Here is a 144,179-nt window from a genome sequence, read left to right on the forward strand (position 1 = left end):
GCATGTACCACTAAAGACAATTAAGATTGTTCACAAGACATGTTCAGAAGACAAGAAGAAGAAGCTTGACTCCTGCTGGGCACTACTAATGTTAAGATGGAGCTCAATGGATAGACTGCTGAATTGCCATTGTTTGTGGTGAAAGGCAATTACCCAGCCATAATGGGTTAATGCTGGCTTAGGAAGTTCCAGCTAAACTGGGCAGAAGTGTACTGGTTGTGCCTACACTAGCAAGTTATTTCAGAAAATCTACACACAAAATGTGATCTTTGGATCCATAATTGAAAGAACACAGCCCTTCTGGAAGCCATCTTTCATTCCTAGGTCAGGAAGAGTGCTTTCTTGTGAAAGCTTCTTTAAAAAAAAAAAAAAAAGCATCTGTAGATGCTTCATGGTCCCTCTTGTCAAAAGAGCACTCTTCACGCCACAAGAGTTTTTGATCCCTGCTCATGTTCCCCAAAGTGTGGCTCCCAGAAATGATACTGCTGCAAGGGAAGCCCCACCTGTGCCACTTAGAATGGGATAATTGCATCCTGTGTTTTACCTGTGACCTCCTATTTAGGCACCCTAGGATGATATTAGTCTTATTTGCAACTGTATCATATTGTGGACTCATATTCAATTTGTGATTCACTATACATAGTATTAGAGCAGTACCCAAGTTAGTCTGTATCTTCAGAAACAGCAAGAAATCCTGTGGCAGCTTACAGACTAACAAATATTTTGGAGCAAAAGGTTTCATGAGCAAAAACCTGGTTCATCAGATGCATGAGTGGGAGTTCCAGAGAAGGGTCTAAATATATAGACTCATGAAAAGGAGGGAGTCCCAGTCAAGATAATAGCTCTATAGATAATAGATACTTTTCTGCAGTGCTATCACCTAGCCAATTATTCTCCATTTTTAATTGTGCATGTGATTTTTCCTCAAGTAGAGTACTATACACTAACTTTTACTTAATTTCATCTTGTTGATTTCAAACCAATTCTTTAATTTGTCAAGGTCTTTTAGAATTCTAATCCTGTCAGCCAAAGCATTTACAACTCTTTCCTGCTGGATGTCATCCACACACTTTATAAACATGATCTTCACTCCATTATCCAAATCATTAATAAAAATATTGAATAGTACCACTTTCACAACTGCTCCCTATGGGAGCTAACCAAATATGCCCTTCTACTTTGAATATGTGTGTACAGATCCATTTTTTATTAAAGTAAAATGCCACAAATTAATAAATATAAAATGAAATAAAATGAAAAAATATTTCCTTGCTGCTGTGGCTTCGGCAGCCTCTGGTGCAGTTTCCAACTCTCTGCGTAAGGGGTCTTCATCTTATTTGGAGGGTTCGCAGCATTACTCAAATGTGACCTATTGTCTTTCCAACTTCATGGTAGGGGCTTGGCCAGACCAAACTTGAATGGTTTTCTTGAGCCTATAAGTCAGGTTACTGTGCAAGGCGTATGGAACTCTAACCCTAACTCCATATGAGCCCCATGGGACAGATGCTGTAGCTGCAGAATAAGTACAGTGAGGACTTGCTAACTCCCACCCCCCAGAGGCATTGCTTGACCCACCACCTTCTCCTGCCTGGACACAATACATACACAGCAAAATATGAAAAATGCCATATTTATATATAACTCCTTCAGGAAGGAAAGGGGGATGCCTATGTCCCCTAGGTGGGGCCCTCTGGCTAGCGGCGGCTATGAGAAGCTGGGCACCGTCCCCATCTGCCAGGCCCACCAGGACTGCCACCACATCGGGGAGGCCCTCAGGCAGGCCCTTTGCTGATGACTGCCTCTGACCAGCGTGCACAACCACATCTCATGCACATCTGCCACCCACTGTCCCCACCACCTCCACCCCAACTAGCACCACACCCACATATCCACCACCCACCATTCCCCTGAGGAGAACAGCATGGAATGGTGAACATTAAAATTAACATTTATCTATGTTATTCTTGTTAACTATGTACAGGGGATGGGAACCTAACTTGGGCGGGATGGGGGGGAACCTAACTTGGAGGGGGGCAGGGCACTCATTCTGGGGCGGGGTGGTGGGCTGTGAGCCCTGTCAGCCCCTGGAGCCCCTGCCTCCCTGGGTGTGGGGTCCCTGGCAGGGAGGAGAGGGTGCAGGTAGCACCAGCAGGTAATGACAGAGAGTGGGCCTGTGGGGCGGATGGTGCAGGCTCAGCAGGCTCGGGGGGGGTGGTTGGGCAGGCTCAGTGGGGTGGAGGGTGAGGGCTCAGTGGGGGCAGAGGGTGTGGGCTCAGCATGGGGAGCTGCTGGGGAGCGCCAGGAGGCAGGCAATGGTGGCCGCATGGTCCTGGAGAGTGTGGCTAATGCCCTCAAGTGTGGTCAGAAGCTTCTCCCAGGCTGCCCTTTGCCACTCCATCTCGGCCTGGGCGAGCCACAGGTGCTGTTCGGACACATCGACTTGGCACTGGTTGGCTGGGTCCTCCTCAGCCTGGCCAGGGGACCTCCAGCCACAGCCCCAATGGCACACTGCTTGGGGTGGTGTCTGGGAGCCTCTGAGGGCTGCGGGCAGGCTCTCGTGGACTAGGGATGGTGCAGGGCTCTCCCGGTCCACAGATGGTGTGGCTGTGTGCAGAGGAGGACAGCATGTCAGTAATGTGCCCTAGACGGAGGGGACATGGCTTTGTCCCACCCACCCCAGCCCACCCCATGGGGCTCCTGCCCCCACAAAAGACACTGACCCCCGAAGGGGCACTGACCTGCCCCCCATGGGCTGGGCCTCCCGGCCTGAGGATGCATCCAGGGGTCTCACATGCAGGTGCCCCTTCCTGGCCTGTGATGTGCAGGCCCCAGGTTCTGTCTGACACTGACCGGCCACCACTCCTGTGCAGCTTGCAGCACTGTCCACTGAAGGTAGGTGCTGGGCATCGCTGGTGGGCCACCACAGGATGCCACATCCCATGTTGGGGATGGCCTGTGTGCAGCCCAGGACCACTGGTCCTGCGTGCAGGTGACTAACCATTGTATCGTCCCCACCCTGTGGAGCAGGTGTGCACCCCTCCCTGTACATATCGGAGGGTCCCTTGGTGATGTCTAGGGATGTCCAGCTCCCAGTCACCTGGCTGGAGGAGTGGGAGGGGAGGATGATGGTGAGGTCCCCTCCTCACTTGACCACTCCGTGGTCCCCTCACCCTCCTGGGTCCCTGGTCCAGGCTGTTCCTCCTCCTCCAGCTGCAGCTCCTCAGCTAAGGTGTCCAGGAATGACAGGGGTGAGGAGCTGTTCTGGAGCCCCAGGATGCTCTGGAGCTCCTGGAAGAAGGGGTATGTGGCTGGAGCTGCTGTGGAGCAGCTGGCCTGGTCCCTGGCCTGTGCATTGCCCTGCCGCAGATCCTTTACCTCATGCAGGACCTCCTCCTCCTTCCACAGGCTGAGGAGGTCCCAGAGCTCCCTCTCTGTCCAGGAGGGGGCCCTTTTCTTCTCCCGCGGAAGCCCTGGAAGCCCTGCAGGGGCCCAGAGGGGGCTGTGGGGCTCGTGGGAGGGCTGGCTGCTGACCATACTGCGGTGCTGGATTGTGGGGATGGAGCACATGTAGACTCTACTCCTAGCATGCTCTCAGCTTCCTGCCATGGATTTCCTGTGTGCGTGCAGCTTTAAGGCAGCCAAACGCAGGGAACATAGAGCCCCACTGCTGCCGTCTGGAGCAGCCCCACACTCCAGCTGACCGGCGCCATGGAGAACACAATATTTTGAAAAAGTGGACTGTGGAGAGTCTACACGTGTACTCTTTCGATTTAGTATTTTGAAAGGGGACGATCTTCCTGATCTGGGATCGGGGTTTGGATCTTGACATCTGCACCCAATTCTTTTGATTTCCTTTCAAAAGACAGTTTTACACATGTGAACGTTCCTCCCGTTCTTTCGAAAAAGGGACACCTATTTCGATGCTTTGTGCATGTGTAGACACAGCTACAGACTTTAAGGTCAGAAGGGACCATCACTATCTTCTACTCTGACCTCCAGCACATTTCAGGCCACCCACTCCTGTAATAGACCCCTAAGGTTCTAAAAGTATTTTCTTGCCCTAGAGGTCAGCGCTTGTATTAGTAAATCACTTACCTTTTCTCTAGCTACAAGGAAGTCCTTCTGGAGCTTGTGTGTGTTTATGTGTGTAACCAAGTAGTGGAAGAGCCATTGCAAAAAGGTTCTCTGGCTTCTACTGGAGTAAATGCTTGCACTGAGAGTTGGGGGGAAAACTCAAAATTACAGATTGAAGAGAAGAGGGACAAATCTGCTGACTTTTTTGAGATCATATTGGGCTTTCAATGCTGCACCCAAAGTGAAGTATGGTGCACAAGGTAGCATAGAGTATCTTTCTGTATTCTATTGATACATTCAATTCACAACCTTACCACTTCATTCCAAAGGTCCACAAATGCTCACAATTGTGGAGACAAGTTTAAATAGTGTTAGATGTCATTGCCCCAAGGTAACTTGGTATTACTAAAATGGAAGACAAAATAACACCCTTTTTTTTGTTTGGTGTGCATGTTTGTTGAGTGCTCATGAAAAGCACTGGATTGATGGCCCTAAAGAACGAAGCCCTCTTCAAGCAATATATAGTGTGCTCAGCAACAGTGAAAGCCTCTTCACAACATACAGGGAGTGTAGCAAAACCTTGATCATGATATCATAGGCTGTGTCCAGACTAGATGGATATGTCAGCAAAATGGCCATTTTGCCAACAAAACCAGTGGAGCGTCCAGATTCCCAAGTGTGTTCTGTCAACAGTAAGTCGACAGAATGTGGCATTTTTGTCAACTGCCATGAGGAAGAACACCTCTTTTAACAGACATCTGTCAACAAAAAGCCAGTCTGGACATTCCAGGAGGCCTTCTGCCAACAGAAAGGGCTTCCAAGACACTGAGCAACCCTATCAGTGTGTTTCAGGTTGCCTGTTTTGCTAATAAAGTGGCCAGGCAGTCCAGACACTCTCTGTCAACAGAGCAGATTGTTCTTTTGATCCTCCCTGAAGTCTGGCAGAATCTATTGACAAAAGTTTTGTTGGGAGATATATTTCAATAAAAATGTCTGCCAACACAGCCAACATGTAGCCGTAGAGTCAGGTCCTCTTCCCTGCTCTTTTCCATAGTTGCTCCACCTGAGGGCCATGACAGTGTGAGTGCCACGTCCATTGTGTCAGAAAGCCCACCTGGGACATTGCGCCGTGGCAACCAGGGAACGGATCAGGGACCAGCCCTGGGACAAGCCCGCCACTGCTGGAGCCAGCCGCGGGTGGCCACTGACACCCAGCTCTTCACCACCCTCCGGTACCAGGTGGAGGTGTCAGAGCGCCACCTACAAGTGGAGGAGTGCCGGCTCCACTTGCAGGAGTGAGCACTGGCCTGGAACCAGAAGGCCTGGAGGTCCTTCAAGAGGACCTTCAAGTGGATCACCAAGCGGATACTGCCTCCTGCCATTCCAGCTGCTGTCCCTCCCAGCTGCCCTCCACCTACCTGGGAGCCTGCAGAGAAGGAGGATTGCAGGGCTCAGGAGCTGGCCCAGCCATACCTGCTGCTCCTCCCGGCCCCCACCAAGCCTCGACGGGGCCTATGTCCCAGGTGTGGGTTCGCACCCTGCCACTCCAGGTGCTGGACAGTAGAGGGAAGGGGACCAAGGACTGGGCCATCCAGGGCCCCCCTTTGTACATAGTCCCCCCATTGTAAATAGTTGTTGTTCCACCCCCCTTTAGTATCTGTCCCCTCCAATGTACATAGTTCCCCATTCCTGTTTCACAATATTTATTGTTTTGCTGGGTTTCAATAATGTTTGGTTTATTTAAAACAAAAAGAAGTGTCGTGTGCTCTCAGGGCATGGTAGTGTGGGTGTGGGGGCATTGTAGTGTGTTTTGGGTGGAGGGTGGGGCGTTGGGTGGCCCACCAGGTGGGCCCTGCTGGCGGTCACCCCACAGCCTAGTTGAAATGGGCCCACAGGGCCTCCCAGACTCAGATCCCCTCATGATCGGCTTGGTGACTTGGGGCAGTGGCTGGCTGGGGGTAGGCCGTGACAGCCTCCACAGCCCAGCCCTGCATGTAGGCCTCCCCGCTTACTCTCTACCAGGTTGTGGAGTGTGCAGCACACACCCACAACCTGGGGGATGTTGGGGAGCCTTGCATCCAGGCAGGTGAGAAGGCACCTCCAGCAGCCTTTGAGGCGGCTGAAAGTCTGCTCGACCACCTGGCATACATGGTTCAGGTGGGTGTTGAACTGCTCCTGGCTGGCGCTGAGGTGGCTCGTGTAGGGGCACATGAGCTAGGGCTGGACGGGGTAGGCCACATCCGCCATGAGGCAGAGGCGCATGGTGTTGTCCCCCCAGAGGGATCTCCCACTGGGGGATGTAGGTCGCCACCTCCAGCTGGTGGCACAGGCCTGAGTTCCTAAAAACACGGGTGCCATGGGTGCTGACAGGCCAGCCAACATATATGTCCTGGAAACCGCTCCGACTGTCCACCATGGCCTGGAGGACCACTGAATGGTAGCTCTTCCTGTTCATGAACCATCCTCCACTGTGCTCCAGGGCTCAGGTGGGGATGTGGGTCCCATCCAGTGCCCCAAAGCAGTTGGGGAACCCCATACTGGCAAACCCCACGATGGCCACATCCAGGTCCCTAAGCCTCATGAGCCTGTGGAGCAGCAGAGCATTCAGCACGTGGACCACCTGCGGGGGGAGGACATGAGCACCTGTGAGGGGTGTGTTCCCCCCATCCCCCCGGGCTCTCCCCTCCCTGGGGTCTGCCCCCAACCCCCCGTAATTCCCCCTCCCCCAGCCCCCTCCCTTGGCTCCCTCACCCCCCAGGGTCCTCTCCCAGGCCTCCTTACCTCCATGATGACAGCCCTGATGGTGGCCTTGCCCACACCAAACTGCTGTCCTATGGATCGGTAGCTGTCTGGAGTGGCCAGCTTCCAGACAGCAATGCCAACCTGTTTCTCGACAGTGAGGGCACGCCACATAGGTGTGTCCTGGTGCCACAGGGCAGGGGTGAGCCACTGGGAGAGCTCAAGGAATTATCTGCCGGCTAATCCAGAAATTCTGGACCCAATGGTTGTTGTCCCACTTCTCGGGGACCAGGCGCTCCCACCAGTCTGTGCTGGTGGGGTACCTCCATAGCTGGCAGCACGCCCAGCAGTGGGGGCCAGGAGGGTCCCATGATGATCTGGGGTGGCTCCTTCATACCCTGAAGAAGAGAGCTCATCTTCCAGGAGGTGCTGGGCGGTCTCCTCCACGGCACCGAGCAGAGTGGTCCCCGCCTCAGATATGGCCCTGAGGGCTTCTGGCTGCTGCTGCTACTGCTGGGGGTCCATGCTGCGTGCACAGGATCTGCAACTGGTTTTATGTTCTGCAGATCTTGTACTGAGTGTGTCTGGGAGGGGCCCTTTAAGGGGGCGGCTTGCTGTTGCCCCGGAAGTGCTAGTCCGCCCTGTGACCCTGTCCGCGGACTTTCCTAGCCCCCTTATTCCGATCGGGGCTGCCTTTGTGTGTAGACACTCCCCTGTTGGGCCCATTTCTATGCAACACTTTCTCACGTCGACGTTGAATGTTGACGGCACTAGCCCTGGAGGATGTGTGGACGCTATCCTTCAAAATAGCTTATTTAGATTTTGCTACATCGAGCTATTTCGAGGTAGCATCCCAGTGTAGATGTAGCGAATGAAAAATTACAGCCAGTGACACTGAGATCTGTAAAATTACAATGATAGAACTCTTCTGCTACTGAGATAAAAATTAGTGCTCTTAGAGCTTATCTCCCATTATTGTTGGTTGCACAACTTCAGTTGCTGGTTACAGTTCCATTGTGCAATGGAAAATGTAAAGCCAATATCTGATTCTGATGCCAATGAAGTTAGTTGTAATTGACTTCAAAGGAAGAAGTATCAGGCCTTTGTTTGGGTCTTCACATACTTCTTGTAAGAAGTTTGCTTTTATTACTACAGAATGAAGTGATTATTGTGGAATACCAGCTACAGTCAGTTACCATGTAGCACTGGTGTTTTAAAGAGGAATGGTGCCAAGGAGGAAGAAATAAATAACATAGTTGTGGAACAAACTTTAGTTTGATGGTACACAGTAGGACTATGTTTACATTACAGCAGTCCTTTGAAAGAAGTTAATTTGGAATACTTCTTTTGAAAGTTTGTGACCACGCACAAAAAAGTGGATTGAAAAATCCAGCGCCATGGAGGATGGCTTTTTTGAAAAAAGGGCCACCAGGGCCTCTAGGCACACTTTTTTCCAAAAGAATATTTCAGAAAAAGGTGTTCTTCCTCAGCCAGGTGTGGAAGAAAGCCACCAGAAAAAGTGCTCTGTTCTTCCAATTTAATATTGAAAGAAAGCATTTTGTGTGGGATATCCATGGGATATTTTGAAAGAGCTCCAGCTTTTTTGAAAAAAACTCATTAGTGTAGATGTAGCCGGAGTGATTTTGATGTTATGTAACCACACAATTAAAATTTAAACATTCCACAAAGTGTTGTCTTGAATAAGTAAGTTTGTTTGAATTGGGGTCTCTGAGCCCAATTTTCAGATATGTTTAGCATGTGTCATTGCCATTGCCATTGTTTCAACACTCAGATTCAGAATCACTGTAAGTCAGGCCCAAAATCTTTAAAATTATTCATTCCTTGTATGGCTTTTGCATAAATAACGTTTTTTTTTTAAACTTGCACTTTTGGAAAAAAAGAGGAAATGTGCAATCTTTGTTACCAAATATTTTTAATTTTTACAAGACTTGTTTTCTGCCTGTCGCCTTACCACTTGCCCCTTCAGTTGCTCCCAGCTCCACAGATGGGAAAATTATATTAGGTTTCACTATCCTGAGGATAAAGTTAATTATATAATCCTCTTCCTGTGAGTGGTGGGTACTTTCTTTTTGTGAGGAACCAAAGTCACACATTCACAAGATACCCAGAGTAGATGTGTAAGGAATGTGCCAGCAGGAACTCAATGCTGCTGAAGGCTGGGAGAAATGTGTCTCCCAGAGATCATCTGCATGAGATTGCAAAGGTGTGTATATGTGATACCTTGCAAACAAAGACTGATGGGTAGCAAGGAAGCAATGAGGTTTTGTCTATTGCAAATACATTGCTGTAAAATCACAATTTATGCTAACACTCAGTATAAGAATTGTGAAATCTCACCAATGCTCCAAGTCCTTGTGGGGGGACAGGGCATTTGTCATAACTGCATAAAACATGGATTACACATGGCTCCCTGGTTAAAAGGGTTGTAAAGTAGAAGAGGAGGGATATGGGTTGATCTAGCTATCTGAGTGTCCTTGCCATATAGCTGTAATCCTGGTTTGACTAGTCCTCCCCACCTGTTAAAAGATAGAGCTGGATACTAGTGGCTTTTATAAGACTCCACTTTGGTAGATATTAAGAGCTGAAATCACAGAGTAGCAGCTGAGGTTGCTAAGAGTGGAAATCATGGGGTTTTGCCTCAGGCCAAACACCCAGCAGACAGATGGCGTGACCGGCGGTGGGCTGGCAGGAGGAGCAGCAGTGGCAGATGGATGTAATGACCAGTGGACAGCGGGTAGGAGGAGCAATGGATGGTGCAACTGGCAGACGGATGGTAGGAGGAGCAGCAGTGGATGGGCGGTGTGACTTGCAGCGGCGGTAGGAGTAACCACAATTCTGGACCAGCACAAAGGTGGCATTGTCTCAGGTCCATGAGGGAATGAATCAGCGTGAGATATCAATGCCTGCACGGACTGGACCAAGTTGTAAGTGGGGAATTTGAATTGTGGTTTTGGAGAAAGTTGGGTGTGTGGATTGGCTGTTTACTGTATTGGACTGGTGAGTCTGAGAGGCCAAGGACATTGCTCAGTGCATTTGAACTGGGACAGTTACTTGAGGACTGGTTATGAACTCTGGGTGTGGTATTTTCCCAAGCTTATGCTAATCGACATTTCTGCCTCTTTTATTAAATGTTCTTTTCTACACTCAGACTCTTGCGAGTGGGGAAACATTGCCTCTCCAAGGCACCCAGGGGTGTGTGAATTTCCCAGGCTACTTGGGGGCTTGAGCCAGTTCTGTGTGAGATGGATGAAAAGGAACCCCTAGATGCTGAACCCGGCCCTGGTTGCTGCCAACTCCTTCCAGCAGAAGGGTTACAGATGTAATTCTACCAATTAATGTTTCTCTAACATTAAAAGAAAACACATCCTGAAAACATAGTTCTCAATAAAATTACATCCATATTTGTTTTGTAAACCAGCAGTGTGGAGGAAGAAAGGAAGGCAAATATATGATGGTCATAGAAAAAAAATGTGTTTGGAAGTGAAAACTCATTTCGACACAACAAACAGAAGTGAAATCTTGGAATGATACCTCAAATTTTCTAATGTGATTAAGAGTGAGAGGCCACTGATCTTTTTTGTTTAGTTGATTTAAATACTTGCCCTGTATATGCATTCAATCATGCAACAAGAAGTGTTATTCAGTAGGCCTGTTGATTAATCATATTTAATTCATGGAATTAACTAACAAGAATCACAATTGAAAAAAGTAATCATGATCTTTATATGTAATTGTGATTAATGATATTGTTAAATGATAGAATGCCTGCTGAAATATATATTTTTTGTATTTTATACATTTCCAATATATTGATTTCTGTTACAAAAATAAAAGATTGCACAGTGCTCACTTTAGAATATTTTGATTGCAAAATGATAAACAAAATAATTAATAATTTTTCAATTTACCTCATACAAGAATTATAGTGCAATCTCTTTTCTGTGAAAGTGTAAGTTAAAATGTAGATTTTTTTGTTGCATCACTGCTCTCAAAAACAAAAACAATGTAACACTTTATAGCCTACAAGTCCACTCAGTCCTACTTATTGTTGAGCTAGTCAGAAATATTACTTAGTTTACATTTATGGGATATAATGTGGCCTGCTTCTTATTTGCAATGTTACCTGAAAGTCAGATCAAGAGTTCACATGTCATTACAAGGTATTTACATGAAAGATGTACTAAACATTCAAATACCCCTTCATGCTTTGGCCACTATTTCAGAGGACTTGCTATCATGTAATTGGGGAAGAGGAGATATTTCAGGAAAAGCAACTGAGTGGAGGCTAAAAAATAAAACGTCTTCCAACACCTTACTTCACAATCCTTTGGTTAATTGCTACAATCTATTTTCCATTTCCATATAGTATGCATTACACTCATTTTCAACACCCACTCAGCAATAGACCTGTATAATTACATTGATTTGGCATTCATTTTCTTACCAATTTATGTATGCTCTTTAACTAGCACCAGAATTTACATCACTGTGGATTAGATTGAGAGATGTCTGTGGGGAAGACACCCATTTCCACCAGGTCAAATTCTGGTCTAACGCCTCTAAATCCACTAATTCTGATTTCAAGGTGCATCAGTGGAGCGGCTAGCACTGTAGAAAGATATGAAAAAATGAAGAAATCTTTTTATGAAGTCAAAGGAATTTATTAGCAGCACGGCTGAGAATTTATTATTTAATTCCTGTACACATGTACAGTTCTATCTTAGTGGGCTATTTACAGTATATATGGGGAACAATACTAAGCTGCAGCAAATCAATATAGCTCCAATACAGTTGTGACAGAAAGTGCAATCTTTGTTATTTTGATATACTTCATATGCTCAGGATCACTTTACATTTTGTGACATTCCTTTTCTAATCATCTTCTCATTTAATATTATGTGTAAAAGAGATTTTCTTTTATCACCATGAATACAAGTTCTTAGCTATTTAACTTTTTGTTTGAAAACAAGTGGTAAACTTTGGCTGTAGATAACAGTATTTTTACTAATTAGCTGTTGTTGTAATCTTTTGGGTGTCTATTGCTCAAAATGTCACTTCAGAAAAATTGTAGCTTTAAGAAACACACTTAAACAAGCCAACAACCAGGCTAAAGAAATGAATAATACTTAAAAAGGGATTACAGTGTAAAGAAAAAGTTTTAAACAAAATCAAGAGTCTATAAATAGCAAAAGCAACAATCCAGTTAAATAGATCTTGGATGGTGCAGCTCAGTACTTGGAAGTTCATGACGCCAGTCCCCGGAGGCTTGCCATGTCAGGTATAAAAGTTAAAAAAAGAAAAAAAATCTTAAGCCCCAGCACCTCTTTCATTACAGGTTAAGCACTCATGGAGTTATTTTTTTGTGAGACAGGTTCTTGGCAGATACAAATTAACTTTACTCTACTGAAGTCAATCGAGTGGTTCACGCCAGGAGACAGGCCTGCTGACAGAGGGAGGGCAAATGAGGCAATTGCAGGCTCTTTAAATCACCACAGCAGCGCTGCATTGCACACTCTGGCCGTGTCTACACTTAGGAAAAACTTTGAAATGGCCGTGCCAAGTGTGGCTTAACAAGTAATTCCCATGCTATTTGCTGGGTTGGATGCTGCTAGGAAAAAAAGAAGTTTAGCTTAGCTAATCATCATGGTTTGTTTGATTAGTTAACTAGGTTTACAATCTATCACCAAAGAATACAGTACAGAAGGCCGCAACTAGAGAAATCTAGAGTTGCCAGTTTCCATGGAGTGTCATTTTCTTATTTTATACTGCATAATACACATCTTCCCTTTTGGAAGATCATGGTCACAGACGTATTTTACTTCAGCTTAAGTCAGCTGTCCCAAAGGAACGCCCTCCTATATTTATTTCCGGTAGTTCTTACTCCGAAATTAAGTGCACTGTAAGCACAGTCTGTCTTTTTGGTAACTTAGACTCGAATCTGCATCAAAATTAGAGTAGGTGTGGGTAAGATGAGAGCTAGTTGCAGAAGTCTGAAGGACATTTAATATTCTGAAGATGCAGAAGTCTCCTGAGTTGCCAGCTGATGGCAGTTTGTAAACTCTTTTTTTAAAAAAAAAATCCAATCCTCTTTCGAAAGAGAGGAATTAAAAGGTGCCCTTTTGAAACGGATCATCTACACATGAGCCTGGGCTGGTGCTGTCAATGATTGCTGTTGAAAGGACTACTTGTCCTTTTGAAAGGGGCCATCCAGGCCATTGAAAGGGAGCATCTACATTCACCCACTCCCTCTTTTGAAACAAAGAGCCAGGAAAGGCCATGGATGGGGGTCACATGGTGGCAAAGCACTTCCAGGGCCGCAGCTGACTCCTCTTTAAAGGGCCCCTCCCCGCACCCTCACCCTGCACAGCACAAGGCCTGTGGAGCTGCCGCAAGCCACACAGGTGCAGTGCCCACAGGGAGAGCCATGGAGCGGCAGCAGCTCAACAGCCTGCTGGCTACCACCAGCAGAATTGTTTCCTTGCTGGCCACAGCAGTGGTGGCTGCCCTGCAGCTCCTGCTAGGGGAGGACCCCCAGGGGCAGCCAAGGATGCTAAAATATGTTCTGATAATTTGAAAAATTCCAAAAATATCTCATTTGAATAAAAAATCCGATTTTTAAAAAAAGTTTGTGATTTTTAATCCACCCTGTTCACAGGTCATTATTTTAATAGTTTGGTTTTAGTCCAGGAAATAAAGCTGTTACATACAGAAATACATAAATATCCACATACAAAATGCTTTTTCATCTGGTGCCCCAAAACTGTGTTCAAAGCAATTTTTGATTCACATTTGTTTCCTTTACCTGTTTCATTAATTTCATAAGATTAAATAAACTTGAAAACACAAACTGATGGAATTTCCCATAAAATATTGTTTGTAGTACATTGTTATCTTCCCCTCCCCTCCACGCTAAAATAAGGGTGTTTTGGCACACATTGAAATGTCAACTCGCTTTAATCATAGGACAAAAGAAGCGTGTTTTGTGACTGTACTGTTATTGAAGGGAAAGCAGGGGATGGAGGAGGTTATTTTATTTTCCCAATTGAAGTCCATTTACCCATACAGAAGCCTGAAATTCATTTTGTATTACATCTTCTGTTTGGGACACTGCACTTCAGTCTCTTGCTTATGCTGCTGCTTCTGAAACTGTTCTGAATGGCTGCTTCAGGGATTTATATTCCTCAGGGGTAATAATGCTGATTACTTAATCACCTTGTATGCTCCACTTAGGAGGGAGAAATGCAGTCATGTGCATCAGGAGTCATGAAGATCGATAGCACCGTCTGTTTTCTTCTCACTGCCACAATCTACCTAGTGTTTGCCTGACACTCAAGTGGCTGGAGCAGCATTTATAGCAGGTACAACATGCAATCAAATCAGCAGCCAAAAAAAGCAACAAGCTAGTTATAGATAGGGAGGAAAAAAGTTTTCATGATGAACTATGTACAAGCTTTTGTACGTAAGGCATGTAAACTGCATCTAAATGAGCTAAGTGAGATGCATGATTGCTGGGCCAACCTTCGTTAAGATCCATGTTTTACTTTTTCTTGCAATACCTGGTGTAAAATAGTTATTATCCCAGGTCAAAGGCTATTACTCCCACAATGTAAATTGATCTGGGCATCCCAACCTATCAAAAGAGCACTGTTATATTTGGAACATCTCAGGCCATGCAGGTGTGAAGAAGTGTGATCCCTGACCAACACAGCAGCACTGAAGAAGTACTTTTTGACATTTAGAGATAAGTTGCAACCTAATTAAACCATATTAAGATTCTCCTATCCTTCATCAAGCATAGCTGGACAATGTCATCTTGACACGTGTATTGCTTTCTCTGGCAGAGTATAGATTTTTGGCCTTTCCTTACAAGTCTTCTGGGAAATCTGACATTTACTGGAGAACTTGTTTGTTTGTTTTTGGTTTTCTTCTCATTCCAGTTTCCAGGCTCAGGAACAGATTCATATGAACTTAGGTTGTGACTCTGTGTGATTACTTTTTATTACATTTCATGCAAAATAAAATATTAAAAAGTAAAAGATTTACACCTGATATACATCACTGGATATTGCACATCTCAGAGGATAGCTAATAGTTATGCAATTTTGCCACTTGTCAAAGCTACAAGACCAGATAGTACAAATGTGTTACAAAATAGCCTTAGTCTTTCATAACCATCACATGTATCTCTGACTTCTCTCATAATTTAAATTAACCTGATTCCTCATATTAGCTCACAAGACACATTTTGAAGCAAAGATTTCTCTCCCTCTCTTATTCTTTTTTAATATCCACATTTTTCAGTTCATCCTGTTCAGATTAATTAGCCGTAAGACTATTTTGAGGTTTGATTATCTGAAAAATCAGTCACCTAAGTTTGATACCTGTCTCGAAGAATGCATACTTTTAAATACCTTTGCTTGAAAATGGTAAGTTGCTCCAGAGAACACCTCGGCTACGTCTACATGTGCACGCTACATCGAAATAGCTAATTTCGATGTAGCGACATCGAAATAGGCTATTTCGATGAATAGTGTCTACACGTCCTCCAGGGCCGACAACGTCGATGTTCAACTTCGACGCTGCGCAGCCCAACATCGAAATAGGCGCAGCAAGGGAACATCTACACGCCAAAGTAGCACACATCGAAATAGGGATGCCAGGCACAGGTGCAGACAGGGTCACAGGGCAGACTAGCGCTTCCGGGGCAACAGCTAGCCGCTCCCTTAAAGGGCCCCTCCCAGACATACTCAGCATGCAGAGCACGCGGTCTGAGGAGCCATAGGCACACAGACCCCGGGCGACGCAGTCATGGACCCCCAGGAGCAGCAGCAGTGGCAGCAGCAGCAGCCAGAGGTCCACCCAGCCCTCCCGGCAGGAGCAGGGCTTGCCCTGCTCCATGCCATGCGGGAGGCAGCTGAGCACCTCCTTGCTACCCCGGAGGAGGAGCTGCCCCCAGGGCAGCAGGGCTCAACCCCTAACCCTGCAGCACCCCGCCCCCCCCGCCCACCTCACACGCCGGCAGCTGTGGAGCTACCCCACCAGCACCGACTGGTGGGAGCGGCTGGTGCTTGGGGAGTGGGTCGACGACCGCTGGCTCAGGAACTTCAGGATGAGCCAGCAGACATTTAGGGAGCTGTGCCAGTGGCTCACCCCCGCACTCAGGCACCAGGACACGGCCATGCGGCGTGCCCTCACAATGAAAAAACCGGTCAGCATCGCTGTCTGGAAGCTGGCCACTCCCGACAGCTACCGATCCGTGGGGCAGCAGTTTAGTGTCGGCAAGGCCACCGTCAGGGCTGTCCTCATGGAGGTAAGAGAACCCACGGGGGGGAGGGCAGGGCAGGGGAGGGGGGCCCGGGCAGAGGAGGGCAGGGCAGGGCCACGCACACCCTGCTCACCCCTCATTGGTGCTGTCCCATGTGCTTTCTCTGCAGGTTGTGCGTGCCATCAACGCCATGCTCCTGCACAGGCTCGTGAGGCTGGGGGACCCAGATGCCACCATCGCGGCCTTTGCCACCCTGCGCTTCCCCAACTGCTTCGGGGCTCTGGATGGGACTCACATCCCCATCTGCACCCCGCATCACAGTGGAGGAAGATACCTGAATTGCAAGGGCTACCATTCTGTGGTCCTCCAGGCCTTGGTGGACAGCCGGGGACGTTTCCAGGACATTTATGTGGGCTGGCCTGGCAGCACCCATGACGCCCGGGTTTTCCGGAACTCGGGCCTGTGCCGCCGGCTGGAGGCGGGGACCTACATCCCTCAGCGGGAGATCCCTCTGGGGGACACCACCATGCCCTTCTGCATCATCGCAGATGCGGCATACACCCTCCGCCAGTGGCTCATGCACCCGTACACAGGCCATCTCTCCGCTAGCCAGGAGCGCTTCAACGAGCGCCTGAACCACATGCGCCAGGTGGTGGAGCGCTCATTTGGCCGCCTGAAGGGGCGCTGGCGATGTCTCCTGACCCGCCTGGATGCGGGCCCCAACAACATCCCCCAGATTGTGGGTGCCTGCTGCGCCCTGCACAATTTGGTAGAGAGCAAGGGGGAGACCTTTTTCCAGGGCTGGGCTGCGGAGGCCGGCCGGGCAGACGTCCAGCCACCTGCTGCCCCCAGTCGGCAGGTGGACCCCAAAGGGACCCGGGTCTCGGAGCCCCTGCGGGCCCACTTCAATGACGAGGCCGCGGGGTGAACTCTGCCCAGGCCCCCCACTGCCCGCCCCTTCCTCCACCACACTCCTGCCCCAACGCCCACACCATGGAGCACCCCACCGCACCCCCCTCCCACTTTTCCTGGACAAATGACAGCACGCACTTGTGGCTGAACTTAAACTTCTTTTTCTTTCAGAACTTTTTTTTTTAACTGTACATATATGAAACAAGAACAAACTATATACAAACATGTGGAAACAAACTAATATGTACAAATAAAACAATACTAAGAAACAAGTGTCCTCATGAATAAAAAGAAAACCAGGGAGGTTAAAGGGGAGAACTATTTACATGGGGGGGACGGGGCAAACGGGGGGCACCAAATAATAACTTTAAACTATATACAAGGGGGGGGACCATGTCCCAGGCCCCTCGCCCTATAGCCCGGCAGTGGGCATGGCCGGCCGGGAGCCCCGCCGCGGTCGCAGCCCTGTCCAGGGCTGGCTGGGGGCGGGCCGGACCAGAAGATATGATGCCCGGTGAGTCTCAGGTGGCTCCAGGGGTCCCTCGGCGCTCCGGCCCTCGGAGGTGGGTGGCGGGGTGACGGCGGATGGGACGGCGACGGGCGGAGCAGCTGGTGGTGCTTCTGGTGGAGCAGGCAGGGTGGGCGCTGCAGAGGCCGGCGAGGCATGGGCGGCCAGGTAGTCCACCAGGCGGTTAAAAGTCTCCATGTAGGCCCCCCATGCCTCCTGGCGCCAGGCCAGCGCCCGCTCCTGCAGCTGCAGCTGCTGCTCCGCGACCGCCAGCTGCCGTCAGAGGATGGCCAGCAGCTGGGGGTCCGTCGCCGTCGGGTGGTGGTGGCGCGGGGTCCGCCGTCTAGCCCGCCGTGGAGCTGGTCGGTCCTCGGCCGAGGGGCTGCCCTGGAGCCATGGTCCCGGAGGGCTCTCTGGGACCACTGATGCCTCGCCAGCGCTCTCTTCCGGTCCTTCTGATGGTGCAGGTGCGGGACACAGGAGAGGAGGGGGGGAAGAAGAATGGAGACAGGCGTTAGTGTGGGCCCCGAGCCGTGGCCTTTGTCCCCCCAGCCCTGTGCTGCAGGTTCCCCATCCCCGTCCCCAGGAGATGCTGCTGTGATGGATGGGGTTCAGGGGTCCCCCGGCCCTGCACCCCGTCCCCTGCTGGGAGCGACTCTCACTTCACCCCGCAGGGTCTGACAGCAGGAGAGGTTTCTTAGGCCACAGATGCCCAGTTTCTGCCAGGAGTGACAGCACCAGCTGTCGGAAGAGACAGTCCTTCCAACCCGTCATGGGGAGAAGACCCCAAGGGGGGCCCCTCTGGGATGCAGCTTTCCCTCTCCTCAGGCTGGCTGCCTTCCAGCTCTCCCTTCCCCTAGCCTCTACCTGTGGCCCCCGCCCTCCCCCCCCAATTCCAAGCCAGCTCGGCTCCTCCCTCCTCTTTGTTCAGGGCAGAGGTGTCACCTGCCAGCTGTAGCCCCAGGATCCTCCTTTGCCCCTGGGAGCTATTCGGCTCTTGTTGCTCATATCTAGCCTGAGTCTCCTTTTTGCACTCCCCCCACTCCATCACATGCTGCTGCTGCGGGGTGTCCCACCCCCTCCTCCCGGGGGCCCCTTGAGGTTCCGCTCCCCCGTGCCCCGGGGATGGGGCATGGCACTGTCGTGCGGGGTGGGGGGGGCAGGGGCTGATGCACTGCTGTGAGGGCCATGGCCCTGCTGTCCTTGGGGCCATGGCCATGTGAGCATGTGGGGGGCCCTGGACACATATCTATTTCCCCCGCCCCTCAAGCCCAGGGGTGTACACCAGAGGGGGGTACCTACCTGTTGGTCCGCTCCCACGGTCCAGAGATCCCCGGGGGGTGGAGGCCCTGCTGCTGCTCCGGGATGGCAGGAGGAGGATCTGCAGCCCGGATTCTGCAGAGGAGGAACCCCCCTCCTCCTCCTCCTCCTGCCACGATGTCCCGGGGGTGGGGTCCGGGGGGGGCCCCCGGGGTGCGGGGCTTACCTCTGGGGCGGACTCCGGCTGCAGGGCCTGCTGGGGCTCGTCGGCTGAGGTATCAAGGGTGGCCGTAGGGGAGAAGGTGTGCCGGGGGCCCAGGATGTCCCTGAACTCCCTGTAAAAGGGGCAAGTGACGGGGTCAGCCCCAGATCGGCTGGCCGCATCCCGGGCCCGGGAGTAACCCTGCCGCAGCTCCTTCACCTTACTCCTGACGTGATCAGGAGTGCGGGCAGGGTGACCCCGGGCAGCCAGGCCGTCGGCCAGCCGAGTGAACGCATCCGCGTTCCGCCTCTTGCTCCCCATTACCTGGAGCACCTCCTCGTCACTCCAGAGCCCCAGCAGGTCCCGCAGCTCGGCCTCCATCCAGGAGGGGCCCCGGTGCCGCTTGCGAGCCTGGCTGCCCGACTGGCTGGGCTGGCTGTCCTGGCTCCCCTTGGGGGGGTCCCCTGGGCGCGCTGGGGGTGCTGCCGGGCAGCCATCACAGCTGGGTGGGTGGCTGAGGGACGTGCAGGCTGGCCGCGTGTGTGGGCTGTCGCCTGCACGTTCCGTCATCTTCCTGCACAGGAAGGGAGGGGGAGGGGACCTTTAAGGGGCCACTCCATGCGGCCACCATTGAGCTGAGGGGCTGGAGAGAGCGTCTCTCAACCCCTCAGCTGATGGCCGCCATGGAGGACCCCGCAATTTCGACGTTGCGGGACGCGCAACGACTACATGGTCCCTACTTCGACGTTGAACGTCTAAGTAGGGCGCTATTCCTATCCCCTCATGGGGTTAGCGACTTCGACGTCTCGCCGCCTAACGTCAAAGTTAACTTCGAAATAGCACCCAACGCATGTAGCCATGACGGGCACTATTTCGAAGTTAGTGCCGCTACTTCGAAGTAGCGTGCACGTGTAGACACGGCTCTCTACACTTAACTACACTTAACTTACAATTAGTTTTGAAGTTAGGCACTACTTCAAAGTAACCGTCAGCATCTACACAAATGTGTCCTTCTTCCAAGTTAACTTTGAAGTGTGGAGCCCAACTTAAAAGTCTTTACTTCATGCCCAGGAATGGAGTAGTTTAACTTCGAAGTAGGGTCGTGTATACACTCAACTTAGAAGTTGCTTACTTCAGAGTAAGCAACTTCAAAGTAATTTTGTAGTGTAGGCACAGCCAACGTAAGAGATTTGTTCTCTACTGCTTTAGCTGAAGGGAAACTTTTGTTACATAAGGGTTTTACATGAGGGTTTTATATCCCAGCTCCTACAGTCCTAGAGCTGCAATCATACATATCTGAACAGTACTCAATATAAATTATAGCCACTTGATAGCAGTGATCATCACTAGTTATGTTCTCTAATCTGTTGCAGTTGTGTGTGCTTCAACTTTTCCTTACCCTATATCACCCACAATTTTATGTGGAGGCTGGGATAAGAATGAAATACCCCAAATACCCAAAAAACCCAGGCGGAAGTCTATGGATATACAGGAGGCAAAAGATACTGTCGTGAAAGGTGCCACATAATAGTACTGACAGACAGATAGATGTCTCTGACAGAGGTTCCCATTATCTTGCTTCCTCACATAGGCTGAGACCAACTCTATGAAATTACAATATAAAAGGAAAAATAATTACATCCCTCTTAAGCAGAAGTGCATAGACTAGAACTTGAGCAAAGGCAGAATATTTCCATTAAATAGTTAAATATTGTGGTATAATTGTTCATAAGGGTGGGAACACCACATCGCAGCTGTGATCCAAATTTTGTTTAAACCTAATGTCACTTACTCATCTAAGACAGATTTATTTTGTGTGGAAAGAACTCTTCTGGTAAAGTAAAGAGTTTTCTGCTAAAGAGGGCTTTAGGTCTGACTTCCATTCATTGTTTGTCAATTGTAACTCACTACCTAATTCATAGGTTCTTATTTTATCATCTCCCATCAAAATCCTTTGCTAATGTGAGTGATCTTTTCTGAGAAACATAACTATATTAAATCATTATGTCTGACAAAATACATACCAGACCAACCTGAGAGCTAATATCTCTCTTGGAAGGGAAGCAGGGTGGAGAAAGACAGCTTATGAAAACTAAATCCCAGCTCTGCTCCAACTCCATTCTTATCATAAGGGCAGAAGAATCAGTATATTTATGCAATGTGGGGGAGAGGGGTCTAAATTTCAGAAATACAAAGCAAAGTGCTCCTTTGTGTATGTACTTATGTGGCCCTCACTGGGATGCTGCTGACCACAGCACTTCGAAAGTGCCATGTTTCAATCACACACAGCTAATCTACATGGGGCCCTTTTCAAAAGGACTCCGCAAATGTCAAAATCCCTTTAGCTGATAGGAATAAGGGGATTTCAAAGTCTTCAGGGTCCTTTCGAAAGGGGTACTGTGTAGACGAGCCGCACATGATCAAAATGCAGCACTTTCAAAGTGCTGTGGCTGGTAACATGCTAATGAGGTGCTGAATATTAATTTCAGTGCCTCATTAGTATTCTCCAATTAGGCTACCAGCATGGCCCTTTCGAAATTTTGGCCAAATGTAGACACAGCCAATATGGCTCTATCTACACTTGCATTCCCCTTTTGAAAGAGACATGCAAATGAGGGAAACTGAAAATGCAAATCCAGTACAGATTTACATATCTGGCATCTCATCTGCATATCTTCTTTCAATAGAAGAAAGCAGTGCAGATGCGGCTCTTTCAAAAGTAAACCCCGTCTTCAAAAGAACCCTTCTTCCCCTTTTTTACGGGAAGAACAGATCTTTCAAAGATGGGGTTTCCTTTCAAAAGATCCATGTCTACACTGCTTTCCTTCTTTTGAAAGAAGCTCCTTCAAAAGAAGAATATGCAAATAAGGTACCCAATATGTAAATCTGCACCTAATTTGCATTTTTGATTTTCCTCATTTGCATGCCTCTTTTGAAAGAGGAATGCAAGTGTAGATACAGCTTATGTGAGTACCTTCCTTATAGACCAGCTCCATGGGCACTCTTTGCATGGCCATGGATCTAGCAAGTAACTCACTAATTTGTCTAACTATTAGCTACTTCCTCCCAATGTAAACTGTGTGTGTGTTTGGGCTTGAGACTGGCTTCATTAGACTGGCCTCATGAAAATTGCAATATTGCTTTATTACGTGGTCAGGAAAGATTATTCCCTCTACTCACCTGTGCAAATACTCCACAGTCAGCCCAAATACCTGGGCTTGTCTCTGAGAACCAGATATGTCCCAAAAAACATCATGATCACTTCTTCAAAAACACAGACAAAATGAAACAACACAATTGCATACTCCTAAGGACAGAGATGCTACCATCAGTATTGCTGGACTCTGTATGCATTTGTTAATGAAGGATGCTAAAGACAAGTTGCCAGAGCCAATCCAAAACTGAAGTAAATGATACAGTGGATTAGGAATTTATAGACTATCAAATCTACCATTTTTCTTCAGGAATGCTGATTTGCTGAAACCAAACATTTACAGGAAAGGACCACTTTTGTTGTCTCTGTCAATTGGAATGCATGTTGAAAAAATATTTTGAAATTGTTGAAACATCAAATAATTTAGAAATTACACAAAAATTATACTAAAAATACAAAGAATATCAGCACTGAAAAACGTTCTGAAATTAGTTGAAATAAAATTTATTGATAGATCAAACTGATTTTTATTTTCATTTTTATTTCTTTTAAAAATTATTAGTTCATGAAACACAAAGGATGTGGCCACACTAGCCCCTCTTTCAGAGAGGCTATGGCAATGTGGCACTTCAGGATATGCTAATGTGGCAATACCATGAATATGTAGTGCCTTATTAGCATAATAGCAGCTGCATGCACTTCGAAACTGAGTGTTTTGAAATGCATGCTGCCCACATAGCCAGGGGGCCTTTCGAAACTGACCCCTGATTTCGAAAGCCCCTTCTTCCCATTTGGTTTTGGAAATTAGGGGATTTCGAAATCAGGGTCCATTTCGAAAGGCCCCCCCAGCTACACTGGCTGCATTGAAACTGGCAATTTCAAAGTGTGCAGCCCCTATTATGCTAATGGAGTGATACATATTCATGACAGAACCTTATTAGCATATCCTGAAGTGTAACATTACCATAGCCCCTCCAAAAGGAGAGGCTAGTGTGGCCACAGCCATACAGATTAGACCTTTTCATCCTGATGCAAGAAGTGATTGTTTTAAACCTCAGAAGAACTTGTGGAATAGGAAATCCATTTTTCACCTAATTATACTACATGAAGTTTATAGAGGTGATTTACATGGGGAGACAGAACCCTCTGCTTGGATTATTTAAGGTGAGCAGGAATGATTTTGGCTCACAACAGAAACAACGTAATCTGGTTCTGATTTTTGATGATTCTTTTAGCATATTGAAAGTACTTTAGGGTGGTTTGGACTTGGGGTCAGGAGGATGATTATGATTCCTACTTGGTTCTAACTCACTGAAGATGATGTCAGGTGTATTGTAGTGCAAAATCCTACTAAATGAAAAATGATTCAGCACAATTTCAGCTACAAAGAGGTGGTTAGGTGAAGTTCAGACTTGGATCAGGCACCTTTGATAAGGTTCTACATAGTTATGCTATGTTAAAATTGGGTGTAATTACCTAGGTATAGAAAGTTGGTTTAGAAGATATTGATCTGGTTAAAACTAGCATACTTCTGAAAACTTAACTTTGTGTGTGTTAACCCTTGTTGCATTTGTCTCTGAATGAAGAAGAAGAGAAAATGTTGAGTTCCTTTAATAACAGACATATTAATGCGGCAAAACAATGATTTTTTTATTAGAGGTGAGAGACGTCTTTGAAATAAACAGCAAATATCCTCAAAATTTCTAAGTTGAGCCCATTTTTGAGAAAATATAATGCAATTTCATTGAAAATGAAACACTTTTCAATCAAGGCAGGTGAATTTCCAAATAAAACTTACCTCTGTGGGAATTTTTAAAGTAGAAATGGATTTTCATACTGAAACCGTGGAACAGATTTTTTTTTTTTTTTTGGTCAGGAAGGATTTTAAAGAAACATTTAGTAGGTTTTTGTGTGTGTACGTTGCTGGAAATATAAGGTCACATGGGAACCTGTAAATAATTTCAAATGTTTTTATATGACTCTTTTTATTAGTGTACATGAAGCTTTCAATAATAATCCAATTTAGTTCAGACTGTAAAGTAAATGCTTTTCCCACAAATACTCACTTAGGTGAGATATAAAATGATAACATTGATTCCATAAGTAAAACAAAACAAACAAGAAAATCACTAAGACTTTGTTTAATTCAAATAGTGTTTGAATAGTAGTTGTTTGATAAATACTTGGCTACAGATTGAATGTTTATTTCCTTATGCATTATCAACTTCAGCTGGCCATACAACTCAAACTTAATTTTGTGATATTGTTATCTGTATTCTGTTAACCAAGGGGAAAGGTAGTAGGATTTATAGATTTGTGAAGGCTCGCCACTTTGACTTAGAGTTTAAAGATTCTAGGTTCGCACCTCTTCTGAGTTAACAGTGGAGTCTGAGACAGAGACTGCCCCAGGATAGAGGTGAGTTTTTCGGGACTTCCAGTGATTACATAGACAATTTTTTTTAGTAGCACTTATGGTCTGTTTATTGAGCAGCACGATGGTATTAAGCCATGCTTAACAAACACAAACTTAAGCTGTATAACACAGTCAGTATCTGGCTACAATCTAAGGATTTCACTTAACACTATTCTAAAGCAATACCGGTCACTTAACTAACTGCACTTATGGGTTAAACTTATGCTAAGTAAGCAGGATGAAATACTCACTGGTTCCTCTGAACTCTCTGAAAGCCAAGACCAGCTCGCTTCAACTGTCAAGGAAGGAATGATTGCAGTGGTTACATTAAAGAAGAGAAACAAAAGATTGTTTCAGGAAAGATAACAAAGACTAAATGAGATAGTGAACATAGTAGAGAGACCAGCATCTGAAGAAGTGAGTTTACTCACGAAAGCTCATGCTCTAAACTTTTCTGTTAGTCTATAAGGTGCCACAGGACCCTTCGTTGCTCTATAGTAGAGAGAGAGAGAGCAAACTGGATTGACGAACACCCCTCTGATGTGGATCTGTCTGGCACACTTCCCCCAAAAGAACAAGGGGTTTTTATACCCATTTTACCACATTATGATTACATTAGGGTCTGACCTCATAGAATCTTTGACGATTGCTGATACCCCAAGTTTTCTGATGATCTCAACCTGAAAGTTTCCAAGTTTCTGATAAAAGGTCCAGGGGAAAATACCGTCGAGTAACCTTTATCTGAATTCAGTTGGTAATTTGACACCTTTTCTGGTGGGGAAAACTTGGGCACCAGCTGGCATCAGAAATGTACCCTGGATAGCAAAGATATACTCACATATCTTACCATTACTAATATGACCTTAACCTTTCTTATGGAAACCATTTGGCAAAAAGCACCCTTGTACCACGTTTGACTGACAGGATTCTTGTGTTACCGCTGACAGGAAAGATAGAAAGGCATAGGCCTTTTTGGGCCTAAGTTAGCTAGGCTATCATGGCGTCTGAATACATATGGGTATAGTATAACAAATCCTTACTTAAACTATATTTTAAACTACAGTTAAGCTAGCACACGCTACAGTTCTCAGTGCAGGAAGGCTTGCAGGTGAATGCAAAAAGAATCAGACCATAATACTTTGTACTGAGGCTTATAAAGAAACCACTTAACACAAGTACATTTGCTGAACATAGTCATAGTCCATTCACAGATGTTCCCAAGGTTATCTCTGTTTACAGACATCAGAGAATAATGTGGACTTTCAAAAATACCTGTGCCAGGGTTTTCATATAAAATTAAATTAAAGGTGAATAATGTGAAATAAGAGAATTATATGCATGACAAATCCTCATACAAATCTATTGTGATGTTACATAACAATAAACATTTATACAATAGCCAAATAAAAGTTAGAGCACACTGATCACTAGGCATTTCTGAAAACTCTCATCTAAGAAGATATGTTTTACTTTCTATATAAAATAGGTATTCAATGGCATACTTACAACATATAAACTCACTGAAGAACTGTAAAGTGAAAGCACATATAAAACTTTTATACTCATACTACAAGTGTTTGGAGGAATTATAACCTATAACTTTCTGTAATCAGTTTAAATATTTTTCTCTGCTTTCAGAAAGTGCCCCTTATTCATGCATCTTGAGATGCTTCATTTGATTATTTCCTTGACTGTGGACTTTTGATCTTAATTCTAGGTGTCTCTATCTAAAAGGGGAAAAAAGAAACATAGTGTGTCAAATTCAGAGATGAAGGGAAGAGGTGGCAAGAGGTGCAGGCATCATTACACATACTGGGGGAATGGAAAAACAGACAGAATATTACCCAGGATTGTTGGCAAGGTGACTAAATTTTTACAGGCTACATTGTTCCTAACATTGACATGGCTGAGCAAGAGAGTAGAAACACATTGATAAATCCACACTGTCATGCAAATTTCTGCATAATGGGTGTCTAAATGACAGGCGGTAGGATTTGTGTTCCTGATAACACAGTGCTTCACCCTTATCATATAAGCACTTGGATAGGAGCAGGGACATAACAGAGATGTATACCAGCCAGAGGATCTAGCCAGATATTGGAAGAAAGCAGCGATGTCCCCCATGTTTGTGATATCTTTTACATCCTAAGCAAGGAACAAATGGAGGCTATCATTCAGAGTGCCTTACCTGCAGTGTTGCCTCTGATCTTTTCCATCAATAAGCAGAATACATGTTTACATGCACGGAGGCAAGTGTGAACATGGACCACGAGTAGAAAAAAAAAGTGTTGCTGTTGGTGCTCTGCTCATCAGCAGGAGAATCGGTTTAGGAGGGGAGAGTTGTATGGCAAATAAGTCACCTGGTTGGGGTTTGTGATCCCCTGAGCTGCATCTACACTAGCCTGTTACATTGAAAGAGCAGTCACCATGTTGAAGTAGCGCACATTGTGTCTACACATGCCGTGCTCTACTTTGAAGTTGTAATCAACGTTAGGTGCCGCAGACATCAAAATAGGAAGAGGGCGCTCTTTGGATGAAAAAAGGACGTGTGTAGATGCTCTGCGTCCTGCTACTCTGAAAGAGCAGAGTCTGCTGTGGCTGCAATCAGAGGGAACCCAGAGATGTGCTGTCCAGCCCCTTCGGGGCTCTATGGTCTGTGCACCCAGTGGCTCTTAAAGCTGCACAGACCAGGAAACCCCATGACAGGAAGCTGAGAGTGTGCAGTCAGTAGCTGTCACACATGGTGCCTCTGAATGTCACATCGCTAACCCCAGCAGTCCCCTCCAGGAGATGGAGAGTAGCCAGGCACGGGACCAGTCCCACGGACCCACCTCTGACTGACCCCAGGGACTGCAAGTGTCCAGCCTGGGGTGGGGGGGGGAAGAAGCGTGGCTCCTCCTGGAGTGAGGCCAAGCTCCAGGACTTGCTGGGGCTTTGGAACGAGGAGGAGGTGCTCTGGGTCATGGGGAGCAAGTGCCAGAATGTGGCTGCCTTCATCCAGCTGGCTGAGGGCCTGACTGCCCAGGGTCACCCTGCCCACGCTCCTGACCATGTCAGGAGTAAGGTGAAGGAGTTGTGGCAGGGTTACGCCCAGGCTCAGGAGTCGGCCAGCCAATCAGGGGCCATCTCCACTGCTTGCCCCTATTATCAGGGGCTCAGGAGCATTCTGGGCCCCTGGGACACCTCCTCCGCCCTGGCTGTCCTCGACACTGTGGCCAAAGAGCCCCAGCCAGTCAAGGAGCAGGAGCCAAGACCTTTGGCTAGCCCCGCACCACTGGGCCAGAAATGGAGCTGGGCACTGAGGCAACAGAATGGTCCAGTGAGGAGTGGGAGCTGGTGATAGACCCTACCTCCCACACCTCCAGCCGGGCATTGGCCAGATGGCCATTCTCTGACCTCAGCAGTGGACTCTCAAGTTTGTATCCAACAGGGTACACACCCCATATCGGGTGGGGGCACCATACATGACCAAGGACCCTCCTGCATCCCCAGCAGACCCCAACCCACCAGGGCCCAGCCGGTCAACAGCTCTGGGATGGTGGCGTGGCAGCCAGTGCCCATCAGTACCTGTTCCTGCCCACAGGGCCACCACACCCATGGATGGGGGATGGGGACAGGGAACAGGGACCTGGTGCCCACAGGGGGATGGAGGCCTGGGCCATGGGGCAGTGGTCGGTAGTCACATACTTTTTCTCTCTTCCAGCCTGTTTCCACAGCCACTCTATCTGAAGGCTGTAAGACTCTCACCTTGTCTGTTGTCCTGGACAGATCCCTGGAACCCCCACCAGTGCCTGGACGGGCTCAGCTTCACCAGAGCCTGAAGTGGGCAGCTGAGGACCCCCACCTCACTGCCTCCATCCAGCACCAGGTGGAGCTGGCTGAGAGCCATCTCCATTTTGAGGAGAGGGATGCCGCCTGGTGCTGGGCAGCCTGGGGACTTCATGGCCACCTTTGAGCACATATTGGCCTCGTAACAGGAGCTCCTGGCCCAGCTGCCTCCACTTGCTGCCCCCCCCTGCCATCCCCCACATTGACTCTCCTGCTGTGGTCCCACCTGCCAGTCCCCTGGGAGAGGTCCCCACTGTCCTGGACTGCTGGCCCAAGGCTGATCCCCAACGTTACCTCCCTGTCCTTCCTGCCCCCCCACACACTTTCTGGGGACCCCGGATGGGGGGAGGTAGGGGACCCAGAGCCATCAGGGTTCACAGCTGTCCACCCTGTCAAAGTTAGACTCGAGACTCACAATTTGTTGGACCACTCTGTTTATTAGCAAAGCTACTCTGCTAATACATTCAGAAAAAGGTGAGCCCCCCACCTAGGGCTCAGGCCTCTCAATTTATACAGACAAAAGAAGGCAAGTTAGTAAACAAACAAAAAACAGACACACACACACCCCACATAGCCCCTGAGACCAGTCACATATCTTCATTTCCATATCACCTTCAGCAGTCTCCTGTTTATGATTCTCTGTTTACCTTAATTAATTACCTTCTAGCACCTACTGCTCTGGTTCCTCCTTTCTCAGGCACACCTGGCTCCATCCAAATCCACCCTATATTCCTACACACAGCATCGACATAACTTCCCCTTCTTGAGCTCAGAAGCAACATTGTATCATAGTGTGATTTTTTACAATGTAACTCTTATACTTCCACAACCCCTAGTGCAGAGTGATGGCCCACTGCCTGGGTCACCTAGGTCCCCCTCCCTCTGTATATAGTTAGCTCCCCTCCTGTAAATAATTAGCCTGACTGTTCTTTAGAAAAAAATAAGTATTATTTGTAGTTTTTGTAGTTTTTAATACAGTTTTATTTTTCCCAAACCACTGTGTGCTGTGTGCTTGATGAGGCGGGACGAGTGTGTGGGAAGCCTGCTGGGGGTGGCTGGGATGGCACTCACTGGGTCCCCTGGGCAAAGTACCAGTGCCAGGACCTTCCAGACACTGATCCTGTCCTGGTGGACCTGGTGGCTAGGGACAGCGGCTGGCTGGGGATAGCCCATGTTGGCCTTGACCACCTACCCTGCATGAAGGCCTCCCCCTTGCTCTCTACAGTATTATGTAGAGTGCAGCAGGCACCCACCACCTGGGCGGCATTGAGGATGCCCATGTCCAGATGGAAAAGGAGGCAGCGCCACCACCCCTTCAAGCTGATGAAGGTGCGCTTAACCACCTGGCGGGGATGGTTGAGCTGGCCATTGAAGCACTCCTGTCTGGGGGTGAGATGGCCTGTATAGGGCTGCATGAGCCAAGGTTAGAGCAGGTATGCAGCGTTGGCCACCAGGCAGAGGGGCATGGTGGTGTCCCCCAGTCGGATCTCCAGCTGGTGGCACAGGCCTCAGTTCTGGAAGACCCGCACGTCATGGGTGCAACCAGGCCAGCCCACATATATGTCCTGGAAGTGGCCCCGGCTGTCCACCATGGCCTGCAGGACCATGGAATGGTAGCCAGTCTCGTCTCTGAATTACTTTGCTGTGCTCTGGGCTGCTGATAGATATGAGGGTCCTGTCAAGGGCTACAAAGCAATTTGGGAACCCCAGTGCACTAAAGTCCATGATAGCTGTGTCCAGGTCCCCGATTTGGAAAGCCCTGTGGAGGGGCATGGTGATTAGTTCACAGACTTCCTGTGGGGAGGGGACATAGGCACTCATGAGGGTGTGCAGCGTGTGCTTGGCATCCCCTGGCCCCTCCCTGGGCCTCCCCCCCAGTGGATGTGTGCCTGGACCTTCTTACCTCCGTCAAAACGGCCCCAGCTGTGGCATTGTCCACACCAAATTGGTGTCCCAAGGGGCGGCAGCTGTGTGCCATGTCCTGGTGTCTCAGGGCAGGGGTCAGCTACTGGCAGATCTCCAGGAAGGTCTGCTGCTGCATCTGGAAATTCTGGAGCCACCAGTCATTGTCTCACTCCCCCTCCTACTCCCCCCACTCTGCAGTTGGAGCTGGTGGGGGGTCTTCAGACCCAGTGAACAACATGTGGGGGCAGGAGGACCCGATGTTCTGGGGCATCTCCCTCTGCCAGTGGGATGGACTTCTCTGCTAGTAGCTGCTGGGCAGCCACTGGGGCTGAAGCTAGCAGGGAGCCCGCTCTGCTGATGACAGACAACAGGGTGTCAAGCTGCTGCTGCTCCATGATCTTTCCTGCTGTCACTGTGTCTGCAGGACTTGTGGCAGCTCCGCAGGATTTGTTTTGTGCAGATGGAGTGTGTATAGGAGGGCCCCTTTAAAGGAGTGGCCTGCTGCAGCCCTGGAAGTGCTTGTCAGCCCTACGATGCCATCCACAGCCTTTCCTGGCCCTTTCTTTCAAAAGAGGCCATTGGTAAGTGTAGATGCTCTCTTTCAACGTCCTGGGCAGCCCCTTTCCATGTGCCACAGGGCCCTTTTGACATAGCTTGTTGACGTTGCCAGCCCTGGCCCGCGCGTAGATGCTACGTGTCAAAGGATCGTCTTTTGATCACTCTATTTTGGAAGATGCTCTTTCAAAGTTGTACTATAGTGTAGATATAGTTCTGGAGAGGCTGAGTAAGAAGGCACCTGACAAGGTGGGGTTTATAAAAGAGGCTTTCTCAGCTTCGGAGAATGGAGTGGGAGACCCCACGTTCTCAGAGACTTTATAGACTGGGTGAAAAAGTCTTGTGTAGGGGAGCCAGGAGCTGAGGAAGGATCCTGGGCTTCTTAGAGGAGTTTGACCTGTGCTGGTAGAACTCTTCAATATGTTGGCGAGAACTCTCCAGGGTGACAAAGCATGTTTGTGATATTGTGTAGATCTGTGTATTCCTGATGGTGCTAAGTAAAGACTAATGTTTTTTTAGAATCATATGCAAACTCTGTCTGTGTGCCCATTTTCATAGAGACTGAAACCAGGTACATTGCCTAACCTCTGCCCATCCTCAATATACTAAGGGCATGTGTGGGTCAGCAACCTGATACTTCACGGCAGTCTAGCAGGGATCCAGCAAGGGCTGCTCAAGCAGATCTGTGAAAGTGAGGTATAGCTGAGCCCCCTTTATATGGGACTAATTTTTTTTTTGGAAGATGCCTTTGCATCTCCTCAAAAGTGTAAGATGATATTGAAAGGAAAGAGGGCTTTTCATATTGATCTCTGTTGTAAATTCACTAATGGTGGAGGTCTAGTATTTGACGTGAGTAGCTTGCAGTGATTTCTGCTAGGCCCAAACACTTCTTTCCTTGGGCTTTTTAGTCTACCTTTTAATGTAGAAGGAGATAATAACACTCTTGACTCCTGCTGAGACAATATGAAGAACTTTATTGAAGTCCATCTGCTCGGCAGGAGAAATCTGTAGCCTTCAGATTGCTCTCTCATTCTAGGGCTCATTGATTCGCTAAAGGTCTAGTTCAGATATTCTGTCTGACCGGTGTAAAGGTAGCAGCAAGCAGTTCAGTTCTGCATTTAAATCTCTCTGGTTTTGGGAAGAACTACCAGTAGAGGTCAAATGATCTAGTATACAACCTGAGAGTCCAAATTCAATCATACCTGTGTCCCATGGTTTAGGTAATGAAGCAGTCCTGACAATTTTGCCATGCACACTAGCTCTGGTAGCTCCTGGAAACGGAAAGGTTAATGCTGTGGTGTACAATTGAATGACTGGGGTGGATTTATTGTGGTCCATGATTAGGCAATTCAATCATACAAGGAAATGTTTAAGTCCTGATGCATCAATGTTTTGATCTAACCCCGACAATGAAGGCCTAACTTCATCAGATTTCTTCCACCTGAAAGCCATAAACCACAATAGCTGTGTCTACACTAGCCAAAAACTTCAAAATGACCATGCAAATGGCCATTTTGAAGTTTACTAATGAAGCGCTGAAATACATATTCAGCACCTCATTAGCATGCGGGCGGCTGCGGCACTTTGAAATTGACGTGGCTCGCAGCAGCGCAGCTCGTCCAGACGGGGCTCCTTTTCAAAAGGACCCCGGCAACGTCGAAGTCCCCTTATTCCTATGAGCAGATAGGAATAGGGGGACTTCGAAGTAGCTGGGGTCCTTTCGAAAAGGAGCCCCGTCTGGACGAGCCTCGCAGTGGTGAGCCGCGTCAATTTCGAAGTGCTGCATTCGCCCGCATGCTAATGAGGCACTCAAAAGGTATTTCAGTGCTTCATTAGTAAACTTCAAAATGGCCATTTGCATGGCCATTTCAAAGTTTTTGGCTAGTATAGACATAGCCAATGTGTTTCTAAAGAACAACCTTACTGAATTGGTTCAAGGTAGCAGACAGGAAGTCAGCTGAGAATTGGCTGTTATTTCTTTGTTAACCCTGCAAGAGGATCAGGTTGCCCAGCTTCCTTGCAGCAGCTGAGAAGTCAACTAGCGGCTGGAGGACAGAGTGGAATCATGAAGCACAAGGCAAAGGGACAGTATCAACAAACACAGACTCTGGTTTGTCATGATTCAGACATTCCGAGGTAGTCAGTGTTACCTACACTAATTTAATTAACCCTTTCATACTTCGGGGACACACTCCTTTCCCAATCCCTAGGGCTCAGGCATGAATTCCCACCTTTACCCAATTCCTAGGGCTCAGGGTGTAATTCCCTGTGGGTATGCAGGATCTGTGCCGTTGAAAAAGTTATGCAAACTACTATTCTTATTCTCTGTTTATTGACAATTACAAAGCAAGCAGAATACATGTTAAATACACAGTGTCATACTCACCAATCCTGATAAAGGCTGGCAGACTTCCACTGTTGGACAAGTAAAGTCAGTCTCTCTGGATGCACTTCTGGGTCCAGCAGCTCTTTTCCCTTCTTCCTCTTCTTCTTGCTGTTCTTTTCCTTTCCTTCCTCCTGTTGTTTTTCTTTTTGAACCCCAGTTTAAGCAGTGAAATTTGAGTCCTGCTTGACCAAATGTATTAGCATAATTTCACTAGCCAATCATAACCTACTGTAACAGAATTACCTGAGCAGTCATGCCCCACCACCTTAACTGATTTTTCACCTAGCAAAATTAATTATACAGCAGACAGAACAATTATAAACCAGACAGACATCATACAGAAAACAGTAGGAAAAATGAGGCCAGTCATCATAGAATGAGGATTCCACAACCTCAGTTATTGATAAGCAGTTTTTTGCCAGGCAAAATGTTGTTTACCAAGTTGTCTTTACCCATCTTGAGATCTGCTTTCTTTTATTTGGTGACAGTGGGTGGCATTAGGATGTGGTCTTCTAACCAACTTGTGTGACACTGTTGTAATGACATTTAGATGGAATGTGAGTTCTAGCTTCCCAGTTAATGGCTGCTGCTTTTTCTTCTATCTGCAGAGGAAGTCTCTAAATATGTTTATAGAAAATATATATTTTTATACTGTTAAAGTCAGTAATTTAGGAAGAATTACTGGGTATTGGAAAAATAATCTCTGCTTCTTCATTATAGCACAGGAAACTGTAATGATACAGATTATGGAGCGGCTGCTATTTGTCATATAAGGTTGTGGCTATTAGAGAATAAAGAACAAAGTATGGCAAATCAAAGCCAGGTACATGCATGGCAGGATCAGTTATGTACTGAATATTTCACTCTGATAGTGTAATTAATTGCTCTGAGTAGAACTGCTTGGGAATTAGAATTTCCTTTTTATGATAAATGTTGACATTTCCAAAAAAATGCTATATGTTTGAACAAAATACTGAATTTCAAAAATATTCCACATTGATAAAATCAAAGCATTTTGTTTTGATTTTGCTGTTATAATACAAAACTAAATTAATAAATGATGCAAAAAGGTAATTTTGCAATGAAAAGTTGAAATGCTCTATTCTGGTAAGATCAAAGTTGAACATTTCAGCTTTATCAGAATAGCTCTTTTGATTTTATTTTTAAAGAAGTTTTCAGTGAAATCAGAACATTGCCACAGAAAATTTCAATTTTGTCAAATCAGTATTTTCTGATAGAAAACTCTTTATCTGAAAACTATGCTGTTCTAAGTGTGCCAGCCTGTCTTTTTTGGGCTGGTTTTTCCATGTTTCTGTTGGAGGTAGATTTATTTAATGAGAAGAAGGATTATTTCGAAGATAGGATTTACTTTCGAAAGAGCAGCATCTACACTGACTTTCTACTTTTGAAAAAAGCTCTTTCGAAAAAATATGCAAATGAGATGTCAAATATGCCAGTATGCACTTTATTTGCATTTTCAATTCTCCTCATTTGCATACCTCTTTCAAAAGAGGAATGCAAGTGTAGACACACCCCGGCCATGTCTACACTAGCCAAAAACTTCTAATTGGCCATGCAAATGGCCATTTTGAAATTTACTAGTGAAGCGCTGAAATACATATTCAGTGCCTCATTAGCATGCAGGCAGCTGCGGCACTTTGAAATTGACATGGCTCGCAGCCGCGCAGCTTGTCCAGATGGGGCTCCTTTTCGAAAGGACCCCGGCTACTTTGAAGTCCCTTTATTCCTATGAGCAGATGGGAATAAGGGAACTTCGAAGTAGCCAGGGTCCTTTCGAAAAAGAGCCCCATATGGACGAGCTGCGTGGCAGTGAGCTGTGTCAATTTTGAAGTGCCACAGCTGCCCGCGTGCTAATGAGGTGCTGAATATGTATTTCAGCGCTTCATTAGTAAACTTCAAAATGGCCATTTGCATGGCCATTTCGAAGTTTTTGGCTGGTGTAGACATATCTCCCAAGTAATATATAGATTATTATCAACAGTTTAGATTCTGCATCAATCAAGATAGCATCTGACCACTTTAGCATTTCTGCCCCTAAAAGTGTTAGAGACTGAACAATTAGTGTTATCCTCATGAAAAAGGCTAAGACCAGGCAATTGAGATTGTCAAATTTCCTATCAGTAAGATTCATACAATTATCTAGCCATTCTTTTTACTATGGCCATTTCTACACAGGCCACTTCCTTCAGAAGTGGTATGCTAATACAGGGAGCAAAATATACTAATGAGGTATGGATGCAAATTCCCTGCACCTCATTAGCATAATGTCACATTATTTGAGTCTGGAAGACCGTTCTTCCGAACTCCAAAACGCGGTGTAGAAGTGTGGCCCTGCGGGGGAGGCTTACAAAAGGAAGTCCTTTTTCTGGAGGCCCCTTCTTCCTCAAAATTTTTGGGAGGAAGGGTCCTCTGGAAGAAGGACTTCCTTCCGGAAGCCCCCCTGGCGGCCACACTTCTACACGGCATTTTGGAGTCCAGAAGAATGGTCTTCCGGACTCCAAATCACTTGACTTTATGATAATGAGGTGTGGGGAATTTTCATCCACACCTCATTAGCATATTTCGCTCCCTGTATTAGCATGCCACTTCCAAAGGAAGTGGCCCGTGTAGAAACGGTCTATGTGCTTCCACAGCTGAAGTCTTTAATTTTCATGAGCTTTCCTAATACAGAAGTTTATTTGTCTGGAAGTCTCATTGCTGTTGTAAAACTGAAAGAACATGGGATTTGAACTCCTCTCTCTCCCCAAAAGTTGTTGTACTTCCAACTCAAGGGTGAAGTACAGTGGGTTTGGGCTGGGTTGGGCTGGGCTGCACTGCCTCTGTGATAGAATCAAAGAATCATAGGCTGGAAGGGACTTCAGGAGGTAATCTAGTCCAGCCCCTTGCTTCAAGCAGGATCAAGCCCAACTAAGTCATCCCAGCCAGGACCTTAACAAGCTGGGACTTAAAACCTCTAGGGATGGAGAAGCCACCACCTGTCTAGGCAACGCATTCCAGTGCTTCGACACCCACCTGGTTGAAGTAGTTTTTTCGAATATCCAACCTACACCTCTCCCTCTGTAATTTCAGACCATTACCCTTTCTTCTGCTGTCTGTCACCACTGAGAACAATTTCTCTCCATCCCTTTTAGAGCACCCCTTCAGGAACTTGAAGGCTGCTATTAAATCACCCCTCAGTCTTCTCTTCTGTAAATGAAACAAGCCTAAATTCCCCAGCCTCTTCTGCTAGGTCATGTGCTCTAGCACCTTAATAATTTTTGTTGCCCTCCACTGAACCTGCTCCAGCACATCCACATCCTTTTTATACTGGGGGACCCAAAACTGGACACAATATTCCAGATTTGGCCTCACCAATGCCAAATAGAGGGGAACAACCACTTTTCTACATCTGCTCGAAATGATCCTCCTAATATGTCCAAATATGAAGTTAGCCTTCTTGGCTACAAGGGCACACTGTTTACTCATATGCAGCCTTTTATCCATGATAATCTCTAGGTCCCTTTCCGCTGTATTGCTGCTTAGCCAGTTGGTCCCCACCCTATAACAATGCTTGGGATTCTTCCGTCCCATATGCAGGACTCTACACTTCTCCTTGTTGAACCGCATCAGATTTCTTTTGGCCCAATCCTCCAATTTATTCGGGTCACTCTGGATCCTATCTCTACCCTCCAATGTATCTACCTCTCCCCCTAGCTTTGTGTCATCCACAAACTTGCTGCAGGTGCAATCCAGTCCCTCATCCAGATAATTAATAAAGATGTTGAACAACACCGGCCCCAGAACCGAGCCTTGCAGCACACCACTTAAAACTGACCACCTTCCAGATATTGAGCCATTGACCACTACTTGTTGGGACTGACCATCAAGCCAGCTTTCTATCCATCTAATAGTCCATGGATCCAATCCATACTTCCTCAACTTATGGGTAAGAATGTTGTGGGAGACTGTATTAAAAGCTTTGCTGAAGTCAGGGTGTATCACATCCACTGACTGCCTCGTGTCCACAGAGCCTGGTACCTTGTCATAGAAGTAAATCAGATTGGTCAGGCACGAGTTGCCCTTGGTGAATCCATGTCGGCTACTTTTGATCACTTTCCCTTCTTTCAAGTGCTCCAAAATGGATTCCTTGAGGGTCCCCTCCATTATTTTCCCAGGTACTGAGGTAAGGCTGACCAGTCTGTAGTTCCTTGGATTGTCCTTCTTCCCTTTTTTAAAGACGGGTGCTACGTTTGAATTTTTCCAGTCACCAGGGATTTCTACCAATTTCCAAGAGTCTTCAAAGATAAAGGCCAAAGGCTCAGCAATGACATCTGCCAATTTCCTCAATACCCTTGGGTGCATTAAATCTAGACCAATGGATTGGTGTACATTTAGTTTTTCTAGACAGCTCATAACTTCTTCCTTCCTTACAGATGGCTGCCCTCCTCCTTCCCATACTGCGTTGTCTAGCACCATAGTGCAGAAACTTTTTCTGTGAAGACTGAGGTAAAAAAATAATTGACCACTTCATCTTTTCTGACATCTTCTGTCACTAGGTTACCTCTCTTATCCAATAACTGCCCCACACATTCCCTGATAACCCTCTTACTGTTAGCATGCCTGTAGAAACCCTTCTTTTATCCTTCACATCCCTTGCCATCTGCAGTTCCAATTGTGCTTTCACTTTCCTGATTACTCCCCGACATTTTCCAGCCATATGTTTATACTCCTTAGTCAACTGTCCACATTTCCATTTCTTGTATCCATCCTTTTTGAGTTTAAGCTGGCTAAGGATTTCTCTGTTAAGCCAAGCAGATTGCCTACCATATTTGCATTTCTTACTATGCAGCGGGATGGTTTGTTCCTGTGTCTGCAGTAAGATTTATTTAAAATACTCCCAGTTCTCTTGAACTCTTTTCCCCTTCATCTTCATTTTCCAAGGCATCCTGCCTATGAGTTCTCTCAAGGAGTTGAAGTGTGATCTTTTGAAATCAAGGGTCTGTATATTACTGCTCACATTTCTTCCTTTTGTCAGGATCCTGAAATCTACCATCTCATGGTTGCTGCAGCCGAGGTTGCCATCCACTTCTATTTCTCCTACTAGTTCTTCCCTCTTTGGCTACGTCTACACGTGAAGCCTACATCGAAGTAGCCTATTTCGATGTGGCAACATCGAAATAACTAAAGTCTACACGTCCTCCAGGGCTGGCAACGTCGATGTTCAACATCGACGTTGCGCAGCACCACATCGAAATAGGTGCAGCGAGGGAACGTCTACACGCCAAAGTAGCACACATCGAAATAAGGGTGCCAGGCACAGCTGCAGACAGGGTCACAGGGCGGACTCAACAGCCAGCCGCTCCCTTAAAGGGCCCCTCCCAGACACACTTGCACTAAACAGCACAAGATACACAGAGCCGACAACGAGTTGCAGACCCTGTGCATGCAGCATGAATCCCCCGCTGCAGCAGCAGCAGCCAGAAGCCCTGGGCTAAGGGCTGCTGCACACGGTGACCATAGAGCCCCACACGGGCTGGAGAGACAGCGTCTCTCAACCCCCCAGCTGATGGCTGCCATGGAGGACCCCACAATTTCGACGTTGCGGGATGCGGATCGTCTACACGGTCCCTACTTCGACGTTGAACGTCGAAGTAGGGCGCTATTCCGATCCCCTCATGAGGTTAGCGACTTCGACGTCTCGCCACCTAACGTCGAAGTTAACTTCGAAATAGCGCCTGACGCGTGTAGCCGCGACGGGCGCTATTTCGAAGTTAGTGCCGCTACTTCGAAGTAGTGTGCACGTGTAGACACAACTACTATGTGGTAGTCCCTTCAGATGTTATCAGGTGTGGGTCCTTCTGTAAAATTGTGTAGGGTTTTAAATCTTTCTTACTCAGTCAGCTTGGAATGGTACCAGGCTGGTCATAGAAGCAAGTGTTTGCTAAAGAAGCAGTCCTGAAGTACTTCAAAGACTGACAATATAATTTATGAGGTGATGAGCTTTCATGGGACAGACCCACTTGTTCAGATCTGGAATATCCTGATAAATGATTGAAATGAAAAGAATGCAACAGAAAAATAGAAAAAACATAAATTAAAAACTGATGAATCAGCTAGATAGGAGAGAAGGAGTCATGGAGGGGGGAGATAAAAGGGAAGAAAAATAGTTTCTGCAAGTGTCTGTTAAGTTAAGTGGGTTGCCTGAGATCACCATGAATATCAGAGATGGGGGAACTGCCCTTGTCCTAGATTGAAATGTTCATTGGCAGCTTTATGTGCATTCAGATTCCCAATGTCTGATTTTTGTCCATTTATTTTTTGTCATAGTGATTGCCCAGTTTGTCTGATATACTTAGCAGAGGGTCATTGCTGGCACATGATGGTATATATCACATGGGTGGAAGTGCAGGAGTATGAGTCCATGATCATGTAACTGACATGGTTAAGTCCAGTGATGGTGTCTCCAGTGTAAATATGCAGACAGAGTTGGGAACGGTGTTTGTGGCACAGAAAAGTTCCAGCTCTTTCTCATCTTGCAGTACAGAAAATATAAAAAATATTCTAAGAGAGAAGTGATATTCTTGTCAGTCAACAAATAACATTTGTGAACATTAGAAAACCATGTTAATTTATGAGGGGAAAAACTGAGACTGTTCTGATGAGCTCAATGTATAAGCTTCGTGGCTAAAAGGGAAAACGGGAGATGTGGTATGTCTTGACTTAGACTTCTGATTTTTTCTTGCCTGCCTTATAAACAAACTAGGGAACTACAACCTAGATGTGTCGTGTAACCTGCCAACAGGCCTGTCTGCAGACCCAGAGGCCTTAGAGAGCAGTCTGCAGGCCTCAGAGAGCAGAAGTAGTACTTGCTACGCACTGCTAAGCACAGCCTTGAATTTACAAGCATAAACAACAGGTCATCCTTGGCTGGTCTTAAGAGACACTGCTCCATAGCTACTAGTGCAAGTCAAGCACTGAGGCAATTAGCATTAACACCTGCATTTGAATATTGGAACCCAGAGAAGCCAGTAACCAGGGCAACCTTGACTTCAGTCCCGTGAAAACATTAAAAGTGGCATTGAGCCAGTACATGCACACCCAGTAAAGAGCTAAAGGATAAAAGCACTGTAAGGTCCTGCCCCTGTCTGAGTCTCACTGGGGACCCTTGGCCTCAGGGAGTGTCTTTGATTTTCCCCCAGTTGGAGCCACATCCACCGTGGCCCTGATTTGAGAGGTGCTCCAGGCCTGGAACTCCCCATGACAGAAGGGATGTAAGCATGCCAAAATGTTCTTATCAAAATACATATATACATAGTCCTGTTGTACTTTTCTTGCTAATGTGTTCTGTGTGAATTTGTAGTAGATTGGAGTACATAAGCCTAATAAAGTACAGTTATCTCTTATCGGCTCTGTGTTGGAGCGAATCCCATAATCCTGTCTGGCCAACTTGGCCCCATAGGTTGACAAGGTGGAACAGCTGAAAGATGGGTGCATAACTAATTGGAAAAGTGTTCCCAGAAAGTATTTATAAGTAATTAACAGTCATGTGGTATAGCTATATCAAGTAGGGTCCTGCAGGGATAATTTCTGGGACTGGTTCTATTCAATAGCTTCATCTGTGACCTAAATAATGGTATACAGACTAGACTTATAACATTTGTAGATGATAGGGGCTATGATAAAAATTTTCAAGTACATAAAAGGTTATCAGAAAGTGGAGGGAGAAAAACTGTTCTCCTTAACTTCTGGTGATGTCTTAAATTGCAGCAAGGGAGATCGAGGTTGTATTTTAGAGAAAAAGTCTTCTGAACTGTCAGGGTAGTTAAGCACAGGAAGAAATTGTTGAGAGAGACTGTGGAATCTCCATCACTGGAGATGAACGCCTGTAAGAGGTGGCCTAAATAATATTTTGTCTTCCCATGAACACAGGGAACTGAATTAGATAACTTCTTGAGCCCCTTCTGGACTAGTGAATCTGTTCTTAGGATGCACATGGACAGTTATTGTGTGACCTACCAAACCAATCCTTTTAGTCAATTTTTTGCTTAAAGCATTCAATTTCCCTCCATTTTCATGTAAAATATCTTCACCATAGAGAATAACATATATATATATATATATATATATATATATCAATCAGCATTACATCTCTGACACAAGATTTAGGAGCATTGTTTAAAAACAGTAAAGCCAAACAAAACCAATACATTATAATAAAGCCATACAAATATCTTCTTATAACATAAACACACAAAAACCAATGGACTGTGGCCACACTTGGCCAAATCTTGGAAATGGCCATGCTAATGGCCAAATGGAAGAATATTAATGAGGCACTGAACTGAATATTCAGTGCCTCATTAGCATTCTCATGCTGCTGGCTTCGGCACTTCGAAAGCGTTGCTTTTGAACGCACGCAGCTTGGCATGGCTACACGGGGGTCCTTTTGGAAAGGACCCCACACATTTCAAAATCCCCACATTTCGAAATTCCTCAGGTGAGAGGCATAAGAAGATTTCGAATGTATGGGGGCCTTGTTAAAAGGACCCTACAAAGCCGCACTGAGCTGCACGCATTTGAAAAGGGTGCTTTCGAAGTGCTGCGGCCGACAGCATGCGAATGCTAATGAGGTGCTGAATATTGAATTCAGAGCCTCATTAGTATTCTTCAATTTGAGTATTAGCATGGCCATTTGGAAGTTTTGGCCAAGTGTGGCCACAGCCATGGAGTATAGTCAAATAGAAAAGGGAAATAAAGAAATGAAAGTGTGTGATTCTAGGTCTAATGGTGTTGGGATGACTATGGAATATTCGTGAAAATGTTCACATTTCTCAGAAGTTTTCAAGAATAGTGTCATAAATGTTTCATTGCTCAGTAGTACACTCTGGAAGTGCATTATTCCTTATTTTCTATTCATCGTAATTTCTTGTCATTATCGTCTTGTGTAAAAGCTTTAGGCATCCATTTGAGGAGAAGATACTGTATACGCTGACTCTGGGACATGAGGTCTGCAACCTGTGACTCATGGTCCATCAGGGTGATCTGCTGGCAAGCTGTGAGACAGTTTGTTTACACTGAGTGTCTGTAGGAACAGCCCCCATAGCTCCCAGTGGTAGTGGTTCACCGTTCTCAGCCAACGGGAGCAGCAGAAATGGGTGGCCAGGCCATTCCTGTGGCTCCCAAAACTTCCCATAGCTCCCATTAGCCGCGTCTACAACAGCCGGCTACTTTGAAGTAGCCACGCCAACTTTGAAATAGCGCCCACCACGTCTACACATGGCGAGCGCTATTTTGAAGTTGAAATCGATGTAAGGTGGTGAGACGTTGAAGTCGCTATCCCCATCAGGAGATGGGAATAGCTCCCTACTTCGATGTTGAACATCAAAGTAGGGCATGTGTAGACGATCCACGTCCCGCAACATCGAAATAGCGGGGTCCGCCATGGCGGCCATCATCTGAGGGGTTGAGAGACGGTCTCTCCAGCCCCTGAGCTCTATGGTTGCCACGTGCAGCAGCCCCTTAAAGCTCCCTGCCCCCTGCATTCCTGTGCAGGAAGCTGAGAGCACGTGCAGGCGGCAGTGTTGCCATGCGGTCAGCCTGCACGTCCCTCAGCAGCCCCAACCCACCACCCTGCACAGATGGTCGCTAGCCAGCCCCCCAAGCACCCCCAGGGCACCCCCCCAAGGGGAGCCAGGGCTCCAAGGCTGGCAGCCAACCAGGGAAGAGGCAGTGGGACCCCTCCTGGACTGAGGCTGAGATTCGGGACCTGCTGGGGCTCTGGGGCGAGGAGGAGGTGCTCCAGGTAATGGGGAGCAAGAGGCGGAACACGGATGCGTTCGCTCGGCTGGCCGAGGGTCTGGCTGCCCGGGGTCACCCTGCCCGCACTCCTGACCATGTCAGGAGTAAGGTTAAGGAGATGCGGCAGGGTTACGCCTGGGCCTGGGATGTGGTCAGCCGATCTGGAGCCACCCCCCCACTTGCCCCTTTTACAGGGAGCTCAGGGCCATCCTGGGCCCCCCCGTATACCTCCTCCCGCCCCCGGACACTCTTGATACCTCGGGCGATGAGCCCCAGCAGGCCCCAGAGATGGAGTCTGCCCCAGAGGCAAGCCCTGCACCCCAGGGGCCCCCCCAGGAGCCCACCCCTGGGATGTCGGAGGAGAAGGAGGGGGACTCCTCCAGCGACGGGGGGCTCCGGATCGCCCTCTTGTTCCGGAGCTCCAGCAGGGCGTCTGCCCAGTGGGTGTCCCCCAACCGTGGGAGTGGACCATCAGGTATGTACCTCCCCGGTGCACACCCCCAGGGTTAAGGGGCGGGGACAACAGACATGCCCAGATAACCATGGCCCCAAGGACAGCAGTGGCATGTCCCTCAGAAAAGTGCATCAGCCCCTGCCCCCAGCAGAACAGAGCCATGCCCCATCCCTGGGGATGGGGGGAGCGGAACCTAGGGTCCCCCGGGGGGGGTGGGACACCCATCATCAGCAGCAGCATCTCCCGGGGATGGGGATGGGGAACAAGCGGCAGAGGGCTGGGGGGACAAGGGCCACGGGTCAGGACCCACACTAACAGCTGTCTCCACTCTTCTTCCCCCCGTGTTCCACAGCTGCACCATCGGAAGGCCCAGAGAGTGCCAGCAAGGTGTCCGGGGTCCCGGACAGCCCACCGGGGCCATCCCAGCAGGCCAGCCCCTCGGTGGAGCACCGACAAGCCCCAGGACAGGGCTGACGGCGGAGCCACCAGAGGATGGCCACGGACCCCCAGCTGCTCGTGACCCTCTGGAGTCAGCTGGAGGTGTCGGAGCAGTGCCTGCGGGTGGACGAGTGGCAGCTGGAGCTCCAAGAGCGAGCACTGGCCTGGCACCAGGAGGCTTGGCGGGCCCTCATGCAGACCTTCGAGCACATAGCGGAACACCTGGCCCCCCATACCACGCCGCCTGCCGCTCTGCCCGCCGCTCCGACCGCCATCCCTCCACCGTCTGCTACCTGGGGCCTGCCGCCGAGGGGGACCTGGGGCCTGCAGACACTGGCTGGCCGTATTTGCCAGTTCACCCGGCCCCCACCCAGCCTTGTTCAGGGCTCTGGCCGAGGCGATGGTCACACCCTCCAACCCCGGGCACCGGACATTAGGGGTGCTGGGCCAAGGCCCCACTCTTTTGTAGATATCCCCCATTTGTATATAGTTTGTGTTGGACCCCTGTTCTGTTCTGCTACCCGCCCCCGCCATGTAAATAGTTCCCCCCTTTTTATATATGTATATATATATATATATATTATTAAGAAGAGATTGCACTGTTTGGTTTCAAACAACATGTCCATTTATTTGCAAGAAAAGTGGTGGGGGTGTGCTCTTGGGTGCTCTGTGGTGTGGGCATGGGGGCAGGGAGTGTTGTGGAGGATGGGGGGCGGGGTGCAGTGGGTGACCTGCCAGCGTTCACCCCGCAGCCTGGTCAAAATGGGCCCGCAGGGCCTCCCGGACCCGGATCCCCTCAGGGTCGACCTGGTGACTGGGGGCAGCGGGTGGCTGCACGTCGGCCCTGCCAGCCTCCACAGCCCAGCCCTGGAAGAAGGCCTCTCCCTTGCTCTCCACCAGGTTGTGGAGTGCGTTGCATGCGCCCACAACGTGGGGGGATGTTGGTGAGGCCTGCATCCAGGCAAGTGAGGAGACACCTCCAGCACCCTTTGAGGTGGCCGAAAGTACGCTCGACCACCTGGCGTGCATGGTTCAAGCACGTGTTGAACTGCTCCTGGCTGGCTGTGAGATGGCCCATTTAAGGGTGCATGAGCCAGGGCCGGAGGGTGTATGCCACGTCTGCAATGACGCAGAGGGGCATGGTGGTGTCTACCACAGGGATCTGCCACTGGGGGATGTAGGTCCCCGCCTCCAGCCGGCAGCACAGGCCCGAATTTCTGAATACCCGGGCATCATGGGTGCTGCCAGGCCAGCCAACATAAATGTCCAGGAAGCACCCCCGGCTGTCCACCAAGGCCTGGAGGACCACCGAATGGTCGCCCTTCCTGTTGAGGAAGCGTCCTTCGCTGTGCTCCAGGGCACGGCTGGGGATATGGGTCCCATCCAGAGCCCCAAAGCAATTTGGGAAGCCCAGGCTGGCAAACCCCACGATGGCAGCATCCGGGTCCCCAAGCCGCACGAGCCTGTAGAGGAGGAGGGCATTGATTGCGCAGACGACCTGCAGGGGAACACATGAGAGAGCACCAGTGAGGGGTGTGCAGGGTGTGCCTGGCCCTCCACCCAAGGGCTCCCCCCTCCAGGGCTCCCCCAGGGCTCCCCCCTCCCAGGCTCCCCCCCCCAGGCTCCCTCAGGGCACCCCCCCAAGGGCTCCCCCCGCCAGGGCCTCTTACCTCCATGAGGACAGCCCCAATGGTGGCCTTGCCCATGCCAAACTGCTGCTCTTCATATTGATAGCTGTCTGGAGTGGCCAGCTTCCAGGCAGCGATGCCGACCCGTTTCTCGACGCTGAGGGCATGCTGCATGGCGGTGTCCTGGTGCCGTAAGGCAGGGGTGAGCCACTGGCAGAGCTCCAGGAATGTCTGCCATCTCATGCGAAAGTTCTGGATCCAGTGGTCATTGTCCCACTTGCCGAGCACCAGCCGCTCCCACCAGTCCATGCTTGTGGGGTATCTCCACAGCCGGCAGAGTGTGCCGTGGGGTGCGGGGCATGGAGGGCAGCAAGGTCTGGGGCTGCTTCCTTATCCCCTGGGGTCTGCTCCTCTTCCACAAATAAAAGGTGATGAGCTGCCTCCTGCATAGCACTGAGCAGGGCAAGCACTGCTTCTGCAGGGGCAGGTGTGTGGACCTCTGGCTGCTGCTGCTGCTGCTGTTGCTGCTGCTGCTGCTGCTGCTGGGGATCCATACTGCTTCGACGGGGTGTGCGTGCCTGTGGCTCTTCAAACCGCGTGCTGTGCAGGCTGAGTGTGTCTGGGAGGGGCCCTTTAAGGGAGCGGCTAGGTGTTGCCCTGGAAGTGCTAGTTCGCCCTGTGACCCTGTCTGCAGCTGTTCCTGGCACCCTTATTTCGATTTGGGCCGCTTTGGTGTGTAGATGCTCCCCTGCAGCGCCTACTTCGATGTGGTGCTGCCCAACGTCGACGTTGAACATCGACGGCACCACCCCTGGAGGACATGTAGACACTATTCATCAAAATAGCTTATTTCGATTTCGCTACATTGAAATAAGCTATTTCGATGTAGCATACCTGTGTAGACGTAGCTATTGGCAGGAACAATGAACCATTGTTACTGGAAGCTGCTGGGGATTGTGCCTGCAGAAGCTCAATGTAAACAAACTGTGTCACATCCTGTAAGTGGATTACCCTGATGAAGCACAAGGCAGAGGTTGCCAACCACTGCTCTAGGTAACAAGTCACACATAGTCAAAGTGAATAATTCCCAGATCAACCATTGCCTGAAAAATGTTCATTCAAATAATTCAGCAAATTCTTCATTAATGAAAACTGTGACATGAAAATCAGTATCAGCTCACAAAAGAAAATTGGGGCTATAATTCCAGTGAAATTTACAATAAAAAATTAGTAAAAGGAGCTAAAAAATAAAAGAAAGGTAATCTTTCGGGAGGATATTTAAGGCACTTTAATTAAAGTCTTTCCATGGTCAATGTTTCAGCTCTTACTGTTTTTTGATTCCTAATTACTCTTCTGATGAATGTGTTTATACCACAAAATGCCCATTACATTCTTAGCCAAAGTGATGCTATCCTCCCCCACCCTTACAGCACCTTACCGTGGAGATACTGTCCCTACACTTTATCAGACAACGGACCCGTTTATCAAAAAGAGCGGCCGATGCATACTTAGGAAAATTTAGAGACTGTGTTGAGTGGAAATAGATACTAGTGAGATCGGGTATGTAGATAAACCTATTTCCATGGTCCAATGTGGACGACAAACTAGAAGAGGCCTGCACTCAGAGGCTACAGCTACAGTAGAAGCATCTGTTGAGAGATGTTTCTGTCAGAAGAGATTTTCTGACAAGCATCTGTTGACAAAGTGTGGCCATACACTAAAGCAGATCAAAAGAGCAATCCACTCTGTCAACAGAGTGGACAGGCTGCCCAGCTGCTGTCTTGACAAAACAGCCAACCAGAAGCACAGCAGACAGGGGTGCCCAGTGTCCTGGAATCCCTGTCTCTAGGCAGAAGCACCCCCCTTTGTGCCTGCTCCCCGAGTGTTCATACAACTTTTTTATCAACAGAATCTGTCAACAAAGGTGCTCTTCCTTATCTGGGAGATGCAGAAGGTTGTCAGAGGAAGTGCTGAGTTTTGTCCACAGACTGTCAACAAAATGCATTTTGTATGTGGATGTGTGGCAAGTTTTGTTGACAAAACTCACTAGTGTAGCCATAGCCAGAGAGAAATATGAGAAATAATATGAGTCGGCCTGGTTATGCAGAAGAAAGAGGAGGAGCAGGAGTATCTGCAGACAGAGGAACCCTTCTTGCATATTGTATCTCCCTCTTACCACAGGAAATAGTGAAGTTTCAGGAATAAGCCTTAGGGGTCAGATTGAATATGTTTTTTTTTCATGTGAATACAACTTGGTACTGCATTGGACCCAAGTAAATAGTTTTCTTTGAGTCATATCCCCCTAAAAGTTTAAATTTAATGAAATTGTAGGCTTTTGCTTAAAAAATGCATCCCTATTTCTATGTTTCATTCTGTGGCATGCCTTGATCAGTGTCAGGAGCTGATAGTGCTTTTGTAAGTACACTCATTGCTCGTTTAACTGGTACTTGATTTACGAGTACTCGTTAAAATAAGGAAAACACATATCTACCAGTGTTCTGTAGAGGAGTGAACTTTCCCTGCTAATACGAGCCAGCCTCAGGGTCCCTGGCAAGGGGGTGGGGAGACCTGCAGACCCGTGGCTGGAGCCCAGCCACCCACAAGGTCCCTGGTGACAGGGCGGGGAGACCTGCAGACCTGTGGCTAGAGCCAAGCCGGCCGTGGGGTCCCTGGTCGGGGTGCGGGGAGACCCACAGCCCTCTGCCCAGTCTCAACATTCCCCCAGCCCACAGCTCCCCACACAACCCCCTCCAGCCCACTCCCAACACCTATCCCATCCTGTTCTCTTTGAACCCCCCTGGCCCCCCGCACCTACCCAGCTACTTCTGGTGCAGCCAGGAGGAACAAGCCACCACTTCCTCCTGAGCAGCCTACAGGTTTTAACCCACCCTCCATCCCACTTATGGCCCCAGACTGCCCCCAGCCTTTAACACCCTCCCAACCCCAGGTTCACTTACTTTTCAAAAGCAGCACCACCTGCTGCCACTCTGCGCACTTGGATCCAATTAGAATCTTTTACAAGTATTTTAATAGGAATTTAGTGTCCCTTTTACAAGTTTTCACCTATGAGCAAAAAGTTAGGAACCAATTGTGCTCATATAGCGAGGGGTGAGTGTAATACAATTCCGTTCCTTTCAATTTGGGTAACACTTTTTACAGAAGGACTGGGATATCTAAATTGAATACATTTGATGTTATCATGTGGTTACATACTATTTCAAACATATTAATGCAACATCTCACCACCATCTTTTGGTAAAATATCAGCATTATCCCCAAGCTTAAGAAAACGAAGCTGCATCACCAGATAAGATATTTTTACTTGCAGTTTCCAAGCTCTTTAATTTAAGGTTTGCTTTTGAGTAAAGAGAGGCAGTAATTGCAAATTGTTTTGAATTGTCTTTAAACCAGCACTAATACTCCAGGGAGCAAAAAGGGAAAAGGAAGTTCATTTGATTTGTTAGCCAAGTTAGCATTAATGTTAATCTCATGCTCTTGATTTAAGAAACTTTTATTTGATAATGGGGAACAACATTTTTAAGCCAGAATACCAAAGAAAGATGACAAGGGTAAGGTGCAAAATGAGAACTCTCTTTTGGCCAATTAGTTAACAAGTTATTATTTGAATTGCACAAGCTTAAACCTGGTTAAGGGCAACAAAATTGGCCTTATGTACTAAAGCAAAGACAGAATACCACATATTTTTTTCTTATTTTCCAATAATTATTTATGTTATAAATATTCTGTAAATTCCTGCAGTGGATGTGTTCACATTAAGAACACACTCTTTCAAACACTAACACTACATCTACACTTAGGAAAACATTTGAAAGGGCCATGCTAATGGCCAAATCAAAGAATACTAATGAGGCACTGAAATTAATATTCAGCACCTCATTAGAATGCTGTCGGCCATGGCACTTCAAAAGTGCCACATTTCACTTGTGCATGGCTTGTCTACATGGGGGTCCTTTCAAAAGGACCCTGCAAACATTGCAATCCTCTTATTCCTTGCGTTCTCTACTTACCTGTGGGCTTTGCTCCCTGTCCTCATGAGGAGAGCTTTACACTAGGTCCATAGAATCATAGGGCTGGAAGGGACCTCAGGAGGTCATCTAATCCAAACCCCTGCTTCAAGCAGGATCAACCCCCACGAAGTCATCCTAGCCAGGACCTTGTCAAGCCAGGACTTAAAAAGCTCTAGGGATGGTTCGACAGTGACAGGCAAGCAAAGTCCACAGGTAAGAAGAGAACATGGAGACATGGGAGATGGGTCGAAAATGGGAGGGAGCATGAGCTATAATGGCAGAGTAAAAGGAGGGTCAGGGCAAAACTGAAAGGCAAGATCAAACTGACATCTTTGATACTTATATACAAATGCAAGAAGTATGGGTAATAAGCAGGAAGAACTGAAAGTGCTAATAAACAAATACAACTATGACATCATTGGCATCACAGAACTTTGGTGGGATAATACATGACTGGAATGTTGGTATGCAAGAGTACAGCTTGCCCAGGAAGGATAGATGGGGGAAAGGGAGAAGGTGTTGCATTATATACTAAAATATACACACTTGGACTGAGGTGGAGGTGGACATAGGAAATGGATGAGTTGAGCATCTCTGGGTTAGGATAAAAGGGGTGAAAAACAAGGGTGAGGTCCTGCTAGGAGTCTACTACAGGCCACTTACCAAGGTGGAAGAGGGGGAGGAGGCTTTCTTTAAACAACGAACAAAATCATCCAGGGCCCAGGATTTGGTGGTGATGGGTTCTTCAACTATCCAGCTATATGTTGGGAAACTAACACAGTGGGGCACAGACTAGCCAATAAGTTATTGGACTGCATTGGAGACAACTTTTTATTTCAGAAGATTGAAAAAGCTACCAGGTGGGAAGCTGTCCTAGATTTGATTTTAACAAATAGGGAGGAACAGATTGAGAATTTGAAAGCGGAAGGCAGATTAGGTGAAAGTGATCATGAAATCACAGAGTTCACAATTTTAAGGAAGGGTTCAAGGGAGAAGAGCGAAATAGAGACAATGGATTTTAGGAAGGTGGATTTTGGTAAACTCAGAGAGCTGGTAGGTAAGTTCCATGGGAAGCAAGACTGAAGGGAAGGACAACTGAGGAGAGTTGGCAGTTTTTCAAAGGGACGTTATTAGGGGCCCGAAAGCAAGCTAGTCCTCTGCCTAGAAAAGATAGAAAATATGGCAAAAGACCACATTGGCTTAACTGGGAGATCTTGCATGATGTCAAAATAAAAAATGAATCATATAAGAAATAGAAACTAGGACAAATTACAAAGGATGACTATAGGCAAATAAGACAGGAACACGGGGCAAGATTGGAAAGGCAAAGGCACAAAATGAGCTCAAACTAGCTACAGGCATAAAGGGAAACAAGAAGACTTTTCATAAATACATTAGAAGCAAGAGGAAGACCAAGGATAGGGTAGGCCCACTGCTCAGTGAGGAGGGAGAAACAGTAAGAGGAAACTTGGAAATGGCAAAGATGCGTAATGACTTCTTTGTTTCAGTCTTCACCAAGAAGTATGAAGAAGGAATGCCTAACATAAGTGAATGCTAGTGGGAAAGGGGTAGGTTTAGAAGATTAAATAAAAAAAGAACAAGTTGAAAATCACTTAGAAAAATTAGATGTAATTCATCTTAATATACTCAAGGAGCTGATAGAGGAGGTAGCTGAGCCTGTAGCTATCATCTTTGGAAAATCATGGGAGACAGGAGAGATTCCAGAAGACTGGAAAGAGGCAAATATAGTGCCCATTTATATAGAGGGGAATAAGAACAATGCAGGAAACTACAGACCTGTGAAACTACAGTCAGTTTAACTTCTGTACCAGGAAAGATAATGGAACAAGTAATTAAGGAAATAATCTGCAAACTTTTGGAAGGTGGTAAGGTGAGAGGGAACAGCCAACATGGATTTGTAAAGGGCAAATCATGTCAAAACAATCTGATAGCTTTCTTTGATCGGATGACAGGCCTTGTGGATAAGAGAGAGGTGGTGGATGTGGTATACCTAGACTTTAGTAAGGAATTTGTTACAGTTTTGCATTATATTCTTATCAATAAACTAGGCAAATACAGCTTAGATGGGACTACTATAAGGTTGGTGCAAAACTGTCTGCATAATCATAGTCAGAGAGTAATTATTAATGGTTCTCAATCCTACTGGAAAAGTGTAACAAGGGGGTTTCCTCAGGGGTCTGTTTTGGGACCGGTTCTGTTCAATATCTTCATCAATGATTTAGATATTGGCATAGGAGTACGCTTATTAAGTTTGCAGATGATACCAAGTTGGGAGGGGTTGCAACTGCTTTGGAGAATAGAGTGAAAATTCAAAATGATCTGGACAAATTGAAGAAATGGTCTGAGCTGAGATAAACAGGATGGAGTTTAATAAAGACAAATGCAAAGTGCTCCACTCAGGAAACAACAATCAGTTTCACACACACAGCATGGGAAGCAACTGTCTAGGAAGCAGTATGGCAGAAAGGGATCCAGGGCTTATAGTGGACCACAAGCTAAATACGAATCAACAGTGTGATGCTGTTGCAAAAAAAACTAACATGATTCTGGGATGCATTAACAGGTGTGTTGTGAGCAAGATATGAGAAGTCATTCTTCCACTCTATTCTGCACTGATTAGGCCTTCGTTGGAGTATTGTGTCCAGTTCTGGGCACCACATTTCAAGAAAGATGTGGAGAAATTGGAAAGGGTCCAGAAAAGAGCAACAAGAATGATCAAAGGTACATGACCTACATAGGGAACATGACCTATGAAAAAATTCTGAAAGAATAGGGCTTATTTATTTTGGAAAAAAGAAGAATGAGGGGGGACAGGATAGTGGTTTTCAGGTATCTAAAAGGGCGTTATAAGGAAGAGGGAGAAAACTTGTTCTACTTGGCCACAGAGGATAGAAAAAGAAGTAATGGGCTTAAACTGCAGCAATGGAGGTTTAGGTTGGGCATCAGGAAAAAGTTCCTAACTGTCAGGTTGGTCAAACAGTGGAATAAATTGCCAAAGGAGGTTGTGGAATCTCCATCTCCGGAGAAAAAATTAAGAAGAGGTTAGATAAATGTCTATCAGGGACGGGATGGTCTAGACAGTACTTGGTCCTGCCATGAGGGCAGGGGGCTGGACTTGATGACCTCTCAAGGTCCCTTCCAGTCCTAATATTCTGTGATTCTATGATTCTAAGTCCAGCCCCCTGTCCAAAGCAGGACCAACCAGGTCCTACATGATGGGAGCAACAGAGCAGACCAATCGGCTAAGACTGAAAATAGGAAGGACTGCTTACATCTCCACTCCTCGAGGTTCTATCTGCCAAGTACCCTTTCAAATGCTGCTTATTTGTTCTTTTAGTATATTGATGGCATGACAGAATCAGGTCAGAGGGCTACAGAAAAGTAGTAGAAAGAAAATACAATAGCCCCAGATTAAACAGGTCTCTGTTCCCTGTGTAAAGTAACAGAGGCTAAGAGGCTAAAATCTAGAACTAGCAGGAATTTGCCAGAATCAGCCAGGACATTCTTATCAATTAAAGCCCCTGGAGTCACTTTGGAGGTTTCCGGAGGCAAGTGAGACTAGTCAGAACACCTGGTCCCAATTAGAACAAGATGAGAATGGTTAAAAAGGGGTCCTTTTCTGGTAGCAAAGTGTGGACAAGGAGCAGAGGACAGGAGATGTGGCTTAGGAGCTGGGAAAAGCATTCACAAGCAGGTGCCAGGGTGAAGAACCTGAAGGTAGGGAAGGTGCTAGAGAGGGCTGTGAGGGAGTAGTTCAGAGAATTGCAGCTGTCTCATGACTATTATTGGAGATATTTTCAGGCAACTGCTTTGACAGGGTCCCTGGGCTGCAGAGAGGATGGCCCCACATTCACCACCCTCTCCCCATTATATCATGGGAACAGGACAGGTTTTGTAAAGGGGTTTGTCCTGTCCTGTACCACTTGGAGGGGCCACAGAGAATATGGAATTTGATTTCCTCATGTTTCCCTGTGCTGGCCAATGAGGAGGATGAAAGGAGCAATGAAGCAGGACCTCTGATTCAAACAAAGAAGGTGGGCCAATCAGCTAATTATGTAAGGTGTTTGTACATGAATACAAGAAGCCTGGGAAACAAGCCGGAAGAAATTAGAGGCCCTGGTGCAGTAAAAGAAGTATGAGGTGATTGGAATAATGGAGACTTGGTGGGATGGCTCACACAACCGGAGCATGGTCATGGAAGGGTGTAATCTGTTCAGGAAGGACTGGTGGGGAGAAAAGGAGGAAGAGTGGAGCTGTATGTAAGAGAGCATAATGATTTCTCACCACTCCACTACATTGAGGGCGAAGCCTGTTGAGAGTTTATGGGTTAAGCAACAGAGATGATGTTGTGGTTGGTGTCTGCTATAGACCACCAGATCAGGTGAATGAGGTAGACAAGGCTTCCTTCAAACAACCAAGAGAAATTTCCATATCACACTTCTTGGTTGTCATGGAGGACTGGGAAACTAATACAGCAGCACACAGACAACTCAGGAAGTTTTTGGAGAATGTTCAGGATAACTTCCTGGTACATGTGCTGATGGAACTAAGAAGGTGTCGTGCACATGTTGCCTGCTGCTCACAAATAGGGAGGAACTAATAGAAGTAGATGTGGGTAGCAACCTGGGCTATAGTGATCATGAGATGGTAGATATCAGGATTCCGACAAAAGGAAGAAAGGAGGGCAGCAAAATACACACCTTGGACTTCAGAAGAGCAAACTTTGACTCCCTCAGAGAACTGGGGGGCAGGATCCCCTGGAAAGCTAATACAAAGGGAAAAAGAGTTCAGTAGAACTTGCAGTATTTAAAAAAAGCCTTACTGAAAGTACAGGAACAAACCTTCCCATTGGACAGTAAGAAAAGCAAATATGGTTGGCAACCAGCTTGGCTTACCAGGAAATCGTTGGTGAGCTTCTGCTGCTTTGTTTTGTTGGAGTACAAACTAACACAGCCACTTCTCTGTTACTATTCAAAAAAGGATGTGTATAGAAGTGGAAACTTGGACAGATGATTAAGGAGGAGTATAAATGTATTGCTGGAGAATGCAAGGGAGTAATCAAGAATGCGAAAGTACAATTGAAATTGCAACTAGCAAGGACTGAAAAATATTTAGCTTAATCTCTAAAAAAGAAGATTTGAAGTCTGTTACACAGTATAAAAAAGGCAAGGATGAATCTCAAAATATGAATCGCCACTGATAAGAGATGAGCCAGGCCAAACAACCCTTTTCTCTCCTTTCCTAAATATATGAAATATTTAATGATATTTCAGATAGTTGAACCCAGTTGAAGACATTAACTGGTGAAAATGTCACAGGAGGCTTGGATATGGCACCAAAGTGTGTGTGTGTGTGTTTCTTTTTTAAAAACGTTTTAAAAAACAAATGCAGTGTACTTGGGAAGGAAACAAAATACAGTAGTAATCACAGACAAGTTCAGATACAGAGCCATGGCCAGATTTCTCAAACCCCACGGTGGAGGGTGTTTGATTCTCTGAATTTGACTAAGATTTATCTCTAATTGTATTTTAAAATGTTAAATCTCTAATTTGTACTCAGCTGTGCTATTATGCAATTCAATGTGATTAAATAACATTTTTTACTGGGTCTCTGTTTAGCTTCTAGACAGAAACAAAAAATAGCAGCTATCCGTTTATTATAATTTAAGTCAATGGTACAGAAGCACATGTTTAATTATTGTCCTGTTGATGGATTTAAGCATGTGCTTAAGTGCCTTCCTGAATTAGAACATATTTTCCAGTCACTAGCCCATTCTCCTTAGCAGATGGTTCATAGCTTCTCAAAGCAGGGAGAAAAATAGTCTAAAGAAACTAAACACATCCATTCATTTCAAACATTTCTTTCTAAACCTTTACATGTATCTGACTCTTTACTAATAAGTGAAGCCTACAACAGAATTTGTGATGTGTAGTGTCATCTGCCTACTGATAGTCTAAATGTGCATTATGATTCGACACTTGTCAATCTTACAGTCTGCCAGTTTTGAAGCTATCTGGATGCGTTCAAAGATGCTGCATATGAATAAAGAGACAATACCCTGCTGATTTTATTAGACATAAACACTCTTCACTGACAGTAACATGAACATAAACACTAGAGCTAGTTTCAAATCTATTTAAATACTGACTCTATGCATTTTGTTTCCCTAAAGAGAACAATTATATGAACATACTAAATGTGCATGGTTATAGTCTTCAGACTCTTACACAAAATTAAAAATAATCCCACCATGTTGACATATGCTAATAGAAACAAATGAGAGTTATATACCCCACACCCTGACCACCAATTTCCCTGCTCCCCTTACAAATGTGCACAAAATTCAGTGCCCTAAATGTCATTGGGTTTTACAAGCAAACCAAAACTGAGGGGCCTCTAGCTGTGGAACTCTGCCATCATTAGGAAAATTTTACATTTAAGAAGTAACTATTGGCTTGAGATTCCCAGATTACTTGAAAAATTAGGACTTTGTACTGAATCCAAAAAGGAAATCAGAAACAGCAATGTCCTTAGAGAAGTGCGGTGAAAGTCTGTCCCCTTTTCAGGCAATGGCAAAACTCCTGTTCACCAGAGTGAGGATAAGCTTTTACTCATCCAGGTGTAGAGTCTCAATTGTCGTCAGGTATACTCCTAAATAAAGTGCAAAGTAACAGTCTGTTCTATAGGTCACTGTAATGGAGTGGGGGGGAGTGCATGTGTGAGTCAGGCTGGATGTCCGAGGCAAGCAGCAGTTCCCAGTGGCTAAGGATGACCCTGGGGCTACAACTGGCAGGTAACACCTCTGCCTGAACAAAGAGCAGGGAGGAGCTGAGCAGGGTTTTGAATCAGGGTCGGCAGTGAGAGGCTAGGAAAAGGGAGAGCTGGAAGGCAGCCAGCCTGAGGAGGGGGAAAGCTACACCCCAGAGGTGCACCCCTCGGGGTCTTCCCCCCAGAACAGGTTGGAAGGACTGTCTCTGGCTGCTGTGCTGTCGCTTCTGTGAGAAACTGGGCTTTTGTCTAATAAACCTTCTGTTGTACCTGCTGAGTGAGAGTCACGCCTGCCAGCGGACGGGGTGCAGTGCAGGGGGACCCCTGAACCCCATCACAGTCACAATGGCAAAGGAATATAGCAAATTCTGGACCAGAAAGAAAAAGATAAAATAGTCTATACCAAAGCAGTGGAAAGATAGGAAGTCTAGTAAGAGGCCAACATAAAAGAGGAGCTCTTTCATGATCTGAAAATAATAATAATAAAAAATCTACATATGATAGAAACATGGCCAAACTCAAAAGGCCAAGGCACAAAAATATTTACCCCTAGGCTACGTCTACACGTGCAGCCAACATCGAAATAGCTTATTTCGATGTTGCGACATCGAAATAGTCTATTTCGATGAATAACGTCTACACGTCCTCCAGGGCCAGCAACGTCGATGTTCAACTTCGACGTTGCTCAGCCCAACATCGAAATAGGCGCAGCGAGGGAACGTCTACACTTCAAAGTAGCACACATCGAAATAGGGATGCCAGGCACAGCTGCAGACAGGGTCACAGGGCGGACTCAACAGCAAGCCGCTCCCTTAAAGGGCCCCTCCCAGACACAGTTGCACTAAACAACACAAGATACGCAGAGCTGACAACTGGTTGCAGACCCTGTGCCTGCAGCATAGATCCCCAGCTGCCGCAGAAGCAGCCAGAAGCCCTGGGCTAAGGGCTGCTGCCCACGGTGACCATAGAGCCCCGCAGGGGCTGGAGAGAGAGCATCTCTCAACCCCCCAGCTGATGGCCGCCATGGAGGACCCAGCAATTTCGACGTTGCGGGACGCGGATCGTCTACACGGTCCCTACTTCGACGTTGAACGTCGAAGTAGGGCGCTATTCCTATCTCCTCGGCTGCGTCTACACGTGCACGCTACTTCGAAGTAGCGGCGCCAACTTCGAAATAGCGCCCGTCACGGCTACACGTGTTGGGCGCTATTTCGAAGTTGAAATCGCCGTTAGGCGGCGAGATGTCGAAGTCGCTAACCCCATGAGGGGATGGGAATAGCGCCCTACTTCGACGTTCAACATCGAAGTAGGGAACGTGTAGACGATCCGCGTCCCGCAACATCGAAATAGCGGGGTCCTCCATGGTGGCCATCAGCTGGGGGGTTGAGAGATACTCTCTCTCCAGCCCTTGCGGGGCTCTGTGGTCACCGTGTGCAGCAGCCCTTAGCCCAGGGCTTCTGGCTGCTGCTGCGGCAGCTGGGAACCCATGCTGCATGCCCAGGGTCTGCAACTAGTTGTCGGCTCTGTGTATCTTGCACTGTTTAATGAAAGTGTGTCTGGGAGGGGCCCTTTAAGGGAGCGACTTGCTGTTGAGTCTGCCCTGTGACCCTGTCTGCAGCTGTGCCTGGCACCCTTATTTCGATGTGTGCTACTTTGGCATGTAGACGTTCCCTCGCTGTGCCTATTTCGATGTTGGGCTGCGCAACGTCGAAGTTGAACATCGACGTTGCCGGCCCTGGAGGACGTGTAGACGCTATTCATCGAAATAGCTTATTTCGATGTCGCTACTTCGAAATTAGCTACTTCGATGTAGCGTGCACGTGTAGACGTAGCCCTCATGAGGTTAGCGACTTCGACGTCTCGCCGCCTAACGTCGAAGTTAACTTCGAAATAGCGCCCGATGCGTGTAGACGCGACGGGCGCTATTTCGAAGTTGGTGCCGCTACTTCGAAGTAGCGTGCACGTGTAGACGCAGCTCTGGTGAGAGACATAAATGGCAGTAAGAAAAGGTTCTAGACCAAAAATCATTATGAGCAAGTAAAAGATGAAGAATAGTGTAGATCCACTACTTGAGGGTGAAAAGAGCTAATAATGGATAATGTCAAGAGGGTTAAGGTGTTTAATACCTACTTTACCCCAACTCTCACTGAAAAAAAGTGAATTGTGCCAGATGCTTAATTAATATCAGTGAGGGGAAGAAAGGAAGAAGAATAGGAAAGAACAAGTTAAATAGCATTTAAACCAACTGGATTTAATCAAATAATCAAGGCCTGATAAAATTAACCCGAGTATAGTTGAGGATTGAGCTGAAAGCAGTTTTCGAACCATTTGTAATTATGTTGGATAACAAATGGGTTTGAATAATGGCAGAGTTTGTCATCCTGTTAGTCTCACATATTGCTCAGAATGGAAAATAGAATCATAGACTCCTAGAGCCAGAAGAGAAGTCATCAAGTCCATCCCCCTTCCTAAAGCAGGATCAACCCAAACTAAATCATCCCAGCCAGGATTTGTCAAGCTGGGACTTAAAAACCTCTAGGGATTGAGATTACACTACCTGTCTAGGTAAAGCATCCCAGTGTTTCAATATTTTTTTCCCAATATCCAACCAACACCTCCCCCTCTGTAACTCCAAATTTGCAACTTTGCAACATTGTAACTCCATTGCTTTTTGTCTTGCTATCGGTCACTACTGAAAACACCGTCTCTCTCCTTCCTATTCAGAGACCCTCTTCAGGAACTTGAAGTTGAAGGCTTCTATCACTCTTCTCACTTTTCTCTTCTGCAACCTAAATAAGCCCATATCCCTTGGCCTCTCTTTATAGGTCATGCTCCAGCTCCCTAATCATTTTTGTTGCCCATCGCTGGATTCCCTCCAATGCATCCACATCCCTTCTATGTTGGGGGGCCCAGAACTGGGTGTGATACATCAGACGTGGCCTTACCAGTGCTGAACAGAGGGAAATAATAACATCTCTAGATCTGCTAGAAATACTCCTCCTAATGCACCCCAATATGCCATTAGCTTTCTTGCCTACACTGTTGGGCCATATCCATCCTCTCAGCCACTGTAACCCCTAGGTCTTTTTCTGCTGTATTGCTGCTTAACCAGTTGGTCCCCATACTGTAACAATGCTTGCGATTCTTCCATCCCAAGTATAGAACAACAGACTCATGAAAGCAATACTAACTGCTATAAGCCGTGTCTACATGTGCAAGCTATTTCAAAGTAGCGGCACTAACTTCGAAATAGCGCCCGTCACGGCTACACGCGTCGGGCGCTATTTCGAAGTTAACTTTGACGTTAGGCGGCGAGACGTCGAAGTCGCTAACCCCATGAGGGGATAGGAATAGCGCCCTACTTCGACGTTGAACGTCGAAGTAGGGACCATGTAGTCGTTGCGCATCCCGCAACGTCAAAATTGCGGGGTCCTCCGTGGCGGCCATCAGCTGAGGGGTTGAGAGACGCTCTCTCCAGCCCCTCAGCTCAATGGTGGCCACATGTAGCGGCCACTTAAAGGTCCCCTCCCCCTCCCTTCCTGTGCAGGAAGATGAGGGAACGTGCAGGCGGCAGCCCAGACACGCGGCCAGCCTGCACGTCCCTCAGCAGCCCCACACACCCCACCACTGCAATGGCCACCCTCCAGCCACCCAAGCTCTCCCAGGGGACCCCCCCCCCAATGGGAGCCAGGGCTCCGAGCCCAGCAGCCAGGTGGGAAAGTGGCAGAGGGGCCCCTCCTGGACGGAGGCTGAACTTTGGGACCTGCTGGGGCTCTGGAGTGAGGAGAAGGTGCTCCAGGTAATGGGGAGCAAGAGGTGGAACGCGGATGCATTTGCTCAGCTGGCCAAGGGCCTGGCCGCCCAGGGTCACCCTGCCCGCACTCCGGATCATGTCCAGAGTAAAGTGAAGGAGCTGTGGCAGGGTTATGCACGGGCCCGGGATGCGGCCGGCCGATCTGGGGCTGCCACCATCACTTGCCCCTTTTACAGGGAGCTCAGGGACATCCTGGGCCCCCAGCATACCTCCTCCCCTCCGGCCACCCTTGATACTTCGGTCGACGAGCCCCAGCAGGCCCTGCAGCCGGAGTCCGCCCTGGAGGTAAGCCCCGCACCCCGGGGGCCCCTGCTGGAGCCCACCCCCGAGACATCGCGGCAGGAGGAGGAGGAGGAGGAGGAGGGGGGCTCCTCCTCCGCAGAATCCGGGCTGCAGATCCTCCTCCTGCCATCCCGGAGCAGCAGCCGGGCCTCCGCCCCCCCGGGATCTCCAGACCGTGGGAGTGGACTGACAGGTATGTACCCCCCTCTGGTGTACACCCCTGGGCTTGAGGGGCAGGGGGTAATAGATATGTGTCCAGGGCCCCCCACAGGCTCACATGGCCATGGCCCCAAGGACAGCAGGGCGATGTCCCTCACAGCAGTGCATCAGCCCCTGCCCCCCCGCACCCCGCACGACAGTGCCATGCCCCATCCCCGGGGCAGGGGGGAGCGGAACCTCAAGGGGCCCCCGGGAGGAGGGGGTGGGACACCCCGCAGCAGCAGCATGTGATGGAGTGGGGGGAGTGCCAAAGGGAGACTCAGGCTACATATGAGCAACAAGAGCCGAATAGCTCCCAGGGGCAAAGGAGGATCCTGGGGCTACAGTTGGCAGGTGACACCTCTGCCCTGAACAAAGAGGAGGGAGGAGCCGAGCTGGCTTGGAACTGGGGGCGGGAGGGCGGGGGCCACAGGTAGAGGCTAGGGGAAGGTAGAGCTGGAAGGCAGCCAGCCTGAGGAGGGGGAAAGCTGCATCCCAGAGGGGCCCCCCTTGGGGTCTTCTCCCCACGACGGGTTGGAAGGACTGTCTCTTCCGACAGCTGGTGCTGTCACTCCTGGGAGAAACTGGGCATCTGTGGCCTAAGAAACCTCTCCTGCTGTCAGACCCTGTGGAGTGAAGTGAGAGTCGCTCCCACCAGGGGACGGGGTGCAGGGCAGGGGGACCCCTGAACCCCATCCATCACAGCATCATCTCCCGGGGATGGGGATGGGGAACCTGCAGCACAGGGCTGGGGGGACAAAGGCCACGGCTCGGGGCCCACACTAACGCCTGTCTCCATTCTTCTTCCCCCACTCCTCTCCTGTGTCCCGCACCTGCACCATCAGAAGGACCGGAAGAGAGCGCCGGCGAGGCATCAGTGGTCCCAGAGAGCCCTCCGGGACCATGGCTCCAGGGCAGCCCCTCGGCCGAGGACTCACCGGCCCCACGGCGGGCTAGACGGCGGACCTCGCGCCACCACCAGCCGACGGTGATGGACCCCCAGCTGCTGGCCATCCACTGTCAGCAGCTGGAGGTCGCGGAGCAGCAGCTGCAGCTGCAGGAGCGGGCGCTGGCCCGGCGCCAAGAGGCATAGAGGGCCTACATGGAGACTTTCAACCGCCTGGTGGACTACCTGGCCCCCCATGCCGCGCCGGCCGCCGCAGCGCCCGCCCTGCCTGCTCCACCAGCCGCACCACCAGCTGCTCCGCCCGTCGCTGTCCCGTCTGCCATTGCCCCGCCACCCACTGCTGAGGGCCGGAGCGCCGAGGGACACCTGGAGCCACATGAGACTCGCCAGGCATATCTTCCGGTCCGGCCCGCCCCCAGCCAGCCCCGAACAGGGCTGCGACCGCGGCGGGGCTCCCGGACGCCCACGCCCAGTGCCGGACTGTAGGGGCGAGGGGCCAGGGACGTGGCCCCCTGCCTTGTATATAGTTCGAACTTATTATTTGGTGCCCCGCGTTTGCCCCATCCCCCCCATGTAAATAGTTCTCCCCTTTATCCTCCCTGGTTTTCTTTTTATTAATGAGGACACTTGTTTCTTACTATTGTTTTATTTGTACATATTAGTTTGTTTCCACATGTTGTATATAGTTCTTGTTTTATATATTTACAGTTAAAAAAAAAAGTTCTCAAAGAAAAGCCAGTTAAAGTTCAGCCACAAGTGCGTGCTGTCATTTGTCCAGGAAAAGTGGGAGTGGGGTGCGGTGGGGTGCTCCATGGTGTGGGCGTTGGGGCAGGAGTGTGGTGGAGGAAGGGGCGGGCAGTGGGGGGCCTGGGCAGAGTTCACCCCGCGGCCTCATCATTGAAGTGGGCCCACAGGGTCTCCCGGACCCGGGTCCCTTTGGGGTCCACCTGCCGACTGGGGGCAGCACGTGGCTGGATGTCTGCCCTGCCGGTTTCCGCAGCCCAGCCCTGGAAAAAGGTCTCCCCCTTGCTCTCTACCAAATTGTGAAGGGCGCAGCAGGCACCCACAATCTGGGGGATGTTGTTGGAGCCCGCATCCAGGCGGGTCAGGAGACATCTCCAGCATCCCTTCAGGAGGCCAAATGAGCGCTCCACCACCTGGCGCGCGTAGTTCAGGCACTCGTTGAAGCGCTCCTGGCTAGTGGAGAGATGGCCCGTGTACGGGTGCATGAGCCACGGGTGGAGGGGGTATGCCGCATCTGCGATGACGCAGAAGGGCATGGTGGCGTCCCCCAGAGGGATCTCCCACTGGGGGATGTAGGTCCCCGTCTCCAGCCGGCGGCACAGGCCTGAGTTCCGGAAAACCCGGGCGTCGTGGGTGCTGCCAGGCCAGCCCACATAAATGTCCTGGAAACGTCCCGGGCTGTCCACCAAGGCCTTGAGGACGACAGAATGGTAGCCCTTTCGATTCAGGTATCGTCCTCCACTGTGATACGGGGCACGGATGGGGATGTGAGTCCCATCCAGAGCCCCAAAGCAGCTGGGGAAGCCGAGGGTGGCAAAGGCTGCGATGCTGGCATCTGGGTCCCCCAGCCTCACGAGCCTGTGCAGGAGCATGGCGTTGATGGCACGCACAACCTACAGAGAAAGCACATGGGACAGCACCAATGAGGGGTGAGCAGGGTGTGCAAGGCCCTGCCCTGCCCTGCCCTCCTGTGCCCGGGCCCCCCTCCTCTGCCCTGCCCTCCCCTCCCCTCCCCTGCCCTGGCCTCCCCTCCCCTCCCCTCCCCTCCTCTGCCCGGGCCCCCTCCCCTGCCCTGCCTTCCCCACGTGGGTTCTCTTACCTCCATGAGGACAGCCCCAACGGTGGCCTTGCCGACACCAAACTGCTGTCCCACTGATCGGTAGCTGTCGGGAGTGGCCAGCTTCCAGACAGCGATGCCGACCCGTTTCTGCACTGTGAGGGCACGCCGCATGGCGGTGTCCTGGTGCCTGAGTGCGGGGGTGAGCCACTGGCACAGCTCCAGAAATGTCTGCCGGCTCATCCTGAAGTTCCTGAGCCAGCGGTCGTCGTCCCACTCCCCAAGCACCAGCCGCTCCCACCAGTCGGTGCTGGTGGGGTAGCTCCACAGCCGCCGGCGTGTGAGGCGGGGGCGTGGCGGGGTGCTGCAGGGTTAGCGGTTGAGCCCTGCTGCCCTGGGGGCAGCTCCTCCTCCAGGGTAGCAAGGAGGTGCTCAGCTGCCTCCCGCATGGCATGGAGCAGGGCAAGCCCTGCTCCTGCCGGCAGGGCTGGGTGGACCTCTGGCGGCTGCTGCTGCTGCTGCTGCTGCTTCTGCTGCTGCTGCTGCTGGGGGTCCATGACTGCGGCGCCCAGGGTCTGTGTGCCTATGGCTCCTCAGACTGCGTGCTGTGCAGGCTGAGTGTGTCTGGGAGGGTCCCTTTAAGGGAGCAGCTAGCTGTTGCCCCGAAAGCGCTAGTCCGCCCTGTGACCCTGTCTGCAGCTGTGCCTGGCATCCTTATTTCGATGTTTGCTACTTTGGCATGTAGACTTTCCCTCTCTGCACCTATTTCGATGTTGGGCTGCGCAACGTCGAAGTTGAACATCGACGTTCAAAATAAGCTATTTCGATGTAGCGTGCACGTGTAGACGTAGCCATAGAAACATAGTAATAGAGTCAAAGAACCTTGATAATATAGGTAACAGCATTGCAGTCTTCCTCAGTTCCTCCATGTAAATTCATAGATTACTGCATAGATGCATACTTTGTACTGAACCCCCAAATGGTGCAGGGCAGCTGCCCCAGGGGACGCTCTGTCCACAGAAGCAGAATTCTATGGTCCCTACTTCCGTCCATTCTTAAAGGTGCAGGGAGCCCTGGAAACCCGAGCCATGTCTACACGTGCACGCTACTTCGAAGTAGAGGCACTAACTTCGACATAGCGCCCGTGATGGCTACACGTGTTGGGCGCTATTTCGATGTTAACATCGACGTTAGGCGGCAAGACGTCGAAGCCGCTAACCCCATGAGGGGATGGGAATAGCGCCCTACTTCGACGTTCAACATCGAAGTAGGGAACATGTAGTCGTTGCGTGTCCCACAACTTCGAAATAGCGGGGTCTGCCATGGCGGCCATCAGCTGAGGGGTTGAGAGACTTTCTCTCTCCAGCCCCTGTGGGGCTCTATGGTCACCTTGTGCTGCAGCCCTTAGCCCAGGGCTTCTGGCTGCTGCTGCGGCAGCTGGGGATCCATGCTGCAGGCACAGGGTCTGCAACCAGTTGTCGGCTCTGTGGATCTTGTGTTGTTTAGTGCAACTGTGTCTGGGAGGGGCCCTTTAAGGGAGCGGCTTGCTGTTGAGTCCGCCCTGTGACCCTGTCTGCAGCTGTTCCTGGAACCCTTATTTCGATGTGTGCTACTTTGGCGTGTAGATGTTCCCTCGCAGCGCCTGTTTCGATGTGGTGCTGCACAACGTCGATGTTCAACATCGACGTTGCCAGCCCTGGAGGACGTGTAGACGTTATTCATTGAAATAGCCTATTTTGATGTCGCCACATCGAAATAGGCTACTTCGATGTAGGCTTCAAGTGTAGACGTAGGCCCTGTGGCAGGAAGCTGAAAGTGTGGAAGCAGCCCAGCAGTATGCTGCCCGTCACTATGCTCTTGGAGCCACATCTGACAACACAGTTATGTGAGATGGCAGAGAGCCAGTCTTCTCATGATGCCCCTGGCACTTTCAAGGAGCAGACCGAGAAGTCCCAGGAACCACCCTGAGATCCAGGGCCTCCTGGACATATGGGATGAGGAATGGACCCTCCTTTACCCTTGGCCAAGAGGAGGAATTCTCATACCTACTTCCAGCTGGCCACTGCCCTAGAGGTATGGGACCACCCCACCCGCACTAGGTAGCAAGTGTGGGCAAAAGTCAAAGAACTGAATCAGGGGTACACCCATGCCCATGACTCAAGGTGTAGATCAGGGGCAGGACAGGCCCCCTGTCCATACTACAAGAAGCTCCATGAGCTCCTGTGGGGTGACAACACCCCCCTCCCCGACTGCCCCTATGGATATGATGGAGGAGCCCCCCCCCCCCCCCCCCCCCCCCCCCTGCCCCCCGGCAGCTGGGGCCTGAGGAGGAGGAGGAGGATTTGGAGCATCCGAGGACCCAACCCTCACAGGAGCTAGAGGTGAACTTGTGTCCAAGGACAGCGACAGCACACTGTTTATCACCCTGGACTCAGGCCCCTCTGAGCCAAGCCACCTCCATGGTGTCCCGAGCCCATTGCGGGTCCTCCAGTAAGTACCCCACATGTCACGCAGGGCATAAGGGACACAGAACAATGTGGAACAATATGTAAGGAAGTGTGTCCCACCCAGATCAAGCAAGCTGCCCCAGGTAAGGGTGCCAGCCTGCTGCCAGCCTCATGGGAGGCCAGACAACCTCCAGGCCCTAGGGAAGGCAGGAGGGGCGCCACCAGCCCCTGCCATAGCTGGAAGCAGGCTAGCCACACCAAGGAATGTGACATGCAAGCATGACCATAGATGATAGTCAGCACCCACAAACAGCACCATGAGCTGCACATGTCTGGCAGGGGAGGTAGGGCTAGGCTGTGCCCAGCTCACCAGCCCCACATGCTGGGATACCCTTTGACTGGACACCTACCACTGGGCTGCTAGCCCATGGGAGGGCTGCAGTGGTCATCCTGGTCCTGGAAGCACCATGCAATACCCATGTGGTAGGGCCTACCATACAGGCCACACATGCCTGTGTTCCCAGGACATCCCTGTCCCTTCAGCCAGGGTGTGTTAGTTACTGCTCACAGAGGGGCATAAGTGCATGATGACTCCCCTCCTTGTCTGCCTTAGAGGTGGACCTGCTCCAAATGAAGTCTGAACCAGCACCAAGGCAGCACCAGGGAGAGCCAGCACCCAACAAACAAGAGAGTGAGTCCATGGCTGAAGGGGATGTCACTGGGTACAGAATGACCTCCAGAGGGCCCACACTGCTGCCCTAGGGAGGATGACTGACCTCCTTGAGTAGCAGCTGCGGGATGACCAGGAGTGGTGGGCACAAGCCTGGGATCAACTGATTTCATGTTTTGATGCTACTGGCATGGCTGCCATCCCCATCGCCCCGTTCTACCCACTGCTCCTGCTCCCCTGCCCTTGTCCCCCCACCCCCACTTCCCTGCCCCTGCTGGCTGCCCAGTGGCCACTGCAGTGGGTGATGCCCATGGCTGCCCCCCTGCCAAGGCGTTCCCCACTCCCCAGGCCCCCTATCCTGCTGAGCCTGACCCTGCCACAGCCCCACCACCTCTGTACCTCCCCCTGCTCCTGGCCCCAACCCATCCCTGATGCATATCCCAAAACAACAGTGGGGGATCCTGAGGCTGATGCTGCTCAGGGCCCTGCTCCCCAAGGGGCTGTTGTTACCAACTCCATCGATGTACTGATGCCCCCTACCCCCATCCCAAGCTCCTTATCCAAGTTCAGGTGTCACCTCCCCCATCCCACATCCCCCACTGTATATAGTTTACTGTTCTTGCACCTTGTAAAAATTTTCTATTACATCATTACATCTGCACCTGGCTACTTGTAGCTGTGGTGAGCAGCTGAACTGTACCTTGTGAGGAATAGCTCTCCCTTCCCCTCCACAATGTTGTGGAGGGCACAACACACCACCACAACTTGGAGAGTGTTGTGTTCCTCCACATCCAGCTGAGTAAGAAGGCACCTGAAGTGTGCCTTCAGGTGGCTGTAGGTGCACTCAGCTTGCTTGCATGCCAACTTAAGCTGGGCATTAAACTGTTCTTGATTCAGGTTCAGCTGCCCAGTGGACCTGAATCAAGCAAGGGTCTGAGGAGGAAGGTGGCATCCCCCACAATATGCAGTGTCAAGTGCATGGCCGTGACTGCCACCTCCTGATGAGGGATGCATTTGCCTGTCTCCATCCTCCAGCACAGGCTGGAGTTGTGGAACACCCACATGTCATGTGCCTAGTCAGATCATCCAAAATAAACATTGAGAAACTGCCCCCAGTGGTTGACAGGGACCTGCAAAATCATGGAGAAATATCCCTTGTGGTTAATGAACTTAGCCACACTGTGGTCCAGGGCACAGATGGGTATGTGGGTCCCATCCATAAACACAAAGCAGTTGGGGAACTGCAAGGGGAGGAGACCAAACACATACTTCAAGGACAGAGGAAGGAATCCCTTGCATCCTCCCATCCCTGCCCCCTGAGCTTTCTGGGAGCCTCGCCTGTGAGGCTACCCATTCAGCACCAGAGTTGTATGAGGGTGGGACAGCATGGTCCCCCAGGGATGATGCTTCCCCCCAAACCCCCATCCCACCTCTCAAACCCCTGACCCTGCTTCTCCAGGGTCCCCCTTGATTGGGATACCCCCACACCCTTTGTGTGAGGCCTGAAGCCAGAGAGTGCCTTGCCTGAATGAGGGGACTCCAACAGTGGACTTGCCCATGCTGCACTGGTTTCCCACGAGCTTCCGGAGAGTGATGGTGACCTGCTTCTCCACAGGGATGGAAGGTTGCAGCTGATTGTCCTGTGTGTGTAGGGCATAGACAAGCCGGGCACAGAGCTCAGGAACATGGTCTTCCTCAAACAGAAGTTCTGGAGGCCCTGCATGTCATTCCACTGCCTCATGACAAGCCAGTCCCAACAGTCAGAACTGATGCTGTTCCTCCAAACCCATCTAAGCACCCAGGGGGGAATGAGTGCAGGGGGGCTCATATGACATCATATGACATCAAGGGTGTGCTCCTTGAGGGTGGTGTCTGGGTCATCGTCCCTTAGGAGAAGGAGGAGGACAGTTGTGAGGTGGTTAAGCACCTCTGGATGGGGCCAATGCAAGCTTGAGGGCTGCTCTGGCACCATGGATATCTGGAAAGCATTATGTTTCTTTTAGAATGCCTGTGAGCCCTGTTGGAGAAGCTATGCTGTGCTTGAAGATGTAGGCAGGCCTCAGCATGGGCAGAGAATGGGCATTAGAGGGGTCCCTTTAAGGGCACATCTTGCCAGGGCACTTGGAAGGGATCGCCGGCCATGTGACCCTGTCTACAGGGTTCTTGGAGCTATTCTGTCAAGAGAGTGGCCAGGAAGTCTAATCACTCTCTGTCGACAGAACAGATCACTTTTTTTATTTGATTTGCAGTCGGACCACAATCCATCAACAGATGCTTGTTGGAAGATGCCTTCCCACAGAAATATATGTCAACAGATCTTTCTAATGTAGACATAGCTCAAGAGTGCAACCTAGCTTACTACTAGTAGTTGAAAATATAGTAAAGCAGACTTCATACTTAAATTCACAGTGCAGTATCCACATGGTACCAGTTCTGCTCAATATCATAGAATCATAGAATCCTAGGACTTGAAGGGACCTCAGGAGGTCATTGAGTCCAGCCCCCTGCTTCAAGCAGGATCAACCCCAATAAAGTCATCCAAGACAGGACTTTGTCAAGCCAGGACTTAAAACCCCCCATAAAGATGTAGATTTCACCACCTCTCTGGGCAACCCATTCCTGTGCTTCACCACCCTCCTGGAGAAGTGGTTTCTCCTGATATCCAGCCTTCTACTCTCCTTCTATAATTTCATACCATTGCTCCTTGGTATTCCATCTGTCACTGCAGAGAACAGTTTCTCTCATCCTCTTTAGAGCGCCTCTTCAGGAAGTTGAAGACTGCTACACTCCTCAGTCTTCTCTTCTGTAAACTAAACAAGCCCAAGTCCATCAGTTTCTCCCCATAGGTGTTATGCTCCATCCCCTTAGTCATTTTTGTTGCCCTCCACTGAACCTGCTCCAGCACATCCACCTCCTGTGTATACTGGGGACCCAGATCTGGATGCAATACTCCAGATGTGGTCTCACCAGTGTAGAATTGAAAGGAACAATAACTCGAAATGCTTCTCCTAATGCATCCCAATATGCCGTTAGCCTTCTTGGCGACAATGGTGCAGTGTTTACTCATATCCAACCTTTCATCCACTATAATCCTTAGGTCATAGAATCATAGAACGATAGAGCTGGTTCATAGAATGATAGAGCTGGTCCCTTTATGCTTATCCATTCAGTCCCAAACCTATAACAATACTTGGGATTCTTCCATCCCAAGTGCAGGACCACATCAGATTTCTTTTGGCCCAATCCTCCAATTTATCCAGGTCACTCTGGATCCTATCTCTACTCTCCAACATATCTACTTCTCCCCTTAGCTTGGTGTCATCCACAAACTTGCTGAGGGTGCAATCCTGTCTCTCATCCAGGTAATTAATAAAGATGTTGAACAACACTGACTCCAGAACTGAGCCTTGGGGCACTCTATTTTGAAACTGACCACCATGCATATATTGAGCCATTGACCACTACCCGTTGTGCCCGATCGTCAAGCCAGCTTTCTATCCATTTTATAATCTATGGCTCCAATCCATACTTCCTCAACTTATGGGCAGGAATGTTGTGCAAGATGGTATCAAAAGGTTTGCTGTAGTCTAGGTATATCACACCCACAGATTCCTCCATGTCCACAGAGTCTCTTACATCATCATAGAAGCTAATTAGATTGGTCAGGCAGGACTTGCCCTTGGTGAATTCATGTTGACTACTCTTGATCACTTTCCATCTTCTAAGTGCTCCAAAATGGATTCCTTGAGGGTCCCTCCCCATTATTTTTCCAGGGATTGAGGTAAGGGTGACTGGTCCATTGTTTGTTGGATTGTCCTTCTTTCCTTTTTTAAAGGTGGGCACAACATTTGCCTTTTTCCAATCATCCAGGATCTCTCCCAATCTCCAATAGTCTTCAAAAGATAATGGCCAAAGGCTCTGCAATGAGATCTGCCAATTCCCTCAGAACCCTCAGGTGCCTTAAATCCAGACTCATGGATTTGTGTACATCTAGTTTTTCTATGTAGCTCTTAACTCGTTCCTTCCCTATCGAGGGCTGCCCTCCACCTTCCTATACTTCATTGTCTACTACCATATTGTGGAAGCTGTCCTTGCCTGTGAAGACTAAGGCAAAAAAAGCATTGAGCACTTCAGCTTTTCTTACATCATCTGTCACTAGGTTACCTCTCTCATACCTTCCCTGATAACCCTCTTATTGTTAAAATGCCTGCAGAAACCCTTCTTGTTATCCTTTATATCCTGTGCTAGGTGCAGTTCCAATTGTGCTTTCACTTTCCAGATTATTTCCCAGCATTCTCCAGCCATATATTTATACTCCTCCTTATTCAACTGTCCATGTTTCCACTTCTTACACACATCCTTTCTGAGTTTAAGCTGACCAAGAATTTTGCCATTAAGCCAAGCTGGTTGCCTACCATAATTGCATTTCTTACTATGCAGCAGGATGGTTTGTTCTTACTGCCACTTCTCCTGAACTCTCTTCCCCTTCATCTTTATTTCCTACGGGATCCTGCCGATCAGTTATCTCAGGGAGTTGGTGTCTGCTTTTTGAAATCAAGTGTCTGTATTTTACTGCTCACTTTCTTCCTCTTGTCAGGATCCTGAAATCTATACATCTATCTATATATCTATTCATGGCTACGTCTACACGTGCCCCAAACTTCAAAATGGCCACGCAAATGGCCATTTCAAAGGTTACTAATGAAGCGCTGAAATGCATATTCAGCGCTTCATTAGCATGCGGGCGGCCATGGCACTTCGAAATTGACGCACCTCACCACTGCGCATCTCATCCAGATGGGGCTCCTTTTCGAAAGGACCCCGCCTACTTCGAAGTCCCCTTGTTCCCATGAGCTGATGGGAATAAGGGGACTTCGAAGTAGGTGGCATCTTTTCGAAAAGGAGCCCCGTCTGGACGAGATGCGCGGCGGCGAGGCGCGTCAATTTCGAAGTGCCGCGGCCACCCGCGTGCTAATGAAGCGCTGAATATGCATTTCAGCGCTTCATTAGTAAACTTTGAAATGGCCATTTGCGTGGCCATTTCGAAGTTTGGGGCATGTGTAGACACGACCCATATGTGATTTAGATAGTGGCATAGAGAGTACTCTCATCAGCCATGTCTACACTTAGGCCATGTCTACACTAGCCAAAAACTTCAAAATGGCCATGCAAATGGCCATTTCGAAGTTTACTAATGAAGCACTGATAGGAATAAGGGGACTTCGAAGTGCCGCTGCCACCCGCATGCTAAGTTTTTGACTAGTGTAGATGTAGCCTTAGAGAAATCTTGGAAATAGCCATGTGAATGGCCATTTCAAAGAATACTAATGAGGTGCTGAGATGCATATTTAGCACTTCATTAGCATGCCGCTGGCTACAGCACTTCGAAATTGCCGTTTTTTGCGCCCGCTGAGCTCATCCAGATGGGGGTCCTTTTTTGAAAGAACCCCGCCAACTTCGAAATTCCCTTATTCCTTCATCATGATTCCAGGATGCATTACTAGAGGTGTTGTGAGCAAAATGTGAGAAGTAATTGGTCACATCTGCACTGGCACAAATCTTCGAAATAGCCATGCTAATGACCATTTCAAAGATTACTAATGAGGAGCTAAACTGAATATTCAAGCACCTAATTAGCATTAACACTCTTTTGGCCATGGCTCTTCAAAAGAGACGCTTTCAAATGCCCATGGCGCACAGCAGCTTCACGGGGGTCCTTTTCCCTGCACATTTCAGCTGGGAATAAGGGGATTTTGAAATGTGCGGGGTCCTTTTGAAAAGGACCCCCGGGTAGCTACGCTGTGCCACAGGAGTTTGAAAGCGGCGCTTTCAAAGTGCTGTGGCTGGAAGTGTATGAATGCTAATGTGAGGCTGAATATGCAATTCAGCACCTCACTAGTAATCTTCGAAATGACCATTAGCATGGCTATTTCGAAGATTTGTGCCAGTTTAGAAGCTGCCATTCTGTTCTATTCTGCTCTGATTAGGACTCAACTGGAGTACTGTGTCCAGTTCTCAATCCCATATTTTAGGAAAGATGTGGAGAAATTGGAACAGGCCCAGAGAAGAGAAACTAAATAAATTATTAATGGTTTAGAAAATGTGACCTATGAGTGAAGATTAAAGAATTGGTTTGTTTAGTTTCAAAAAAAGAAGGCCGAGAGGGGACATAATAGCTTTTAAGGGATAATGGTCTGAAGTTACAGAAGGAGAGGAGTAGCTTGGATATTAAGAAAAACTTCTTTACCAGGAACATGGTAAAGCACTGGAATGCTTTGCCTAGGGATGTGGTGGAATCTCCATCCCTAGAGGTTTTTAAGTCCCGGCTTGACATAGTCATGACTGGGATGACTTAGTTGGGATTGATTCTGCTTGGGGTGGGTGGCTGGACTCGATGACCTCTTGATGTGCCTTCCAGCTCTGTTATTCTATGCTTCTATGATTCTATGATGCCTAAAAGGGGGTAAAGAGGAGGGACGATAATTTTTCTCCTTAGCCTTTGAAAATAAGACAAGATGCAATTGGTTTAAATTGCAGCAAGGAAGGTTTGGATAAGACATTAGGAAAATTTTCCTGTCAGGGTGGTTACTTACTAGAATAAATTGCCTTAAGGTGGTTGTAGAATCTCCATTGTTGGAGATATTTAAGAACAAGTTGAGTAAATGTCCAGCAGGGATGATGCAGACGGTGCTTGGTCCCACTGTGAGGACAGGGGACTTGACCTGAGGACCCCTTGAGGGTGCTTCAAGTTCTGATATTCTATGATTCTATGATTATTACATGGAAAACAGATGTGCTTAAGATTCACACCCTGGTGTGCCAGATAGTGGCTTGGCAAAGATCAAACAGGAAGTCTGTGGTGGAAGAAGGGCAAGCCAGAGTCAATTCAAGCCCCAGGATAATATCTTAATAATGACACTATCTTTTCTCTCAGTCTCCCTGCTACTGTGATTTTGGAAAAATACTGAATATTACTATGTCTATTTAAATCTATAGTGTTTCTTGTTCAGAGGTGCTATAAATATAGGTTTGTTTTGATTCTGTTTTTGATTTCTTCCCTCTAGCATGTTTGTAGATTTCCCAGTGACAATAAGTTTTTTCCATAGAATATTTTTTTTGTTTATTTAATTCTTGAGGATGTTGGGACTTGAATTCTGAAAAGTAATATATTTTATAGCTACTAATAAAATGTCTAGCAACACAATATTTGTCCACTAATATTTTTTAAGATTCTGTAACACTTATTTTACTAAGCAGACTCAGAAGTGATGAAGTGTTTTAATAACGCTAATTTTTTCTGTGAGTATCTTACACACAAAGTTTAACTGTACTTTTTCCCAAACTGGATGTAAAAAAAAATGGTCTTGAATGCAAATTTAAACATCAAAAATAACTTGCAGCTGATTGGATAATAGATATATTTATGAGTTAAAGTTTGCCCTGGAGCTCAAGTGAGGACAGGGCACTGTCATGAAGCAAATGATGAGGAGGAAAGATTTTGTGTCACAAGTAGAAGGTACAGAGCCAGTGTAGAGACATAGGAGTCATTTAATTCTGGGATTCATGAGGGTTGGGGCAGTTTCCATTACTCATTGCACAAGAGGGGTGACACTGGCCCTCAAGAAACAATTCAGGATCAAGGCCCAAATTTGTACCTTATAATTGTTTGATTTGAATTGGTGGGCACATCAGTTATGATTCAGCTGCTCTCACAAAATGTTCCGGAAGCTCTTTATAAACTTGGTAGGAAATGGAGCACAGCTGAACTAATTGTCAGTTCTTTTTCGATGACTTACAGTACAGCAGATGTAGTTTGACAGTTCAATAGCATTGTTTGCAACCACCTTAAAAGAAAAAAAAAAACATTTGAAACAATTGGCAGGTAAGAACAATTAAAAAGAACCACAAGGTTCTGCGTATCTGTTGTAAGGATGTCTGCCTCAGTTATACGTATCTGAGTGGTAAATAGAAAAATATGATATGCACATCTGAAGAAGCAAAGTCTAAGACAAAACTGATTATACTGAGTTTAGTGTCAGGAAATCTTGGACCATTTGAGGAAGTATATCTGTATGCTAATGTCGTCACTGGAGTTTTTTCTACTTTTCATCACAATAGGGAGTCAGCATTCAATACTGACTTTGCTGAAATCGACTAGCATGAGCGTTAGGCACAGTGACTTTCTGGAATCTGGAGTCTTCACAGCTGCACTTCCCTTGACATTCACGCCAAATGTCACAGCCTTTAGTCACAGAGAGTAGCACTTACTTAGGTGAGCAGTATAAGCAGCTTCAATGGGAGTATTTACATAAATGTTACTCGGTGAAAGTAAGGGTTAAAGAATCTGGACCTTAGCATCCTGTGCTTCCACCCTTACAATTAAATGTTCCTTCCTCTGTGTGCGTCTACACTAGAGCTCTACTTCAAAGTAGCAGGCACAACTTTGAAATAGCGCACGCTACCATTACGTCTACACATGCTGCGCGCTACTTCGAAGTTCAAATTGACGTTTGCATGGAGATGTTGAAGTCGCTATTCCTATAAGAAGATGGGAATAGCACCCTACTTTGATGTCTAATGTGTAGACGTTCTGTGTCCTGCTACTTTGAAATGGTCCACCATGGTGGTAATCAGCTGTTAGGTGGAGCGGTGCCATCCAGCCCTAGCAAGGCTCTATGACCTCTGCACCCAGCAGCTCTTAAAGCTGCACAGACCTGGAAACCCCATAGCAGGAAGCTGAGGCCATGCAGACAGCAACCGTGCTGTGAGGCACCCCTGCATGGCCTGCAGTGAGTAGATGGCAACCAGCCAGCCTCCTGAGCCCCCCCAGAGTTCCCCCTCCAGGCCATCCCATGGCTCCCAGGCCTCTGGCCACTGGGGCAGGAAGAGGGGCCCTTCCTGGACTGACTCTGAGCTCAGTGATCTGCTGGGGCTCTGGGGAAAGGAGGAGGTGCTCCATGTAGTGGGGAGCAAGTGGAGGAATGCAGAAGCATTTGCCCGGCTTGCCAAGGGCCTGACCACCCAGGGCTGCACCACCCACACTCCTGACCACGTCAAGGGTAAAATCAAGGAGTTGCTGCAGAATTATGCCTGGACGTGGGACTCAGCCAGCTGCTCTGGAGTCACCCCCACTGCTTGCCCCTATTACTGGGAGTTCAGGGCCATCCTGAGCCCCCAGGACAAATCCTCTCCCCCGCCCATCCTCGATGCTGTGGCCGAGGAGCCCCAGCAGGACATGGAGCCGGAGTCGAGACTGGAGGCCAGCCCTTGGACCTCCATGGCCAGAGCCGGGACCATCCATCCCACCATCTGAGTGGTGCAGCGAGGAGGGTGAGTTCATGATGGACATCCCCCCCTGGCAGCTCCAGCTGGGCATCTACCCGATGGTCCTCCCTGACCATGATGGTGGACTGTCAGGCACGTACTTCACAGGGCATACACCCCCAGGGCATGGGACAGGGGCACCATATGTTACTGGGGGTCCCCCAAAGCCCCAGCAGACCCCGGCCCACCAGGGCCTGGTTAGACCACAGCCCTGGGACAGCAACATGGCAGCCAGTGCCTGTCAGCACCTGTACCCGTGGACAGCACTGCATCCAGCCCACAGGAAGAGGGGTGAGGGAGCAGATGACATGAAGGGTCTACTCACAGGGACACCACATGCACTGATGGGGGATGGGGAGGGGGACCAGACACCCACAGGAGTGTGGGGGGAATGGGCCATGGGGCAGGGCTTGGTACTTATGGCCTCCCTCTCTCCCCCCCCCCCCCCCGCCAACCCCATTTTTGCAGCTGCACCAACTGTGGTCCCAGACAGCTGCCTCAGATCCCTGGACCGTGACCTCCTGGGGGCACCACCAGTGCCGGGATGGGCCTGTCCCCACCTGGGCCAGAGGTGCACCTCCCTAGCCCCGAGGTGGCTGCTGCCCTCCAGTGCCAGGTGGATATCATGGAGCAGAGGCTCCACTTTGAGGAGCAGGAGGCCACCTGCAGCCAGGAGGCCTGGCGGGATTTTATGGCCACCTGTAACAGGGTGGCCACTTCCTTTGAGGAGCTGGTGACCCAGCTGTCCCCCCCACTGCCCTCCCTGCTGCCCCAACTGCTGACCAGCCTGATGTCCTGCCTGCTGCCCCACCTACCAGCCCTGCCAGGGCAAGAGCCCAGTGGGGCTGACGACCGGGCCAAGGAGCCACCCTGGCCATACCTCTCCATCCTCCCAGCCCCCAGCTGGCCTCGCTGGGGACCCTAGATGGGGGGCCAGTGACCTGGACATGGTGGGGATCGAGCCCATCCACCCCCACCCTGGAGTGATGGGCTGATGGCTGGCCCGGCCATGTGCTCCCCCTCATGTATTATAGTTACCCCACCCCCGTGTACATAGTTATCCCCTGTGCACTTACGTAGTTGTGGTATTTGTTTATAATTCCAAAATCATAGGCAAGCAAGAAATCAGTTTTATTTTTCCATAACGCCTGTGGTAAGTGTGCTTTTGGTGGGGGCAGTGTGCGGGAGTCCCACCAGGGATGGCCTGGGTGGGGCTCACTGGGCCTCCCAGTCAAAGTCCTCCTGCAGGGACTCACAGACCCGGACCCCTCTTGGTGGGCCTGGAGGCTTGGGGCAGTGGCAAGCTGGGGATAGCCCATTCCAGCCTCAACCACCCACCCCTCCACGAAGGTCTCCCCCTTGCTTCCTATCAGGTTGTGGATCATGCAGCAGGCACCCACAACCTGGGAGATGTTGGGAGGCCCACATCCACGTTGGCCAGGAGGCAGCACCACCAACACTTCAGGCATCTGAAGGCCCACTTGACCACCTGCCGGGCATGGTTCAGCTGGGAGTTGTAGCACTTTTGACTGGTTTGAGGTGGCCCATGTAGAGGTGCATAAGCCAGGGATGGAGTAGGTAGGCTGCATCTGCCACAAGACAGAGGGGCACAGTGATGACCCCAGTAGAATCTTCCTCTGGGGGATGTGGGTTCCCACCTCCAGCTGGTATCATAGGCCCAAACTGCAGAACATGCAGGAATTGTGGGTGCAGCCAGGCCAGCCCACATAAGTGTCCCCGGCTGTCCACCATGGCCTGCATGACCACAGAGTGGTAGCCCTTCCTGTTGATATACCATCCACCACTGTTGTCCAGGCACAGATGGGGACATGGGTTCCATTGCAGACACTGAAGCAGTTTGGGAACCCCATGGTGGTGAATCCCATGAGAGCTGCATCCAGATCCCCAACTTGGATGATCCTCTGGAGCAGCAGTGTGCTGATTGCATGCAACACCTGCAGGGAGGGGACATGGGCACTCATAAGGGTATGCAGAGTGCACCCTGTCCCCTGACCTGGGCCCCGCTCCCTGGCACCTCCCTCCCAAGGCCCCCATCCAGCCCCTCCCTCTTCACCCCCCAGACCTGCCCCCCCAGCCCCACACCCAGGGCCTCCTCCCTAGCTCCTCCGTCCTGGCCCCCCCTTTGACCCCCCACCCCCCAGTGGGTGCATGCCCAGGCCTCCTTATCTCCATCACAATGGCCTTGACTGTGATCTTGCCTACATCAAACTGATGGCCCATGCAACAGTAGCTGTCTGGGGTGGCCAGCTTCCAGACAGCAATAGTGACCCTCTTCTTGATGGTAAGGGTGCACTGCATCTGTGTGTCCTGGTGCCTCAGGGCAGGGCTGAACCTCTGGCAGAGCTCCATGAAGCACTGCCAGCACATGTGGAAGCCACTGCACTGCAGCTGCTGGTCATCATACCACTCCCCCATGACCAGGTGCTCCCATCACTTGGAGCTGGTGGGGTACCTCCAGAGCCAATAGAGCACCTGACCAGCAGGTAGGGGGAGCAGGAGGGCCCATCCTAATCTTGACATTGTTCCTGAAACTTACTTCAATTAATGCAAGGTGCTGTGGGGTGCATGACACGGGAGAACAGAACTCTGGGGAGAAAATAATGTGTTCAGTCAACATAACATCCCAACACAATATGTGAATTGCTATGGATAGCATGCACATATCGAGAGCTACATCTACAGTGGGATGCTATGTTGAAATAGCTTATTTTGATGTCGCTAAATCGAAATAAGCTATTTTGATGCATAGCGTCCACACACCCTCTCGGCCTGGTGCCGTTGACATACAATGTCAAAGTAGGAAAGCATTACATCAAAATGAGCCCCACATGGAAGCGTCTACACACAAAAACACCCCCAGTAGGAATAAGGGGGCTAGGAAAGCCTGTGGGCAGGGTTACAGGGTGGACTAGCCCTTCTGGGGCAACAGCAAGCCTCTCCCTTAAAGGACCCCTTGCAGACACACTCGACCGGCACAGCACAAGGTCCATAGAGCCGACAACAGGTTGAAGACACTGTGCACATAGCATGGATCCCCAGTGGCAGCAGCAGCAGCAGCCAGAAGCCCTCAGGGTTGTATTCGAGACAGGGGCTGCCCTGCTCGGCACCAAGGAGGAGGCCACCCAGAACCTCCTGGAAGATGAGCTCTCCTCCTCGGGGGATGAAGGAACTGCCCCAGACCATCATGGGGCCCTCCCACCCCCGCCCCCCACCACTGGGCGCGCCGCCGGCTATGTAGATACCCCACCAGCACGGAGTGGTGGGAGTGCCTGGTCCTCAAGGAGTGGGACGATGACCACTGGCTCCAGAATTTCCAGATAAGCCAGCAGGCATGTCTCGAGCTCTGCCAGTGGCTCACCCCTGCCCTGAAGCACCAGGACACCCCTACGCAGTGTGCCCTCACGACTGAGAAATGGGTTGGCATCTCTGTCTGGAAGCTGGCCACTCCTGACTGCTACCGATTTGTAGGACAGCAGTTTGATGTGGGCAAAGCCACCATTGGGGCTGTTGTCATGGAGGTAAGGGGGCTCAGGAGGGGACTCCAGAGAGGGGGGAGACCTCGGGGAAGGGGAACTCCAGGGGGCATGGGGGACCCCAGGGGTTGGGGGGGAAGCCTGGGGGCAGCTTGAGGGGTCTAGGCACACCCAGCACACCCCTCACAGGTGCTCATGTCCTCCCCTTGCAGGTGGTCCATGTGCTGAATGCTCTGCTGTTCCACAGGCTCATGTGGCTCAGGGACCTGGATGCGGCCATTGCAGGGTTTGCTGGCATGGGGTTCACCAACTGCTTCAGGGCACTGGATGGGACCCACATCCCCATCTGCACCCAGGAACACAGTGCAGGATGCTTTCTGAATGGGAAGGGCTACCATTCAGTGGTCCTCCAAGCCATGGTGGACAGTTGGGGCTGCTTCCAGGACATATGTGTTGGCTGGCCTGGTAGCACCCACGAAGCCTGTGTTTTTAGGATCTCGGGCTTGTGCCGCTGGCTGGAGGTGGGGACCTACATCCCCCACAGGGATCTCCCTCTGGGGGACACCACCATGCCCCTCTGCCTCGTGGCGGATGCAGCCTACCTCCTCCAGCCCTGGCTTATGCACCCCATACACAGGCCATCTCAGTGCCAGCCAGGAGGGGTTCAACACCTGCCTGAACCATGCATGCCAGGTGGTGGAGCAGACTTTCGGCCTCCTCAAAGGCCGCTGGAGGTGCTTCCTCACCTGCCTGGACTGGGGGCTCCCCAGCATCCCCCAGGTTGTGGGTATGTGCTGTGCACTCCACAACCTAGTGGAGAGCAAGGGGGAGACCTTCATGCAGGGCTGGGCTGTGGAAACTGGCACAGCCTACCGCAGCTAGCCACCGCCCCGAGCTGCCAAGCCAACCACTAGGGGATCTGAGTCCGGGAGGCCCTGTGGGCCCATTTCAACCAGGCTGTGGGGTGAGTGCCAGCGGGGCCATCCCGGTGGGCCACTCACTGTCACTCCCACCCACAACATGCTACTGCCCTCACACCCACACTCTGCACCCTGAGAGCACGACACATGTTTTTGTTTTAAAAATAAACTCGAACATTATTGAAACCAACAAAAATGATGAATATTTTTAAACAGGAAGGGACAACTATGTACATTGGGCGGGGGGGGGACAGATACTAAAGGGGGAGGTGGGACACAATAACTATGTACAATGAGGAGGAGCTATGTACAAAGGAGGGGGACCTGGGTGGCCCAGTCCTTGGCCCCCTTCCCTACTTTCCAGCACCGGGCTTGGGGGGGCGTGACCCATGCCTGGGCTGGAGGACCCATCGAGGCTGGGTGGGGGCTAGGAGGACGGGCAGGTATGGCTGGGCTGGCTCCTGAGCCCCTCAGTCCTCCTCCTCAGCAGGCTCCAAGGCAGGTGGAGGGTGGCTGAGAGGGACGGTGGCTGGAGTGGCGGAGGGTGGCATCCACTTGGCGATCTGCTCCAGGGTCCCGGCGATCCACTCGAAGGTCTGCATGAAGGACCCCCAGGCCTCCTGGCACAAGGCCAGTGCTCACTCCTGCAAGTGGAGCCGGTGCTCGTCCAATTGCAGGTGGCGCTCTGACACCTCCACCTGGCACCGGAGAGTTGCGAGGAGCTGGGAGTCAGCAGATGCCCAGTGGTGGCAGGTTCATCCTGGGACTGGTTCCAGCTCCTTCGCCTGACTGCCACAGCACAACATCCCACACAGGCTGTCCGGCACGACAGATGTGGTGCCTGTGCTGTTGTGGCCCTCAGAAGGTGCGGCTGTGGAAAAGAGCAGGGAGAATGAAGACAGCCGTTAATCTGGGCCCTGACCCGTGGCCCACGCCCCTGCCCACTCCAAAGCTAGGTCCCTGTCTCCTATCCCCCAGGATAATGGGTGTGGTGTTCCCATGGGTGAACCCTTTCAGGGGTTCTGCTCCCCCTACCCCCAGGGATGGGGCATGGTGCTGTCCTGGGGGGACAGGTGCTGACAGGCTCTGGAGGCCATGACACTGCTGTCCTAGGACCGTGGTCTGGCTTGGCCATGGTGGGCCGGGGTCAGTTGGGTGTGTGTGGGGCCCTGGTCATGTCCCTTAGCTCCACCTCTTAACCCAGGGGTGTGAGCCTGGGCTACATGCCTGACGCTCCGCTCCCACAGTCAGGGAACACCCATTGGGTGGATGCCCTGCCGGAGCTGCAGGAAGGGAGGTCAATCAGGATCCCCCATTGCTGGAGCCCTCCTCCACCTCTGCTGTCCCGGGGTGGGCTCCTCTGGGGAACCCTGAGGTGCAGGGCTGGCCTCTGGGCTGGCCTCTGGCTCTGGGGCCTGCTGGGGCTCCTCAGCCGAGGTGTCAAGGGTGGCAGGGGTTGGGGGATGAGGTGTACCAGGGGTCTAGGATCTCCCTGAGATCTGTGTAAAAGGGGTAAGTAGTGGGGGTGGCCCCAAACCAGCTGGCCGTGTCCTGAGACTGGGCATAACCCTGCTGCTGCTCATTGACTTTACTCCTGACATGGTCAGGAATGCGGACGAGTTGACCCCAGGTGTCCAGGCCCTCAGCCAGCTGGGCAAATGCATCTGTGTTCCGCTGCTTGGTCCCCATTACCTGGAGCACCTCCTCCTCACCCCAAAGCCCCAGCAGGTCTTAGATCTCAGTGTCTGACCAGGAGGGGCCCTACCGCCTCTTCCTCTCTGGCTGGATGGCTGGGGACCCTGGGTCCCCTTGGGGGGTGTGCCCTGGGGACACTCAGGGAGCTGGCTGGCTGCCATGGGTGCTGGGTGAGGGATCAGGGTGTCTGGAGGGAATGCAGGCTATGTGCATGTCTGTGCTGCAGTCTGCATGCTCTCAGCTTCCTGTCACAGGAAATCTGGGGGCGTGGAGCTTTAAGGGCTGCTGCACGCAGGGACCAGAGAGTCCTGCAGGGGCTGGACAGACTGTCTCAACCCCTCATCTGATGGCCCCCATGGAGGACCGTGCTATTTCGAAGTAGTGGGACGTGGATCGTCTACACACACCCTACTCGGACGTTGAACGTTGAAGTAGGGAGCTATTCCCATCTTCTTATGGAGATAGTGATTTCAAAGTCTCGCTGCCTTACATCGATTTCAACTTCAAAATAGCACATGGCGTGTGTAGACGCACCACATGCTGTTTCGAAGTTGGGCTGGCTATTTCGAAAGAGCCGGCTAGTTTAGATGCAGCTTATAAGAATAATTAATTATAAATATTCCCTTTACTTCAAAACAAAATTTAATTTAATGTGGCAAATACCTTTAATATATCTTTAATATATTAAAAGATATTAATATATTAACATAAATCAGAATTCCATTTGTTATTAATGGCTTTTAATATTTAATATGAAATAAAACATTTATTGGAAATTAGACCTGTGCACAGAAGGTGAGCTTTTCATACTGTCAAACTATTCCTATTTATATTGAAATTAGCTACTTTTGCAGGAGCCACTCGGCTAAAATATTTGTATCCTACTCCATACTCCTCTGAAACTCAGTCATGGTGCTGTCTGTGAACCTCTGCCATGCTGCTAGCAATTCATTACTGCTTCTAGCTCTAGATTCCCAGCAGCCAGCCCAAATATCTGGGATGGAAGTATATGTTTGAAGCAGAGTGTGGGGCCACATGTCGCTTTAAGTCTTCCTGCCAAACATCAGTCCTTCCACCCCCACATCCCCGCCTCTACTCACTCCACCAAATGTGTAACATTTATGTTGCTGCTTGTGAAGTGTCTGCTTGAAGACCTGTTGAAGTCAGCACCCATGTATCTTCCTGCTGGCTTCCAGGACTTTGGATCAGGCCTGCACTTTTTCCAAAGGGGTTGAATTCTTTTTATGAACAGTTCCAGGAATTCTCATTTCTGGTCTCCTACTCTAACCAATCTGGTTTATTCTTATCAGCCAACAATAAAGTTGAGGAAGAAAACCATCATAGAGCATGTTTGAAAGCACAAATTGGCCCAACCCTAATAGCCTAAACTACGTCATGAAGAGGGATGAAAAACATTTCAGTAAAAATATGGACCCTAATTCGGTGTCCCAGATTTCAGTGACTTAGAGTGGATACACAAAAATAAAACCCTTCTCTGTGAAAAAGTACATTTCAGCATTCATATGAGCGCATTTTTTGCACTAGTAGTTATACATCAACAATTTATGTCACTTAAAATTGTTTATACTAGAGAAACATATTTGTGTGGATTAATCCACTTTGTTCACAAAACAGGTACAAGGATGGTAAGTTGAGGAAGAATGAATGTGCCTGATTTTGGCCATCTAAAATATATAGTCTTTCTCATCTAATCTGTCTAGGGTCTTATATTGTGGCCATCACTGAGGTATTTGTATTTAAAGGTACAAAATTGTTTTTCTTGAAATTGCTTTATAAGGTATCAAAGAACACCAAAAATAACACAACCATTCTGAAAAAAAGCATATATTTTCTTCACTTAAATATGCACTAAAGGGTCCATTACAGCTTTGTGTGCAAGCAGAAGTTAGGATGGAAGAAAGTTGTAGATAAAAACTTGTCTCAATACACATACAAATTTTATGGACCAGGCCCTGCACTGGCCTGGGGGCAGCATGGTGTGCTGGGGCTGGGTTGCTCCGCACACCGGCTGGGGAAGGGACTCAGGCTGGAATGGCATGTGGAGGGTGCTTCTTTGGGAGCTCAGCCAGGCCTGGCACTGGATGGGGGAGGGGTTGGCACGGTTTGTGTGGGGGCGCCATAGGGAGGCTGGGCTGGGCTCAGTTCTGGCCAGCGGAGGGGCAGAGGCTGGCACACTATGAGGGGGTGGGGTGGGGTGGAGTGGCCATGGTAGAATCTTGCCTGAACAAACAAACTGACAGACACAGCAAAAATAATCGGTAAGATTTAGCTTGAATACTTGCATAGTTCAGGCAGAAATAAAACAATATTTTAATCTGTTTACTGTAAAAGAGGGTCAAGATCATTTTTATTCTCTCTCCAGCTGCTTCAGTACTTAATGCTTCAGAAGACAAAAGCTAGGGCAAAATAGTTTGAGTTGTTGTTGTTGTTGTTGTTGTTAATAATCATAATCGTAATCATAATCATAATAATAATAATAATAATAATAATAATAATAATAATAACGATGCACAATATTACCTCTACAAATGCACTTTTTCCAACTGTGCAATAGTACAAATGAGGAGATGGGTTTACTGCAGATTACTGAACTATTCCTGGCTACATTATATCAGATTATTCATAACAGTGTTGTTGATTTTTAATTGGTAGGTATATTTTCTTTATATTTAAGACATAAGGATTTTCTGAATGTGTTATATACAAAGGTTACAATATATCCAAATGTACCCTTTCTAGACAATCCCATTGGTTTTGCAAAGTATTATTTGAACCATTTCCAGTGTTCAGATCTCCTTGATATGGCATAGGAGTATTTCTTGAAATGGCATAAAAGTTTCTATCACTGATACTGTGTTTCTGAACCACTCACTTAAATACCTAAGGAAAAGTTCAAGTATAACACCTGAAAGTATAGAATAGAATAGATTAAAACAGAATAGAATAGAAAACTCCACTGGCATCAGAATAATAGTATCTACTTTTTTCAGAGATTAATTTGTCACAGCTCCGTTAATAAAGCAATGCTGTGTTACCGATGAGAGTTCTATGACTGATGATTGTCAGAAGCATGCAGCTTATCAGAAAACCATGCTATAAATCTGTATATCATCGCCTTTTTTTTTTCTTGCTTTGCTTTGCTTCCTGGTTTCCAGTTCAATTCACTATTTCAACTTAAATATTAAACATTATTAGGAAATTCTGTTTTCATATTTTTATTCTTTCTAACCAAAAATCTACCTGACAACAGTTAACACCTGAATTGCCCAGTTTTTAGACAAACACTTCTGCTCTCTAGAAAATACCTTTCTGCTGAGGAAAAGACACATGATTTTGAGGAATATTTTCAAGTAATTTCTTTCATGGTGAAACATCTGTTGGCAGTAAACATTCATGAGTAATGATAAGTCTGCAGAAAGAGAGATCCAAGCCTTATCTCTTCTTTATGTCCTTAAAACATGTCTCACCACTTTTTATGCACTCTTATTCATCTAGGAAATAATGTTGTCAAGTGAAGAAAGGTGAAAAGGTGGTTCTAACTGTTTTTGGATCAGAGGAATAACTCCACCCTTAGAATTTCTGGCAGGTACTTCTCTGTTTCAAGCCCGACAAACAACCCCTCAGTTTCTAGGGTCTCTCTTCTAGTCTAGATTTCTCATTTTTTATGCATTAAACAACCCTTGGGTAACTTGCTTCCTCTCTAATGACTACTTGAGAGGATTCATAGTTACAGAAAATCAATGTTTTAAATGGTATTGAACAATACTTTTGGAATCTCAAGGTGACTGGTTCAATCTCCACTGATTAAACATGACATCTCATCACTAAAGTTGTTCTCTTGTCTGTTCTCTAATGCTTGTTCAGACAGAGCAACATACAATTTTAACCACGGAACTGTCTCAAGCCTAAGGAAGACCATACGAGTTTTGCCATTGACTTTAATGGCATTAGGATGAAGCCCCAGTTGTTGAGGGTCTGACAAGCAAGCAGGAGAGGGTGAAATAATTATTCTGACAGTAGATTCTGAACCTCAGATTACGTGTCAGACTTGGGTAAAGTCTGCAGTGGAAATTGCAGCTGGTTGAGAATTTTTCAGTTCAATATTTTTTCACTGGAAAAATGACAATCTGTCAGATCCAAAACTTTTTATACTGGTTTTGAAGAATTTTATGAGGAAACTTTCTAAGACATAGGATAGAATTTCTGATCAAAACCAGAGAAAGCGACCCACTCTGGAATTGCTCAAAACCTGGTGGCTAGAGCACTTATGTGGGATGTGGAAGAACCACATTCAAGTCCCTGCTTTGTCTGAGACAGATCATACACACACTCTTATATACAGATGTGAGTATACAGATATGATACATACAGATATGTATCCTGGTTTAACATTCTGATTCAGTCACATAAGTTAGGAAGGTACTTTATTTTAAGTAGAGGAGTAGTTAAATTGAATTCTATACACTTGGCCAGATATTGAATTCTATATAGATATTGAATTCTATATACTTGAGCACATGGCCACATATTTTACTGGTTTTGGGACATAAAACTGTTCGCTTATATATATTTTTATATGCTGACATATGTGCTTAAGTGCTTTGCTGAATCAGAAGCTGGCTGTGAACAATCTTCTGGTGGACTGGATTAATGTAAATTCTGTGTGTGGCTGGCATACATTTAAGCATGCTTACGGTTTTACACCCACGAACAAACTTTTTGAAGACAGAGAGACTATTAACAAACGTAATCTTATACATCTCATAGAAACTTAGATGTGTAGGCCTAAAAGGCACTTCATCATCATCATCATCATCATCATCATCATCAACCATGGACTCAGCACCTATTGGTGTTCAAAGCCTCCCTCACTCTTTCCTTCCATCTTTCCCTGTCCACTGCGAAGTGGCTTAGTTTCTGTAGAATAGTTCTGAACCAATCTGCTTATATCATCTACCCATTCTCTGTGGGGTCTGCCTCTCCTATTTGAACAGTCCATCATGCCAAATACCAGGGTCTTGACTTTACACTTGTCATTCATTCTGCAGATATGTCGGAATAGCTCTAGCTTCTGCTGTATGACCTTCTGCACTGGGTTCTCTTTCAGCTGTATCTTCATATATAATTCCTCATTGGTGACCTTTTGCATCTATCCTATTCTCAGGACCTTTCTATAACAACTCTTCTCAGATGCCAATATCCTTCTCTTCAAGTCTTCAATCACCCATGTCTCACATCTGTACAACATGCTGCTGAATACACACATTTTAAAGAAGCTCAGCTTCGTTCCTAAACTAATCACTTTACTTTTCCAGATCTTACCCAGAGCCTTCAAACTCATTTTTGCTTTTGCTTTTCTAGTTGCTATGTCCTTAAAATCTAGATTATACATGATATTGCTTCCCAGATACGTGAACTACTCTATATTCTCTTGTTCGATCCCATGTACACTGATCTTCCTTCCTATTTCCTTATCTCCAAATACCACTGTCTTTGTTTTATCAATTTTAATAAGTCCATGCCTCCTCCCTTCCTTATTAAGCACCTGCACTGTTCTCACTAGCTTCTCTTCTTCTTCCTCAATGAGAACTCTATCATCCATGAACCTCAATTTATTAATTCTCATCCCATGTATGAATATCCCTTCTACCTCTTCCTTGATCTTGTCCATCACTTTCTCTAGGTGTGTGATGAAGATACTTGGTGATATCAGGTCTCCTTGTCTCATACCTCTACTCATTGTAAACCAATTTCTCAACTGCCCACACATTCTCACTGCTGCCTCCACATTGTCACTGATGTCTTTCAACAGCTGTATCAGTCTGCTATCCACTACAATGACTCCAGCACTGCTCAAGTCACTTTCTGATCTATATTGTCAAGTGCTTTCTGAAAATTGACAAAGCAATTGTAGATATTCTTGTTCATTCATCGACCTTTCTCTGCTATCAATCTTAGTGCCAGTATCTGCTGTATGATACGTCTATCTTTCCAGAATCCTGCTTGCTCAACTGCTAGATGTTCTTCTACCTGTAATCTCAGTCCCTCTGTCAGTATCATCAACAGCACCTTGTCTAGATGACTTGCTAGGGCAATTGTTCTGTATTTCTTGCACTCCTTTCTTGTGTATTGTCACTACAACGGATCTTCTCTATTCCTTATGTGCCTTCCCTTCTTTCCATGCATAGTTGGTGTATTTCCTGAATCATACTTTCTAGACTGTATTTGATCATCTGTCCCGTAATCTTATCTTTTCCAGGGCTCTTGTTGTTCTTTAGTCATTTTAGTGCTGTTTCTACTTTCTCCTTTAAAATATTAGTCTCGCTCTCAATGCTCAGTGGTGATATCTCTTTCAGTTCTTCGATCAGTGTCTCTGAGACACTCGGTCCAACTGTGCTTTGTACAGACTGGTGCAATGTCTTTTCCATTGCTGCACAACCTTCTTCTTGCTCATGAGCACCTCGTCATTCTTGTGTTTGATCACCATCTGCTTTGGCTGCCACTTCCCATTAATATTCCTGATCATCTTATACACCTCCCTGGTCTTATACTCACTGTGATACCTCTTCATATCTTCACACTGCTCCTCTAACCATTTTATCTTATCCATTCTGGACGTTTTCCTTACCACGTTGCATTTCACCCTATATTGCTGTTCTGCCCTCTCAGAAACATCCCTTCTGATCTTCAGTGCTCTCTTTTTTGGACCAGCTTCAGCATCTTTTGTGTAATCCACTTCTTATCGATCATCTCTTTTTCCAGAATCACCTGCTCAATTGCCTCCTCTATTGCTGTGGCTATCCCTTCTACTTCCTTATCTAGGTCTTTCTCTGTGCCCGCATTTTTTATCTTCTCTTGGATGCTGCTTTATATGCATTCCCTATTTCTTCCTCACCTATACCTGCCAGGTCTCTTGTACTGTGTCTCACACTGTCTGTTGAATTTCACTGTGATGTTTGCAATCACTAGACTGTTGCCGAAGTCCATATCCTCCCCTTGGAAAGTTTGGCACTGCTGTATAGTTATTACCAAGCTTCTTCTGATCAAAATCATATCTATCATAGAATCATAGAAGAGTAGGACTGGAAGCGACCTCGAGAGGCCATCGAGTCCATCGCCCTGCCCTCATGGCAGGACCAAGCACTTTCTAGATCATCCCTGAAAGCCATCTATCTAACCTCTTCTTAAATATCTCCAGTGATGGAGATTCTACCACCTTCCTTGGCAATTCGTTCCAGTGTTTGATCACCCTGACATTTAGGAACTTTTTCCTAATGTCCAACCTGAACCTCCCCTGCTGCAATTTAAGTCCATTGCCTCTTGTTCTATCCTCAGAGGCAAGGAAGAACAAGTTCCCTCCCTCTGCCTTATGACACCCTTTTAGATACCTGAAAACTGCTATCATGTTCCCCCTCAATCTTCTCTTTTCCAAACTAAACAAGCCCAATTCTTTCAGCCTTTCTTCATAGGTCATGTTCTCTAGACCTTTGATCATTCTTGTTGCTCTCCTCTGGACCCTCTCCAATTTCTCCACATCCTTCCTGAACTGCGGTGCCCAGAACTGGACACAATACTCCAGCTGAGGCCTAACCAGCGCAGAGTAGAGCGGGAGAATGACTTCTCGTGTTTTGTTCACAACACACCCGTTAATGCATCCTAGAATCATGTTTGCTTTTTTTGCAACAGCATCACACTGTTGACTCATATTTAGCTTGTGGTCCACTATAACCCCTAGATCCCTTTCTGCTGAACTCATTCCTAGGCAGTCCTTTCCCATTCTGTATGTGTGACACTGATTGTTCCTTCCTAAGTGGAGCACTTTGCATTTGTCCTGATTAAACTTCATCCTGTTTACCTCAGCCCATTTCTCCAGTTTATCCAGATCCTTTTGAATTATGACCCTATCCTCCAAAGAAGTTGCAACACCTCCCAACTTGGTATCATCTGCAACCTTAATAAGTGTACTTTCTATGTCCATATCTAAATCGTTAATGAAGATATTGAACAGAACCGGTCCTAAAACAGACCCCTGCGGAACCCCACTTCTTATACTTTTCCAGCAAGATTGAAAACCATTAATAACTACTGTCTGGGTATGGTTATCCAGCCAGTTATTCACCCACCTTATAGTAGCCCCATCTAAGTTGTATGTGCGTAGTTTATTGATAAGTATATTATGTGAGACTGCGTCAAATGCTTTACTGAAGTCTAGGTATACCCCATCCACTGCTTCTCCCTTATCCACAAGGCTCGTTATTACATAAGAACATAAGAACATAAGAATGGCCATACTGGGTCAGACCAAAGGTCCATCCAGCCCAGTATCCCTTCTGCCGACAGTGGCCAATGCCAGGTGCCCCAGAGAAGGAGAACAGAAGACAATGATCAAGTGATTTATCTCCTGCCATCCATCTCCTGCCCTTGTACTGAAGGCTAGGGCACCATACTTTACCCCTGGCAAATAGCCATTTATGGACCTAACCTGCAAAAATTTATCGAGCTCTTTTTTTAAACCCTAATAGAGTCCTGGCCTTCACAGCCTCCTGCGGCAAGGAGTTCCACAGGTTGACTGTGCGATGTGTGAAGAAAAATTTCCTTTTATTAGTTTTGAACCTACTACCCATCATTTTCATTTGGTGTCCCCTAGTTCTTGTATTATGGGAAAAGGTAAATAATTTTTCTATATTCACTTTCTCCACACCATTCATGATTTTATATACCTCTATCATATCGCCCCTCAATCGCCTCTTTTCCAGACTGAAAAGTCCCAGTCTCTCTAGCCTCTCCCCATATGGGACCCGTTCCAAACCCCTAATCATCTTAGTCACCCTTTTCTGAACCTTTTCTAATGCCAATATATCTTTTTTGAGGTGAGGAGACAACATCTGCACGCAGTACTCAAGATGTGGGCGTACCATAGTTTTATATAGGGGAAGTATGATATCTTTTGTCTTATTATCTATCCCTTTTTTAATAATTCCTAACATCCTATTTGCTTTACTAACTGCCGCTGCACACTGCATGGATGTCTTCAGAGAACTATCCACTATAACTCCAAGATCCCTTTCCTGATCTGTCGTAGCTAAATTTGACCCCATCATGTTGTACGTGTAATTTGGGTTATTTTTTCCAACATGCATTACCTTACACTTACCCACATTAAATTTCATTTGCCATTTTGCTGCCCAATCACTCGGTTTCCTGAGATCTTTTTGTAGTTCTTCACAATCCCTTTTGGTTTTGACTGTCCTGAAGAACTTGGTGTCATCTGCAAACTTTGCCACCTCACTGCTTACCTCATTTTTCTAGATCATTGATGAACAAGTTGAAAAGGATCGGTCCCAGGACTGACCCCTGGGGAACACCACTAGTTACCCTCCTCCATTGTGAAAATTTACCATTTATTCCAACCCTTTGTTTTCTGTCTTTTAACCAATTCCCGATCCATGAAAGGATCTTTCCGCCTATCCCATGATTGCCTAATTTACATAAAAGCCTTTGGTGTGGGACCATGTCAAAGGCTTTCTGGAAATCTAGGTATATTATGTCCACTGGGCGCCCCTTGTCCACATGTTTATTAACCCCTTCAAAGAATTCTAATAGATTAGTTAGACACGACTTCCCTCTGCAGAAACCATGCTGACTTTTGCCCAACAGTTCGTGCTCTTCTACGTGCCTTGCAATTTTATTCTTTACTAGTGTTTCTACTAATTTGCCTGGTACTGATGTTAGACTTATCGGTCTATAATTGCCAGGGTCTCCTCTAGAGCCTTTTTTAAATATTGGCGTTATATTGGCCATCTTCCAGTCATTGGGTACTGAAGTGGATTTAAAGGATAGGTTACAAACCACTGTTAATAACTCCGCAATTTCACATTTCAGTTCTTTCAGAACCCTTGGATGAATACTGTCTGGTCCTGGAGACTTGTTACTATTCAGCTTATCAATTAACTCCAAAACCTCCTCTAATGTCACTTCAATCTGGGAGAGTTCCTCAGATTTGTCACCTAAAAAGGCTGGCTCAGATTTAGGAACCTCTGTAACATCCTCAGCCGTGAAGACTGAAGCAAAGAAATCATTTAATCGCTCTGCAATGGCACCGTCTTCCTTGATCGCTCCTTTTACATCTTTATCGTCCAAGGGCCCCACTGCTTTTTTAGCAGGCTTCCTGCTTCTAATGTATTCAAAAAACATTTTACTATCATTTTTTGAATTTTTGGCTAGCTGTTCCTCAAAATCTTTTTTGGCTTTTCTTACTACATTATGACACTTAATTTGGGAGTGTTTATGTTCCTTTCTATTTTCCTCACTAGGATTTGACTTCCACTTTTTAAAAGCTGCCCTTTTCTCTCTCACTGCCTTTTTAACATGGCTGTTAAGCCATGGTGGTTCTTTGTTAGGTCTCTTACTGTGTTTTTTTATTTGGGGTATACATTTAAGTTGGGCCTCTAGTATGGTGTCTTTAAACAGTTTCCATGCAGTTTCCAGAGAGTTTAGTTTAGTTACTCTACCTTTTAGTTTCTGTTTAACTAGCTTCCTCATTTTAGTGTAATTCCCCTTTTTGAAATTAAATGCCGGCGTGTTTGACCGCTGTGGTGTTCTTCCCAACACAGGAATATTAAAAGTTATTATATTGTGGTCACTATTTCCAAGCGGTCCATTAACAGTTACCTCTAGGACCAGATCCCGTGTTCCAGTCAGGACTAGATCGAGAATTGACTCTCCCCTTGTGGGTTCCTGTACTAGCTGCTCCAAGAAGCAGTCATTTAAGGCATCAAGAAATTTAATCTCTGAATCCTGTCCTGAGGTGACATGTACCCAATCAATATGGGGATAATTGAAATCTCCTATTATTACTGTGTTTTTTATTTTGATAGCCTCTCTAATCTCCCTTAACATTTCAGCATCACTATCACTGTCCTGGTTAGGTGGTCGGTAATATATTCCTAATGCCATATTCATGTTAGAGGAATGAATTGTTATCCATAATGATTCTATGGAACATTTTGATTCCTTTACGATTTTTGCTTCATTTGATTCTATATTATCCTTCACATATAGTACCACTCCGCCACCCGCACGACCTGTTCTGTCTTTCCGATATAATTTATATCCCGGTATGATAGGGTCCCACTGATTGTCCTCATTCCACCATGTTTCTGTGATGCCTATTATATCAACTTCCTCCTTTGATATGAGGTACTCCAGTTCACCCATCTTATTAGACAGACTCCTAGCATTTGTGTAAAAGCACTTTAAAAAATACCACTATTTATATGTCCGCCTTTCACAGACGCCTTGGATTTTTTTATATGCAATTGTTTCACATCTGATCTTGCCCATATATTATTTCCCACGTTCCCTATCTGACTAACTTCTAGGGAATCCCTATCTATGGAGCCTCGTGTAAGAGAAGTCTCCGTCCGATCCAGGTGCTCCCCTGCACCAATTGGCTTTCCCCCACCTCTTAGTTTAAAAACTGCTCTACGACCTTTTTCATGTTTAATGCCAGCAGTCTGGATCCACCTTGATTTAGGTGGAGCCCATCATTCCTGTATAGGCTCCCCCTACCCAAAAAGTGTCCCCAGTTCCTAATAAATCTAAACCCCTCTTCCCTACACCATCATCTCATCCATGCATTGAGACTCTGAAGTTCTGCCTGCCTATCTGGCCCTGCGCATGGAACTGGAAGCATTTCAGAGAATGCCACCATAGATGTTCTGGATTTCAGTCTCTTTCCTAGTAACCTAAATTTGGCCTCCAGAACATCTCTTCTACCCTTCCCTATGTCATTGGTACCGACATGTACCACAACCACTGGCTCCTCCCCAGCACTGTCCACAAGTCTGTCTAGATGCCTCGAGAGATCCGCAACCTTCGCACCAGGCAGGCAAGTCACCATACGGTTCTCCCGGTCATCACAAACCCAACTACCTATATTTCTAATGATCGAATCCCCCACTACTAAAACCTGCTTCTTCCTAACAGCTGGCACTCCCTCCCCCGGAGAAGTATCCTTGGCACGAGAGGATACAATAACACCCTCTGGAAGGAGGGTCCCAACTATGGGATGGTTTCCCTCTGCTCCCATTCACTGCTCTCCTTCCCTGAGCCTTTCATCCTCCATAACAGCATCAGGACTGTCAGATTGGAGATAGGACAGCCCTACTATGTCCCGGAAAGTCTCATCAACAAACACCTCTGCCTTCCTTAGCTCCTCCAGTTCAGCCACCCTGGCCTCCAAAGCACGCACTCGGTCTCCGAGGGCCAGGCGCTCCTTGCATCGAGCGCACACATACGCCACCTGCCCACAGGGTAGGTAGTCATACAGATTGCGCTCGACACAATAAACAGGATAGCCCCCACTCTGCTGCTGGGCTTCTGCCTCCATTTCCTATTCTAATTATATATGAGGGTTTAATTAAATGTTTCAGATAGAGGTTGTTATAAAGGATTTAAGTTTAAGGGCAATAGAAGTCACTGGCTCCCTCCAAGCTCCCCCTCTAAACTCCTCTCTCAAAACTCCCTCCTGTTATCACTCACCCTGTTTGCAAGCACCCGGTCGCAAAGCCCCCTGGTCACTTACTAGCGGGGTTTAAGTGCTCGGCCTCCCTGATAGCTCCTCCCTCTGCCTACAGCTCAGCCAATCAGCACACGGTGTTTCGATTCAAACCTAATCAAGACTCACAGCTTCCAACTGCCTGCCTGAGCACACGGCCTTTCAAACAAACACTCAGCTCAGCATTCCAAACTCTAAACAAACAAAAAAACACAAGCCCAGAACCCTCAAACACAAGCAGCCACTTACCCCAAGGTGCTTTAGTTTGCTCCTTCCTTCTCCGCCTCCAGGAGAGCCTCTCAAAACTCCCTCCTGTTAACACTCACCCTGTTTACAAGCACCCAGTCGCAAAGAAAGCTACTAGATTGGTTTGACATGATCTGTTTTTCACAAAACCATGCTGACTGTTCCCTAGCACCTTACCACTTTCCAAATGCTTGCAGATGATTTCCTTAATTACCTGCTCCATTATCTTTCCTGGCACAGAAGTTAAGCTGACTGGCCTGTAGTTTCCCAGGTTATTCTTGTTCCCCTTTTTATAAATGGGTACTATATTTGCCCTTTTCCAGTCTTCTGGAATCTCTCCCATCTCCCATGATTTTCCAAAAATGATTGCTAAAGGCTCAGATACCTCTTCTATCAGCTCCTTGAGGATTCTAGGATGCATTTCATCAGGCCCTGGTGATTTGCAGACATCTAATTTTTCTAAGTAAATTTTAATTTGTTCTTTTCTTATTTCAACTTCTAAACCTACCCCTTTTTCACTAGCATTCTCTATGTCAGGCATTCCTTCAGATTTCTCAGTGAAGACCGAAACAAAGAAATCATTAAACATCTCTGCCATTTTCAAATTCCCTGTTACTGTTTCTCCCTTGTCACTGACCAATGGCCCTACCCTCTCCTTGGTCTTCCTCTTGTTACCAATGTATTTGTAAAAAGCTTTCTTGTTTCCCTTTATTCTTGTAGCTAGTTTGAGCTCATTTTGTGCCTTAGTCTTTCTAATCTTGCTCCTGCATGCTCGTGTTGTTTGCCTATATTTGTCCTTTTTGTCCTAGTTTCCGTTTCTTATACGATTCCTTTTTTAGTTTGAGATCATGCAAGATCTCCTGGTTCAGCCAAGGCAGTCTTTTGCCATGTTTTCTATCTTTCCTATGCAGCGGGATAGCTTGCTTTTGGGCCCTTAATAATGTCCCTTTGAAAAACTGCCAACTTTCCTCAGCTGTTTTTCCCCTCAGTTTAGCTTCCCATGGGACCTTACCTACCAGCTGTCTGAGTTTAACAAAATCTGCCTTCCTGAAATCCATTATCTCTATTGTACTGTTTTCCCTTCTACCCTTCCTTAGAATTGTGAACTCTATGATTTCATGATCACTTTCACCCAAGCATCCTTCCACTTTCAAATTCTCAATAATTTCCTCCCTATTTGTTAAAATTAAATCATATTCTTGGACTTCCCATTGTTTAATCACCATGTCCACTTCCTACAGTCCTTTTGTTGGAATCTCATGGAACAGATTACCATCTCCTGCTTCATAGCAAATTCTGGTAGTTTCTCACCTCATTCATTTCTTTCTCTGTACCCAAACGTTCCCTTGGCTCTCTCCCAACCTTCATTATCTGTTCCAACCTTCCTGTTCCAATCTCCATCAACACATCTCTCTTTGGTATCTCCTCCAGCATCTTTGTCAAGTCTTTATAGAATAACTTGATCTCTTCTTCCATTTTGTCCAACCTGGGTGCACACACCTGAGCAACCAAAATGTTGAATGGTTTTGCTTCGAATCTCACGCCATCATTCTTGCACTCACCCGTTTGTATCCTAACAATGCTCCTCTAGCTCTTTTTCTAAGAAAGAAGCTGACTCCTGCCTCATGCCTCATTTCATTCCCTGATCAAATTACTTTGCATCTCTCCTAATGCCATCCACTGCATCTCTGCCAGTCCAAGTATACAGCTTCGGTACCTCTCCATCTCCCTTCAAAGCAGATCCAGCTTTCCAGTTGCCCACAGCATTTGGACATTCCACATTCCAATTGATAGTGAACAGCAGTATCCATCCAACCTTGATTGTTCAATTAGTATCACTGACCTTGTTAATCTGGGCGACATTGAGCTGGCATCTTTTATCAGTTAATTGTACTGGCATCAGACTTTATTTGACCAACCTTTCTCCTTTATCCAGGCTTGGAACTGGCATGGAACCACTAGAGGCTTTATGGCAGAGTTAAAGGGATTTCAGCATGTAATTTAATCCAGTTCCCTGCTCTCAAGACAGGACTATGTAATAATGAACCCATTCCTGACATATCCAACTCTCTAAAATCTACAAAGACCAAGATTCCACAACCTCCGTAGGCAATTTGTTCCAGGGTTTAACTACCCTGACTTTTAGGAACTTTTTTCCAATGTCCAAACTAAGCCTCCTTCCCTTGCTGTAGTTTAAGCCCATTGCTTCTAGTTCTATACTCAGAAATTAACAAGGACAACTTTTCTCTCTCTTCCTTGTAACAAACTTTTCTGTGCCTGACAACTCTTATGTCTCTTACTCACTCATTTCTTCCTGGGACTAAACAATCTTCTTTCAATCTTTCTGCATAGATCATGCTTTCAAACATTGATTATTTGTGTTGCTCTTCTCTGGACTTTATCCAGTTTTTCCACAACTTTCCTGAGCCGTGTCTACACGTGCCCCAAACTTCGAAATGGCCATGCAAATGGCCATTTCGAAGTTTACTAATGAAGTGTTGAAATGCATATTCAGCGCTTCATTAGCATGCGGGCGGCCGCGGCACTTCGAAATTGGCGCGCCTCGCCGCCGCGTGTCTCGTCCAGACGGAGCTCCTTTTCAAGAGGACCCCGCCTACTTCGAAGTCCCCTTATTCCCATCCACTCATGTCTGGTGAAGGAGTGGCAGCAGGTGGTGCTGCTTTTGAAAGGGAAGTGAACCTTGGATTGGGGGATGGGGAGTGGAAATGGTTAAAGACTTGGGGCAGTTTGGGGCCATGAGTAGGAGGGAGGGTTACAACCTCATGGTGGGTTGGGTATGCAGGGCAGGCAGGGGACATTAGCGCTGTGGCAGAGTGGGTCCATGGGGAGGGAGGGGTGTTAAGGCTGCAGTGGGTTGAGTTCATGGAGTTGATGGGGGAAGGGTTCAGGCTGCTGCAGGTTGGATCCATGGGGCAGGTGGGGTGGGGGTAAGGCTGCTGCAGATTGGGTCTTTGGGGCAAGTATGGGGTTAAGGCCATGAAGGTTGGGTCTGTGAGGCTGGCAGGGTTTCAGGCTGCAGCAGATTGGGGCTGCGGGCTAGGCAAGGTGGTTAAGGCTGCAGCAGATTGGGTCTGTGGGGCTGGCAGGGGGGGTCAGGCTGTGGCAGGTTGGGGTCAAAGAGCCGGTGGCGGGGAGGAGGCTCCACAAACCCAGTCCACTACAACTTTAAAAACTAACACAATGGCCCACTCTATTGAGGTGAACAAACAAGAAGAACAAAATTCAATGAACACTTCAGTGGAGGGTGACAGTCTGTTAAAGACCTGAGAATTTGTGTCCTGAAACAAAAAGAATTTAAAAACAGACTACAGTGAGAAAGTTGTGAATTGGAATTCATATTCAAATTTGACATATTAACGCATGGTATGAACAGAGACATCAATTACCTCATGCATTACGAGGACCGCTTCCCTTCCTTTGATGCTCATAATTATGTCAGGCAGGACACTTAGGCTACGTCTACATATGCCCCAAACTTCGAAATGGCCATGCAAATGGCCATTTCGAAGTTTACTAATGAAGAGCGGAAATGCATATTCAGCGCTTCATTAGCATGCGGGCGGCAGCGGCACTTCGAAATTGACTCTTCTTGCCGCCGCGCGGCGCGTCCCGATGGGGCTCCTTTTCGAAAGGACCCCACCTACTTCGAAGTCCCCTTATTCCCATCAGCTCATTGGAATAAGGGGACTTCGAAGTAGGCGGGGTCCTTTCGAAAAGGAGCCCCGTCTGGACGTGCCGCGCGGCGGCAAGAAGCGTCAATTTCGAAGTGCCGCTGCTGCCCGCATGCTAATGAAGCAGTGAATATGCATTTCTGTGCTTCATTAGTAAACTTTGAAATGGTCATTTGCATGGCCATTTCAAAGTTTGGGGCACGTGTAGACACGGCCTTAATATCCCCCATCCCTCTGCCACCTACTTCAGTCCTATGTACTTGATTTGTCAGGGGTTTTTTGCATTTTTTTTCTTTTGGTTCTCTCTCCTTATAAATAGCAGTCTGTATTGGAAATGAGATTGATCTGATGAAGTGGGTCTGTTCCACGAAAGCTCGTCACTGAATAAATCATTTTGTTAGCCTTTAAAGTGCTACATTTCTCCTGTTCGGTTTAGTTGGAGTACAGACTAACATGGTTATCTCCCTGTTACTGTTAAAAAAAAACAAAAACTGTTAGGTTGGTCTGACATGAATCCATGTTAACTCTAACTTATCACCTTATTTTCTTCTGGGTACATTCTTATGTGTTTGTAAGACTGGGGCCTTAGAGCGTAACTGGGCTTCTTCTGTTCTGGTACACGTATGGTTTCATGGGTGAAATTAGTTATAAGAATAGCCCTTACAATAAAATAAAAATGACATGCTGTCAAGTGTAATGATTGCATAAACAGTATTTCCCAAAGGCCAGCACAAAGGCAATTATAATTATAGAACCAATCTAGTTCTGTTTCCCTTGGTTACAATAACATGACTTAAGTGTTTCAGGAAGAACAGAATGCAGCTTACCGAAAAAGAGAACTTGTGTATTTGCTGCAAGCATAAGTTTAAGCTAAATGTCCTTATTTAAAGTAATGGGTGTGACCTTCAAAGCTCTGGCCATGTGTACAGCCCAAGCACAGTAAAGGTCAAACATTTGTTTCCTTTTCATCTCTTTATTAGCCCTTGTTTCTTTGTAGTAGGTAAACATGATGCTCAGAGGAACTAATGGCCCAGGCTCCAGCTAAGCAGAATGCTGAATGTTTGAACCATATGCTCCTAAACGTAGGCTAGGATTCAGGAAAATTTACCTCAGCAATTACACCATTCTTGTGAATGAACAGAACCTGCAGGATCTTTGCTAATGTAGCAGGTAGGGTGTAGAGAAATGATAAGATTTTGCTTCTCAAGTTTGTAGTAAAAAATATTTGTTTTGCTGCTCTGAAAGTGTAATGCCTTCCACAGAACAACTCAATTGGCAACCTCAGGACTCCTCCAGGGTTCAGAACTCACATGATGATATAGGTCTTAGTGGGTCCTTCACCACCCCCATTCCTTGCTGAGTATAATGAGGGCATTGGATACTTGGCAAGGAAGGAATGTTCTTTGGCAGTTACTAACAATAGACAGCTTTTTTTAATGGGTGCTCCAGCCAGACATAGATTAGATTGCTACGAAGGTATTATAAAGAGGTCTGAACTTATGCAATGGGGTTGGACAAGTGCCATAATCTATATATTTCTGTTCCGACCCTTCCTATCCCAGAAACTGACACAGTGGAAATAAGGATGCAGCCCCTAACAGCTTTGTAAATGTTAATAAAAATGAATACATTTGATCAAGAACAAAATTTCCCTATTATTTTTAGACAGACTGCTTTTTACTCCAGAGGTGGATGGCAACATTTGACAATGTAATAGTCCCAGTGTTCACGAAAAGGGTAGTTTTGCATAGCCAAATGACAGATTGTACTTTTGTGGATGCTGCCAACTGGGGCTCACTAAAGGTAGGACGTAAACAAACTAACAAAAATTTCCAATAGCAGCAAAAACAGAGGCAAGTTCTCATCACGGGCATTCTAGGGTGGGGGAAGGAGCAGAACACCAGTGAAACCAACTGATGAAAAATTGTGTGAAGCCTGATTTGCCTGAGCAAATTAGAATAGTTCAAGTTTCCTCCTAGCTGATGTAATTTCCAGTAAGAAGGCTGTGCTGAAGGAAGGGAGTAAAAGGGAACAGGAGGCAAATGGCTTGAAGAAAGGCCTTTCAGTCTGCAAAGGACCATTAAATGAAAGTCCCATCGAGGAAGTGGGGCTGGGGTGAGGGTGGGGGAAGAGCATCTCAAAACTTTGAAAGTATCTGGATGTCATGTCCTTAGAAAACACCAATGGACCTTGAATCGGCAGATGGAAGGCTGAGATGAAAGCCTGGTATACACTGACTGAAGACAGTGCAAGACTTTAATATGTCAGATGAAGAAAGTAATCAAGGATCATTTGCAGTGTGGCCTTATTTGGGCTGATATCAATCTGGGTGGCCCAAAGCGCGAATTAAGTCCATTTCAGTAAGCAGGTGGCCCTGGTGGATGTCTTCCTGCTTTCCGAGACAGCCTGTCTCACCTCAAGTGAGGATTGCTCCTCTGAGTTCAGCCATGAGCAAACCACATTGTGAGGTAGAGTGACAACAGGTCCACATGTAGCAGAAGGCTGTGATCCTGTCACAATAGATCTACATGGACTGGCAGAAGTTGAGGCTATTTCACTGAGATTCATGAGACTGCAGTACCAGTGCTGGCCTGGCCACACTGGTGTAATGGGTATTACTCTCACTGCATCCTGTATGATTTTCTGCAGGACCTTGCTGATCAGCAGAAACAGTAGGAACATGTACAAATCAAAGGAAGGAGGAAAGTGTCTATGAGGGAACCTACCTCTGGAGGTCTGGAGCAGAACCTGGGGCGATTTGCATTCTGCCAGGTCATGAATAAACCTACTAAGGGAGTGCTCCACTCTCAGAAGAGCCTGGAAGCCTCCTTTGGGTGAAGAGCCCGCTTATGGTGTGGTGAGGTCTGTCTGCTGATCTGATCTGCAGTACCACTCTTGGCCCCTATGAGGTGTTGAGTATCCAGGCAGATGTTGTGATGAATGCAGAAGTCCCAGAGCTGAATAAGGCATTGTGGAGCAGACCCTTCCCTGTCTTTTGATGTAGAACATAGTTGCCATGCTGTCCAGGGGGACTTGCATTACTCTTCCCAGTAGATGAGGTAGGAACACCTCTCACACCCCCTGAACAGCTCTGAGCTCTTTATTGTTTATATGGAGGCGACAACAGTGACTTAAGCTGCTGTTTGGGGAGACGAGTTCCCCATCCTGTGACCCCCACCCACACTCCACCCTGTTTCACCAAGGCCATCCCCTGACTCTGCACAGGCCCAACTCATTCCCACAGTCTCCATTTTCTCTTTCCTCCCACACTCTGCTCACCCCTTCTCGGTAAGTCCCTGAAAGCAGATACAGCAAATATATGTAAAAAAGAAAACCCTCTTCTAAAGGGTCTTTCTAGAGAAAAATGGAGCAGGTTTTCTACCGCATGCCAGATTATTAAGACTGCGGATGTAGGGGGTACCTAACTGAAAAAACTAAATTTGGGAATAAAAATGTCAGTTACTGTTGTTATTGTTGTTTGTTTTATTATTTGATACTCCCTGAAGTTTGTCATTTATTGATTTTCAAAAACTTTGCAGCAAGGGCAAGTCATCTGTCCCACTCAGTATAATGTTAAATATGCAATACATGATGCATCTTTTCTGTTTTACATTTGCTTAATCAGTTTTTCTACCCTGATTTCATATATTAAATGTGCTCTTCAGCTTTCATAAAGTAAACATTCCAGATTACTTTATATCTAGTGCACTGAAACAAAGGCATTATTTTAAATTAATCAGTCAGAGGCATTTAGAGTGTTCATGACAAAGTTCATTGGTTTTAGAAAAAGGGAATATTAATTTATTTTGCTTGATCTCCATAACAATAGACATGCTTATGAAATTTCACTATATGTTTATGTTAAAATATATTTACAGAGATTTTTAGGAATAAAAAAGGATTTCCTATCTTAGTAAGATACTAATTTTGCTGGGAAATAGTACATCAAATAATCAGAAATGTGAAAATGCCCGACTATATGGAAGAAAAGGAATGATGTCTCTTTAAGGGTCCTCTTTATCAGGGTGGTGAAAGGAGAGTATGCACACTTTGGAAGCAAGATTTTGTCCTGTAACAATAAAAATTAAAATGGGTATTTTATATGAGAGTGGCCTTCAGAAGAATTTATTTAAAAAACTGCCTGTCTGAAGAAAGATCCTATGACAGCCAGGTGCTCATTGATGAGGGGCCTTGATAGCCAGATGATCTGGCAAATTCTGCAGCATGGGCCATGGTGGCTGCTGTTTCCATGTATAAAGTGGCATGGTTACTCCTCTTAGGACTGTCTCCTGAAGCCCAGTGAACCATCCAGGACCTCCCATTTCATGGGGCTGCCCTGTTTGCAGAACACACAGAGACAAAATTGCACAGGCTTAATTAAAGATGCCCAAGCCACCTAGAAGACCTTAGGTATTATGTCCCAGGGCAGAAAAGAAAAATAAAATGTTAACCCCACCCATGGCAGTTTGGCAGGTCCCTGCTCTGGTGAAGGCTCAGCCTTTCTGGAGAAAGCCTAGCTATCAGTCTCAATCTGCCTCTCAACCCTGAGACCCTGCTGGGAGGCAGAGGGCACATCCTGGAAAGAACCAGGAAGTTTTCCCAACATGCCACAGTGCATAGTCTACAACGTGTAGATTCCAGGCCTGCTCCTAAAGCACACTGGACCTTGGCTATAGAATATGGCTTATGGCTAAAAATATGTTTAGTATTTTTAAAAACCCTTGTGTAAATCACTTTTCATGACCTGTCAATATATCTTTCCTCTTAATATGGACAAATATGACATGTGACAAGCAGCATACAGGCAGCTCTGTCTGTCACTCTGAAACAGATAGCAGTACTATTGACCAATTTCCTTTATACATTCTTTCCCATAATTTTCTGGTGACTGGGTAATTTCTAATGATCTTGAAAACCGCTCCATTTAGTGCTCAAATCTTCACTTCATTGTCCCAAAGCTGTCCTGCAAATTTGTAATAAATGAACAGGTTTAACTCATATTTTAAATATTTAATGTACGGTCATACTGCTCTATATTTAACCTTTTTGAAGAATTACCTTGCAAGGTTCTTCCTCATAAGGAGGTCTGTTTATGATTAAATTGTAAAAGTACTTTTTAAAGTAAAGAAACCAGTATTTTTTATAGATTTTATTGCAATTTCTTTCTTAAGAAATGTATTCCTTTCCTAGTTCTTAAATACTCAGCAGAGGAGCAACACTGTATGACAGACTATATGTTTTGCACAGAGCAAACAAAATAACCTTGCTCTCTGTTACACAAAAGAATAACCTGGTACAATTCCAACTACTGCATCTCAGGAAATTTAAAATACACCGATTTGTCAGCACAAGGCCACTTAAGCCTTCAGAGTAGGATTAACTAGGGCACTGGCCTTCTACTGGCCCTCTTTACTGAGTGAATTTCACACAAAGACCAGAGTGCACATAGCTGCTGAAACAAGCACCAAGAACTCAATTATGTACGTTAGTCAGACCTGCAACTCTCTCACTTACATCAATAGAACCAGTTGACTGAAGATATGGAATATAGCCTTGATGTTAATTTTGGGGATTGGAATTAGATTCAGTGTTCTTCTTATACTTCACCACCATTGCTTCCAAATTATTTGTTATGGACTGCAAAAAACTAAAAAAAAACCTAAAAAAAAAAATTACTACAAAGTAATGCAGAGTTCAGAAAATGTTTAACACCTTGGCTACGTCTACACTAGCCCCAAACTTCGAAATGGCCATTTTGAAGTTTACCAATGAAACGCTGAAATACATATTCAGCGCTTCATTAGCATGCGGGCAGCCATGGCACTTCGAAATTGACGTGCCTCGCCGCCACGCAGCTCGTCCCGATGGAGCTCCTTTTCGAAAGGATCCCGCCTACTTCGAAGTCCCCTTATTTCCATCAGCTCATGGGAATAAGGGGACTTCGAAGTAGGCAGGGTCCTTTCGAAAAGGATCCCCATCAGGACGAGCCGTGCGGTGGTGAGGCGTGTCAATTTCGAAGTGTCGCGGCTGCCCGCATGCTAATGAAGCGCTGAATATGTATTTCAGCATTTCATTAGTAAACTTCGAAATGGCCATTTGCATGGCCATTTCGAAGTTTGGGGCTAGTGTAGACACGGCCCTTAAGCGATATTGCCATTGGGAATAACAATGGCTAGATCTGCACAACATTTTTCAGATAAAAAGACAGACATTTCCGATCTCAGCCAAACCAAAAGTGTGTTCAGTGGTGTTCCATTGGGCTAACACCATCGTGAGTTCAGAACCAAGTATGGTAGAACTAAGCTTCTAGATGATACTGTAACCCTTCTATTAATGCCAGATGCCTGCCAGAAGGGCCGGGTTCAACTCCTGGGGGGTTTTCTGTTAAGAATACAACCAACTGGCTCAAGCCCCCACCCAGTGGCCTGGGACAATTTCACCCCACGTGCTGGGTGCCTGTAAGGCAGTTCTCTCCACCTCACAAGCACAGAGCCTGAGATAGAAACAGCTTGTTTAATGACCATAACCTACCCCAAGGTTACAGTGACAGATGCAGTATATCTAAGCAAAGAACGGACAAACCCCTTTACCAAGATACCATCCCCATATGCAGTAGAACCAAGTCTGTTGCTGGGGCTCTTGGCCTTTACCCCACACACAGCTACAGGGTGTACCTCCCGTGGTGCAGTCCTGAACCCAGAGCCCAGACACATCACCAGGGCAGTACTAGCTGTCCACTTGTCTGTAGCATCCCCTTGCTGCCACCTGCTGGCCGCTTCTGCTACTGACCTCCTGCTGGTCTCCATTGTCCACCGCTGCTCCTACCAGCCACCCACCAGTCAGCTGCTGCTCCTACCAGCCACCCACACACCTGTTGCCATTGTCACTTCCTTACCAATTACACTGCTAGGGATTGCCCTGAGGCAACCAGCTGGGCTATCAGCTCTGTGCAGCCTCAGCTGCCACTTTGTGATTTTAGCTCTTTATCCTCAGTAGGGTTTCATGAACACCCTAGTATCCAGCTCTATCTTTCAACGGGGGAGAGGACTAGTCAAGCCAGGCTTATAGCTATATAGCCAAGGCATAGGCAGGGCTCAAGCACTCAGCAAGCTAACTTAACTAATACTTCTCCCCTCTTCCTTTACAATGCTTTAAACCAGGGAGCCCTGTGCAATCAATGTCTTATGAAGCTATGGTGACTGCCCTGTCCCCCACAACAACTCAGAGCATTGGTGAGATCTCACAACTCCCACACTGAGTGTCAGCTTAAAATTACATGTTTACAATAGACTAAATCTCATGGGTTACTTGCTACCCATTAGGCTTTGCCTAAAAGGTCTCACACATGCACACATTTGCATTCTTATGCAAATGATCTCTGGGAGACACATTCCTTCCAGCCTCAGTATCACACATGCCTCCCTTTGCATTCTCATGCACATGACCTCTGGGAGACACATTCCTCCCGGCCTTCGGCGGCACTGCGTTCTCCTGCTCCCCATTCCCCACGCTGCCAGGGACGGGGGAGCTGCTGCTGCCCCCCACTTGAGCGGCCCACCTCCTCATCCAGCAGCTGCTGCATCCTCACCCCCCAGGAAAGGTAAGGGGCTTCTGAAAGCGGCGGTTGGGCCCCCTCCACAGGCCTCTTCCTGTGGAGTGGCCTGGGAGGGGTGAGTTTGGGCAGAGCCCTTCTTTTCCACCGGGACTCCAGAGGGGTGGCTGCATAGCCAGGGGTGGGGTGTTAGGGTGTGCCCCTGCCCCACCCCTGCAGCCACCCCCCCCTTACTACCCCCCACCCACACCCAGCCGCCGCTGGGGGCCCCTCCTCCACCTAGGCCCCCTTCTAACCAGCTGCCCCTTCCTTCTCCCCCTGGTTTCCTGAAGGCTCTGCAGCAGCTGCTATGGGACCCCCCTCAGGTGCACGTGGGCACCCCCACCCCTCCATTTCCACCAGGTTGGCTGTGCCCACACCCCCTCCCACCTCCTTTTATTTTTCACTTCACCTAAGCGCCTGAGGCCCCCCCACCACACATGCATAAACTTTAATCCCTCACATCCCAGTGCAGAAAAGGAGCCATTTTACCATCTTGTGCTGGGAGTAGCGGCCATCTTAGGTTTCACCTTCCCCTGACCTCACTGCCCTTGCTCTGCCCTTCCCCCATCTGACTGGGTCCTCAGCCCGGCCGGTGGGGGAGGGGCAGCCACGCCTCCACCCTTCCTTCCACTCCACTCTCCTCCCCTCCCCCGCTCTCTCTTAAAGGCCCCCACGCCCAACAAACTTCCCCCATCTTACAAACCCACCACCATGACCCCCACACCCACCGGAGGGTCATCCGGTGACCCCCTCCTCCCCTTGTCTTCCACTGTCACCCCACCCACCCCCAAAACGGCGGCCCACTCATCCAGGGCCGCCCAAGACTCTGCTGCCATGTTGGCTGAGGGCGCGGGCGCGGGCACAGGCTCCGGGGCTCCCACCACCTCCGCCGCGGCGTCCTCCAGCAACCTGGCCCTGAACCCACCCCCCCAAAAGGGCAGGAAGGGCCAGGGGAAAAGGAAGGGCAAGAGCCCCACCCAGAAAGCTAAACCCCCCGTGGCGGGGACTCTCCCCCCCGCTGCCCAAGCATTCACCACAGCCTCCCCTTCTTCCCTTCCCCCTGCTCCCTAAACCACCCCTGGGGGCCCCGACATCTCGGCCCCCAGGTCGTACGCCCAGGCAGTGGCCGCCGCCCCGCACCCTGCTTCTTCCGCCTCCGCCAGGACTACCCTCCCCGACGGTCGCGGCCCCTTCCCCACGCTCACCAGGAGGCACGGGGTCCGCTGCCTCCTGGTGGCTGCCTCGCCCCACGTGGAAACCTACGTGTGGGCGTTGGCACGGGTGGTGGGGTCCGCGGCCGTGGTGGCGGCCTCCTGGATGTTCGGGAAGATCGTCTTCTTCCTGGCTTCGGAGGCCGCCGCCCAGGAGGCGGTGGAGAGGGGCCTGGCGGTTGGGGGCGTGCACGTGCCCCTGGAGCCGCTGGAAGACCTGGGCGTGCAGGTGGTGTTCTCGTCCGTCCCGCCCTTCCTTCCCAACGCCGCCCTTCTGCCTTTCCTCACCACCCTGGGCCGGCCTTTGACGGTCCTGAGTCCCCTCCCGCTAGGCTGCAAAGACCCCGCCCTCCGGCACGTGCTCTCATTCCACCGGCAGGCCCGAGTCCAACTGCCGCCGGCGGCAGCACAGGGCGGGGTGGCCCAGGAGGGGACTATACTGATGCCCTATCAAGGGGCCCAGTACCGGGTCTTCTACACCCTGGGGGAGGCCCGGTGCTTCGGGTGCCGGGCGGCGGGGCATGTCCGGAGGGATTGCCCCCTGGCCCGGCACGAAGAAGAGGAGCCCGGGACCTCCTCCGACCCGGGGGGCATCAGCCACGAGACCGGCGGCACCCTGACCGCGACAGGCCCTGGGACCACCCCTCCTCTTTTAGGCCCGGACGGATCCATCGCCGCTCGGGCATCGGAGGGCGCCCGGCAGCATGGTGCCGGGAGAGAAGAAGCGGGCGCCGGCGCCCGAGTGGGCACAAAAGCCGGGCCCGTGGAGGAGAGGGAGGCAGGGCCGGCGGCAGGACCGAAAAAGGGCCCACCCCAGGGCGGGTTGCCCCTCTCCCTCGCCGCCCCATCCCCCTCCTCCCTCCCCCCCTCCTTGTCGGCCCTATCCCCTGGCCCCTCCTTCTCTACCTCCCAGCCCGCCCCCTCGGAGGGCTGGGTATTGGTGGGGGGGAAAAGGAAAAAAGGGGGTGCACGCGTCCGGCACCCCACCCCGCCGGAGGACGGGGTGGAGGTGCCGCGCAAGGCACCCAAGAGATCCGCCAGCCCCGCTCCACCCGCCGAACCCCCGGCTACCAACCATCTGCCGGGGGCGACGGAGGTTGCCGCCGCGGCGACCGAGGAGATTAACACCCCCTCGGCCCCGGAGCCAGAGCCAAAAGAGGCCGAGACGGCCCTCCCTGTGCCCGCGCCCTCCTCCGACACCCCTCCGGCCACTACCGAGGCGGCTGTAATGGAGTGCCCGGAGGAGGTGGCTCCCGGCCTCGCCCTCCTCTCGCAGGAGGTCGAGGCCCTGGGCCTCACCCCGGTGGCCCTGGACATGGAAGGCCTGTTATTAGAGGCCTGTGGGCCGCCTATGGACTCTCCCCTACCCCTCCCACTTTCCCCCACCCCTCCCACCAGTGATCCCTCAATTGCCACCTCCTTCTGCCCTGAGCTGTCCCAAGGGGCAACCCCTCCCTCAACTAGGGACGACCCCCCGGCGGAGGTCGGCCAGCCCCCGGACGCCCCAGGGGAATTAGGGCTCCCCTTGCACCCCCCCTTCGTCCCTGCAACTGAAAACCCCGATACCCTCCCCCCCGACCTGCCGGCGCCTCCCGCTGAGAGTGCCGGCACCTCAACCTCTACCCTGCCATCGCCTGAGGAAGCCCCCCTTCTGGAGACCTCCTTGGCCCGTATTTCCGCCCTTGCTCCCACCTTGGCCTCACTGCTTGCCACCCCTGCCATACCCCTTCCCGGCCAATGCCCCGCTCCAGAACCCGCAATCCGCCCCACTCTAAACCCTCCCCTTCCTCCTTCCCCCCACTCCCTCCTTTCCCTCCCCCCCATGACCCCTCTCTTCCCCCACTGATCTCTACCTCCCCTGCCCCCATCCCTCCCCCTCCTTTTTACCCCTGCCCACTCATACCTGCCCCCGAGTTCGTAACCCCTCAGGAGGCCCCTCTTGCACTGCCCTCTCCCAGCACCTCCGGGGCTGCTGTCCCTCCGCCGCCCTCATCCCTCCCAAACTCAGGCTCCAGTCCCTACCCCAACCTCTTCTCTGGCCGGGGGGCCCAAAAGAACGCGAGGCCGACGAGTTCTCAAGACCCCGAGGCCTCGGCACCCCACACGCTGGCGGGTGAGATGCGCCAGTTCTTGGAGGGCGTTCGCGGCTCCAAGAACAAGGTTACTCTCGCCCTCCAGCGCTGGGGAGACTTCCATTCTGCCCTGGAGTCCGCGAGGGCCCTTCTGAGGGAGGGCAAGGGGACTGGGAAGAGGGACGCCGCGGTCTACCAACGGGCCCGTGGCTTCCGAGACGCCCTCGTCACCTTTGGCGTGGCTCACGGCTTGCTGTGTGGCCCCACGGGAACCGCGGGCACTCCCTCTGGCGAGGATCCTCCCCAGCCCTCCAAATGGCGCCGTTCATCTTTGCCACACTAAACGTCAGGGGCTGCGGGTCGGGTCTCCGCAGGTGCTGAGTGCTCTCCTTCCTCCGAGAGGGCGGGTACTCGGTCATCTTTCTACAGGAGACCCACACTACTCCGGCCGCCGAAGCCAAGTGGCGGCTGGAGTGGGGAGACGGGGTCCACTTTAGTCATCTCTTGGCCCAGCGGGCCGGGGTAGCGACCCTGTTCTCCCCAGACCTGCAGCCCGAGGTGCTGGGGAGCGTCGAGGTCGTGCCAGGCCGCCTGCTGTATCTCCGGGTGCGGGTGGAGGGGCTGCCTCTTCACCTTGTCAACATCTACGCCCCGACACTCGGCCCGGAGAGAACCCCCTTCTTCCAGCAGGCGGCGGCCTTCCTCGACACCATCGATCCTCGCGAGTGTCTGGTCCTCGGCGGGGATTTCAACTGCACCCTCGAGGAGCGGGACCACACGGGGACCGAGAAGTGCCAGGCCGCTGCGGACGTCCTCAGGGAGCTCATTAACCGTCGCTCCCTGGTGGACGTCTGGTGCAGCCACCACCTGGACGAGGACGCCGGTTTCACCTACGTCCGGGTGGTGGGCCATAAATCTGCACACTCCCGGTTGGACAGCATTTACATCTCGTGGCACCATCTCTCCCAGGCCCACGCCTCCAGCGTACGGCCGGCCCCCTTCTCGGACCACCATCTGGTGGCCGTGAAGGCTTCCCTCTCGCCGGGGAAGCGGGGGTCGGCCTACTGGCTTTTTAACAACAGCCTGCTGGAGGATGTGGGCTTCATGGCGTCCTTCTGGGAGTTCTGGCTGGCCTGGTGCGAGCAGCGGCACGCCTTTCCCTTGGCACGGCGGTGGTGGGACCTGGGAAAGGTGCACACGTGGCTCTTCTGCCGCGACTATACTCGGGGGGCCAGCCGGCGGCGGGATGCGTTGATAGGGCAGCTGGAACGGGAGGTCCTTGAGCTGGAGAGGTGTCTAGCCGCCAGCCCCGGAGATCCATCCCTCTGCGTCACGTACCAGGAGAAGCGGGATGAGCTCAGGACCCTCGACGCCCATCAGGCACAGGGGGCCTTGGTGAGGTCGCTAATCCAACTTCTCCGGGAGATGGACCGCAGCTCCCGCTTCTTCTACGCCCTGGAGAAAAAGAGGGGCGCCCAAAAACATATCCCCTGCCTTCTGGCAGAGGATGGCACCCCTCTTACGGATCCGGTGGAGATGCGCGAGAGGGCTCGCGCCTTCTACGCCGCCCTTTTCTCCCCGGATCCGACCGACGCCGACGCCCGCGGGGCGCTCTGGAACCAACTCCCGTCGGTCAGCAAGGGCGACGGGGACCGGCTGGAGCTTCCTCTCACTCTGGCCGAGCTCTCGGAAGCCCTCCGTCTCATGCCCACCAATAAATCCCCGGGCATGGACGGGCTGACCGTGGAGTTTTACCGCGTGTTTTGGGACGTCCTCGGCCCAGACCTGCTCGGCGTCTGGGCCGAGGCCCTGCAAAGCGGGGTGCTCCCCCTCTCGTGTAGGCGTGCAGTCCTCAGCCTGCTACCCAAGAAGGGGGACCCCCGCGACCTCAAGAACTGGCGTCCCATCTCGCTCCTCAGCACGGACTACAAGATCATTGCCAAAGCCATCTCCCGTCGCTTGGGGTCCATGCTGCAGGATGTGGTCCACCCCGACCAGACCTACACCGTCCCGGGCCGCACCATCCTGCATAATTTGTCCCTGGTCCGGGATCTCTTAGAGCTTGGGTGTAGGGACTGCCTGTCGTTCGCCCTCCTGTCCCTGGACCAGGAGAAGGCGTTCGACAGGGTGGACCACGGGTATCTCCTGGGCACCCTGCAGGCCTTCGGCTTCAGACCCCGCTTCGTCGGGTTTCTCCAGGTGCTGTACGCTGCCTCGGAGTGCATGGTCAAGCTCAACTGGACCCTGACCGCTCCGGTCAGCTTCGGACGGGGAGTACGACAAGGCTGCCCGCTCTCAGGACAGCTGTACGCTCTGGCCATCGAGCCCTTCCTCTGTCTCCTTCGGCGAAGGTTGATGGGGTTGGCGCTTCCAGAGGCAGGGCTGCGGCTAGTCCTGTCAGCGTATGCCGACGACGTGCTCCTCGTGGTCCAGGACCCGGGAGACCTGGCGCGTCTGGAGGCCTGCCAAGCTACCTACTCGGCAGCCTCCTCCGCCCAGGTCAACTGGGTCAAGAGCTCTGGCCTGGTGGTCGGGACCGGATGGCAGACGAGCCGCCTCCCACCTGCGCTTCAGGCCATCCGGTGGAGCGCGGGTCCGCTGCTCTATCTAGGCGTCTTTCTCTCTGCCACGCATCCCTCTCCGCCGGAAAACTGGCAAGGCCTAGAGAGCAGGGTCACTGAGCGGTTGCGGAGGTGGACAGGGCTACTCCAGTGTCTCTCCCTCCGAGGGAGAGCGCTGGTGTTGAACCAACTAGTCCTGTCCATGCTCTGGCACCGCCTCAGCACCCTGGTCCCACCCCCCGGGTTCCTGGACCAGCTCCAGAGGTTAATCCTGGAGTTCTTCTGGCCAGGACTGCACTGGGTCCCTGCAGGGGTACTCCATCTCCCCCCGGAGGAGGGGGGACAGGGCCTGACCTGTACGCGCACTCAGGTCCATGTCTTCCGCCTCTGGGCCCTGCAGAGGCTTCTCAACACCAACAGTGCAGATAGTCCGGCGTGGAGCACGCTGGCGCACGCTTTCCTCCGCCGTTACCGAGGGCTCCGATGCGACTGGCAGCTCCTCTATTTATCCTGCAGAGACCGTCCGCGAGGCCTCTCGGAGCTGCCGGCCTTCTACCAGGACCTCCTCCGCACTTGGTGGCTGCTCGCGGCCTCCAGGTCCTTAGGGGCCACCGTGGGAGAAGACCTCCTTGCGGAGCCCCTGCTACACAACCCCCACCTTCGTGTGCAGGTGGCGGAGTCTCGCACAGTGCGCCGGAGGCTGGTCCTAGGTGGAATCACCAGGGTCGGAGACCTCCTGGACTACGAGCGGGGGGACTGGATGGAGGCCCCGGCGCTCGCCCGGCGCATGGGGCTCTCCGACCTACGCTCCCCCCGTCTCGTACTCCGGGAGGTGAAGGCTGCCCTGCCCTCCACCGCTCACAGTTACCTCGGCCGGGTCCTGCGAGAGGGTGCACCCCGCCCCCCTCCCACTCCTAGCCCTCCGGACCTCTTCGTGGGCCCCCGGCTTCGCCATCCTGCCCGCCCCCCTCCCCCCCATCACCTCAGCTGGCTGCACACTTTCCAGCCGGTCCCCTTCCGAACCGCGCCTCGACACCTTCTGTACGCGCTCGTGCTTCACACGCTCCACTTCCCCACCCTCGTGTCCCGCCCCGATTACAAATGGCGGGACCTCTTGCTGTCATCAGAGGGTGGGGAGCCCCGGTGGGCCGGCCTCTACTCCACCTTGGTCCCGCGGCCCTCCGGGGACATCAGCTGGAGAATCCTCCACGGAGCGGTGAGCACGGGCGTGTAACTGGCGCAGTTCACCCCCATCCCGGACACCTGTACCTTTTGCGGCACGAGGGAGAACCTGGCGCACATCTACATCGAGTGCGCCAGGCTGCAGCCCCTCTTCCGGCTCCTCCAGAACCTCCTCTTGAGGTTCTGGCTGCACTTCTCCCCACACCTTCTCATCCTCTCACACCCTATCCGTGGCCCCACAAAGTCACGGAACCTCCTCATCAGCCTCCTCCTGGCCACGGCCAAAATGGCCATTTACAAAACCAGGGAGAGGAGGCTGGCAGGGGGGGTGACCTGCGACTGTGGGGCCTATTTCCGTTCCTCCCTCCGCTCACGAATCCAAGCAGAGTTCCTCTGGGCGGCGTCCACCAACTCCCTGGACGCCTTTGAGGAACGGTGGGCGCTGTCCGGGGTCCTCTGCTCGGTGTCCCCCTCTGGCTCCCTCATTTTAAACCTTTGACCCTCACTCCCGCTCCTGGTTTTTCTTTCGTTGTCCCCCGTATTTACTTGGAACCGGGCTGTTTTTAATGGGTCCCCTCTCATCGTGAGAGGGGCCTTGTAGCCGTGGGCAGGCATAGCCTGCCCACTCCCCCGGCATCCAATAGGTACAATACTAAGCTGGGGGGAAGTTGATATGATGGAGAATAGGGACAGGACAAGAGCAAAGTCCTGCAGTTAGGCTGGAGGAATCCCAAGCATTGTTACAGGCTGGGGAAGAACTGGCTAACCAGCGGTTCTGCAGAAAAGAATCTGAGAATTACAGTGGATGAGAAGCTGGGTATGAGCCAAGAATGTGCCCTTGGGGCTAAAAATGCTAACATCATTCTGGGGTGCATTGCCAGTAGGTCTATTTCCTTATATTCAGCACTTGTGAGGCTGCATCTGGAGTATTGCATCCGATTCTGTCCCTCTGCGTCTTCACAGAAAGGATGTGGATGCACTGGAGAACATCCTGTGGAGAACAATAAAAAAAGATTAGGGGACTGGAATAAATGACTTATGAGAGGCTGAGGGATTTGTGATTATTTAGCCTATAGAAGAGAAGAGTGAGGGGGAATCTGATCACAGCCTTCATCTACCTGAAGGGAGATTCCAAACAAGACAGAGAGGCTGTTCTCAGTGGTGACAAATGACAGAATGAGAAGCAGTGGGGAAGACCTAGGTTGGATATTAGGAAAAACTATTTCCCTACGAGTGTGATGAAGCACTGGAAGGGGTTACTCGGGGAGGTGGTAGAATCTTTGTCCCTATAGGTTTTTAACTCCCTGGTTGGTCTGATTTAGTTGTAGCTGTTTTTAGGTGGCCCTGCTTTTAGTAGGGGATTGGTCTCAATGACCTCCTGAGGTTTCTTCCAACCTTATTATTCTATGATTCTAAGAAGGGATTTTGGGGAAAGGGGAAAAGTAGTTTTCTTTGGTGCAGATTCAATTGCTCTTTCTAGGAACCAAATATACTGACTTACAGCCCAAGGTCAAACATACCATCTAAAAGTAATAATGTTACTCTAGTGATAATGTAGTGTCTGTTTAACGCAGAATTAGTTTAGACTCCCAGGGATATATTTTTGCTGCTTTCTCTCTAAAGCCTGGTTTTTTTGATTCTTTACACAAGTTTCAATAAACTGCACCTGTTTTAAATATCACAATGGTCTGAGAATGTTACACAAGCTGAAAAGGGCAAATTATTCTTTTTGAGACTCCATTGTTCTATGAATTTCACCCATGTGGTTACATTTCTCTGTTCATAAGCCCAGAAGCAACATGCTCAAGTGAATTTTTTACTAGTAGCAGGCTATGAGCCAAAAATGAGAAGAATCAGCCCCAGCTATTAATTAACACCCAGCAGGTGTGCCCTACATGAGGCATAATTTATCTGTACAAAGCAATAGATTCTTCCCTTTCTTAAGTTTCATACACTTTTCTAACTTCTTCATAGCTCAAGTGGTCCTTCCACAGAAGTTCATCTTCACATAGGTATCATATGCATTCTTCCAAAATTGTTCACCTTCTCACTAATTAACAAGAATTGGCTCCTTCCTGCACTAATACATACATCTAATTAGCTCTCCCAAAAGATCAATTTCCCCTGAGAAGAATTACTGGCACAGACATCTAATACAACAAATTACTTGTAACTATAGTTCTGGTGTGAAGCCACACATCTTAAGAGAGATTGAATATTGCAGAAACCCATCAGAAAGTGAGTAGATGTAGGAATACCATACAGACGGCAAAGATAGCTGTGTATTGGGAATATGTAGCATATTATATGCCCCAACATAATCTCAATGCATTGCTTTTGTTGTTGCAGGTAAATTATGGGATTTCTTGCAGTGGGAAGGAGTGTGGGAATAGCCATTATATGTGTTGCATTTCTCTCTCTGCCATTTATGAAGTCAATTTTTTATGTTGCTGTAATACAGTCGTGCCTGGAGATCTCACTCAAAATCAGTACTTATGTATGCCCCTTGATCATTTGTGCATACACGTATTCCCACCTTTAAAGAGCTCATAATCCAAATATGCAGGACAATGCATGGGATGGGGAAATGAAAACACAGAGGTGAACTTACATCCTACAAAACAGGTCTCCCTTCCCCTCCAGTCTCAGACACAGAAGTTGCTCATCTAATTTTCTCTTCTAACCTATCCAGCTGAGCCAGGGAAGTCAACCCACCTCCCGAGCTCCATCAGATCCACTCTCTTCATCTCCCATACTCTTCTCCTTAACTTTAATATCCTCTCACTCTTTCCTCTCAAAATACAAACCTGTTTTTGTTTCTCTCATCTTAAAACAAAAACAAAAGCAGCCCCAAACACTCATTTGATCCACTTGCCTCTAAGTTCACCTGGCTGTCTATGATTAGCTTACGGTGGCAGTCTCCAACATACACTTAGTAAATTTTCAAAAAAAACAACACAAAACAAAACAAAATGAAACAAAACAAAAACACTTTTGTGCTTTCTCTTTTTTTGCACCTCATATTTGGGAAATACTTTTCATAAAAGTCTATAAAACTAATTTATATTTCTCCTCCAAATTCCCCTCTAATACTCTGCTTTGACATGATGCCTATGAAAATGTGTGACTGTTTTGGCTGCTGACAACACTTTTAATGCAAACCTACATGTTCATGTTATTTCTTTGAGCTTTCCCGTTGGTGTCCTCTGGCCAGCTATCACCTCTTCTAGCTTGTGAATTCTTTTGAGGATGGGACTCTTTCTTGTTCAGTGTCTTTACAGTATCTCACACAGTCTGGTCCTGGTGCATAAGTAGTACGCCTGAGAATAATGGTAATAAAATAATACATAATAATGATGAATAGTAAATATTCTCCTTCAACATAAGTCTATTCACTGGTTTTCTTTCCCTCCCAATCAATATGGGTGCTCTGTGATGTGGCTATAATCTTTTTGGCTGGAAACTGGATGATATTTCCTAAGAGAACTGCATGGCATGAGAGATGCCCAAGGATCCTGACATTCATCATTCAGTCGCTTTGCCATATGGGACTAGGGAGATTCTGGAGTGGTTGTACAAAGGCAATAGTCAGAGAAAGTCTGCTTGTAGCTGCTGCTGCTGCTGCTTCCTAAGATGTTGTATGGTGCCTTCAAGGCTTTATCTTTGTCCGGCATAGTTCTCTTTCCTTTCTTCCTCAAAGGAAAAAAAAGCATGTAAAGACATTTCTTTCCTCCTCCTTCCACCTGGGATGAATGGTGAAGGCAAGGTTGCTGTTTTCATCCTTTAGCCACTCAGAGGGCTCAGGAGCTGGGCAGTTCTTTCTTCATCTCACATAATAATGAAGACAAAAGGAGCTGTTGGGTCAAATACCACTATCATTTCTGGAAAAGATTGCTGATAGTATCAGATTTCTTCATCTTCCAAGAAATGGCATAATACCAGCCAATGGCTGGAAGTTACAGCTAGGCAAATTCATGCTGCGAACAAATTGCAATATAGATATATGGAGGCAGGGGGGACGAGGGGGAGACAGAAAGAGAGAGACAAACTTGTTTCCAGCATGAATTTGCCTTGCCTCAACTTCCAGACATAGGCTTGATAAAAGGAGAATAAGTTACTTAACCTTGGGAAGAACTTATGCAGAGATGTGTAGATTCTGTCTCTCTGTAAGTCTTTAAAGATTGGTCATATTTTTTAAAGAGATAATTTGCTTTAACTACAAGTTAAGGCAGTGATGAAGGAATCACAGAGTTACATAATTTGGCCTCTGTTAGGCAGAAAGTCATACAAAATGATCCCAACGGTCCATTTGGCCTTAAACTCTATTGGAAGATCTACACAGCAAAGCTATTTTGAAATAACTTTGCTAACAGCTACACAATGCAATCACTTTTTCAAAATATTTTTGAAATAATGGTTGGTTATTTGAAAATAGGTAAACCTCATTCCAGCCACATCTATGCTAGCCTGCTACTTCCAAGTAGCAGGCACAACTTTGAAGTATCGTGCATCGCGTCACCACACGCTGCATACTACTTCAAAGTTGAAATCGACAGTAGGCGGAGATGTTGAAATCACTATCCCAATGAGAAAATGAGAATATCATACTACTTTGACACCTAACATCAAAAAATGATTTGTGCAGACACTCGGGGTGCATCTACACTTGCATTCCTCTTTCAAAAGAGGTATGCAAATGAGGGACATTGAAGATGCAAATGAGGTGCATGTTTGCATATTTTACACTCATTTGCATATTCTTATTTTGAAAGAGCAGTGTCTACACTGCTACGGGATTCTTTCAAAGATGGGGTTTACTTTCGAAAGAGCAGTGTCTACACTGGTTTTCTTCTTTCAGAAGAAGCTGTTTTGAAATAAGAATATGCAAATGAGGTGCCAAATATGCAAGTACTCACCTCATTTGCATTTTCAATTTCCTTCATTTGCATGCCTCTTTCAAAAGAGGAATGCAAGTGTAGATGCACCCTCAATGTCCTGCTATTTCAAAAAAGCGGGGTCTGCCACAGCAGCAATCAGCTAGGATGCAGAGAAGTGCTGTCCAGCCCCAGCAGGGCTCTATGGTCTGTGTGCACAGTGGCTCTTAGAACCCCATGGACCAGGAAACCCCATTGCAGGAAGCTGAGAGTGTGCAGGCAGCAGCCGCCGCACGTGCTGTCCCTGAACACCCCATCCAGACCCTCAGCAGCCAACAGAGAGGGATGGCAACCAGCCAGCCACCTGAGTGCCCCCAGGGTTCCCCCTCGGAGCCATATGATAGCTTTCAAGCCCCCTCCCAGGGGGGACAGGAAGCGTGGCCCCTCCTGGACAGAGGCCAAGCTCCAGAACCTGCTGGGGCTCTGGGGAAAGGAGGAGGTGCTCCATGTAACGGGGAGCAAGCTGTGGAAAGTGACCACATTTGCCAAGCTGGCAGAGGGCCTGACCACCTGGAGTCATGTTGCTCATGCTCCTGACCACATCCACAGCAAGGTCAAGGAGCTGTGGCAGGGTTATGCCTGGGCGCAGGACTTGGTCAGCCAGTCGGAGGCCATGCCTGCTGCTTGCCCCTATTACTGGGAGCTTGGTGTCCTGGGCCCCTGGGACATCTCCTCCCCCCAGCTGTCCTTGATAGAATGGCCAAGGAGCCCCAGAAGGTCTCAGAGGAGGAGACAGATCTGGGGCCAGCCCTGCCACTTCAGGGCCACAGCCATAGCCAGGCACCGAGGCAGAGTGGTCCAGTGAGGAGGGGGAGCCGGTGATGGACCTCTCTTCCTGCTTCTCCAGCCAGGTATCTGCCCAATGGGCTTCCCCTGACTGTGGCGGTGGACACTCAGGTACATACCCCACAGGGCACAGACCCCCTGGGGCAGGGGCAACATACATGACCTGGGGCCTCACACACCCCAGGGAGGGCCCAGGCAGACCAAGGCTGTGGAACGGCAATGCAGATGCCAGTGCCCATCAGCACCTGGTCCCATGGACAATGCCATGCCCTGCCCCCAAGAGGAGTGGGGGACAACACAAAGGGGTTTCTCATAGGGCCACTGCACCCATGGCCAGGGGACAGGGACCCAGTGCCCACAGAGGGGATGGGGGGCATGGGCCACGGGGCAGGGCTTGGTGCTCATGGTCTTTTTCTCTCTTCTCCCCCTGTTTCTGCAGCCACACCATATGAGGACCAGGAAAGCATGGCACCATCCATGGTCCCAGACAGCCCCCCCACAAGAATCAGATGGTGGTTGCCACAAGGAACCACATGTTCCAGGATGGGCCCGCTCTCACTGGAGCCAGAGGTGAATGGCAGGGGACCCTCTCATAGCCACCTTCCTCCAGCACCAGCTTGAACTTGCAGAGCAGGGCCTCTGCTTCGAGGAGGGGGAGGCCGCCTGGTGCCGGGAGTCCTTGGGGGCGTTCATGCACACCTTTGACAACCTGGTGGCATCACACTGGGAGCTGGTGGCCTGGCTGCCTCCTCCTGCTGCCACCCCCACAGCCCCCCCACTGCATCTCCTGCCATGGCCCCAACTGACAGCCCCCCAGGCAAGGATCCTGCTGAACCTGCATGCCACCCCAAGGCTGAGCTCCAGCCTTACTTGCCCATGCTCCCTGCCACCACCCAGCCTCACCACGGGCACCAGATAGGGGTGTGTGGGAGCAAGAGCTGCAGGGGATCACTCCCCTCTACTCCCATCGTGGAGTGATGGCCAACAGCCATGCCATCCAAGTGCCCCCCTGTAGATAGTTGACCCTTCCTGTAAGTAGACGACCCCCCCATGTAAATTGTTTTCTTCAATGTTGATCATTAAACGTAAGTTTTATTCAAAGGTGCACTTGTTGTCAATATATATACATTTTCAGTTTCCCAAACCCCTGTGTACTGTGTGCTCATTGGGAGTAGGGGGTAGTGTGCAGGAGGCCTGCCAGGGGTGGTGGGGACAGTGATCAGTGCCCTCCACCCCCTGATTAAAGTACTGCCTCAGGGCCTGCCAGACTCAGATCCCATCCTGGGGTGACTGGTGGCTAGGGGTGGTGGCTACCTGGGGGTAGCCCGTGCCAGCCTTGACTGCCCACTCCTGCATAAAGGCCTCCCCCTTACTGTTTGTGATGTTGTGGAGCATGCAGCAGGCACCCACAATTTGGGGGATGTTGAGGATGCCCACGTCCAGGCGGGTGAAGAGACAGTGCCACCACCCCTTCAGGTGGCCAAAGGTACTCTCAACTGGTGGGCATGGTTGAGCTGTCCATTGTACTGCTCCTGGCTGGTGGTGAGGTGGCCCATATATGGCCGGGGCTGTGTCTACACGTGCCCCAAACTTTGAAATGGCCATGCAAATGGCCATTTCGAAGTTTACTAATGAAGCGCTGAAATGCATATTCAGCGCTTCATTAGCATGTGGGCGGCAGCGGCGCTTCGAAATTGACGAGCCTTGCCGCCGCGCGGCGCATCCAGACGGGGCTCCTTTTCAAAAGGACGCCACCTTCTTCGAAGTCCCCTTATTCCCATGAGCTCATGGGAATAAGGGGACTTCGAAGTAGGCGGGGCCCTTTCGAAAAGGAGCCCCGTCTGGACGCGCCGCGCGGCGGCAAGGCTCATCAATTTCGAAGCGCCGCTGCCTCCCGCATGCTAATGAAGCGCTGAATATGCATTTCAGCGCTTCATTAGTAAACTTCGAAATGGCCATTTGCATGGCCATTTCGAAGTTTGGGGCACGTGTAGACACAGCCCACATGAGCCAGGGCTGGAGTGGGTAGGCGGCATCAGCCACCAGGCAGAGGGGTATAGTGGTGTCCCCAGTGGGATCTTCTTCTGGGGGATGTAGGTCCCCACCTCCAATGGGCAACACAGGCCTCAGTTGCAGAAGACCCATGTGTCATGGGAGCAGCGGGGCGAGCCCACATATATGTCCTGGAACCAGCCCCAGCTGTCCACCATGGAATGGTAGCCCTTCCAGTTTATGTATTGTCCCCCACTTTGCTCAAGAGTGCAGACAGGGAAGTGGGTCCTGTCCCCAGAGGGGCTTGTCCACACTGTGACCCCATCTGCAGCCTTTTCTGACCCTTTATTTCAAAAGGAAACACTTGTACGTGTGGATGTTCTTTTTCTGCATCCGGGGTGACCCATTTTGACATGCCAACTCGCTATTTCGACATTGTACATCGCCAGTGTGAGCTCTGGCCCAAGAGTAGATGCTACGCATCTAAATAGCATCTTTCTAAGTCTTTACTTCAAAGTAGTGCTCCAGCGTAGATGTAGCCTCCGTGAAGAATAGCACCTATTTTGAAATAAGAGCTGCGTAGACAGGGAATAGAACGATTTTGAAATAAGCCATAGTTCAGCCAATGGCTCTATTTTGAAATAGGAGCTCTTGGCTACATCTACACTAGCCAAAAACTTCAAAATGGCCATGCAAATGGCCATTTCGAAGTTTACTAATGAAGCGCTGAAATACATATTCAGCTCCTCATTAGTATGTGGGCAGCCGCGGCACTTCAAAATTGACACGGCTTGCCGCCGCGTGGCTCATCCAGACGGGGCTCCTTTTCGAAAGGACCCCACCTACTTCGAAGTCCCCTTATTCCTATGAGCAGATGGGAATAAGGGGACTTCGAAGTAGGCGGTGTCCTTTCGAAAAGGAGCCCCCGTCAGGATGAGCCGCGCGGCGGTGAGCCGCATCAATTTCAAAGTGCCACGGCCACCCACATGCTAATGAGCCGCAGAATATGTATTTCAGCGCTTCATTAGTAAACTTCGAAATGGCCATTTGCATGGCCATTTTGAAGTTTTTGGCTAGTGTAGGCACGGCCCTTAGGTTCAGATTCTGTAGTTCAGAATAGCTGAGCACTAATTTGAAATGCATTTTGTTTGCATCAACATTATTTTGAAATAAACTATTCCAGAAAATCTCTTCGGCTATGGTTACACTGACCTAAACTGCCAGCAGCAGTATGCAAATGGGTGGTCTCAAAAATGCAAACAGTGCTCATTTGCATATTCACTCCTGGCAGAGGCTGCTGCTGGCAGAAAAAGGCTGTGAAAACCTGATTCTGCTGGAGAAATGCACCCTTTGTCGGCAGCCTTTTATGCCTTATTTTTTCTGGACATAAGAAGCTGCTGACTGATGGCGGGGTGTTCACCAGCAGAACCACATTTACACTGCTTTTTTTCTGCCAGCAACTGCGAACAGGAAAAAGAGCCTAGGTAACCTCTCCTCCTTCAGTTTGGTTTGCCACATGGAAATACAGTGTGCTGGCTATGTTGGCTGCATAGAATTATTTTCTAGCAATTGTAATTGAATCAATACGAAGTAGTGTTTTCAACAAACTAGGAGGTGCACCAGCGCAGCTGCCGCCTCGTTGCCAGCTCTCTGCAGCTCAGGGAAGCTGCACCAGCCCAGCTTCCGCATGGCTCCTGGCTCCCTGCCCCTCGGGGAAGTCAGGAGCGCACCAGCGTGGCTTTTGCCCTGTTCCCAGCTCTACTAGGAGCTGCACCGGTACAGCTGCCACCCAGTTACTGGCTCCCCATGGCTCAGTGGAAGCCAGGCAGAGCACTGGTGCGGTTGCTGCACCAGCGTGGCTGCTGCATGGTTCCCAGCTCCCTGTGGCTTGGGGAAGCTGGGAAAAGCACTGGCACAGCTGTCACCTGGTTCCCAGCTCCCCACAACTCTGGGAAGCTGCAAACCAAACCGGCCTGGCAGCTGCCTGGTTCCCAACTATGCACAGGTCAGGGAAGCCGGGACGATCACCGGCATGGCCGCCATGTTGTTCCCTGCTCCCTGCAGCTTGGGGGAGTTGCACTGGCATGACTGCTGAATGGTTTCTGGATCCCCGCGCCTCAGGGGAGCTGGGAGGAGCACCAGCGTGGCTGCCACCTAGTTCCTGGCTCCCAACAGCTCAGGAAAGCCAGGAGGAGCACTGCCGGAGCAGCTGCCCAGGTCCCAGCTCTCCCCGGCTTTGGGAAGCTAGGAGCTCACTGTCATGGCTACTTCCTGGGTCTCGGCTCCCTGCCGCTTGGGGAAGCTGGGGGTGCCCAGGCATGGCTGCTGCCTGGGCATATTGCGCTGCATTAGCTTGAGCATTGTCAGCTGATCTAGAGAAGTGATTATTTCCCCTTATTCAATACTGGGGAGGCCACATCGAGCATATGAGAACAAGAAGTCTTGTGGCACCTGATAGACTAACAGCTATTTTGGAGCAAAGACCCACTTCATCAGATGCATGAGTGTGGGGGTGGTTTCAGAGGGGTATTTAAAGAGTGGGGTCCCAGTAAGAGGGAGGGCCAGAGCTGACAAGGTCTATTCAGCAGGGTAGAAATGGCCCAGTATCAACAGCACTTACCAAAAGAGGAGAGAACAAGTCAGATCAGACAGGGGGATGTGAGCCTTTGTCAGCATCTAATGGGGAGATATTAGCACCCAGAGCAGAGAAACTGCCTTTGTAAGCTGCAAGCCACTCCCAGTCTCTGTTTAATCCATGGTTAATGGAGTCAAATTTGCAAATAAATTGCAGCTCAGAGATATCTCTCTGCATTTGATTTTTGAAACGTTTTTGTCCTGAAACAAAAAATCCTGTCTGATCTGATGTTTTTTTTCTTCTTTGATAAGTGTTGATACTGGGCCATTTCCACCTTGCTGAATAGACCTTGTCAGCTCTGGCCCTCCCTTTTACTGGGACCCCACTCTTTAAATAGCCCTCTGAAACCAAGCCCCCCATGCATCTGATGAAGCGGGTCTTTGCCCAGGAAAGCTCATGTTCTTAGTCTATAAGGTGCCACAGGACTTCTTGTTGTTTTCGAAGCTACAGACTAACATTGTTACCTCTCTGATATCTGGCATATGGTGTACAATTCTGGGCACCCATTGCAAAAAGGATGTGAATGCATTGGAGAGAGTCCAGTGCAGGGCAACAAAAATGGTTAGGAGGCTGGAGCACATGACTTATGAGGCAAGCCTGAGGGATTTAGGTTTATTTAGTCTACTCAACAGTGAAGAGTGATGGGTGATACTCTGCTCATTTAACTATCCTTCAGCAGTCACGGCACTTTCTATTGATTTCAACATGAATTTCATCAGGCCCACAATGCAGAGTTTGAGTTCCCTTTAAATTCTGGTCCAGTATGTTTTCATCAAATGAATGTTATAGAGATGTCCATCGAAAAGTTCATGGTCAGGCTCTCAACTGATGTAAATCACTAATCTTAGTTGAGGTGTGGCAGTTTACACCAAGTGAGAGTCTGTCCCCGTATCTAGAGCAATTTGGCCATGGCCACACTTGGCCAAAACTTTGAAATAGCCATGCTAATGGCCAAATTAGAGGATACTAATAAGGCTCTGAAATGAATATTCAGTACCTGATTAGCATGCTGCCAGCCATGGAACTTCACAAGTGCCATGTTGTGATCACACAAGGCTTGGCGACATGGGGGTCCTTTTCGAAAGGACCCCGCAAACTGATAAGAATGAGGAGATTTTGAACCCTGCAGGGTCCTTTCAAAAAGGACCCCCACATAGCCGAGTCGCACATGATCGAAACGCAACACTTTTAAAGTGCCATGGCCAGCAGCATGCTAATGAGGCACTGAATATTCACTTCAGAGCCTCATTGGTATCCTACAATTTGGCCATTAGTATGGCCATTTTGAAATTTTGGCCAAATGTGGACACAGCCTTTAAGCAGACACAATTATGCTTTCAGGAATGATGCTGTAGGGCCTTATTTTGGCCAAGTTCTGAATGATGAATTTGTCCTCAAGATTTTAACTGAGAAACCTTATATTTCCATATTGCTTTAACACTTCTTGACTACAATTTTTTCGCCAGCTGTGGAGAGCTTCCGCTGTGACTAAGTGGAACAGAATCAACTAAGTCTTCTCATTCAGACAGCTGTAAACACTGATACAATAAAGAGGGATTTTTGAGGCTCATCGATGCTATCATTACAGCTAATAGATGTCAGAGGCCAATACACGTGAGACTGTCTAGTCTCTGCTAATAGCCTGTTATGGACTCTGGGTCATGATAGTCACAATCAGTTATTTTAATTTACATCTCTCCAGCTTTGACTGTGACTAGGCGACTTCCCTTCTGAATTCCTACAGAATCTGTGACTATGACAAAATACAGTCCAAACCATCAGGAATAAAGAACCACTATATTCCTGTTTGGAACAAGTCAATTATTCAGGACCTTGTTGGTGTCTTTAAAGATTTCCTCCCTTCTGATTGATTTGTTTTGACTTAATATACAATTTCTGAGTGGATTTGTTGCCTGGAATCTATTTTTTTTCTCATAAAAGTGATGCATTTCAAGAGATTTGGATATAAGTTCCCAGGCTGTATCTGGAGTGTAGCATCCAGTTCTGGACACATTGGAGAGAGTCCAGTTGAGGGCAACAAAAATGATTAGGGGACCAGAGCACGTGAATTGTCAGGAAAAGCTGAGGGGCTTGGGCTTATTTAGTCTCCTGGAAAGAAGAGTAAGGGAGGACTTCATAGCAGCCTTCAACAACATAAAGTGAGGTTCCGAGGAGGATAGAGAGAGGAGGTTCTCTGTGGTGTCACATGACAGAAGAGGAGAATGATCTCAAGTTGAGATGGGGGGATTTCTAGATTGGATATTAGGGTAAACTGTGTCATTAGGGCCATTTCTACACATGCCACTTGTTCCGGAAGATGATTCTCCAGAAAACACCTTCTGGAGGATCATCTTCCAGAAGAGTGTGTTTACATGCTAAATGGGCCCCCGATAGAGCTGTCCCTTCTTCTGGAAGAGCGTGTCCACTAATGCACTGACACTCTTCCAGAAGAACAGGATAGGAAATGGTGCGGACGGGGTGACAGGGCCAGGGAGCTTTTCTGGGGCCACCAGCCACATGGCCCTTTAAAGGGCCCCACCCAAATAGCCCCTTCCTGCACAAGCTGCTTAGGCCTGTCACGTCTGTGCACAGCAAGGCAGACGCAGGTCCCTGTCCAGTGCAACTCGACCAGCAGGCAGGGATTCCCAGCAGCCGCAGGCCAGCAGGCATGCCGTTACCCACAGGCTAGCAGGCTTGCCCTTACCCACAGGCTAGCCATCCTCCTGGTCACCCTCCGTGGCCTCCTGTGGAGACAGAGACCCAGGCCCATAAGTTCTGAATCCCCACTGCCCCGCTGGGCCCCCTCCTGACTGTCCAGTGCCTCTGGACCCATGCCACCCACATGGACTGATGGGACATGGTCATCATGAGGGAGTGGGACAATGACCGCTGGCTGCAGAACCTTTGGATGAAGAAAGAGACCTTCCTGGAGATCTGCAGCTGGCTCGCCCCCATGCTATGACACCAGGATACCTGGATGAGGCTGGCCCTCTTCCCGGAAAGGCATATGGCCATTGCCATCTGGAACTTGGCCACCCTGGACAGTTACTGGTCTATGGGGCAGCAGTTCAGGGTGGGCACATCCATCCTCAGGGCCATCGTCCTACAGATAAACCCTGCCTCAGGCCCTGCCCCACTGGGGGGACAGAGGGGATCTGGCAGGGTTGGGGGACCACAGGGTCCAATTGGGAGGGGGCCGGTTGGTGGGCAGGCAGACCTAGCCCTGAGGGTATACCACACAGCCACTCCTGGAGGAGTCCCCCAGCAGGGGGAGCCTGGTAGGGAGGGAGGTGGGGGAAAGAGAAGGGGGCAATTGCCGGTGCAGCGCCTGGTATGCTTCAGGGACCTGGACGCAGTTGTCAAGGGCTTCACCACACTTGGTCTCCCTCAGTGCTTCAGGGCGATTGACAGGATGCACATCCCCACCAGGGCCCCAGAGCACAATGGCGGCTACTACATCAACTTCAAGGAGTACTTCTCGATTGTACTCCAGGTGGTGGTGGACACCTATGGGAAGTTCACGAACATTTATGTCAGCCAGCTGAGCAGGACACATGATGCACGGATCCTGCAGAACTCCTCCCAGTTCCACAGGATGGAGGCTAGGACATTTGTTCCCCAGCAGGAACACATCATCAGGGAGGTTGTGATGCCCCTGTGCCTTGTGGGTGACCCTGCCTACCCACTCCAGCCCTGGTTGCTGAGCCCATACAGGGGCCACCTCACACCCTCCCAGGAGCTGTTCAATGCCCAGCTCACAAGGGGCCCGGTATCCGGTCGAGTGCACCTTCAGCTATCTGAAGATTCAGTTCAGGTGTCTCTTCCTGCAACTCGATGTGGGAATGAAGAACATCCACCAGGTCGTGGCTGTCTGCTGTGCACTCCACAACCTCATTGAGGCACATGAGGGGATCCTGCACCAGGGCTGGATGGTAGAGCCAGCCCCCCCAGTACCAGCAGCCCACAGTGGCCCCTGACAGGTGGCTGGACTGTGACGGGCTCTGGATCTGGGAGGCACTCCAGAAGGCATTCACCCGGGGGGACTATTAACCCCTCCACCCTTCCCCACATGCCCCCCTACACCCTCCCCCACAATAATTAGGGACACTGGGGTACAAAATGTAAATATTTATTGAACCCACAACATAGAACAATGGAAAATAAAGTAAATAGTATGTGGGAAATAATAAAAATAATGTCTAATAACCTAAAACTGACTAAGCTATATACATGGGGGTAAGGGAGCAGGGGCATTGAACTTGGATAGGACTTGGGACAGGGAGGGTGGGGGCCCTAGTAAAGAGACAGGGTGGAAAGCTGTGAGCTCCAGCACCCATGGGTGACCCTCCTGTCCCGGGTGCACGGTCCCTTGCGGGTCACTGATGGGGCAGTGAGCACCGTCAGGTATGGCTGGTCAGCACTTGGCCCAGCCTCAGCAGCAGGGCTGGGGGGGTGGTTCCGAGCTTGGGGCACCCTCCACAGGGCCCACTGTGGCCACGAGACATGCTGCAAGGACCCTCAGGGCAGCCACAGGCAGGTCCGTGGGCAGTAGGGCAGCCAGGGCCTTGGGGTCATGGGTTCAAAGGATGGGAGCAGCCAAGGGGCTAGCTGGGGGGCCAGTGGAGGAGACAGTGTGGGAGCAGCAGGGAGACAGCGGGGGGGCAGTAAGGGGGCAGCACAGGGGCTGGGGGCTGGCTCACAAGGGCCCCACACACTGTGTAGAGCATCCCCACCACCTCCCCCTCATGTGTCCTGCCTTCACAGAAGCTTGGCCTCATCAAGGGCCAGCTGCTTCTCAGCAAGGACATTCTGGTGGCAGAGGGCTGCAGTGTAGTCTGTGGCCTCATCCTTATAGCCCCGGTGCCTAGGCTGGCACACCGATTGCTGCCGCACCATGGGGACTGGTCTAGATTCAGCTGGTGGGCTGCTGGATCCTCTGGCCTGGACTGGGCTGGCAGGCCCTGGGATTCTTGTTCAGCTCCTCTGGCCCTCGGAGGAGGGGGGAGTCAGTGCCACATCCAGACCCTGGGTGGCATGGCCCTGGTCCTCCTGGGTGGTTGCCCCCTCCCCAGACTCACAAGCCAGCCATGTACCAGGGGATGCTGCTGCATGGGCTCATGTGCACTCACCATGCTGGCCCCTGGGGCATGGTGCCAGGGCTGGGGTGCTGTCCATGGTGGCCCACCCTGGCAACAGGCTTGGGGGCTGGGAGGACACAGCCATGGGGAGGGTCTGGTCACAGCCATGCTGCCTGAGGGGCCCTCTGAAAGCTCAGGGGGTGCTCCATGGGGAAGGGAGCCAAGTGCTGCCTGCAGGCATGTGTGCACTTTGGGCCCCGACCAGGGATGGGCTATAGGGCATTGGGGCCCAGGGCTGGGGCCCAGGTGTGTCCCTCGCCCCCTGGGGCTTTGCCATGGTGCGCACTTACCCAAGGTGGCCTTGTACACGTCAGGTGACGCCTGACTGGAGGTGGTCTGGCTTCTGGCAGTAGAGGGCAGCACAATGATGAGAGATCCATCCAAGGACTCCCTGCCAGGTGGGACACCTATGGTGGCAGGGTTCTCCTCCCCCTCCGGTGCATCAGGAGGCTCGAGTGTGGCCATCTCCACTGTGACCCGGGGTGGCAAGGTGTCATCTGTTGCCAGGTGGTCCTGCAGCTCCCTGTAGAAGGGGCAGCTGGCTGGGGCACAGCTGGGTCTGTGGGTGCTGTCCCGGGCCCACATGTACACCTGCCACTGTTCCTTCACCTTGCAGAAGACTTGCTCAGGTGTCCAGGAGGGGTGGCTATGGGCAGCCAGGCACTGGTCAAGGCGGGTGGAGGCAGAGGCATTTCTCTGATGCCTGCTGGTGTCCCAGAGGACCTCCTCATTGTGCCAGAGCCCCAGGAGGTCCTGGAGCCCTGACTCAGTCTAGGAGGGGGCCCTCCATTTCAGAGCCTGGTCAGGGTCCTGGATGCCCTCATCCGGGTTCCTGGGGCTCCCCGGGTGTTTCAGGGTGCTGGCCTGCTGGCCATCTCTCCAGGTCAGGGCTAGGTGGCTGATGCAGGGCCTTGGATGAGTGTGGCTGACAGCCCAGCATGAGCTGCCTGTCTCTCACTCTCAGCTTCTTGACAGAGAGTTTCCTGGTCCTTGCAGCTTTAAAAGCCACAGGACCCAAAGGCCACAGAGGCCTGCTGGGGTTGCCTAGAGCATCCCTGCTCTCTAGTGGGCCGCCGCCATGTCAGACCACTTTTTCTGGAAGAAGCATTCCAGAAGCATTATGGAAGACTCTTCCAGAAGAAGGCCCTCTTCCTGATTCCACAGTGGAGTACAGAATCTGGAAGATGAGGCGCTTTCTTCCGGATTCCTTCCAGAAGAGTGCCTTGTGTGTGTAGACACTCCATGGATCTTCTGGAAGAAGGTGCCATTCTTCTGGAAGATACTGCACGTTTCGAAGCGGCCTAGGTGAGTTGTGAAGCTCTGTAATGAGTAACCTAGGGATATGGTAGAATTTCCTTCCCTAGAAATCTTTAAGTCCTGGCTAGACAAAGCCCTAGCTGAGATGATTTAGTTGGAGCTGTCCTGCTTATAACAGGGAGTTAGACTCAATGATCTCCTCAGGTCTGTTCCAACCCTATGATTGCTCATACTTATGAAGTGATCCAAATTTTGTTATTCAGATGTTGCATTTTTCAATCTCATCTCATATGACACACATATCAAAAATCTTTGAATTGAACTGATCATTCATTTCTGAAAGACCATTCCAAATGAGCATCTTTTTTATATTTATTCTGCTATACTACAAAGGATACACTGACACCTGACCAGTGCTGCTTGAAAGAGGGTATACTTTTGAAGAATAAGTAGCTACTGCAGATAGAGTGTTTAACTATTATAATTCAAATACTGTTATGGCTGTGAATACTGTACAATATTTTTCCTCTCCTTTTTGGGTCAAGATGGGAGGCTTTTATGAAAACAAAGAAAACACTCCCATTTGGCAGCTAAACTCATCTCAGTGCATTTCCAGACAAATTGAGTTGTAAGTGAATCACCAGAAGTCACAGCCATGCAAACTTTAATCTAGTGGTGAGATTAACAATAGTAGTAAAGATATGACAACAGAGAAAATCCACTGGACCCACTATGAGCCTGCCAGGATCCTTGGTGTGATTTGGGTGGTTAGCCCACAATGAAGTCCGTGCTGCAGTTATCTCTACTACATTGACTAGATTAAAGCTAGCACAGGTATCTTGACCCCTACTGCAGTTACAACTTGATTTTCAAGGTTGATATATTCTCAATCAACAACAAGAATATGGAAAATCCATGGACTTCTACATCCACCAAGGATATGAAATGCTCAGTATGAAGTGAAGCCACAAGAAATAAATTCTTCAAGAAAAATGTCTGAGTGCTTGGAATCATAACTTCCCTTCTTGTTGCCAGAAAGAGAAGTGCTTATTTCTTCTATTTGAATTCCTATGTACGAAGTATGTGTAAAGCATGTATCTATTTGACTTGACTGGGAAAAATGAAACTTCTCTGGGACAATGTTCACAATTTCTTGAAAAATTCTGCTGTTATTGCTCTTAGCTGCTTAGCAGACATGAAACCAGGACTGCTTGGTGTTGGTTCTGAGGACTTTTCTCTCACTGTGAATGCTGGTTTTGAATCTTATTTCATTATTGTGGTTTAAATTACATAAAAGAAATCCATGAATATCATCATACCAAACAGGGTAGAAAGAGTTCACAGGGAATTGTTTTCTTTGTACATTTCTGTCTTTTCTTCTTGATATATTCTTCCTTGTCAACTTGTGTTTCAGATATGATTATTAATCCTTGTCTTAATCCCTCATTGATAAACATGTTGATGAGACAGACAGTCACTAACGAGTCCGTTGCACTGGTAGGTGTTAGTCTGTTTGCTCTTTCCAATTTCCGGTCTTGATAACTGTATTCTAATTAATACCACCCGAAAGTGGGTGGGAAATGTAAGTTATTACACATACTTCTCCTAATATCCCCTTCCACTCTCAGGTCACTGTTGTACAGCGTTGCTGATTAAAAATGATCATTCTGTTGTATTATAGACATAGCTGCATTGAAGTGCCAGGACCCCTAGAGATACTATACTGCACATAAAAGGCTTTAATATTTGTCCAGAATGGTATAAAAACAATCAACCCAAATTTGCATGTTTCACTGCAGTTTCTTCATATATATATTTCTTGTATATAAAAAAGTCACGAGGAAGGACCCAAATTTCTTTATCATCTTAAATGTAGAGTTATATAGAATATCCTGGTAAAAGTAGTTAACAAAAGATATTGGAATTTTAGAATGGCTGAATTATAAATGTATAAAGACCCGTCTTATTAAAATCAGAAATTAAAATACACTTTAAGTGATGAACTTTGGTTTCAGTATCTTTCAATGAAGTGTCTGGACCATCTATCAGATTCGTTGGTGCATGAGATCTGTTTGAAATGCTCCCACCTTAACTAGCCAAAGAAAGATTCCATTCATGAAGCAGAATGGCCGGGGGCAGGGTGGGAAGCCACTGCAGAAGTGCCTAAACATTGAAGAAACTGTAGCAGGGTACATTTTGAGGAGTAAAGGGACTTTGAAGTAGTTCGGGCACTTCGAAGTACCCGTGGTTGTTAGCCGGTGGCCAGGTAATGTGCGGTGAGGTACTCCCCTGGGTCCTAAGCAACCCAGTTTTTTACTGTTAGAGCAGGCAGCTCCTAGCACACTCACCCACGGCCAGGCTGTAGTAACCAAACGGTTAAAGTTCTTTTTGTTGTGCCGGCTGTGTTGCAGTGACAAAAGGGTTAACAAAATAGTTAGGCTTGGATCTTAACTAGTTACAAGTTTATTTAAGCTACAGTTATAAGCGTGCGGTTACAAAAGGCTATTGTTTACTTCTTATATGCTAGCAAAGTACAGGTGTTAACAAGTTACGTTACAATCCAATACAAAGATATCTGTTACCATCTAACACAATGATATCTTGGCACAATGACATCTAGTTACAGAGCTCTAATTCTTTAGCTGTGCACAAAAAAAGTCAGAGACCTAGCATGGGTGTATCTTACCCTCTCTGCGTCTCTCGATACCAGCGTAGCCAAGCTGGATCGGTCACTCAATTCCGCGGAAAGACGAATACGAGGTTGGGCGTCCCCAGTAGTGGACCTCGGGAGGCAATCACCTGACCCGACCAGCAGGAAGTTGGTCGAATGCACTCAAAGTTAGAGTTCTGCTGGACCCATCTTTTATACCCCCTTTTGGGTTACGTATTCTCTTTCTTATCTATGGTGCCAGATCATACTGGTTTGTCTTTGTGACTCCAGTTTGTTACAAGGGCATTTCTACTTAGTTTGCACTTGTAAGACAAGAGATAAACAATTTAGGAGTACAGGACATTCTTTTGTGCGGGCGGGGCACGTCCCCTTCTGAGTGATTGTGTGTGCATCATATTGATCAATGCCAGCTGGGGTGATTTCTTGAGGGTTCACCCCCCCTCTCATGTTGACAGTCTGGCCTGTTAGCCTTCTAGCTGTACTTTCTGCTTCTCAGGGTCACGATAAGCCAGCATATCTGGGCCTCAATGAGGGCATCAAAGACTGTGCTGTCAGCAGCCATTTCCGTGCCCTGTGTGCTCCTCAGTGGAGGGGGGGCAACGAGCAAGCTGGCTTGTAAGGGGGAGACTCTGTCTGGCTACAGTGGGTTAGCCACGGCTACATGCAAGCCGGCACTTTGAAGTTTAACACTTCGAAGTTGCCGTAGGGGAGAATAAGCTTAACGAAGTGCTGCATACGCACCACAGTGCTTCATTGATAAGCTCCCAACACCTTACTTACCATGCTCCCTTCAAAGCTGGGAGCTAGTGTAGACACAGCCATGCTGCCATTTGCCCATAATTTCCTAGTTGTCCTCTGTGTGTGTGTGTGTGTGTGTGTGTGTGTGTGTGTATTAGAAGTGTTTTAAGTAGTTGAAATGCTTAAAGACTGAAGGCTTCATAAACCAACATTCTGTTTTATCTTTATCTTCAGAAATACATTTGATCTGCAGAAAGCATTAGTGACATAGAAAGTGCTGCACTGCCTTCTTTTTTTTGTTTTTTTAAATGAAGAGAGAAATAGGGAAGTCAGGATTTTCATTTAGTCAGATCTGAGTCTTAAAGCAGATCAAAGCATTTGGGGAAAACTAGGACCCCACAATTATGACAGATTTTCTTTGCCCAAAGCTCCTGGAGAAGCCCTAATGTTTCTAGCTCCTGTAACAGACCTCATAAATAAGATACATTTTTCTGTGCATTGCTTGAAATTGCTGCAAAGTCTATAGCAAAGAATGTGCAATTCCTCATTTCCAGCCACAGTAATACAAACTCTTACAGCTGGTTTAAAATGATTGCCTGCACCTAACTGGTACAGAAAGACAGGCAGTGAAGGGGAGCTGCAATGCTCACAAAACCTATATAGTACATACAATCCACCCCTTCAGTCTTTTAGCATCTGTTCATCCCCATCACACTCATCTAACAATCAACCGTGCAGTTTTTCACCAGACTTAGACTTTTCTATCCAGCTTGGACTTTCCACATTACCCTTCATACAATGTGCGTCAGTGAGTGAATGTTTACCGTGTGATGAGCTGACAGAAACACATACCAAATACCAATCTCTCCATGCTTTCTAACACCAGAAGACTAAAAAATTATACTTCATGAACAGCCTGAACCAGCTGTGAGACAAGCACTATAAACATACAGTAGTTACATTTAAAACTTTCTCTTTTGAGCTTTGCTACTTGTTCCAGTGCATTGCTCATTTTAATCACAGGGGACATCACTGGGACAGGGGGATATTTCAAAAGGGAAGCAACCTTCCAAGAGTGACCGCTCTACAGCTCAGTGTACTGGACATTCATATAAAAATAATGTGATGGTACAAATCTTCTGAAAAGCTGTTATGTGCTTCTCTGCGGGCATGTAGCTGATTTTTTTTCAGTCACAATTTTTCTTTTGCTTCCACATATTCCTTACCATTTTCTCACGTTTGTTACCTCAGTTTTTCACTGAACTGTTATTAAAATGAATCTGGCATTTTGTGCTTTAGTTCCATTTTTATCTTGGAATCCAGGAGTAAACAGTGTGACATTATTATTATTATTATTTAATTTGTAGTAGTAATAATAAGAATAATAAGAATAATAAGAATAATAATAATAAACATTAACTCCCCTCTCCAATCAATAAAAAGGAGAAAAAGGATTGCCAAATGAACAAAACTGGACAGTCATTTCCACAAGAATATGAATTTAAAATATTAAAGATTTCTCCAGCTAAACATACTCTTCAAAGTAAAATTTTAAAGTAAATTAAATCTTTAAGTTTATCAAATAGCCCTAAGAATATTGCCTATGAACCTAAAAATAGTGGTGAAACACATCTTAATTAGACCATTTTAGTGGTGTTGGTCAAAACTCCCAAGAGAGAATTAGAAACAAGAAAAGGATGATTAAGATGAGCCTCAGGCTTTTGCCTCTACTGATTACACCTCCGCTTACAAAAGAACAAAGGGCTGCATTGATATGCAAGATGGAATCTGTGGATAGTCAACTACCTAGTAAAGGTTATGCAGAGTCTTACATTAGAAACCTCCCAGTGAGCCACTCACAACTTGTTCCCCACTGTTATTTTCTGATTTACTCTCACTATGGTTGGCTCACCATAAAGGTAACAAATAATTGTTCAGACAGTTTTCTCAAAATCTGAACATTTTAGAAATAGCCAATAATGATGACGTAAATGAGTGTCTGGAGGTCACCCTTGCATACCCCCTTTCAGTTAGGCATGTCAGAGCAGGTTGCTCACTTGCTTCACTACACTCACATTATGAACAAGTCCAGAGAGACCTTTTTAATTTAATGACATCCCCTTTCCCAGGGTTTCACTTATGTACCACAGCCTTTGGCATAAGTAACTCAGATACAGCTGTAAGAAGGGTAGATGAGTTAGTCTGTATCTTCACAAAGAACAAGAAATCCTATGACAATTTATAGATTAACGTATTTTGGGGTGTAAGCTTTCATGGGCAAAGACCTGCTTCATCAGATGCAGCTAGCAACATTCCTCTTCTCTGGCTCTGTCCAACTAGGAGACTTGTCTTTTCTACATCTGACCCATGTTTCTGTTTCTGGAACACTTCCTTGTTCATCCTCTGAATTATTCTTTTTCAATCCTTCCTTAAGGAGAAGTCCCCAGCTGTCCTCCTTGGAGTTGGGCTATGCTGATTTAGGCTCTCAGAAAGGAGTCCTCCCGGCTCCCTCTCTGAAGATGGATTCTGTCAAGCCAGTCCTCTGGTCTTTACTACACAGGCACTCCCAGCTCTTCCCTAACCGTGGTGACTTTGCCACCTTCTCTTGCAGTGACCCCTTTCCTTTCATCAGGCTTCAGGGTGCACAACAGGCCACTCTTTGCTTCCTGGTGTCTGCCCGGCTATGAGAGAGCAGGCAGCCTTTGTGCTAGTTCCCTTCTCCTCGCTTATTGCCAAATGGCTGTGGGGACAGGACAGTCTTGATCAGGCTTATCTACAAAGCTACTGGTCCTGTGCATCTAAAGATATAATGACAGTATTATTAGCAGCTCTTATTCCAGGATTGCTTCCTCTTCATCTGTACCTCTAAAAGCTCCTATTAGCCTCACCTATTTGGCTTAAGGGGGTCACAACAAAGGGTGTGGGGGCTGATCACTAGGCTGTACTGCTCTTAAGCTTATTCTTTGCTGATTTGGGTACAGATTTCTCCGCCCCTTGTAAGATTGAGCCCTCAAGTACTTAATTCCAGAGACTCCAGCTTACTCACTCCTTTTTGCAATAAATATATGCATGCCCCATTCCCAGCATACTCTAGTTCCTAGAGTCCATCCAGGAGAAACAACCAAACTCTTCCCATTCCCCGTACCACTGTTCCTTTTGTCACACTTTGTTTTCTTTAGGGCTGCGTCTACACGTGCACGCTACTTCGAAGTAGCGGCAGTAACTTCGAAATAGCGCCCGTCACGTCTACACGTGTTGGGCGCTATTTCGAAGTTGAAATCGACGTTAGGCGGCGAGACGTCGAAGTCGCTAACCCCATGAGCGGATGGGAATAGCGCCCTACTTCGACGTTCAACATCGAAGTAGGGACGTGTAGACGATCCGCGTCCCGCAACATCGAAATAGCGGGGTCCTCCATGGCGGCCATCAGCTGGGGGGTTGAGAGATACTCTCTCTCCAGCCCTTGCGGGGCTCTGTGGTCACCGTGGGCAGCAGCCCTTAGCCCAGGGCTTCTGGCTGCTGCTGCTGCAGCTGGGGGTCCGTGCTGCATATACAGGGTCTGCAACTAGTTGTTGGCTCTGTGTATCTTGCACTGTTTAATGAAAGTGTGTCTGGGAGGGGCCCTTTAAGGGAGCGGCTTGCTGTTGAGTCCGCCCCGTGACCCTGTCTGCAGCTGTGCCTGGCTCCCTTATTTCGATGTGTGCTACTTTGCCGTGTAGACGTTCCCTCGTTGTGCCTATTTCGATGTTGGGCTGAGCAACGTCGAAGTTGAACATCGACGTTGCCAGCCCTGGAGGACGTGTAGACGTTATTCATCGAAATAGCCTATTTCGATGTCGCAACATCGAAATAAGCTATTTCGAAGTTGGGTGCACGTGTAGACGTAGCCTAGGAGTGGTGGCTCTCTATACCTCCATCTTCCCAGTCCTCTGGGATCCCTGCTGGCTATCTGATAGAACTCATAACAATGCCATTTTTAAATCACATACAATGCAATTTACATCTAACTATACTACGGTAGCCTTGATGGGAATGTGTGAATCGTTGTACTCAAATACACACATCACATGTGCTAAATACATCTACCAATGCAGCTAGATTCTGCGAGTACTTTATTTTCTGATGTATAATGCAGATGGTGGATTTTATAGCCATTTCAAAAAGGGACATCAACTAACTTTATACAAGTGCATCAAAATGAAATATTTGTACAGGGATACAACCCTTTAGAACACAGAGGAACTGACTAATATCTGACATTAATCCAAATCCTTTAAACAGAAAACACAATTGTAATGGAGATGGACTGAGCAGTTTTGCCATGCTGTGGGAGTCTACATGCCTGTGGGTTCAGTTATACAAGACATTTTTCATACTCAGTCAAATTGGAAACTACAGTGGCTTTTATTATAGTGTGGCTGTTACAGGGTTGTTATGAGCATCTGTGGCTGAACTAAAACAAAAGTGTAGGCAACCTACTTTATTTTGGCTTCCCTTCCCTTCCACCCCACTCTCCTACTTATTCCCCCCTTTCAAGGTTATTTTGGTTAATGATGAACTTCTTTCATTGAGTCTGAATTTTAAAAATATTTTTAAGTGTTTGAAATATGAAAATACAGAAAATAGAGATCCTGTTAATGCAATTCCATTCCAAAGCACATCAGTGTCTGGAGGGATAAATTAGATTATCATCTCCATCAGTATGGCGATGTTTACACTGTTCCCTTACCTCAAAGGGGATACACAATTTGCTCTATGCAAATTGCATATTCTATTTCAAGTCAATTTCAAAATAGTCTATTTCAGGAGTTGGCACTTTCTACACAATTCCATACTTAAATATACAGGGTTATTTCGAGATATTCCTTACTCCATACACAATGGTGGGTAGAGGGATGCCAAAATAGCATGCCCGGTATTTTGAAAAATATTTCAATGCTCCTGGCTCATTTCCTAATCACGGCATTACTCTTTCATGATACCTTAGTATCCTGAAATAGCTCCGAAGTGTAAACATATCCTATGAGAACATCAAACTGCACAGCTCAGGGGCTAAATGTTTCTGCCTTTGAGAACAAGTAAAAATATTCATCTCCATGTAAAACATGTCATAGTTGACCTCAGAACATTAATCCACAGCATAGACAGATTTGATTTAACATTCTGGCCATGTTGGACTAAACATCTAATATGGTGAGGAAGCTCTTTGGTTGTTTTAAGTCTCCTAAGCTTGAGTTATTTGTTGGCTATTAGTGAGGAAACAGGAAAGTCATGTATTTCAAATATGAATCATCCATCAAGAACTTCAGATTTAATATACTATTCTCCAACAGAATTAACATGATGGCTACGTCTACACGTGCACCCAACTTCGAAATACCTTATTTCGATGTTGCGACATCGAAATAGGCTATTTCGATGAATAACGTCTACACGTCCTCCAGGGCTGGCAACGTCGATGTTCAACTTCGACGTTGTTCAGCCCAACATCGAAATAGGCACAGCGAGGGAACGTCTACACGCCAAAGTAGCACACATCGAAATAAGGGAGCCAGGCACAGCTGCAGACAGGGTCACGGGGCGGACTCAACAGCAAGTCGCTCCCTTAAAGGGCCCCTCCCAGACACACTTTCATTAAACAGTGCAAGATACACAGAGCCAACAACTAGTTGCAGACCCTGTATATGCAGCACGGACCCCCAGCTGCAGCAGCAGCAGCCAGAAGCCCTGGGCTAAGGGCTGCTGCCCACGGTGACCACAGAGCCCCGCAAGGGCTGGAGAGAGAGTATCTCTCAACCCCCCAGCTGATGGCCGCCATGGAGGACCCCGCTATTTCGATGTTGCGGGACGCGGATCGTCTACACGTCCCTACTTCGATGTTGAACGTCGAAGTAGGGCGCTATTCCCATCTGCTCATGGGGTTAGCGACTTCGACGTCTCGCCGCCTAACGTCGATTTCAACTTCGAAATAGCGCCCAACACGTGTAGACGTGACGGGCGCTATTTCGAAGTTACTGCCGCTACTTCGAAGTAGCGTGCACGTGTAGACGCAGCCGATATGAGGGAAAAGTTACATTTATTCTCCCTCTACTCTCCATTCCTGCAGCATCTGTTAAATTTACATGAAAAAAATGTAGAGTGAAAACACTTTACAGCCAAAAAAAAATGACTTTATTAAAAAAAACTTGGGGAAATTGTAGTATTTTGAAACACACTGGCTGTGTCTGCATTAGCCCCAAAGTTCAACATGGCCATATAAATGGCCATGTCGAAGTTTACTAATGAAGCACTGAAATACATATTCAGCGCCTCATTAGCATGTGGACGGCTGTGGCACTTCGAAATTGACGTGGCTCACCGCCACGCGGCTGGTCCCGATGGGGCTCCTTTTTGAAAGGACCCCAGCTACTTCAAAGTCCCCTTATTTCTATAAGCAGATGGGAATAAGGGGACTTCGAAGTAGGCGGGGTCCTTTCGAAAAGGAGCCCCATCGGGACGAGCTGCACGGCAGCGAGCCGCGTCAATTTCGAAGTGCCGTGGCAGCCCGCATGCTAATGAGGAGCTGAATATGTATTTCAGCGCTTCATTAGTAAACTTCAAAATGGCCATTTACATGGCCATTTCGAAGTTTGGTGCTAGTGTAGACATAGCCACTGAGGATAATACACAGCTAGATGTGGTAAGCCTACTTATACCTAAATAGGGAGTGCATCACAAAGGAGTGTCTATGCATCCCTACACGCTTTGGAAAGCTCTCTACACCAGCCCTACAATATGGAAAGCCAGGATGTGAGTGAGCCACAGAAAGGTGACATGACCTACTTTGTTGCAGGCCTGGAGGGAATGAGGATATTCTCAGTGGCCCTGGGTTTTTTAGATTAGACTACCCCTTCCAAGACCTTTTGTGCTCCACTGGCAGACTGTCCAACAATTTGGCTGCATCTACACTACAGCTTTGTTTCAAAAGAACATCTTTCAAAAGAGAACATCGAAAAATGGTCTTTCAAAATGGAGCGTCCACACACACCAGCAGGGACCGAAGGTTCGCTCTGTTCTTTTGAAAGGCATCCAGCACAATTTCAAAAGAGAGCATCCACACATGCCAGTGTGCTCTTTTGAAAGAGTAGGGGCAGAAAGCTCCATGGGCAGGGTCGCATAGTGGATGAGCCCTTCAGGGGCTGCTGCTCACCGTCCCCTTAAAGGGCCCCCTGCCCCACCCAGTGCCTGAGCCTGCACCTGCCGAGGGCCAGCAACCCTGTTCAGAGGCAGACAGAGATTGAAAGAGAGAGAGAGAGAGACTGGAGGTGGCATCCCGGGCCCCCACGGACCCCAAGCAGCACCCCCACTTCATTGTAGTCATGGCCAGTGCCTTGGCCACGGTCCTGGCCACTGTGCTGCAGGGGCTTAGTTGGCCAGCACAATAGCCATTCTCCTGTATGCCATCCTCAGGGACCAACATCCTCAGCCAGTCCCCCAGGTCATCCACCGCCTGTGGAACTTCCCCACAAGCAGCGACTGGTGGGACCGGCTGGTGCTGGAGGACAGGGCTGATGACCGGTGGTTACATAACTTCAGGATGACCAAGGGGACATTCCTGGAGCTGTGCCACTGTCTCACCCCAGCCCTCCAGCACTGAACACACACCTGGGGTCGGCACTCCTTGTGCACAAAAGGGTGGCTATAGCCCTATGGAAGCTGGCCACTCTGGACAGTTACCAATCTATCAGCCACCAGTTTGGGGTGGGGAAAGCCACCATCAGGGCTGTCCTCATTGAGGTAAGCCATGCCCAGCTCACACCTAGACTGCATGCAGGGGGCTGGGGAGACAGCCTGGCGATGGGCACCTTAGGGAGAATGGGGGGGCACCCCAGGGGCAGGGGTGGGGATGGGGATGGGTGGGCACCCCAGGGACAGGGGTGGGGATGGGGACTGGCATGGGCAGGTGAGCTGCACCCCACCCCACGCCCACAAGCATGCCACTCTGTATCATCCGGGCAATCAACAAGGTGCTTCTGAGGCAGCTGGTTCGTGTTGGGCACCTGGACAACGCCATCTGGGAATTCCAGGACCTGGGCTTCCCCAGCTGCTTCTGGGCACTGGATGGAACCAACTTCGCCATCCAGACCCTAGAGCACAGCCACGGGGCCTACGTGAATTGCAAGGGCTACCACTCGGTGGTCCTGCAGGCCCTGGTCAATGCCAATGGCCAGTTCCAGGACAGCTACGTGGGCTGGTCTGGCCGCGCATGTGACACGAGGGTCTTCCAGAACTCAGGGCTGGGACATTGTATGGCTGAAGGGACCTTCATACCCCAGCAGGAGCTCCCCATTGAAGACACTACGATGCTGCCTTGCATCATGGAGGGTGCGGCCTACCCTCTGCAGGCCGGGCTGATGCGGTCATACACTGAGCATACCCAGCCGAGCCAGGACCTTTTTAATGAGCAGCTGAACCACACCTGGAACACCATGGAGCGGGCATTTGGTTGCCTCAAGGGGCATTGTAGATGTCTCTACACCAGCCTGGACGTGAGTATCCCTGAACCCTCCATAACCTGGTGGAGGCAAAATACTAGCCCTACATGCAGGGGTGGGCTGCAGAGGCAGGGCACAAGTACAAACAGCCCCCTCCTACCCACTGCCACCAGGCCCAGCAGGGAAACCCTGCTTCAGACCTTTGAGAGGGGGCCAGAGTAAACCCCCCCACCCTGCACACCCCTGCCCCACCCACACCCTGCACACTCACACACACCCACCAGCACACATGCACAGGGGGCACAGGGTAAACCATAAAAATAAACTATTTACATGGAAAAAACTGTGCCCCTTATTTTCTAGGGGGAACTATATATATGTGGGGGGAGGGTGAACGGGGAGAATTATTTACATGTGTCTGGGGAGGGTGAACAGGGAGAATTATATACATGTGTGGTGGAGAGGGTGAACAGGCAGCCAGGGTGGGGGGGCCTCACCCCTCCACAGGGCTCGAAGGCATCTAACCTGGATGCCCTCACCCAGGCTGTGGTCAGCCACCTGGCCCCTGCTGCCGGTCCATCGCAGGTCACTCCCACACACATACCCTCTTGTCACCTGCGCCTGCCCCTTTCTCCCTGTGTCCAGGGGCCCTGCTGGGGCTGGGCCAGGGCTGGTGGCACAGGGAGGTAGGGGCATGGCCTTTGTGCGGTCCCTGTGCCTGTGCCAGGCTTGGCACAGGGGGAGGGGGTCTGGGAGCTCAGCCTCCAGCTGACCAGCTCTGGCCAGCAGGGTGTGAGCCAGGTGGATGAGGCTGGCCAGGGGAAGGTGGGGAGGGAGCAGGGCCTCAAAGTCAGCCTCCTTGGGGGGGCATTGTGGGGGGTGCGGGGGGATGGGGGATTGGGGTGGGGCGGAACTGTTTGGAAGGAGGGGCGGGGACGCAAGGAGGGGTGATGGTGGGAGGGCAACGGGGGCATGTGTGTAGGAGTGACTTGCGATGGAGTGGCGGCAGGGGCCAGGTGGCCGACCACAGCCTGGGTGAGGGCATCCAGGTTAGATGACACCTGGTCCCATGCCTGCCACTCCATGGCAAGCCACTTCTGCATGTTGCCTGTAAGCTCCCTGAGGGCAGCTGTGTGGGCTGTGTCCCCTGCCTCCTCCTCCCTGGCCAGGTGGTTCTGGCGGAGGGACCAGTGGCAGCCCTGTGCTGTCACAGACCGAGGCCTGGGCTGCTCCTCCTTGCCCTCTGTGGTGGGGCTTGTTGGGCCTGTGACGGGGCTGGTCCGGCTGCTGGCTGCTGGAGCTGTGGAGACATAAGGGGAGAGGAACGGGCCATTAGTCCCAGTGAGAGATCCCTTGAATGCCCCCATCTCTCCCTCCCCATCCTGGGGCCCTACATGGACCACATCCAGCGTTTTCCCTCTGGGTTGTGTGAGTGCTAGCTCCCCTCTGCCACCCTCCGTCTCTCCATGGCTTGGCAGCCCATAGTGCTGTCCAGCCCTCATGTTGCTGGATGCCACACACCTGCTCTCTAGGGCGGGGGTGGTGGAGCTGTCTGGCCTGCCTGTGTTCCTGGGGCTGATGTCCCTGCGTAGCCCACGTGGGACTGCATGCCCCTCCCCTGGCCCTGAGGCCACCCATGTGCATGGTACCTACCTGTGGGTCCCTCCAGGAACTTGGGCGAACTGTGATCCAAGAGGCACAGGCTGGATGGGCCCGAGGGGACATCAATGAAGAGGGCCCACTTGCTAGAGCCCTCATCATTGCTGGTGTCCAGGATCCATTGGGGCACCTGTGGAGCATTGCCCTGGCTGGAGGGCTGGGCAGCAGTGTGGGCTCCCTGCTGCCTGCATGCTCTCAGCTTCCTGCCTGAGGGCTTCTGGGAGCCTGCGTCCTGAAACATGGCTGGACACTGGACCCATAGAGCTCTGCTTATGCTGTGAGCATCTCCACCACCTGCCAGCTGATCATGGCCATAGAGGACCCACTCTTTCGAAAGAGTGGGACGCGGAGCTTCTACACTTGCTCTCTTTCAAAATAATCTTTTGAAGGAGGGCGCTTTTCCCATCCCAGGAATGGAGGACCAACTCTGAAAGAATGGGAGAGTTCTTTCAAAGTTAATTTCTAAAGAGCGCTGTGTCAGTGTAGATGCTCCATGGGTTCTTTTGAAAGAATTCAGTCTTCCTATCTGGATTTTAAATGTACTTGCTCATGTAGACACACCCTTTGAATTTTATATATTTGGAGTGCATTTTGTTCTTATGACATTAGCCCCAGTGAATGGAAAGTAAATTCACAATGGTCTCGAATTACAGAGTGTGAGATGTAGCGGGGATATTAGGAAAAACTATTGCACCAGGAGGATAGTGAAGCACTGGAATGTGTTACTTAAAGAGGTGGTGGAATCTCCATCCCCAGAGGTTTTAAGTCCCAGCTTGACAAGGTCCTGGATGGGATGATTTACTGGGGGTTGATCCTGCTTTAGGCAAGGGGCTGGACTCGATGACCTC

Source organism: Carettochelys insculpta, chromosome 13 (genome assembly GCF_033958435.1).
Source record: "Carettochelys insculpta isolate YL-2023 chromosome 13, ASM3395843v1, whole genome shotgun sequence".
In the NCBI taxonomy this organism is placed as follows: domain Eukaryota; kingdom Metazoa; phylum Chordata; order Testudines; family Carettochelyidae; genus Carettochelys; species Carettochelys insculpta.